The sequence below is a fragment of the Zingiber officinale genome, chromosome 5A (assembly GCF_018446385.1).
Source record: "Zingiber officinale cultivar Zhangliang chromosome 5A, Zo_v1.1, whole genome shotgun sequence".
In the NCBI taxonomy this organism is placed as follows: Eukaryota; Viridiplantae; Streptophyta; class Magnoliopsida; order Zingiberales; family Zingiberaceae; genus Zingiber; species Zingiber officinale.
In genome coordinates this window covers 135,808,455-135,912,753 of record NC_055994.1, presented here as the reverse complement: position 1 = coordinate 135,912,753, position 104,299 = coordinate 135,808,455, and the positions used below count along the sequence as shown (strand labels likewise).

The 104,299-nt window shown below is 36.9% G+C and overlaps 5 protein-coding genes across 8 annotated transcripts; 3 read left to right on the top strand and 2 right to left on the bottom strand.

The window, feature by feature from the left end:
* The first annotated feature begins 4,132 nt into the window (after positions 1-4,132).
* On the top strand, positions 4,133-6,948 carry LOC121981980 (calcium uniporter protein 5, mitochondrial-like). Its single transcript, XM_042534809.1, has 2 exons — positions 4,133-4,670; positions 6,352-6,948. The coding sequence occupies exons 1-2, from the start codon at positions 4,266-4,268 to the stop codon at positions 6,808-6,810; spliced, it is 864 nt and encodes a 287-aa protein (XP_042390743.1). The 5' UTR covers positions 4,133-4,265; the 3' UTR covers positions 6,811-6,948.
* Positions 6,949-17,919: 10,971 nt separating this feature from the next.
* LOC121981979 (probable galacturonosyltransferase 7) lies at positions 17,920-28,404 on the top strand. 2 transcript variants are annotated; one of them, XM_042534808.1, is made up of 9 exons: positions 17,920-18,288; positions 18,505-18,533; positions 18,612-18,671; positions 20,507-20,630; positions 20,731-20,786; positions 21,073-21,362; positions 26,560-26,917; positions 27,000-27,545; positions 27,706-28,404. In XM_042534808.1, the coding sequence occupies exons 1-9, from the start codon at positions 18,126-18,128 to the stop codon at positions 27,985-27,987; spliced, it is 1,908 nt and encodes a 635-aa protein (XP_042390742.1). In that variant the 5' UTR covers positions 17,920-18,125; the 3' UTR covers positions 27,988-28,404. The 2 variants fall into 2 exon arrangements, with proteins under 2 accessions (XP_042390742.1, XP_042390741.1); XM_042534807.1 differs by having other exon boundaries at positions 20,722-20,786.
* Positions 28,405-29,975: 1,571 nt separating this feature from the next.
* LOC121981978 (protein MOR1-like) lies at positions 29,976-68,382 on the top strand. Of its 2 annotated transcripts, none has more exons than XM_042534804.1 (54): positions 29,976-30,373; positions 30,563-30,668; positions 30,742-30,865; positions 35,628-35,707; positions 35,794-35,971; positions 36,046-36,110; positions 39,143-39,225; positions 39,349-39,434; positions 39,532-39,645; positions 39,980-40,099; positions 42,239-42,341; positions 47,306-47,442; positions 47,540-47,605; positions 47,700-47,817; positions 47,909-47,949; positions 49,088-49,159; positions 49,241-49,336; positions 49,539-49,644; positions 49,914-50,026; positions 50,114-50,201; positions 50,366-50,466; positions 50,544-50,651; positions 50,722-50,827; positions 50,897-50,976; positions 51,059-51,205; positions 51,295-51,370; positions 51,454-51,578; positions 51,674-51,784; positions 51,866-52,015; positions 52,092-52,166; positions 52,258-52,339; positions 52,418-52,539; positions 52,614-52,715; positions 52,812-52,886; positions 54,647-54,742; positions 54,841-54,942; positions 55,044-55,145; positions 55,314-55,496; positions 55,576-55,687; positions 55,869-55,945; positions 56,115-56,194; positions 61,875-61,940; positions 62,062-62,185; positions 65,534-65,656; positions 65,734-65,811; positions 65,893-66,051; positions 66,131-66,289; positions 66,357-66,454; positions 66,548-66,704; positions 66,786-66,902; positions 67,018-67,113; positions 67,208-67,279; positions 67,368-67,629; positions 67,766-68,382. In XM_042534804.1, exons 1-54 carry the CDS (start codon positions 30,211-30,213, stop codon positions 68,020-68,022), a joined length of 6,039 nt encoding a protein of 2,012 aa, XP_042390738.1. In that variant the 5' UTR covers positions 29,976-30,210; the 3' UTR covers positions 68,023-68,382. The 2 variants fall into 2 exon arrangements, with proteins under 2 accessions (XP_042390738.1, XP_042390739.1); XM_042534805.1 differs by having other exon boundaries at positions 29,977-30,373; positions 52,418-52,536.
* A 2,384-nt stretch (positions 68,383-70,766) lies between these two features.
* LOC121983284 (type I inositol polyphosphate 5-phosphatase 10-like) lies at positions 70,767-74,347 on the bottom strand. Of its 2 annotated transcripts, none has more exons than XM_042536225.1 (11): positions 74,226-74,347; positions 73,747-73,850; positions 73,523-73,592; positions 73,129-73,194; positions 72,773-72,854; positions 72,581-72,685; positions 71,914-72,475; positions 71,638-71,831; positions 71,444-71,552; positions 71,212-71,360; positions 70,767-71,137 (listed from the first exon to the last, which is right to left on the bottom strand). In XM_042536225.1, the coding sequence occupies exons 2-11, from the start codon at positions 73,771-73,773 to the stop codon at positions 70,933-70,935; spliced, it is 1,569 nt and encodes a 522-aa protein (XP_042392159.1). In that variant the 5' UTR covers positions 73,774-73,850; positions 74,226-74,347; the 3' UTR covers positions 70,767-70,932. The 2 variants fall into 2 exon arrangements, with proteins under 2 accessions (XP_042392159.1, XP_042392160.1); XM_042536226.1 differs by having other exon boundaries at positions 72,773-72,848.
* A 2,199-nt stretch (positions 74,348-76,546) lies between these two features.
* On the bottom strand, positions 76,547-79,334 carry LOC121981977 (60S ribosomal protein L30-like). The gene is made up of 5 exons (XM_042534803.1): positions 79,201-79,334; positions 78,978-79,083; positions 77,166-77,267; positions 76,901-76,969; positions 76,547-76,811 (listed from the first exon to the last, which is right to left on the bottom strand). The coding sequence occupies exons 1-5, from the start codon at positions 79,219-79,221 to the stop codon at positions 76,771-76,773; spliced, it is 339 nt and encodes a 112-aa protein (XP_042390737.1). The 5' UTR covers positions 79,222-79,334; the 3' UTR covers positions 76,547-76,770.
* Between the last annotated feature and the right edge of the window lie 24,965 nt (positions 79,335-104,299).

The following is a 104,299-nucleotide window of genomic DNA, read 5'->3' as shown; positions in this document are numbered from 1 at the left end:
CTTCAAGGCAGAACAAGAAGGAGAGAGCTGAATCAACTAGTGTGTTTGCGAAGTCTAAGAGGAATAAAGCGAGAGTTAGAATGGAGGACAGAGGATGTCTTGGCTTAGCCACTCCTATGCTTTAAGTCAAATCTTTGGCATAAGAGGTAGAGAAGAAGAATACTGAATGAAGAGATGCAACCATTTGTGAGTAGTTATGTGCATGTACCTCCGTCCTTAGGAGTGGATTTCTTTTATAACACAGCTATCTTATACCTCTTTTCTCTGGGTATTAATTGATGATGAGATATTTGTCATACTCCAGCAAGAAAAATGTGACATCATATTTAAGATCATGTCACCTACATTTTGTATTGTAGGAAACCATACCTCATGAGTTACACATGTCATGTACACCATGCTACCACATAAGCTTTGACAACTCACGTGAGGCATTTCGTGTTATCAGTCGGTGAGGTCGGAGGACTTGAGCATATTAGGCTGCAAGGCATCGAGCTAACAGAATCGAGCCGGATAGGCCTAAGCGTCGAGTTGGTAAGAGCTGAGCTTAATTAGTAGACAGTTTGTCGAGTCGGTGGAGCTGATCTAGACTGAATCACCAAAATCCTAGTTATGCACAAGGACAAACATAGAATGTCATATTAACAAGATAAAATGCAGATGTACAGAGTATATTCGAGTTGAGTCAATAGAGACGAGTCGAATAACAATGGTATGTCGAAACAATAGAGCTGAGCCAAAGGAGTTAGCTGAGTTAAGCCGGAAGAGTCGGGTGAGCGATTCCCTAGTATTAGGATAAACTGAGCCAAAGGAGTCAGGTAAACTGAGTCTATGGAGGAGTCAGGGTAAATTGAGCTAGAGGAGTTGGGCAAGCCTAGTCCCTGGTGTCGGGGTAAACTGAGCAAGAAGAGTCAGAGTAAATTAAATCGGAGGAGTCAACCCAGCCTAGTTCTTGGTGTCGGGATAAACTAAGTCAGAGGAGTCAGGTGCCAAGGGTCGACTTGATTTTCATCTTTACTCAATCTTTGACCAAGCAATGAGGACGACCTCGCCATATATAAGTCGATGCTATTCCCCACATTAATTATCAAAATAATATTTTATTCATCCGTCACATTTATTTTTATTTCTAAAATTAATTTTAATTTAAATTTTATTATAGTAGTTATAAGTCATACTTATTATAATATAAAAAAAAATAAATATAGTTATAAAAATAATGATCAATGATGGTGGCTCATTGTAAACTATTATAATATAATATTTATTTGATAAAAATAAATATATATTATAATAATTATGATTGATAATTATTATAATATAATATCATTAATGTTGGATATTTTTTATAGCCGTTATGAATTATAATTATTATAATACTATTAAAAAAAGAAAAAATCAAGAATAAAAATAAAGTATTCCCGAATGAGAGACTATTTTAATGATAAATGGAAATAATAGTTTTTTTTTCATGATTTCCAATTTTAAAAAGTCCTTTTGATTTTTTAGCTTGAACTTATTTATTACTTGGATTTTGTATTTTTTTCCTTGATTTGATATAATTTATAGGCTATCCTATTTGGTTAAAATTTAATTGTGCAAATCTCATAAGAGCATCCGCAAAATTAATTCGTTATAATATCCATCATCTCATCAAAAAGTATGAGACCCACTGCCACATAGTCATTATAATAATATATCTCTTTCACTCGCATTCCTTTTAACATTAACATTCATTATTTATGGGTCTCACCATCCACTTATTCATTCCTTTTATTAGTTTTTTAAATAATATTAAAAATTTTATAATTAAAAAAAAATATTAAAATATTAAGAAAGAAGGTGTTCAAAGGTGTACAAACCTTTGAATATCCTATCTCCTCTCTCTTGTGAATGAGCATTATAATATCCACTCATAATAAAAAGAAGATGTTAAATGAATATTATAATATCCATTTAACATCTATACTCTAACAAGCATTAAGGTTGTTTTATTCTGTATTATAAGGTTTTTTTAATTACTTGAATTTGTGATTATAAAATCACATGGTAATAATCGTCTTCAAATATATACATGTTGAGCATTTTAAATGAGTACCGAATTAAAAATGAAATTTAATTTCAACTTATTTGAATTTCAAACTGTCAAGCTGGCTCTGATATGGATAGGCTTCGAAGAACGGGTTCCAGCTTTGATTGACAACAAACAATGTTGGTTATAGCTGTTTGCTCATTATCTAATGACGTGGAGACACGGTGTCGGATCGCCACGTTCGGCAATATCTAGTCTTCTTTGATTACACACGGTGACATTATTTTTTTAAAACGATTAAGTAGTTAGAAAAAGCGAATAAAAGTTGGTTAAAAGTCAAAAGGCTACTTTTTTTATTATAATAGTTTAGAAAGCAATTTATTTATTTATTTATTATTAAAATAATATACTATTCTGTCCCAATCCATTTTATTTTTAAAAAACACTTATAATTACTACTTAGTTATAATAGTTAAGATTATATAGTTAAACTGCATGTACAGAGGGATTGAGTTAACTGCCATTCCGCCTAGTCCGGGAGGACTAAACTGTCTATTGTTAATGGGATTAAATTGTTTATTATTAATAATTAAGATACAAGATTCGAGTCTTAGTTAGAAACCATAATAAAAAAAAATTAGTGAAAAGAGAATCTAAGAATAACGGTTATTTGATCAATCTTCATTAGTATTTTTCGATTTATTTTGATAACAGATAAATTTTTTTTTTATAGAATCGGATCAACCATCTCTAAATTATTCAGTTCAAAAGTTAGACATCTTATTATTTTATTCAAAATCTAAATTATTTAATAATTACTTTTTTAAGCTTAAAATAAAATTAACTTAATATTTATTTTATATAAAAATATATATTATCATAGTTCTCTTTAGTTTCATATTTTAGGATTGACAACACCATGAACAAAGAAATATTAGAAAATATATCTTTTCTAACTTGATATAAAAAATTAAATTAATTTTTTATTAAGAAGGATTCTTACAATACTTTATTGTTTGAGTTTTTGGATGTCGTTCTTGTATTATATTACTATATGAATTTATCGTACCCTTATCAAGTCTAATTTATATATATAGAGTATTAATTTATGAATATTAATATATACATATTTATATATTATATTATATATCATATGTAATGTGTTCGTATGATGACTAGTCTCAATAACAAAAGTATATAGTATAGAGTTAAGGTATTTATGTTCTATCAATCAATTAGGATGTGTTACAACAACATTGAAAAAAAAAAAAAATTCCAGAAAACAATATATTATAAACTTGTGCTCTCTATTTTATTTACTTTACCTTATATAATTCAAAATATTATAAAAAAAATTCCCTTGCAACATTAATAAAATGTGCGACGATGACAGTTCACATTATAAAAACGTTACCGATAAAAAAGAGTGATGATAATGCGCATGATAAAAATGCATAGAATTTAAAATGATAAAATTATTGAATAATTCTCATAGTTTAAGAGAAGTGTTTTATTTTTTTATTTTTTAAGAATAGTAATAATATATGTCTGTAATTTATGAGGTCAGATCTTTTGGTGTAAAAAATTTTGGATCTCAAAAGATACTATTCATTTATAGACTTATCCTACCTGTTAAACAAGTAAGATCCAATCCATCCAATCAATGAATGAATAAGGGATCAGGACTGATCCAGGGATCCGGGACCAGAGGATCCTTGCCCGTAATTTTTGATGAATTTAAAAATTAAATTTTAATTTTAATAAATTAATTATTAATTTTTTTAATAAACAGTCGACTTATGAATATTGTACCGCTATCAATACTTTTTAATTTATTTGAGTGGCTCATAAAAATTTTTTATAGAAGTTATGATTGAATCAATTATTCCGAGAATTAATAAAATTAATCCGTATAAATTAGATAATAAATAATTTAGAAAAGTAAAAGAAAATATTTTAAATTATAAAATGAAATTTTATCGTAACGAGAAGGGAAGTCAAATTTGTACAACAGGAGAAAATAATTGAACGGACCGTCATTTGACATCGATGCGAACGATGTCCCGATTAAATACCTTTCCCGGGGCGACGACATTATCCTCACCGAGAGTGCCCACAACTGATTCGGCCTCTTAAACTCCTTCCCCACCCGCGATCCCCTCCTCCGCGTTTGGTCGCACCTGGATCTTTGGAATCAGCTCTCCAGCTCCCCCTCGTCTCACCGCCGAGATCGATGTGGCGTTCCTTCTCTTCCTCTTCCTCCCGCTCCCTCCTCCGCAATCTGCTCACCTCCCGACCGGCGAAGCACCCGATTCCGCCTCGCTTACCTCTTCCCTGGCATTTCTGGTGTTCCTCCTCCTCCTCCTCCTCCTCCGATTCGGGCGCCGGATCGGCGCCATCGGAGCAGATGACGATCGCGGAGGCGAAACGGGTGATGCGACTGGTGAACGTCGAGGCGCTGAAGCGGAAGCTGGAGAGGGAGGGGGAGGAGGTCATTGGGTACGGGCAGCTCCTGAAGGAGTGCGAGGGGATGGGGGTGGCGCGCTCCCGAGAGGAGGCCGACGCCTTTGCCCGCGCGTTGGATGAGGCCGGCGTCGTCCTATTGTTCAGGGACAAAGTCTATCTCCACCCAGATAAGGTCATTCCTAGCGTTCCCTATTCTTCGATTGCTTGCGTTTTGGAGCACAAAAAAACAAAATAAAACTTTTTGGGTGCAAATTTTTTCAACTGCATTCTTTTGTTAATATCTATTTAGTTACGACGCCAAGAAAAATTTTGAAAGAAGAAGTGTCAATTAGGATGCAAAAAATTGCTGCTTTAACAATTTAATTTTGCTTTTAAACCTTAATGCGGTCCAAATATTGGAAAAGGGCATTCTGTGAAAAACTTTGATCTTGTTTAATTCTGTGAAAAGGTCCAATTTAATTCTGTTAAACCTTTAGTGCATTCTTGTTTCAATCTAAATTGTTAAATGGGGAAAACAGCTGTTCACGGGTTAATGGAAGTGTCAGACATATTATTCAAAAGGAGAAGGTTAAGTCAAGCATTATTTAATATAGTTCTTTGCGTTATGGTGGTGGAGCTGTTCTATTTTTATAAGATTAAATTGTTTAATTTCCAAACCAGGTGTCAATCAAACAAACAAAGATCTCCGGGGGTGATGATGAATTGACAAAATTTTCTCCATTGCATTGCAAATTTGTCTCTTCTTGTTTAGTTTAGAAACTGATAGGAATAGATTATTTAGTCTTGTATTTACCTAGACCTAGTTAATTTCCTTACTTTTAGATTAATTATTTTTTCTGAAATTTAAAAATACACGGGTTGTACTCTTATTTCTTACAAAAGTTTTTCATAACATGCAGCCCACAGATTATCTGAAGGCTCTTAGTCTTTTTTTTCATCTGCTTGAATAATATAGCATTTTAATACTTCTTTATCTTGGAATGAACAAAACAATCCGAGGACAAATTGATGAAGTGTAAGTTCTTTCCTTGTTTTTGTAGATTTTATTACTCAAGGATCGATGTTGACTAGAGTATTTATGATCATTTTTTTTCTGACAATTAATATTTTTATCCTGCTCGGTTTCTTTGAGTTTTCCCTGTGTGAAATATCTCTGTTCGTCTTTGATTTCTGTGTTTTAGTTCAAATTCAGAAAGAAGACACAACATTATGAACACAACCTTTTCTGTGTTTTAGTTCATTGTCTATCTGCCTAACTACCTGTCTATCTGTCTAAATTATAGCAATCCACACTGTATTATACAGTCGGCCACTTGATCTTTTATTTTGTTGTTTGTTTTCTGACTAAAAAAAACAGTTATTTCTTGGCTCTTTGCCAACCAGTTTAATATGCTAGCTTAGTTTGTTTTGAGAATGCATTTGCTTTTAGTAGGTAACATTAAGAAATTTATCCTTCTTGGTCCTTCTTTTGAAACTGAAAGTAAGAACGATTTGGTGGTTGATTTGGAATTAAGTAAATAGTACTTCCAATGAAAGTGAGAAAGATACTATGCTTCAGAATTATGGTAGTGAGATAACATGGTTTAACAATGCATTACTATTTAGTTAGGGTTGGAATCCATGTTTTCGGCAAATTGAGTCAAACATGATAACATAGTGATGGCTTTTTTATGTTACCACTTGATGTTGGTTTCTTATAAGTGATATGTGTCATTTGACCTTCCATAAGTTCATTAAAGGAATCAGATCTGTGATGTCGACTCTAGATCATTTAAATTCATGGCATTGTACTATGCCAGTTGTATATGTTGATGCTTGCAGAATTGAACAATTCAAAACTTAAATTTCTTCAGATTGTGGAACTCGTTAGGAGAGCAGTTCCTCTTGCTCTCACACCTGAGGACGACCCGAGGAGAGAAGAGTTGGACCAACTGCAGAAAAAGAAAGAAGAAATCGATGCTCTTGCACACAAGCAGGTTCGGCGCATACTCTGGTCAGGGTTAGGTTTCCTAATCGCTCAAATCGGCCTGTTCTTTCGGCTCACCTTCTGGGAATTCTCATGGGATGTCATGGAGCCAATAGCCTTCTTCTCCACTACAGCTGGTCTCATCGCAGGGTATGGTTACTTTCTTATAACATCAAGAGATCCAACGTACCAAGATCTGTTGAAGAGGTTGTTCTTGTCAAGGCAAAGAAAACTAATTCAGAAGCAGCGTTTTGACATTGAGAGATACACGGAACTGCAGAAACATTGCAAGAACCCATGGGAGAAGATGACCATGACAGAAAATATACGGCTTCAACATTCCTAATCTGAACTAATTGTCATGCCCCTTGTTTTTGTATTCTTTGAGACTGCAATATCAAAACTTTTATGCAATATTGTCGTTTCTCAACCGAGCAGTGAAATACTGAGAAGTTAGAGATAAACATATCGAGTTCTTCGTGGATGTGTGGATGTGGAGTGTCATTTAAAAGTTTAAAAATGTTGCTCTATTCGTTCTATGAGACCATTAGAGTTTAACTATGCTACATGAATATAGCAGCTTTAACCTGTCAAACTTATTTTGTTAGATCTATTAGTTTTGCGAAACTGTTGCTCAAATGTAGTTTGAGTAACAGAGTTGACTAGTTAAAATTTCTATATTTAATAATACAACTATTATGCAGTTTTGATTAATAGCTTTAATCAAAACTCTTATATTTATGTAGTTTCTGATTAATCAAAACTGTTTTATGGTTATTTTAAGTTGCTGATCACTTTAAAGGACATGAAAATTTAATATTTTTTGCAGTGCGTATTATGTATTTATATATAAGTTTTAAATATAAAATAGTTATATATACTGTTAAATAGTTTTTTTAATAATTTAATCCTTTAAATAAAAAAGTTAAATTTTAATGGCCTTTTAAAATATATCTATACTCAGATTCAAATTTTGAGTAAAAAACTTACTACTTTAGCTCTATTGTTAGACCCTACCTTATAACTATTTTTGGTTGAATTTACCATTCATGTATAGTTAAAAATTTATAGTAAAATTAATCACTATAGTTTATCTTATTTATATATTTTATTTTTAAAAAATTTATGAATTATGTAACAATTTATACGTGTATTATAATAGATGATTAATTTGATTATTAATTGATATATAAATATATTCTTCTATTTATGTACCATTCTGTCTATATGAGTGTAGGATAGAAATAAGATATAAAACAATTCTCTCTTTTCTACTAGAGAATTATAACACGTTATTTTATCATAAACTCATAAACAATTCTTAGTTTTTTGAAACTCTCCGAATAACACAAATTTTTAATTTTATGTTTTATATTAATGCTCCTAAGTAGTACAATATTTAGATTTAATATTAATGTTCATGAAGTAACATAAATTCTAAATTTATATTGATGCTTCTAAAAAAATATAATTTTTAATTCTATGTTGATGCTCCTGAAGTAGCAGGACATGAACTTATGTCATATATTGACAAATCTATAATTTAAAATATAAAGATATAAGATTTATCAATATTCTTATTTGAGATATAAGTTATTTTATTAATGTTCTGAAAAAATATTGATTTATGATGAACACAAATCAATATTCTTAAAGAATTTTGATTATAGATAGAATATTTGTCGATATTTCTAATATTAAAATATATATTCGATTTGCTCATATTATATTATGACATACTTGTTTAATATTTGTTTCCTTGTAATTTCTATTGTTATAATATTTTTGGAAGGACATAAATATTTTATTACTTCAAATAGTAACATTTTATTCTATAAATGATATTATTCTAATTATTTTTTTTTTAAAATTTACTCTTATACCAGGGTTGTTATGATAAATATTACAAAACTTGAATTTGAAGTACTTGACTTAATTGGAAAAAATTATTTGTCATATATTTTGGATACAGAGATTGACTATGTAGCTAAGAGCTTAGGAGATTATACAATAAAAGAAGAAAACAACAATCCCTATAAGATCGTATAAAAGTACTTATTTTATTTCGTCACCATCTTGATGATGAATTGAAAGTTAGTATTTCACTTAAAAGAACCATAAGAACTATGGAAGAGTTCGAAAGAAAAAATTGACCATCAAAGAACTATAGTTCTCCTAAGTTCCCATTATGAATTGATGCATCTTTGCTTGTAAAATTTTAAATTTATAAGCAATTAATCAAGATTTATTAGAAAAACATTTCTCTACTTTTCAGGCATCAAATGTGCTTCTACAACAGTAATATCATGAGTGTGGATTTTAAAAAATATTCTGAGTTTATCTCTTGTCTACTAGTTGCTGAATAAAATAATAAGCTACTAATGAAAAATCATTAATTGTGCCCAACTAGATTTATATTATTTCCTAAAGCAAATGAAACATCATTCTTTGAAGTGAATGCTAACTCATCTCAAAATCATAATATTGGGATAAGGCACATGCGCGGCTAAAAGAAAAATTATTAGGAACAAAATATTAAAAGACTTAAAACAAGCAACCAATAGTGGAAATTTAACAATGGAAAAAGTAAAGAAAAAACTCAAAAGAATATGAAGATAAGTATTTTAAATGCGGGATAGAAGGGCATTAGTCTTGTACATATCGTACAACAAGACATCTTGCGGATTTAGAGATGACCAAGGTTCAGAATCGATGGTATAATAATTCGAAACTGTAGTTCGACGATTCCTAATAGGTTGACCCTTAACTTTGACCACCCAAGACGATTAAGGTTCATGGTTTAGAACTGTCGATTCACCATGATTCAAAATTATTATATTAAATATTTAAATTTTATTAAAAAAAAGAGTTTGCACTTATTTAAGTTGTCTATACCCCTTAAGGTATAGGAGAATCAAAGCTCATGTAGTTCTTTTACATTTTACCCTTTTACATTAAGAAGTAACCTTATTACTCACTTCCATTTTCCATTCCAGTTGTATTCATTTATTCGATATTAAAATATTTGACTTCAATATCAGAAAGTTGTATTCCTTGGATTTTTTTCTTAGTTCTGGTTCAATCGTCGAGCATTGCTTCCACTTCCAATGATGATGGCAAAAGGCGAATACGTTCGCCCCCAGCGCCCCCGCCAACCCGTCCCAGGACCAATATGGAGGAGGTAAATCACGAGCGGCTACTAGCCTTTGGAATAGTGACCAGCACATTAGGGAGGTATTTACGTCGGCTTTGCCGAGATTCGAACTCCAGACCTCATGATGGCAACACCTCATGCTTCCACTTCCAATGAGTTAGGAGACAAAATTGATTATTATTTATCTAATATGTTGTTATCGGTGTTGAACGTCTGCTCCACAGTAACAGTTGACACAGGACAAGTTAAAAATTTTTTGACGATCGCGGAGATAATGGGAAATTTGGTTTTTAAATTTTAAAAATTTGAATACTAGAAAAAATTTTCTTGGAAATTTTTTCTCAATCGAGTCACTGTTTCATTAATCCTTAGGAAAATTTATAGATTTTTTAATATATATGTCCCTATTTTTTTATATGATCAAAGGGAGAGAAGATTGAATTTAGGGGGAGGTATATGTTTTAGATTTTACAATTTTTTTTACTTGTTATAATTGTAAAATTTTTATACTAAATTGCAAAATCAATATTTACTTATGGTAGTATGCTTTTATTACCCTAATTTAACTTGGGGTTGATGTACATAAAAAAGGAGAGATTGTAAGTATCCCGAAAAAGTTTTGATGTGATCAACCAGATTTAGGTTCTCTTATATTTAATCCTTCTTTTTAAGTATATAGGAACTTAAGAATACAGGAAGTTGAGCGAAAAATGTAGCTAGCGAGAAGGATGATACGGGAATCGAGTCGATGGGCTCGATGCATCCGAGGGACAAGGTGCTACAGAAGAGTACATCAACGGACGAGAAGGATGCGAGCGGTGTTTCCAAATGACGAGAAGCTGGAGCAGAAGTCTACTCGAGGAAAGAATACTAGAGTTGAGCTCGAGTGAGCTCAATTTTAGATGACCAGAGAATCACCCAAGCAAGAAGCAACCAGGGTGGAAGTCAGACAAGTCAACACGCTGTTGACTTGTCCAGGTGCTTGGAGAAAGTCAAGGCGCTCGAACCCCCTGGCATATCAGGGGCGCCCGTTGCTACACGATGACATTGAAATCTACGTCAACAATAGTCTGTGTGCCTAGATCGATCCAGGCGCCCAAGCAAGGATAAAAGTTTATCCTCAGATCGTTGCATAGTCATTGCGACAAATAAGGTGTATCGCTAGGGGCACCCGAATTGGATCCAAGTGTCCAGAGATGCCACATCAGTAAAATGACTAGTTCTACCAGTAGATTATAAATAAAGCCTGATCTTCTTTATTTAAGAGAACACACTTGTACTTTCATCTACAAATTCTGTCTCTTTGTTCATGCTTTAAATTTCTATAAAAAGTTTCTCCGCCTATATCGAAGGAGAATTTTAATGAGCTTATAGTACCATGGATTAGCAACCTCTCTGGTTGTAAACCAAGTAATTCCTTGTGTCTCTTACCTTTTATGTCTTTTACTTTATCTAACGTGTTGTTGTCCTTGCTAAGTAGCAAGAGATTAATTTTAAATTATACTTGCAGGCAATTTTTCCTCTCTTGTCGACTTCAACGGAACTAACAATAATGTGTAGTTACAATAGTATACAAGTATAATAAATATACCGACAAAGAAAAATGAGATGAAGCATTGGTTGTCGGAGAGTTGAAGTAGTTGGATCTTGCACACGAAGTAGAAGTACGAACAAAATGAAGTAGAGTGAAGAATTGTTGTACTTGAAAGATTGGAACGCAATAGAGGGGAGGGGGTTGAATATCGCTCATTAAAAATCTTTTCATTTATCAAAGTGAGCAGCGGGAGAGAATAGTAAAAAGCAATGCAAGTGACTCAATTGATTACTTGGTTCGGAGCCTATATCGACTCCTACTCCAAGACCCGTGATCCTTGATTATATTGTTGGATAATGTACTAAAAATCTCCTTTCCGAAACCTTCAGAGAAGAGGTAATTCGTACAAGAGTTTTACAAGAAATTATGTAAGCTAAACTTAAATTTACAGACAAATAATATTTGATGTGAAGATCGTTAGAGCTTGTTCATTGTCGCAGCTTGCACACAAAAGTGTAGATCAGTAGTAGCACGAACAAAGAGGAAGAAGGTCAAAAGTTTCACTAAGTTGTTTTGTCGGCTCGGATCTCGAGGTCTTTTTATAAGTTGTGTTCGGTTGATCGAAAAGACGTTCGGTCGACTGATCAGTTCGGTCGATCGATCACTCTATCGGTTGATTGATCACACAAATTTTCATCCTTGCCGAGATCCGATCATTGCCTCATTAATAACATTTATTGTTCGGTCAACTGATAACCTTATTCGGTCGATCGATCCCTTAAACTTCCTTAAATCGTTGCGATCTGAATCTTCCACTTTATATACCAAAATAGGTTTGGTCGATTGATTCTTGGGTTCGGTCGATCGATCATCCTGACTTCCAAGTTTGCTTCTGTATAATCTGAACTCTGCCACATCAGCTAGGTTTTGTCGACCGATACTCCTATTTGGTCGATCAATCGCTCAGTTTCTCCAAATCAGAGTTAGTTCGATATAACAATAATATTTTTATAAAAAAAAAGTTAACATAGTATGAAATAATATAAGAAAGACAGTAAGACCTGACTTGATCTTAACTTGGAAACCTCCCAGTTTCTTCAATTGGATTAGTGACCTAGTGTTTGTCCCTGTAACACCCCGCCTCCTACTAACTAGACTGTGAGGCTGAGCGTCACATTATGCTGTGCTAATTGTGCGGAAAACTGATCTAATTTAGATTTTAGTTGCTAACTGATAACTATTCTTGGTTCTACATGTGCTGAAGGGTATAATCTAAAGGATACAAAGTATATCCTACATTCCCTATGGACTAGAAGCTGATCTGCTAAGTTTCTTGGTTGAAACTGAACTTCCCAATCGATCCAGACTGAACTGGATCGATTGCTCGCTGTTGGATCGATCCATGGATCGATCCAGACTGCTACTGTGCTCGAGTGATAATCTGGACCGATCGGCTGATCGATCCAGCGTGCTTCTGTGCACGGGACTATATTTTGATCAATCGGCTGATCAATCCAACATAAGTCAATCGATCCAATGATCGATCAAAAACCTTTCTGTTCGCGAGGAATAGCTTGGATCGATCGACCGATCGATCCAGAGGCCTTCTGTTCGCGATAGAATGTGTCTGGATCAATCGGCTGATCGATCTAGAAGCCTTCTGTTCGCGGAATCAGCCCCCAATCGATCCATGGATCGATCGAGGACCCCCGATCGATCCATAGATCGATCGGAGTTTCTGATTTCGCACTGAACCTCTGATTTCAGCACTAGTTCGTGCCAAAATCTCACACAACAATTATACAATGCATGGAAAACATTCTAATATCTACTAACTAACATTCCAACATGCCATAGTGCAAGGTTCATTAATTCATAGCATTTAAACCACTAGAAATGCATAAAAGTGTCTTAAGAAAAGAAACTAAGTTCTGAATTTGCTAAACTCCCTAAGGATCTTCATTCCAGGTCCCTGCCACACACACCATCTCTGTATTGACCACCAGCTTCCTCTAGTCCATCTTCCCTTTACCTTTATCTGCAGTATAAGAGAAAGAAAGTATCTATAAGCTTTCGCTTAGTAAGAAACCATCTACCTCACAAAAACATGCATACGATGCATTTATGCTTTTAAAACATGCCATTTGAAATATGTACTGATTAAACTAAAACATGGCATGCTATCAAACAGTACATGGAAATCAAGAGCTAAACATGGCATACTATCATCTATAGCATATGTAACCAAAAGCTGAGCATAGTGTTATCATACATAATCATAAAATAAATAAGCTGAACTGAAGCATAAACTGAGCTAATTCTAGCAAATGCTTAAGCTATACTGATCTCACCTAACTATTTTGTGAGAGTTTAAAACTACTTACATAATAGATGAAAATACATATACATGCTGCTGTTTGGGCCCGACAACTGTACGTGCTATGCGCGGGTCCCTAACTAGACCCGGGTTTGCAAGTCCCGAATTTAGTAGGGTTTACTAGATTATCTAAACCTAGGGACCGACTATGGGAGCTCAGCCCAATGGATATCTAATCCTGTACAGTGCCTCTGAAAAGTAAAATACTGAATATAACTAATTATTGCTTGCCTTGCTCTTTCTAGGTTATCTGAACCTAGAGCTAGGTTATCTGAACCTAGAGCTAGGTTATCTAAACCTAGAGGCGACTATGGGAGTCCACTCATTGGACATCTAGTTCTGTAAAAGCTAAAGCAAAGCTAAATAATCTGTAAAAATGCTTCTATTGCATTTATCTAAGCTACTAAAATGCCTAAGTTGCATTTTACTGCGATAAACAATTTAATCGAACACTTGGTGTGCGCTAATTCACATCCCTTGTGTCGAAAGTCTATGTACTGCTAAACTAAATCATAAAATCCACACGGAAGCTACTTATACTACAGGTGAGAGGTTTCTTACCTCGTACGCTAGTTTCCTTACGGTTCTAGTCGCTAGGTTTCCGGAGAAGACGATCCTTTCGATAGTCTTCTTGCGCCAACACGTTCCTCTCATGGAGGGGAGCGTCCTTGTGTCGGAGCCGCTGCCGGAAGATGTCCCTGGGGCCCTAGGCTTGGTGCGACGAGAGAGAAAGAGGAAGGGAGGTGGGCGGCGATGAGGGTTTGAGGGAGAGGAAAAGTTACGTTAAAATAACTCTTCACCTATTAATTTCCTATTCATATTAAGTGGTTAATTCCGCCCAACTATAATATAAATTTAATTGTTTCCCTTTCCTTTCAGCACGGCCCTGCTGGGTTCAACTGGTTACTAGAATTATCCGTAAACCATAGGTCTCGGGTTCAATTCCCGCTTAGGCCGTTTTCGTTTTCTATTTGTTTTTGCTACTTCCGCTACTCTAAAAATTCTGTAAAAATATCCTAAAATTCCATAAAAATCATAGAATATTTCTAAAGGAATTCCGATAATTTTCGGGCGTTACAGTCCCTTCTCGGAACATGACTTCCCCATCGCTCCACTTCAGTTGCTTACCTTAACCTATCTACCAAATATCAGGTCCTCCAAACCTGTTTTGATTTCGACTCAGTATGAAATAATATTAGAAAGACTTTTCCTTGCAACAGCTAGAGCGATAATTGATGTCAAAAATCATAAATTGTCATTGGTAATTGGTAAAGAAAGGTTGGAGTATGATTTATCAAATTCTTCTAACCATGTCACTTCTTTGTTAGCAAGTGTTTGCAATGATGCAGACACCTACAAATTAGAGGATTGTAATTTCCATCCTCATGGGAGGCCACCAGATGAGGAACATGATCCAACAGATGATGTTGGGAGAAGACCTCTCCATATCAAGTCCTCTAGACCTATCGAGTCCATCTGCCAAGTGTCCGATTCTTGACCCACCTGGACTTTTCTGCCCGACTTCCACAATCTACTAAGACTTTCTTGCCTAGTCGTGGTTAGGACTTTCCCAGTTGAGTAAACATCCTATACACTTTGTTAATTTATCATATCACAACAAGACTTAACTTGAACCTTTGACAACATCAAAACTTAGGTTTGATTCTGGTGTACCTTGCACCAATAGTACTGCTCTAACCTTAAGGCTTTCTTTTATAGGCATCATTCGGTTGACTGAACCTATCAGTTGAGTAAACATCCTGTACACTTTGTTAATTTATCATATCACAACAAGACTTAATTTGAACCTTTGACAACATCAAAATTTAGGTTTGATTCTGGTGTACCTTGCACCAATAGTACTGCTCTAACCTTAAGGCTTTCTTTTATAGGCATCATTCGGTTGATTGAACCTACCAGTAAACTGAACCTCGTATCGGTTATAACTAAACCCTGTGCCCTTCCTTCTTTACTTTGATTAGATCCCTTTGATCCTGTAAATCATGTTATTCGGTCGACTGATCTAGTTGATCGATCGACCAAACCTGAATCTGCCAATTTTGTATCGATTTGATATGGTCTTTGTCATTTACCAAAATTGGATCGGTCAATTGAACCGCCTATTTGGTTGACCGATAAGTTTGTGTTTCCAAGTTTGCAGAACACGATCATATCTGTGCCACATTGGTTGGATCGGTTGACCAAACCCTTGGTCAACTTAAATTTTATGCAATTTATAAAATAAAGTTAACACAATAATAACATAATAATAGTTATGTAAAACAGAGTTAGATAGATATATAAGTGCATGAATGAGATAGTTAGAACTGTCTTAATTTCAACTTAGAAACCTCCGTTAGTTTCTTTAGATGGACTAGAGCCTAAGGTGTTGTCCTTTTTAGGACACAACCTCATTATACTCTCTCTAATAGCTTACGTCAACTTTTCTGCTAAATATCAGATCCTTTGTACCTATTTGGATTTAACTGCTGAGTATCAGATCGGTTGTCAGAGCTTTCACTTGACTTGATATCAGGTCCTCCAAATCTATCGAGTCCACCTGCTAGATGTCAGGTCCACTTGACCCATCTGGACTTTCTGCCTAGTTCCACGATCTGCTAAGACTTCTCTTGCCTAATATCAGGTCCAGCTGATCTACTACGATTTTCCAAGTTGAGCATCCTGCATACTGGATTAATTCATCAGATAATAACAAAACTTAACTTGAATATTTGGCAATATCAAAACATAGGTTTGATTATGGTGCTCCCTGCACCAACAGTATATGGTTGAGATCCATAATGTTATATATTCAAGAATCATGTGAACTTCACATATTATGTTTCTACACCCTTATGCACAACGGAAGTTTAAAATTTATTTTATGATTTAACAATTAAATCAAAGGAGAGTTTATATAAATTTGTAAAAACAAACATGAGCATAATCTTTAATCTAAGTATGCATTACAATCTAATCATACAAGTAAGATCCTTGAAATATAACAAAGATAAACTATTATCTGATTATAAAATTTATTTTATGATTTAACAATTAAATCAAAAGAGTGCTCATATGAATTTGTAAAAATAAACATGAGCATAATCTTTAATCTAAGTATGCATTACAATCTAATCATACAAGTAAGATCCTTGAAGTATAACAAACATAAACTATTATCTGATTGATTCATCTAATGTCAATTTAATCTTTTTATTTAGACACGTAAAACTATCTAATTTAAATATACTAGATCATTTAAGTATAATTTAAATAAAACTATTAACATATGCAACAATATACAAATAAATCAAAATATAAACGAAAACATACCTTTTAAACCGTCTTTGTTTGAGGATGACTCCAACTATTTCAGGTTTAACAAAATAACTCTTCTTTATTTGTCTTGAACTTGTGCTTCCTATGTCTAATCAGGTCCACGATCGGAGTCCCCTTTCCAACGCTTGATCACATTAGAGATCAAGTACCATTTTTTGTCGAGGTGGTCGATGAACTTATCGTATAAGCATCCATCTGTATGTTTGAACATCTTTATGTCCTTACCAATGAAATATGATACATTACATCACAGTGATAACCTCTAACTCGAGTGACTTTATTTTTTGTTTATTAGGCATCCCAATTGAGTAGAAACATGCTTAGAATATCCAGTGAATATTGATATATTTCATGATGGTCATCATATGTACCATCACATCTCACTATAGTATATTTAAGGACTCTATTTATGCATCTAACATGAGTATAAAGATAAAGTAAATACTATACTGAATTGAATTATATTAAAATAAAGGATATTTATTTACCAGAGTTAATAAAGCTCTAACAAACAGTTGATTTGCATGACACCTACTCTAACACTAACAACAACTAAAAATAACTGACAATTATATTTGAAGATAATGTTGTTTGTATTGTATAACTAAAGAGAAATTATATTAAAGGAGATATAACAAAGTATATTTTCTCAAAATTCTTTTACACACATAAACTTTAGAAGAAAGGATATCCAACAAATTCGTACTACAAATTTATTCTACAAATTCATAGAAGTATGGTCGATTTTGACATTTAAGAAATTGATATTTTGAAAATAGAAATGTATCAATTAAACGATAATCTTCAGTGATTGAAATAAGGAGTATGTACTCCCTGAGATTAATTTTTTTTCTACTAAACTTTATTGATAATGAGACAGCGTTAAATTTTCTACCAATCCTTTACCGGAAATGTTATAATAGGCGATTCATTTGATCCTATCCTATAAATATTTATAGGAATGTTTGATATAAATAATAGACAATGTCGGCATAATAATAACGATATTAATAATGATAATAACAATAATAATTTCTAATTCTACATTTATATTGCTTTCTCTCGCTTAGTCGCTTCTCAATCCTTACGAACGCAGAATTTGAGATCGAGCGAGAAAGATTTGTTGGAAGCTTCAAGAACAAGCAGCATTTGGAAGTGGAAATAGGACTGAAAGTTGATTTGTCGCTCTCAAGATTTGGATCCTTCCAATTTTTTCTTGATAGGAAACAAACTGGAGGGAATTGGAAGGTGTCCGAGATGAAAGCGCACGGCGCCGCCCCCGGCGGAGTCGCCGCGGCCGCGCATCCGGTGCCGAAGCGGCGGTCGAAGGGGCAGGCCGCCGCCGTCTTCGTTCTTGTCGGTTTCTCCATGCTCGTGCCCCTCCTCTTCGTCTTCGGCTTCCTCACTCGCTACTCCTCTGGTAGGCCTCCTCAGATCTCACCACAATCCTAATGTAGCCTCTGGATCTCGCCGCCGGGGAGGTCTTTGCTGTCACCGCTCTCAGTGATGGGGAGGAGGCTTTTGGTCTGGTCGGGGGACTTTGACATGGATTTTATTATTACATCATCTTTTTGGATTCGAAACTCTTCGTTTTGGTTGGTCAGATCTCTCATTCCACTTCTGTCACTTTCTGCAGGGTATTTTACTGACGATCGTTCCCTGCAGGTAAGCAAACATGACAAAGTCAAGAAATCCATTTGTTTGGTTGATTTCATCTCGTTTTTTGTTCTGGTTTACTTCTAGGAAATTAGTTTTGAGATATACCATGGTGTCGAGGATGGTGTAGAGAAAAGCAACTCTCAGGTTATCGTCTGTTCTCTTTTCTCGTTTTATCTTTCCGAATCTCGTTCTTAATCTGCGATGAGGGTGGACATTTGCCTTTCTTCACTATCAAACTTTGGTATTGTCGTCAGTTCACTGATTATTCACGATATATATGATGGTTCTTGCATATGATTGGATGATCATCCATTGAATCATGACCTTGTCCACGAAATTGCACATGATAATTAGATATTCTGTCGCTGACGGCTGTCTGTTCGCAGTGGAAAACAAAGATTTACTTTTTAAATGGAGTGAAATCAGTGTTCCGCACAGAGGAATGTAATATGGAGAAATGCTTTTTATATAAAGTTCGTTTTATCTTGAACTGGTATCTGAAATTTTCTTACCACTTGGCATGTGTATAGCAATAACTTCCATATATATATATTTTCTTTTACTGCTGTATGGCTATTTTCTTTTGCTAATTCCAATTGTTGGACAATAAGCTGCTTGAGGTAGAGTTTTACCAGCTATTGCTGAAAGAAAATCCAACTTTTAATTTTTGTTCAATTCTAATTGCTCAAGGTTGAACAATAAAATGGTAGTCCATAGAAAAGCTCATTCATAAGTTTGCTGGCAAGTTTGTATGTATTATTTCATTTATAAGCTCAAGAAGTTATTAACTAGTGAATTAGATGAGGAACAAAGTTAATATGAACTCATAGATTTGGTTATAATTTGGTTGTTTTATTTTGATAGGCTAGCTAGTTATTGATTAAAAATTGAGTTCTAGCTCAATTTAAGTACGGGAATCAGTAAACCTATGACTTAAAAATTGGAGTTCAAGCTCTATTTCAACTTTGAGCTTGTTCACCATGCAAGTGAACCTTGCTCATTTGAGCTTGAGTTTGAGGATTTGTGAATAAACCTTGCATTAATTTTTCAGAGGTAAGACTAAACAAGGTAAAGCTCCATTCAGCTTGGGTCTTTTACAGCCCTATATTGACTGCACTTAGGTGTCACTTTTGACTTGTGTTTATAGATGCGTTTTGCATTTACACGAAAAATTCTCAAGTCGAAGCTAGTTTGTCTCTCATAGATCAATGTCTTGTATTGAGAGTTTTTGTCTTGGAGTTTGCCCATCCATAAATACAAATTCTTCTTAAATGAAATTTTCTTGATTATTCGTGCTGTGCCTGCTAAGCAAATTCAGATTGGCAACCCTGAAGAGTCTCATGTAGTGGACTGTCTTCCCTTTTCTTAGAACTAAATATCATTTTTTTCCCCATCTCTGTTACTGTTTCCTTTAATCAGTATACCTGAAAATATCAGTTTTTCCTTCCTCTGAGTTATTTGTAAATTTCATTTTTCCTTGTCCCTATTTTTAGTTTGTTAACTGACTACTGGGTGCTCCTTTCTCTCAGTTGGAAATTCTTTTTCTGAAGTTGTTTGTTGTCTTCTACTTGAATGGCAATTGATAACCTATAAACACTAATCTTTAGCGCTTTCATTCCGACAAATTCAGATTTAAGTTTGTACAGATACAGTGATGAACCACTGGCAAAAGAGGAGGTTGTAAAAAAAGACCAAGTTTATATTAGGCCTGCACTTTGTAAAGAGTTGCAGCAGAAGGAATTCAAACACTAAAGTAGTCTGCTTGAATATGATCCCTTTGTCTCACATTCTCATTCACAGTTCTGGGTGTTTTATATTTTCTTGTTTGGCTTCTTTTATAGGGTTGGCACTAAAATGGGACATGAAATCTTTCTTCTATTGTGAGAAGCTTTTGATATCTGAGCTTATTTGAAATTTTACGAGTTTGCTCTATGGTATGGAACTGCAGTTATTCTGAAAAGTTCTCATTTTCATTTTAGGAAACTGGAAGTGTATCTCCTGATAAAGAACTGTACAAAAGAATTGAGAAACCTGTTAATTTGCCAGCTATTTCACAAAAGGAGCATATTTATCAGACCCCCGCAAAAAACTCAACTCCGGAAGGTATTCAAAGTTTAATATAGCAATTCCATCTCACCTGATATGACTAAATTGTGTTTCTGGCATTCCACATATTATAACTTTGTACTATTAGGTTGTGCAGATTCAGTTACAGGAAATAATGCTACTGCGAAAGAATCTTCACTTCTGAGTAATAGAGTAAGCATACCATTGTTTTTCTGCCTAAAGAGCCATATGGAAAAGGATTCATGTATTTATGAATGTGTAAAAGATATTACCTTCTGGAAGGTTAAATAAAATTTAGAAATTTAAAGTTGCAGAGTTGTTGATCTATTAGTTATACATTAATCATATGCTATTTTTAGTCTATTGGATTTTTTTTTTCTGATGGATATTTATTATGAATTTGCTCCACAGCTCTCTGTTCATATTTCTGTTTCTATTTATGGGCTTTGCATAGTTTATAACCATCTTATTATGGCAGGCTAGTGAGGGAGTTGAAAAGAATAATAATCCAGTAGGTTCATACGAGACTGACAGATCCTGTGAGCTTGAGTTCGGAAGCTATTGTCTCTGGTCCAGGGAACATAGAGAAGTAATCAAAGATTCACTTGTGAAGAAACTCAAGGATCAGCTGTTTGAGGCAAGAGCTTATTATCCAAGCATTGCAAAACTAAAGGGACAGGAAGGCCTTTCACAGGAACTGAAGATGAACATTCAAGATCATGAACGGATGCTTAGTGAAGCAGTCTCTGATGATGATCTTCAATCATCGTAAGTTACATATCCTCTGAAGCTTCATCTTCACTAATGAATTCTTTTTTGTTTTCTCTGATATTGAAGTTTTTGTACTTATTTATGAAATCCATTGTAGTTACAACTTTGGAAATTTTGAATTTTTTGGTTTAAATGTACACACACACTTAACAACTTGAAATAGTTGGGATCTATTTGATGTCTTAAGGACTTGATTAGCAAACTTGCTAATTAATTATTTGAGCTTACACTTGATGTAATAATGTTATTGGATTGCATGTTATATCTGACAAAGTGACAAACAATTTTTATCTGTATTTTTCTCATGGAACATTGGATTAGTGGCTATATGCATAGTGATATGGTTGGTACAGTAGAGCTTTATCAGCTCTTTAGGAGAGCATGCCCAAACTTGATTATCGGTTGTTTGATAAACTTATATGTAGCTAGGGTTATAGCCCCATACTCATCTGCATTCAGCATTGAATCTGACTTCTGTTTGTGAGAGAATCTACCCAGTCAACACCAGTGTAGCTATAATCTAAAAGTTACTATAGTCTTTATGCAAAAATCCTTATTTGGAGCAGCTATCATAGGATTTTCTAGATTGCCTCTAAAATGATAATGACATAGAGCTTTAAGAAAGTGATTGATCATGCTCACTGCAAATACTATGTCTAGTCTTTACAGTGACTATAAGGTAGTTTAATTTCCTAATTGGTCTTTTCCACCTTTCCAATCTGAGTTTTTATTAGCTTAGCTCCCAGCATTCTAATCTTCTCTTGTATATCAAACATTTTTTTTGTTAATAGTTATTTATGTCTCTCCTTGCAGGCCACCACTATTAATTAGGTCATTTAGATCCTTAGTCTAAAAGTGTTAATGAAGATAGTCTTTCAACCTTGTGATTTAGCAAAATTTACAAGCCTTGTGATCAATCAAAATAATTACTAGCCTAGTGATCCATCGATAATTGCTAGTTTTAATGATACATCTAGGTAGACAATAATAAAAATATACTTTCCGAAAGCTAAATAAAAGTTTGGGTTATATGAAAATTTTCTAATGATGGAGGGCAAGATATTCACTGTGTTTATCAAACCATGCTATAGGAGTCTACTTCAAACCATAGAACTTTTCTGCCTGTGTAGTAGATGTATTCCCCTTCAACCATGTAAAATTCTTTCATAAGGTCATTTATATCCAACTAAAGAAACCAATAAAACATGCTTTCTAAGATGAAGAAAGAGTCATACCGAAGTGATTCTAGTTGTAGGGAATATCTTTATAGTAAAATTTCATTTGTGGGATTGCTAAGAGGAAGAGGTGGTCCCATGTAGCATTAGGATGGGAGCGTACATTTGAATGTAAGAGCGCCTGTGCAACTGGTCTTAGGAATAATGCATGAATCCAAAGGAAAAATTAAGATGGAATAGCTAGGTAAGAATGTATCATAAATATAGACAAGAAATGATATGAAACGTAGGACAACTAAGTGTAACCTTCCTGAAAGCAACCGGAAGATATAAATCAGAGGTTGGATTCAAAAGAAGAATTGTGTTTGGTGACTGGAGAAGTCACATGGTCACATACTATTGTATGTAGGTCCTCAATGGTATAAACTTTGGTATTGGTAATCAGATTGAAAACATCTTACTCATAAACTTAAGAAGTAAATAAGGAGTTCAAATAAAAGGTAGTAGCCTCAAGGAAGGTGACATTGATAGAGATAAATACATAAAACTTAAGAGAGCAGCAACAATATTCTTTTTGTAAGTAAAAATAGCCTATAAAACACACTTAACTATTCTAGATCATAATTTATCTTTGTCGAAAGATAAGAGATGGACTAAACAAATAAATATCTGAGATGGAAAATAATTGATAAATGATGTGAAAATAGGACAGTAAAGAGAAGAATGACATTATCCTGAAATTTAGGTGGAACCATATTGAGTGGGAAGTGTACAACCAATATTATCTAAGGCGTGATTTTTCATTTTTGCAACCCTATATTGTTGTGGTGTATGAGGATAAGAGGACTGATGAAGAATGTCATGGCTAGATATAAAAGTTGTGAAGGAGAGAAATTTTCTTAGTGTTATATCTCCTTAATGTCTTAACAAATTCGCCATGTTGGGTAATGTCTTGATACTAAAAAGGGGCAGCTTGGTGCACGAAGCTCCCGCCATGCGGGGTTCCAAGGAAGGATCTATTATACGCAACCTTACCCTGTTTTTTTTGCAAGAGGCTATTTTCAGGATTCGAACCCGTGACCTTTTGGTCACAAAGCAACAACTTTACCATTGTGCCAAGACTCCCCTACGTTGTGTCTCGATACTAAAGGCAGAAAAATAATAGAATAGATTTTTGAACGATCTTTAATTAAGAAAAGTCGTCATTCTTGAATACTCACCTATAAAAGTGACAAAGTATTTGAAACCAAGTTTTGAATACGCCGAACTAGAACCATTATCAAAATGTACTAAAGGGAATGCTGCAAAAACACATTTAAGTTTGGCTTGTTCTAGCTATATGGTCCAAGTGGATCAACTTCAAGTAACTCCAACCTAATAACTTGTTAAGTTACCTTAAATTTGATTGCTTAGTATAATTGTATGAGAAAACCCTTCTTGGAAGTTTTGTATTAAAAATAATTGGGCCTATCCTTTCGACACCTAAAGTTTATTGTCACCTCTGTGTCTCATTTGCAACTAGTGTTTCTTTATAGTTTATGCTTCTCATAGAGTGGATTTGCAAATGCAGATTCCAGAATTTGAAACCTTTAGCTGTCTGTGACAGTGTTACATATTAGCTGAATGTGATATGTTCAGGTGTGTGTATATGTATATAGTAGACTGGTATAGCCTCCGCTACACTGCTAGAGATAATCATGGTTTAAAGTGTCGTGCCGAAATGGTCAAAACGGACGAAACGGGCGAAACATCTCGTTTCGCTCGACGACCGGCACCAGCACGACCCTGGCAGCAGACCCATGACAGGTGCGATGTGTTGTGCGACCTCGTGATCACAACAGAGGGGTCGCTCGACCCTGCAACAGTAGCGGAGAGGTCGCATAACCCTTCCGTTGTCGCCGTGGAGGCATCGTGCGATTCTGTGGTCACTGTAGAGGGGTCGAACGACCAACGTGGTCGCGCCGAAGGAGTCATGCAATCCTCACGGCCATGGTTGGTCGCGCAACCTGCGACAATACCGAAGTCGTGCGGGCTCGCAAGTGGTGTCGAATTTCAGATTTTTTTTAATTAAACTTAGGTTAAATTTTTTAATCAACTCCTAGTTATGGTGGAGATAATAAGAGACTTTATTAAAACCTAATAAAATTATCTAATTAATTTTATATTTCATTTATTTTAATTTAAAAATTATAATAAAATTTTTATTTATTTATTTATCTATTTTCATATCTATTTCTTTTTTAAAAGATTATTTTTTATCTTGTTTATTTTTTAAATATTTATGTTAAATATTTTAGTTTTTAATTAATATATTTTATATTTAAAAAGTACCGAAACTATATCGGCACGATACGATATGATACCGAAACCGTATCATTCCCGTCCAGGATCGAAATCTCGGCACGGGTCGAAATTTTAAACCTTGGAGATAATCCAAGATTGACTTTTCTATTTTTTGCCTTCTAACCCTTTTCTCATATGGGAGAAATATTTAAAAACTTAATTCCAAACCTATAACATCTGAGAGTCAATAGGTGGGATGGAAAATAAATAGGGTGTAAAAGAGCCAAGCAAAGTTGAACTTAATGTGTCCAAGTTTGTTTATTTTCTTGTTGACTCCCTTATGTGTTAGTCAATATTCCAAAGGCTAGTAGCCGCCCGTGATTTACCTCCTCCGTGTTGGTTTTGGGACGAGTTGGCGGGGGTGCTGGAGGCGAGCGTATTCGCCTTTTTGCCACAATTGTTTAAACTTGTTTATTAAAAGTCTTAGCAAGCTCAAGCTGAGTTCGAGTTTTTTTTTAGCTCAATTAAGATTGTTGTTGTCCTTATAATTCAGGTAAAACGTCAATCAAATACATGGAATATATATATATATATATTTTAAAAAATATATTATGAACAGTCTATGATTGCAATTTTTTTATTATAAATTACTATATTTTTTATATATTTAAATAAAAAATAAAAAATTAAATTTTATGCAAGTTTATAAGAAAATTTATTTATAGATTATTCATGAGCTCTGTTCATGAATGTTAACGAAGTGAGTGTTTAAGTTTATTTGTTTCATATGCTTTTATTATTGAACCATCATAAAGGAACTTCATTGAACCGAACACCAGTTCATTTTCATCCATAAAAAAAATAAGATGTCGCCTTCTGATAGAAAATACCTTTGTTATTTTCAAATGCCAATCACAGTTGAGGAACTTCATTGAACCGAACACCAGTTCATTTACATCCATACAAAAATAAGATGTTACCGTCTGATAGAAAATACCTTTGTTATTTTCAAATGCCAATCACAGTTGAGGATTTCAGAATTTGTTCAATCGGACAGCAAGGATCACACTGATGTTCATGATGAAGCATTGTTCTTTGTGCTAGAATTTAGGCCTAGATATAGTTCTCATAACTGACAATGAAAAATATAAGAAAGCTTGTTGAAAGAGAAGCATGACAATTTGATACAAATTAAGAACTTGTTTTCTTGAAATATTATTGTTTTATCATTTAGTTATGGACATGTTCAAATAGGTTGAGATGATATCAACATATTCAAAGGTTGGGAAAAAGAATCTAAAATCAGAAGTATAAGTCTATTAAAATGAAAGGTGCAAGGAGCAGAGGAAGATCAAAAAAAGACAGGAAAATATCAGTCTGCATTAAAAAAATTAATTGATTTGAATATTATCATTAATATACCCTTGAATTGAGCTCAATGAATGAATAAGATTCATCTAGCAGACCTCAAATAATTATCACAAATGCGGCTTGATGATAAATCTTGTTTCTATTCAGGCCCATAAACTTCATAATGATTTGAAATATTTGTGAAGAATATGGAGGGTTGATATGTCAAAATATGGTTTAAGTTGTTTTATTAGCCAAAATTGTGTAAACATCAATATTTGTAAGTTATGCCCATGGAACAACAGTTATCACTTTAAAAATTTCAAATTTGTTGTATAGCTTGTCTTTCTTATTGTGAATATTAAGATTTTGACTTCCTTCTTCAGTGTTGACGTGAAGATACAAAAGATGGATGCAGCTATTGACAAAGCGACGGCACATACTGTAGATTGCTATAATGTTGATAAAAAACTAAGACAAATACTCGATCTGACAGAAGATGAAGCTTATTTTCATACAAAGCAAAGTGCATTCCTGTATCAGCTTGGTGTCCTGACCATGTCCAAGACGTTTCATTGCCTTTCAATGAGATTGACAGTGGAGTATTTCAAATCACCCTCGGCAGATATAGAAAACTCAATTTCCAACAAAATTGACGATCCACGTATTCAGCATTATGTGATATTTTCAAGAAATATATTGGCCCTATCAGTAACTATCAACTCAACGGTAGTGAACTCAGAGGTATAACCTTCTGATCTTGGTCTTATGTGATTTGATATCAAAGGTTTTGTTCCCCTTTTTAATCAACTTGACTGTTTTACAGGATCCTGATAACATGGTTTTCCATGTGCTAACTAGTAAACAAAATTTTTACTCCATGAAGCAGTGGTTTGCCAGAAACTCGTATGGAACGGCGAACATCCACGTTGTGAATATTAATGAGCTTAAGCTTAAACACTTTATTAACCTAGATTTGGAAGAGCTGTTGATGTCTGAGGAGTTCCGTGTTTCCACTCATGTAGTTGCTCAACCCTCCCCTTTGCAAACAAAAGTTAAATATATCTCAGTGTTTGGTCATTGCCATTTTCTTCTTTCTGATTTATTCACAAATCTGAAGAAGATAATTGTTCTTGACGATGATGTGGTTGTCCAGAGAGACATATCATTCTTGTGGAATCTTGATTTAGGAGGAAAAGTAAATGGTGCTGTAGAATTTTGTGGGATCAAACTCAGTGAGCTAAAATCTTATTTAGGCACTGATAGATATGATGGTAACTCTTGTGCCTGGATGTCTGGAATAAATGTACTTAATTTGGAAAAATGGAGAGAACATGATATCACTGGAAGGTACCAACGGTTTCTCCATCAGGTAATTGCTACATTTATGATCTTAGTTTACTTGAGATCGCAACTAAACTTACTAATTGTACTGATGCATCTTAGCGAGCTGATTTGTTTCCACTTTAATAGTTCAGATGTTGATATTCTAGTATCCCCTCTGATTCTGTTGATTTCGCTGTGAATGATAGTTGCATCATGAAAATGAAGTGTCATGGAGAGCTGCAGCAATACAAGCGAGCTTGCTTGTTTTCCATGATCAGATATATCCACTCGATGATACTTTGGTTCAGCAAGGACTCGGTCATGATTTTGGAATCTGCAGCAGCAATATAAAGAATGCAGCAGTGCTGCACTATGATGGCAACATGAAGCCTTGGCTTGATCTGGGCATTTCCAAGTATAAGAAATACTGGAAGAAATACCTCACTCGAGAAGAGAGGTTTATGGAAGAATGCAATGTTAATATATAAATCCACATGTGGGTGCAGGATTACAATTGAAGCAAAGCCCGTCGAAATTTGCTTGTGCCAAATTTCAAGAAAATTCGAATACTAGATTTCACACCAACGGACTTGGACTAGGAAGCTTCTGATTAGTTGGTTCATGAAAATGAGCATATATTTGATTTAGGTTTATGATTCTTGCCCTTGCAAATAGAGAGAGGGATGGAGACCGATTCTATGCTACATGATTCATTATAGTTTGAGGCTTACTGCATTAGAGGCTCAAGATGGATAAGTGTCCAGTGTAAATCGATTTTTTCCTCTTGTAATCTTCTAATTTGGATCCTCGTTGTTTTACTTTCTTTTTGAGAGTATGCTGTAATATCGTATTAAAGTGTCAAGTACTTCATGATCTGTTTAGCAAGTTCGCTTGGTATTTTATTTTCTCAAATTTGCATTAACGTTATCAAATTAACTATGTTGCCTTTTTTAAAACTTGTTTTTTAAACTATCTCTCTCTTTTAGTAAAATGATATTAATACATATTAATAAACAATACATTGTTTAATGATACTGTGAAAATATTATGATAAAGTTGATAAAATTATGCCATAATAAAAAAAATTATATTAATTACTTTTCAAATTTGACATCATAATTAAAACAACATGTTGATTATTTTAAATAATTGAGTAATGTTTTTATTAAAAAACATACACTTCTTTAATATAATTTGTACACTATTGTAATTTACTGTTTTTAAATTATAATAAAAGATGATTGGGAGATAAGTCCTTAGCTCTTGGATAGGGGTTAAAATTGGTTAGTATGATAAGATGAGGATTTGAATTTCGAAAAAGTTGAGTAAATTTTTTTTTTATACTGGTCAATTATAATTTTTTAATTTATCTTTTCATATATAATTGTGAAGTCAATTCAATGAAATCATTGGAGTGGTAGATTTTATTTTTGTTATTAATAGAAGATAAATTATTAAGTTAATTTATAACTGATTATGAAATAGTTAGAGTGAAATTATTCTCCTTTTTTTTGCTGTTGAAAATTGATCAATACTCTACTTATCGTAAATCGGTGTCTTTTAGACACTCTGTAGGAATAACTGCATTCAAAATATCATACTGTATTATAAAATTAAAAATTAATTATAGCAACTCTAATAACATCTAAATTAAAAATTAAAAATTAAAAATTTAAAAAATAAAAAATAAAAAATAAAAAATAAAAAATAAAAAATAAAAAATAAAAAGAGACAAAAAGAGACTCTCCACCTACAGATAGGCGTGCGGATCACATGCCGCTCCTTTTCTTTTTCATGAATACTTGACTTGCCTGTCTTACCAACCATGAAAGCATCAAACAGGCCCGACGATGGGGCCCTTCCTCATCCTACGACCACCACATGTAACTCTCATGATCAGATCGAAATGGGTAAGCAAGAATGGGTCGTCTTCTGGTGAGGAGACGCTCCGCTCCAGTTTAATTCGAATCGAGCGCGGCGCGGCCCCACCGCGCCTTCGCGAGTTCCGGTGGCAGTGGCACGGGCCGACTCGTATGTGCGGAGAGTAGATCTTCTACTACGCTTGTTTTTCTTGATCTCTCCTCTGCTATATAATTACGGTCAGATTTTAATTAGAATCCTAATTTACTGTAATTTTTTATTTATATTTTTATTTAGATTATAATTTGAATTAGGATTGAAATCCTAATTGACTGTTATGTTTTTTGAATTTATATTTCCATTTAGATTATAACTGAAGACTATCCGGCTCGATACCTAGTAGCTCAGCCATCCGCTCATGATCGACGGCTTTCAAGCAACCTCTGGCTACCTATTTCAATTTAAACTTGAATGAGAATGTGACGAACACGTACGTGCGAGGGGTCGATCGGTTCCAATTCTGACCCAAAACCTACCGGCTCACACGTGCCGTCCCCCACGCAAATCTCCGCTAGTACGCTCTCTCTCTCCCATTTTTCCTCTCTCGTCCCCAACCCATTTCTCCTCTCGTATTATTATTATTATTATTATTTAATTTTAGTTTCCTTGTCCTCTCTCTTCGCACCCGCTGGCCGGCGAAGAGATCAATAGGGGGAGGAGGGAGGCAAACGCTTCGTCCGTGCGTTTCGATCCGACTTTATTTGTACTGGTCTACGAGCATTTGCTCGAAGGTGAGGCTACGGTAGCAAGAAAAGAGAGGGGCCCGATAGCGGCGTGGCGGCGGCGGAGAGATGTCAACGGAAGAAGAGAAGTTGCTGAAGGAGGCGAAGAAACTTCCATGGGAGGATCGACTCCTGCATAAGAACTGGAAAGTGCGAAACGAAGCCAACATCGATCTGACTGCCGTTTGTGACTCCATCACCGATCCGAAGGATCCGCGTCTCAGAGAGTTCGGTAATCCCCGAGCCTTCCTCGGTCTGGGTCGTTCTCTTTTCCTTTTCTTCCTCTGCGCGTGCACTTCCACCTGATCCATGTGTTTTCTCGGTCGAAAGGAGACTCTGCTCGATGAATTTTAATCGGGTCGGTACTTAATCTGAGTGAAGCTATTAGTTTCTGATTGATTTTGAAATTCTGGCCGATTAGGTCCTTTCTTCAGAAAGACGGTGGCCGACTCCAATGCGCCAGTGCAGGAGAAGGCGCTCGATGCCCTAAGTGCATTTTTACGAGCGGCCGACGCTGATGCAGGAAGGTGAATGCTTGTTTTCTCTGAATGATGGCGCATAACCTACTAATTAATTGACGAACTTGTACTTTTAATTTAGGTACGCGAAGGAAGTTTGTGATTCCATTATTTCAAAATGCCTCACCGGTAGGCCAAAGACAGTTGAGAAAGCTCAGGCAGCCTTTCTCTTGTGGGTTGAGTTGGAGGCAACTGAAGTGTTTTTGGTACAAAGATAATAACTTTCTAGATGCTTTTTCATTCTAAATTTATTAAGTTGATTTGAAGCATGAATTGGTATCGTGTCTCTTATTGTTGTGCTGCACTTCTGGCATATGCAATATTTTTCCTCTTTGCTCGCATGATTTTTCTTAGTGTACATCTTCAAGCTCAGCACATTCTTCTAATGTCTGTTAAAACCCTGAAAATTATCTAAAAGCTTCAGGAGTGTGTAATTTGTATCCAGCAATTTCTACTTTGATCTCTCCCACAGCCTTCATGTCTCCGAGCTTAGTGAAGAAAAATTTATAAATTCTTCAAGTTGTGTAATCTGTATGTATCCAGCAATTTCCACTTTGATCTCTCCCATCAGCCTTGTGTTTTTTGCAGTTTCTCTATCTTCATCTGAACTACTGACCTCTCATTTCAAATGATGAATTGAATTGCTATGACTGATAACTACACACAAATAGAATTTAAATTTCCTTTTCTTTCCTGGATTTCTTGTCATACATTTATAAGCTTACAAATATATATGATCTTGTAATGAATTTGTTTGACTTTTCTCAACGTGTCTGAGTTTGGGAAAAAAAAAACTCAAGTTGCTCTGGATGTATTAAATCTGTATCCACAATTTTAATTTTGTTTAAATTTATTACAGGGTGAGACTTATTGAAATTTTACAATTATGGGATGTCAATCTGATTATGGGTTTTAGGAGTCGCAAATATAATATCATGATATCTTAGCTATTATATTAGATTGACAATGCTATATGCACTACTTTGTTTGTGGAGTTATATAGGATCACTAAAATGGATATAAAAGTAGTCATGTTTACAATTTGAGTCATAGTTATTTGAGACATGAGGTGCCCAAAAGTGCATAGGTGTTGTGGGGCCTTAGGCACTAGGCGCAAGGTCAAGGCGCTTTGGGTATAAATTTTTACAATTCAAATATATATAGGGAATTTTTGCCAAAATATTTCACTAACAAAATTCAAATATTTCACAAACTATTAAACAATAATGTAAATATAAAATTCACTAACATTCAAATATTGAAATAGTTTATCTTCATAATCAAAATCAAAATCAAAATCAAACTTCAAATTAAAGAAAAATCAAAATCAATGGAATGAAAATTCTTAACTAATTTACAATTTGAGTTTGAATTTGTGAGGAACAAAAAAACAATATCATTAGAATGTAAATTCTGAACTAATTTACAATTTGATTTTGTGAGAGAAAAAAACAAAACCAATAAGAAAACTTATGAACTTAAATCTATGAGGAAAAAAACATACTGTTATGATGAAACAAAAAGAGGAAAGTAAGAAAATGTAGCCAAATCTAAAAGACAGATGTTGATGTTGTAGGCGATAGAAGAGTTCATGTTTGAGAAGGGAGGGGAGGTTGATGCTCATTTTGCAAGGGACTAAGGGAGGTTGATGTTCATTTTCTAGGGGAGAGGAAGAGTCTAGCAAGAAAAATGTGCCGTATGCATGCAAGTTAATGCAACCTAATTAATTTAAAGAGTATTTAAAGGTATGGGTTGGACTTTTTTTAAAAAAATAAACTTCAATAAAGTCAGGAAAATCATGCCTGAAGCGCGCCTTAACCTCTCAAAGGCGCATGCTTAAGCGCGCTTCATTCAAGTAGTGCATGCGCCTAGGCAGAGTCATGCCCGCACTTTTCACAACTATGATTTGAGTTATGCACTTGCTAAATCATTGTTCATAAAACTACTTATGGAAAAGTGATATAAGCCAATATTTGTAATTATTCATGAATTTAACTATATATTATTGATATCTCAATTATATTAGTTATTGGTCATTTTTATCATCACACTCTTCCAAATAATACATTTATTTAAAATTGGATAATCAATAATGATGAAATATAATTCCAACTAGATCTCAGTTTGCCTGTAGGATGGGAGAGTTCGTTTCCAGACATTTGGAGCAGAAAATTTGGAATTGATTCCTTCTTTTCTGCATGTAAAGAGTGTAACACTGAGAATGAGCATGTATATTTCTACTCTGCCTTAATAAATTATATTTTGAGTTGGAAGTGCATTAGTTGAGAAATTTTGTGAGGAGTTAACGAGTGTACCTTTCTACTCTAACTCAACATATTTATATTGTGGCAAGCTTGAATATTGGTGTTATATCATGACAACATAAGTTATACGGCTTGTCAAAAAATGTGGTGCATTTTAACTCGTTGATTTGGAATCCTATGATTTCTCTAATGTGTCATAATAATTTTTAGAGGCACCTTACTTATGATGAACGTTGAGATGCCATTTGTGTAGTTTCTCTGTGGGTCTGTTTGTATGGGTTAAGGCATAAAGCCTCTCTTAGGATCTTACTCATATTGATCATATTTGTTGGCCGAGTTTTGTGCCGAAGAAAACTTTGGTGCCAACTGACAAAGAATGTTGTTAAACTGCTTTTATATTGACTATATCAATGATACAAGTGGAGCACAACAAAAATTATGAGTGAATCCTTTATGCTATAGAAATCCAACCTTTTGTGTAGCACAAAATGCTTTACCTATTTAAGCTTCATTACATGTAGGGCTTTGGAGTTTGGATTAGCACTTCTCTTTGATAATGCTCAAATGATTCATTGCCATTTTGCCAATCAGGTGGTTTTATAGGGGTGGTGGATAGAGTTTTCTCAGTTCCTATAGGTTGTGTGGTAGTGCTTGGAAGCTTTGTTTAGAGTAATGCAAGAGTGAAATTAAGTACAATTGTGTCACTTTTTTTCTTCTCTTTTTTTTTTTTTTTGTACATTTTGTGGTTGTTTTGATATCTACTACCGGGTTGGCTTATGGATTGTCGAGGTGAATAATTGAGGCATGCTATTGGATCAAACATATTATCAAATTTAGGGTCTTGGTGGTTACAAATATCTAGTCCAAAATACCAATCAACTCAACTCAATTCTACCTGAGTTTAAATTATGTAAATTACATGAAATATAAGCATAAAACACAATAAAATACTCAATTAGTCATAGTAATTTATCTTCGATAGATCATCTCCCCTAAATGCCTTAGCGCAATGATAAAGTTGCTATCATGTAACCTTGAGGTCATGTGTTTGAGTCACGAAAACAACCTCTTGCAATGCAGCTAAGACTGTATACATTAGATCCAATGTGGTCCGACTCTTCCCGAAACCCCGCATTGGTGGAAGCTTCATGCACTAGATTGTCCTTTTTTTAGACCATCTCCTCTAAATCTATAATATATATTAAATACTATATGATCGACTTGACTTCCTATTTTATAGTGAAGTATGCATTTAAGCTTTGAAATTAATGGGCAATCTAAAACCTCCATTTGTTCTAATAATTCAATCAGTTGTTCATGGTTCTTTTCTATGCAATTAATGAATTGCCCATATCTCGACATAATTGCAAACCGTTGTATGGATTAAGCTTTTGAGTATTTGTATCAAAATAAGAATTTTCAATTCTCATTTACTAATATACCTCCAATCCATTAATTTTCTTCCCATATTTTTGATTTTGCTTCAAATTAGTTAATTATGTTCATCATTAAAGTTTCCATTATTTATTTATTTATTTATAAAATATCCCTAGTGGTATAATATAGTTAAAATTCTCTCTATGCTTATATTTTACTAATTTTGGAGCTAGATTTTAATATTACAAGAGTTTACTATGAGATAATTGGTAAACCTTTCTAATTTATCTCATTATAACACAAAATTTTAGAATGGAAGGAAAAACTAGAAATAATTTATAAATTTGAAGAGAGTATTTTTTTTATATTAAAATTATGGGAGATAAATTAATAGAGATTAAATTTTTTAATGATAATATATTTTTTTATTATTCTGTAAGATATTTTAAGCAAGATAAACAATAATACTAAAATAATAATGGATCCATAACTGATATCTGATGATATTCTGTTTCTCAGTGCATACTAGTGCATAAAATTACAATTAAGGTTAATTGCCTGTACCTCTTCATCAAGGGTAATCTATGTATCCATTTCTTAAATCCAAAATCTTCTTGCTAGTACCCTAATCAGTCCCATGTGGCAACCTTAAATATGAAAAAAAATCAATTATAACAAAAAAATTATTTTGTGAATTTTAAAGCTGTTTTTGAATATTTACTTTCATTAATTATTATTTAGTTTGTCATGACTTTTAGATCGACTAAAATAGCAATGTTGGACATGAAATACTCTGAAACTTTTTGAGGTGTATATAATTTTTTTTGTATCTAATTTTTCCAAAGTTGATTTATTGATAAATACTAGATTGTTTGCGCAGTCATAATCCAGATTGATCTTATCACATTGGCTAATCCTGCTAATTGTGATTTCGTAACTGTTCTTTAATTTGTGCTTAGATGGGCAGAGTTATGCGATTGCTTTCATAGTTGATGTTACTCTTACAGTAGCATATGGTTATAGTTGGAGGCTTTCTTTAATTAAACTCAATTCTTAGCTTGCTTGGGAATTGGGTAAGATTGCTATTCTTTTCTTAATTTTGATTTATCATATATTTATCTGGATCATTGCATTTAAGAATACAACTAATTGATTGTGACATCAGATACTTGCAAATCTTTAGGGTTTAACAATGCCTTTTCTATTTTATTGTTTTAAAATATAATTTTGGTGCTAGAATTTTCTTTTCCTAATGATTTCTTTTTGTTGCTCAAATCTTTTCATCGAGGGTAGCTAACCTTATTACCTTCACTACTTGGATTGCCAGGAAGCAATGGAGAAGGCAATAAAAAATAAAGTTGCAAAAGCTGTTGTTCCTGCTATTGATGTGATGTTTCAGGCTCTTAGGTGTATATCCAATCCATTCTCAAATTTTGCTCTAGTTCTGAATTACTCAAGAGCTATGAATTAATATTCTCACTTTCTTACTGTAGTGAATTTGGGGCAAAGGTGGTTCCTCCCAAGAAGATCCTAAAAATGCTTCCTGAACTTTTTGATCACCAAGATCAGAATGTCCGCGCTTCTTCTAAAGGACTTACCCTTGAACTATGTCGGTGGATTGGAAAGGAACCTGTAAAGTCTATTCTATTTGAAAAAATGCGAGATACTATGGTAAGATTTTGGTCATTATTAGTTAATGTCTAATGCTTACACTCATTTCTAATATCCTTTCTTATTGTACAAAGAAAAAAGAGTTAGAGGCAGAGCTTGGTAATGTATCTGGAGTTGCTCGTCCTACTCGGAAAATAAGGTAATTTAGCTATCAATTAATTCTGTTTCTAATGTTGCCTTGTTTTGTTATTGCTTCATGTGTTCTGGTTTATATAAATTGTGGGTGCCCGTTGGTGGCTGACTTATTTTTGAATACCACTAATTTGAGTACTCAGTTTTAATTCAAAGTTTTATGTGGGTTTGCATAGCAAGTAGTTACTTGAGTTTGAGTTCAGATAATACTACAAACACATGAAGACATGACTCATTGTCACTCATTATATATAAGGACTCAACATATTACAAAACAACCAATATGTCAAGCGCTAAACTTACAACACATATAACGAATAACTCTAATAACCCAACAACTAACTTTTATGACCCAATAAATTTAACACTCTCCCAGAAACCAGGGAATATATAATATAAATATCTATGTTGTTATATAAAGTAGAATAATTCTCGAAAAGTAAACAACAAAATTGATAAAGGCATAATACTCATGTAGTGGGATGCGGATATAAGAATTTGGATTTATCTTATAATGAGTTGATGACTGAACTAGTGTTGTGGAGAGTGGAGACTCAAGAGAGAGCTTTAAAAATAGTTATGGTCTTTTAAAGGTCTAAAAATAACTTCCTTCAAAGGTCTTGTTCAATTGGAAGGGGATCTACCACCTGTAAGTCTCTGAGTTGTCGGGGTATTGGGTAGTCTATTGCCATGTTGCTATCACCTTGTGTGAAACCCTCTAGTGGTGGTAGAAGCTCGTTGCCTTGCTTCATTGTTGCTCATTATATCGTGTAAAGCCCTCAAGGAGTCATCACACATTTTCTTTGGAGTTTTGGCAAGTTCAATATGTTGGTTGGCAAATAGAATGAAATGTTTTGCATATATTGACCAACATATAGAGCTAACGATACTAAAACATGGTCCTGGGGCTATGGTGCAACGGAAGGATGCCAAGTTATTACCTAGGCACCCACAGTTTGATCCCCAGCTATGACACATTTGCAGGGATTTTTTCCTCCAAATGGGATGTGCAATCACGGGTGCGCTTCTAGGCCGTCCGCCGCAAGCACTTCCCAGCGGCCGGTGGAAAATTTCCGTGGGGCTGGTCCATCGCCCCAGGTTTGGTTTTACTTGATTCATCATTTTTTTTAATGATACTAAAACATGACCCAATGACGACACATCTTGACTTGACCCAAAACACAATCAATAGAGATAAAACCCAAAAGTGACACGACACAACCCAAACATATAAATAGAGTGGCACGAAATGACTCATTTACAAAGAAAATTCATTTTTAAAATCACATAATTTTTGTCATATAACTTAATTCTGTATAATATTTAGTTGATCTCACAAGATATAAAATTATTTTTAATATTTATATCATCTCATATAGTTTTTAGTAACTTGAATAACACAACTCATTTGTGATATGATTAACACGACACAAGTTGCCACCCCTACTGATATGGAATGGTATTTTAATCCATGGTCCCATTATGGATTTCTTGACTCCCTTTAAATTGAAGAATCTACATTGTGAGGTTGTTTGAAAATTTGTGATTGCCGGATACAATTTACATATTAGGATTTCAACATATACCCTTGAAATGTGGAGATAATAATGGAGGGGAGAATGGGTGAAGGCTGAAATTACTTTAAGAGATGTGGATGCTAGAGAGACATTGATTGAAATTCTCATACTAGTTGAGAGAAATAAGATAGTTGAAAAGAGATAAACATTACTAATCTATCTTAGTTTTCCAACCTACAAAGAGAAATGCTGCAGAAATAAGTGAAATTAGGGTTCCAGTAGCTCACTCATTTGTGGGGAGAAGTTTCAAGAGCAGACTTGATTATCAGTCATTTTACCCCAAGACAAGAATCAAATGTTTTTTCAGTCTTTGAGAGAGGTAATAGATGTCAGAAACAAAAAAACTGACAAATCTTATCTTAACTCATGCCTAAACATGAAAGTATGGTAAGATTGAAACTAACAGATCTTGAGGCAAAAATGAGTAGAAAAGGTGAAATTGAAGGTGAAGATTGTTCAAAAATATTTGCTTTAATTATCTCAGCATTTTTTCTGAATACTTGTCTATTTTGATTCACCATGACCATCAAAGAAAGAACAACAACAACAACAACAACATCAAAGAAAGAAGAGGAAGAAAATTAGGACTTGCGATAATGTGGAGAGGGAAGAAACAACCAAGAAAGGAGGGCAAGTAAATTAGAATTTATGATGATTAAATGGCAAGGAGAGGAGAGAAAGAGACTGCAAAGGAGGATGAGAAACTCAGTATTTGAAGGAGAAGGAGAAGCAGAAGAATTAGGGTTTCATGATGACAGATAATGGAGAGGAAGAAGAAAACTAGGATTACTGATAGTGGAGAAAAGAACGGTAGAAAATTAGGGATTATGATTTATGATTATGGATAATGTAGGAAAGAAGGTTAGGATTATGACACATAGGTTTTGAAGGTGGAGGCAAGACGCTGCTGTAAAAATAAATTGCAGTCTCCACCTTATGCGTTTATAAAGAAAATTCGAATTCTAGGTGATAAATCTGTTCTTGTACTGAAGTTGAGAGGATGTAATATTGTATTAGTACTGATAGTAAGATATAACTATGTACATGTAGTATTCAACACTGCGCTATAAGCCACATAACTAATAACCTAATAACTCATTTCAATAACACAATAACTCTAACAGTCATATGAATGGGCTTATTAGTTATTAATTATTATGCATCATATTTAAGACTACGAACTTTAACAAAAAATGTTTCTCATTACCATTCATTTGCATTGTCAGTTGGAAAGTTCTTGAAATTCATTTTCAAGAAAAGTATTTTCAATCTAGTTACAACTGGTTTGTGGATGAACAAAGTCCTTGCAGATATCAATGTTGGGGAAGGGGGGTGGGCTTCATTTCTGGGCCTACTTTTACAACTTAAACACTTTGTGTGTATAAAATGATTATTTTGAAATATGCCTTAAGATGTTACTTTCATATTTTATTAGATTAATACTTTTCAACATGTTTTTTAGATCTGAACAAGACAAGGAACCTGAGCCAGAAGTTGTTGCTGAAACAGTGGCTGCTGGTGCTCATGAAGAATCTGTAACAAATGGTTAGAAAGAGTCTAGTTATTTGTAGCTACCTAACAAACCCTGATAGTAATTTAATTAGCTTTTTCTTCATGCTATGTAATTTCTTCGCCTGGCAAAATGTGCTAATGTGACTTTTCTTCCAGTTCCTCAGGAAATCGATGAATATGAGCTCGTTGATCCTGTTGATATTTTGATTCCTTTGGATAAGTCTGGATTTTGGGATGGAGTGGTTAGTGTTTTTCCTTGTGCTGTTTTTGTCTTTAGGAAATCCTATTATTTTTTTTCTTGCATTAGTGATAATTGGACATGCCATTATCTGTTTCTAGAAAGCTGCTAAATGGTCTGAAAGAAGGGATGCTGTTTGCGAACTTACTAAGCTTGCTTCAACTAAAAGAATTGCTCCTGGTGACTTTTCTGAAGTCTGTCGAACACTTAAAAAGGTATTATATGTTTTTTTATCATCTTAAACTCGATGATGTATACAGGTGGATTAATGTGCATTACAAACCCATTTTTAATATAGTTTTCTTGAGTTTCTTTTATCAACATTCTGGGCAAGTATTTATTTGCTTGTTGTTGGTGTTGTACACTAGAACATCAGCATGCTTTCTTCACTTCTGTTTTATGCTGCTTGAGTTATTGGATATGCTTGTTTCTTGTTGGTGTGAGTTTTGTACTTCTTTACAACCCTTTTAGACTTGTGGCTTTAATTATGGTGTTTACTAAAGTAACAATTCTGTATTAATCTTATTGTCCTCTTTTCTGTGGTTTCAGCTTGTTACAGATGTGAATCTGGCTGTTTCAGTTGAGGCAATTCAAGCAATAGGAAATCTAGCCAAAGGTCTGAGAAATCATTTTGCTGCGAGCTCAAGGTTTCTCTTGCCTATCCTACTCGTAAGTTCTTTTGTGTTGCCCATTTTTACAGAACAAGTTCCACTATACTTTTGTTGTTGGATGTGTTGTGTTATTTTAGCTCAGTTATTTGATGTTAAATTCTTAGACAATCCAAAGGTTGATTCAGCATAATAGATAGAGACTAATAGAGGTGATGTGATAGATTAAAAAAAAAGATTATTAGTTTAAAGAAACATGTTTTAATAGATTTAGGTAAGGAAAAAATTTAATTGAGAAGGGCACAAAATCATCTATCATGGTGTTAGCAGCCAATATATTTTTTTTAAATACAAAGCTGTCATATCATTGTGCTGTTTGAAAGGAAGGAGAGTGAAACATTGCAAAACCACCATACCATTCTCTCCTTGTTCACTAGGAGAGAATATAGAAATATGAAGCAATAGTTATTTCTGTCGGTGTTGGAAGTAGGAAGCAAATAAGGTGGACCTTGCTATCCTTGGCAAGACAACTAAGAGGAATTTGGTAATTGAAAAAGGGAGAGCAATATACAAAGTTGTCTAAACGCTTCTTCTCTGTTTTTTATTGTTCAACTTTACAAAATCCCTAAATTGTGAAATCATATTTTAGAAAAATATCAAGCCAAACACCTTTTCAAATATTCATTTCCATTTTCATGAAAATGAAAAGGTGAAAAGGGATAAAAAATTAGCCCCACCTAATTGGCCGTAAGGATTTTAAGAAGAAACAGGAATGTATTAATTCTAGTTTGAAAAATTGAAAAGCAGTACTTTTGATGGACGGATAGGTAATCCTTCTATGAATCTTTTAGGGATAAAAATTACCCTACCAAATAGGCCTAAGGATTTTACGAAGAAACAGGAATGGATAAGTTGTAGTTTGAAAAATAGAAAGAACTGAAGGAATACTTTTGATGGACGGATAGGTAATCCTTCTATGAATCTTTTAGGGATAAAAATTACCCTACCAAATAGGTGCTGAGGATTTTAAGATGAAACAGGAATCTTGTGTGATATTCACATGCCCTTTTGTGTAAATAGAGTATTGTAAGGCCATCCATATTTTAGCGTGCAAAGTGTGTTCGACGGAATAAGAACTTAAAGTTAGTGTATCAAATACGACTTTGATTCTTGTGATTAAAAAAAGGACAGCCGGTGCACGAAGCTCCCGCCATGTGGTGTCCCAGTGAAGGATCCATTGTATGCAGCCTTACCCTGCTTTTTGCAAGAGGCTGTTTTCAGGATTCGAACCCGTGTTCTTTAGGTCACAAAGCAACAACTTTACCATTGCACCAAAGCTGTTAGTTGTTATTAAGATTAAAAAAAAAAAAGAAAAAAAAATCAAAGTGAGAAAAATTTAGGTTTAGATGATATGATTGTATGAATATGTTCAAAGATGACCTCTAAATTATATCATTAAACAAGTTGAATTACTTAGAATTGAGGACACATTAGAAGACCCGAATGTTACTAGAAGATATAGTCTTTGATATAGTTCAATGGTTCAATAAGATTCATTTTGTCTTAAATAGTTAAACGGGTTGAAATGAGTCGAGTTTAAAGACGGGATTTCATGAAGCTCAATATTATTAGCAATATAGTCTTGCATTACATTTAAAGAAAGATAAGAATAAGATCCATGTACTTGACCCTAATCCTCTGTCTACTTCAAGGGAGGAAGAGAGGAAAGAAAGGAAGTGTTGGGGAAGGGAAGAGGGGGCGGAGGAGAGTGGAGTTATTTTGTTTTTATTGTCTACTTGAGGAGAGAGGAAAGAAGGAAAAAATGACAAAATTAATCCTTTGACATGCAGTGTCAAACCAATCTTTCAATACTTTACTTTTTGCCCCCTCTTCTGCCCTATTTTGGATGGAAATAAAAGTGGGGAGAAAAGCTCCAAATTGCTGCTTGCTTTTCACTTAGTTTTTCATTCTTCTACTGAAGTAGACAAGTGAGTTGATTGCTTTCCCTCTTTCCTTCCCTTGCTTGGGCTCCCTTCCTATTAAGTAGGCCATAAATGTTGGCTTGTATTTTTGGTTTGCAAATTTGTGTTAGTTATTCTCTTTGTTGGTTCAAGATTGTATTTTTACATAGGTTCTTTCATTCCTACTTAAGTTATGGTTCAAATTGTCATTTTGATCATCATACAAATTTACTTTTCAGGAAAAGTTAAAGGAGAAAAAACCAACTCTAACTGATGCGTTGACTCAAACTCTTCAAGCGATTCACAAGTCTGGATGCTTAACTTTGGCTGATGTTATTGAAGGTAATTCTTGTCTTAGAAGCAACATACTACACCATTTTGTGTGTTACATTTAATTTGTGTATTGTTTTAATCAGTGAATACCAACTATAGCCATATTTATACTGATACTAAACTAATTCCTAATATTTTCAGCCACTCAATCATGCTAAATCAATGCACTTATTTTGAATAATCAATGTTTCCTTGTATATATTTAATATTGAATGTTCAGTAACTTTTCTATTGTTAACCTTTGTTTTTGATTCAGATGGAACCTGCATTTAAATCCTTTGTTTTTCTGTTAAAAATTAAGAAATTTTGTTTGACTCAGTTTAACTATCGCCAATAATTGAGACTGTACAACTGCCTGTTTTTAATTATGCTGCAGAAGGTTGACGTTATTGTAAATATCCTATATATTTTTGTGATGAAACTAATAATTCACCTTCATCCTCATTGTTTGGTTTTGTGATGAAATTAGTGACTCATCATCATCACTATTGTCGTTGTCATTAGCTTCCTGAATGACTGACTGCATTATGCAATAGAAGGTTGATCACATTCTAGAGCTATATATGTTTTTGTGATGAAATTAACAACTTTCATCGCCATCATTATGGTTTGTGTCACCGATTTGGAGTTAGCTGCATTGTTCGCATCCCTCTATGATCTTCAACTTTCTGAGTGACCAACTGCTTCTTTTTAAGCAGCAGAAGGTTGATGGCATTCTTAAAGTTAACCCTTGTTTCCTATATTTTTTCATTATGAAATTAGTAACTTCTTGATCTGTTGGTTGCTACTCGGAATATCATACCGGTTCCCTTGTACAAAAATTTTGTACAAGTCCTGAACCATTCCTAACAACCTATTGTGTTCTTTAGAAATTAAATTTGAAATCGCAAACAGAATTTAACATTATTGATTCCAAATTCAACTTATTTATTCTTAGTGGTTTAGACTTGGATCGCAAACGATGCTTAACATTATTGATCCAAATCCACCCATGTTACAAATTCAATTAAATATTAATTTCAGAGATCGGCTTCCAGGTTAAACATGACGAGGCACTAGGTCTTCTTGGGTATGGGAGCATCCACCACTTCCTAGACAAAGCCTTTCAACGAAATTCAATATTTAATTTCCTTATAGTAACCCTAGGTTTAACCAAAAAGAACAATCGAATCACAGATTCGAAAAACAAAAGAAACATAAAATCGAAAACATAAATTCGATTACCTAGATTCATTAGCCTCTTGTGTTTGGTATTTCAAGATCTAAATAAAAGGATGAACTAGTTATGATGCGGAAACTAATAACTAGTTATACCTTTTATAACTTATAGACCTCACGATCTTCTGCCGTATTCCTCTTCTTATCTCGGATGTCGTGTGGGTGACGATCTATCGAGACGAGAATCCACCCAAACTTCCTTCTTCTTCAAGCAAGTTTCGGCCAATCAACAAACTCCTTGAGATGAAGAACTTCGGCCACCAACCAAGCTTCAAGGGATGCTAAGAAACAAAGTCTCCTTTCTCTACTTCTTCTCCAAGCAAAATCCGGCCACCAAGGGTCTCCTAGAGAGTTGATGCCGCCGACCATAGAAGAAGAAAAGGAGGAGAGGATGAGGGTCGTCCACACCAAGGAAGAGAGGAATAATAGATGATAGGTTATGAGGTGAGACACTTCTGCCCTCTCTTTTATATTCCTTGGTCTTGGTAAATAAGGAAAATTTTAATTAAAACTTCCTTAATTTCCTTGCCAATGAAAGGAAAATTTAATTAAACTTTCCTTTTCTTGCTTCTATTGGCAGGCCACATCAATTCCTCCAAACAAGGAAAATTTTAAACACAAAATTAAAACTTCCTAATTTGTTTCTGGAAATTTTTAAAATAAAAATTTCTCTTTAAAAAATTCCCATCATGGTTGGTTATAAAAGGAAACTTTTATAAATTAAAATCTCTCTATTAAAACATGTGGATGATTTCAATAAGGAAAGTTTTCTCAAAAATTAAAATCTTCCTTTCAATCTACAAATAAGGAAAGTTTTCTCCAAAATTAAAATCTTACTTTCAATCTACAAATAAGGAAAGATATCAAATCTTTCTCTTAATCCTTTGTAGAAACTATAAAAGGTAAAATTTAATTTTAAAACTCTCTTTTAAAATCATGAGGATGATTACAAAAAAGGAAAGTTTTATCAAAAATTAAAATCTTCCTTTTAACTACAAATAAGGAAAGATATCAAACCTTTCTTTTAATCTTTTGTAGAAAGCTATAAAAGGAAAGATTTAAATTTTAAACTCTCTTTTAAAACCATGGCTTCCACAAAAGAAAAGATTTAAAAAAATTAAAATCCTTTTAATTTATTGTGGCCGACCACCTAAGCTTGGGTTCAAGCTAGGGCCGACCACCTACTTGACCCATCTAACTTTGGTTTGGCCGGCCCTAGCTTGGGCTCCAAGCTAGGCTTGACCGACCACCTTAAGGTGGGTAAGAAGGTGGGTATAGGTGGGTATAATACTTTATAATTAAGAGGCTACGACAGGGACCGAGCGGAGGAATTGATTTTGGTCTCCCGATAAACTTGAGCTTCCCGTGTTCGCCCCGAACACTCAACTCGAGTTCATCAATAATAACTCATACCACTAAAGAGTTATTATTGAACTACCGCACCAATCCCATATTAGTATATGGGCTCCTTCATATCATGAGTGCGTTAATCTCTCTGTGTTTAAGATATCGAATGCCCACTAATTAAATGAGTTACTGATAACTCACTTAATTAATATCTAGCTCCAAGAGTAGTACCACTCAACCTTATCGTCATGTCTGACTAAGTCCACCTGCAGGGTTTATATGACAATCCTTATGAGCTCCTCTTGGGGACATTATCAACCTAGATTACTAGGACACAGTTTCATTCTATAATCAACATCATACCATATAAATGATACTATTCCCCAACTTATCGGGTCTATTGATTTATCGAACTAAATCGCACCCTTTGATAAATTAAAGAAATGAATATTAAGTATACGTGCTTGTTATTATATCATAATTAAGAGCACACACTTCCATAATAACAAAGGTCTTGTTCTTTTATGCAGTCAGTATAAAAAGAATTTACCTTAAATGGTTCCGCTCAATACACTCAGAGTGTACTAGTGTAATTTTATAGTTAAGATAAACTAATACCAAATTACACTACGACTATTCCAATGGTTTGTTCCTTTCCATCTTAGTTGTGAGCTATTGTTTATAATTTATAAGGAATTGATAACATGATCTTCTGTATGTGACACCAAGGTTTAAAATTTCGACCCGTGCCGAGGTTTCGGTCTCAGACTGGAACGGTACGGTTTTGGTATCGTATCGTGCCGTGCCGATACAGTTTCGGTATTTTTTATTTATCTATAGTAATTATAAGATAAATATGTTTATTGTGTATATAAAAATAAGTTGTATATTGATTTATTATAAGTTCTCAATTATTGAATAATTTAATATTGTTAGAAAAAATAATTAAAAATAATTTTATTTAAATAGAATTGATATATTAATAATTCAAATTAAAATGGAAGTATCTATAATAATAATAATAATAATAATAATAAATTAATACAAGATATTACTTTATATTAATAATAATTATATAAATTAACTATTTATTCATTTAATTAATTATTAATTAAATAATATATATTTTAAATAATAAAAACTATCAAGTAAAAAAATTTTAAAAAATAAAAAAAATATCAGAATATAAATATAATTTATTAGATTTAAAAAAAAAAAATTTAGAATTTTTTAATTTTTTTTTAAAATTTAAATGAAATTTAAAATAATAAAAAATATATTAGAATATAAATAAAAATTATTATATATTTTTTAAAATTTTTAAATGAAATTTAAAATATTATTTATTCAGAATATTAATTAATAAAATTTATTTAATTTATTTTAATTTTAAATATATTTTTTATTTATTTTATTAGGATAATTTAATTAGGGCTTATAAAAGTCTCTTCGAAATATCACACATCCTCCTTGGGAATTCTTTAAATTAATTAAATAAAATAAATATTTATTAAAAACAGAAAAAAAAAATTAAAAAAAAACACGCAGTACGCGATACGCGATCGCGCGCCGCGATGGTCGCGGGCGATCCCGGAGGGGCGTCCAGCGGCGCCGGAAGCGTCGCCGAAAGCGTCCGGCGACCCTGCCAGACGCTTCCGGCGTCTACGTGCGCGACGCTGCAGAAGGCTTCGCGCACGACGCCTTCAGTGCCAAAGGTGTCGCGGGACGCCGCCGGAGGCGTCCTGTGTCTCCTCCGGCGCCGACGGAGGCGTCCCGCGTCTCCTCCGGCGCCGACGGAGGCGTCCCGCGTCTCCTCCGGCGCCGCCGAGACGGGGACGCCCCCGTGCAGGTTTAGGCCGCCCGGCGGAACGGTAAAAACCGCCCGTACCGGGCGGCAAGAAACGACATTTGTAACCCCGTGTGACACCACACACCATGTTATCTACAATATAAATTAATTGAACGACTACACTTAGCATATAAATATAGACATTTGACCAATGTGATTCTTTATTTCAAAATAAATGTTTACAAAAAGCTAGGCTTTTAGTATACACTCTAACATGATCATCATAGTGATAATCTGTCTCAGCTATTGAGGTTGACTACAATGATCTTATCCTTCCATTATGTTTAAGATTTATGCTCATTTATTTAAGCAATTTGAATGCTAGCTATCGAGGGCTGGCACAACCTCAATATTTTTCATCTGAACTTGGGGTCTGCATTGGATGTTTCTCAAGAAATGTTGTAACTCGAATTACTTTGTTCTCTGTGATATATGTTATCAAAGCTCACTCTGAACTTCAAGTGTTACCTGACAGTTATATTAGATGGTTTCAATGTGGAATTGTCTTTTGTTTACATTACCTTTTTTGTTTCTTTCTAAATGATATCTTGCTTTACAGATGTAAAAATGGCTGTGAAAAATAAGGTTCCACTTGTCCGCTCATTAACACTAAATTGGGTCACATTTTGCATCGAGACAAACAATAAAGCTACTATCCTTAAATTGCACAAGGATTATGTGCCTGTATTTTTGGAGGTCAGGAAGAGAATGCTTTGTTTATTTGCATGTTGTAAAACACTGCTTAGTTTACTGTTTGTGTATGTATTTGTGTTTCTCTTGTTGAAATTTGCAGAGCCTTAACGATGGAACACCTGAAGTGAGAGATGCGGCTTTTGCTGCATTGGCTGCTATTGCTCAGGTAAAAGAGTTATGCTTCTTTGTTTTCCTCACCAGCGGATATAATTGTTAGATTATATCAAGATTTTTTCTAACCCTTATTTTGATTCTTTAAGATGGTTGGCTTGAGACCATTAGAAAGATCATTGGAGAAACTTGATGAGGTTAGGAAAAAGAAGTTATCTGATCTGATTGGAAGCTCTGGTAGTGGTGAGGGCCTAATATCAGGACCAGGTGTGAACACTTTGTTATGTTCTTTACAAATCAAGTAGCCATTAGTTTTTTTCTTATGACTTTAATTTTCTTAATTTCAACTTTTTTCCAGTTCCTCCCTCTAATTCAAGTACCAACTTATCTGGTCCTAGGGTGAGTTTATTTGTTTATTTTTATTTTATTTTATGATAGTGATTAACATTTCATTCACATAAATTTCCACTTTGTCATCCAACTAGTCATAACTTTGTTATCTCGATTGTTCTGGTCTCATTGGACCAATAAACTAAATAATTAAATGAGAAATTCTTATTTTGATGCAAATAGTATTATACTTCACCCCACTAAAGAAATAATGAGCAATTTCAAAGCAACTGTTTTGAAGAGAGAAATGGTGGAAAAAGTCAATATGCATTCACCAAGAATCATGTAGAAGCATTGTACTTTACATTGCATTTACTATCTGAAAAATTATTTAATTTTGAGGAACTTGGGACCGAATGTCTTGGAACTATAAGATTTTTTTTTTGTTTCTTGTTACCCTTTTATCAGAAATATTCCCTATACAACTTATGAATCATAAAATTCTAGAAGTCTTTAAGTCGTTGCTTTCACAATTTTCTATTTTCAATGCATATACATTCTTCCAAGAAGATTTCTTTAATCTTTTGGTTTATGAATTAGCTCCCGAATTACTTTTTTCCTTTCAAATTGATCAACATTTATAACATGATAGCATTGTTAATTGCCTTTTCATTCAATAATATAACTTGTTTCTTATTTGCTATTGACTAAATTAGGTGAAGCTCCAAAGCTGAATCACAATATTTTTTATTCATTTTTGATTTACAGATTAGGCTATTTTAGTCATGCTGTCATAATTCTTTGTCATTTTGGCTTTGTATTTGTGTGTGCATGTGCAACCATAACTACTTTTGTCCTGTTTTTTTCCTTTCAAATTGATCAACATTTATAAATGATAGCATTGTTAATTGCCTTTTCATTCAATAATATAACTTGTTTCTTATTTGCTATTGACTAAATTAGGTGAAGCTCCAAAGCTGAATCACAATATTTTTTATTCATTTTTGATTTACACATTAGGCTATTTTAGTCATGCTGTCATAATTCTTTGTTATTTTGGCTTTGTATTTGTGTGTGCATGTGCAACCATAACTACTTTTGTCCTGTTTTTTGTTGGAGTTTCAACCACATAAAATGACTGCAATAGATAACTTATTAGTCATTATGTAGATTTCTAAGTTTTGTTGCTTGATATGACCTTTTATAGGGCACTAATAGCTCATGTGGAAGGCGGTCTGCCGCTAGCATGCTTAGTGGGAAGAAACCTGCCCAAGCATTGGTGAGCGCTGATATTATTTTATTTGTAATATGATTTTCATATCCAACTTATGAATTTCAATTTGATTAAATATCTTTTTAGCCCTCTATTAAGAAAAGTGTTGCTGCAAAGCCGTGTGTGAAAAAGGCAGATGGTGTGGGACAATCGAAGACTTTTGTTGAGATTGAAGATGTTGAGGTAATTTGTTTCAGCAAAACTCCAATTCAGTTTTTTTTTTTTCTTTTGTAATTGAAGACCTTTTGTTTTCTTTTACATGGAATCGGATTGCAAAGTAGGAAAAAACAAATGTAGAATAATTATTCTATAGATATTTTGGGTAGATTTTAGCTAATACTCTGTTCTATCTTATCTGGTTCTTAATTTCTTTGATCGATAATAGCCCAGCGAAATGAGTTTAGAGGAAATTGAAGGAAGATTGGGATCATGCGTAAAGATGGAAACTATCTCTCAACTAAAGAGTAGTGTTTGGAAGGAACGTTTAGAAGGTAATGGATCCCTCTTTCTTGTCATTATTATGTTTAGTTGTCTAGTCTACCTATATGGGTGCTTTCATATAGGAACATAAGTGATAAATCTGTTTTGCCATTGTCTGTAGCATGTTTCATTGTATTATAATTCCATATATCAATTCCAAAGTAGTACAACCTATAAGATTTCCTTTACTTGTCATGATTCAGAACATGTGGTCAAATCAATCATTATAACACTAATGCTGGTGAGAACAATAACACTGACCAAGATATGTCTTTTGCAGCTATTGGCTTTTTTAAAGAGGAAATCGAGAATCTTCAAAATCTAGATCAATATGCCGAGATTTTGATTCGGTTTTTATGTGTTGTACCTGGCTGGAATGAGAAAAACGTGCAGGTAACATGCCCAAGTAGAAATTACAAAAAGATAGCTATTGATTTCTACACTTACCTCATAAGGGATTTTAACTTGTTTATGGGACAGGTCCAACAACAAGTCATTGATGTAATTACTTACATAGCTTCCACTGTGAAAAAATTTCCAAAGCGATGTGTGGTGCTGTGCCTTTTGGGTATGGAACAACCATTTATATTTCCTTGATATTCCTGGATCTAGGTCAAAAGTTTTATTGAATGAGTTGCTCCAATGCAGGCTCTCTCGCTCTAATTTGCCATTGGAGTTAGATTTGAATTTTAAGGATATTTAATCTAGTGGGTGGATGTTTCTTGTTGACAGGCATAAGTGAAAGGGCCGCTGATATTAAAACACGAAATCAAGCAATGAAATGCCTTACAGTTTTTTCTGAGGCAGTTGGTCCGGGATTTGTTTTTGATAGAGTAAGGAATTTGATTTGTTTTACAATTACTATATTTTTTTCCATAAGCTCTTACAAGATGCTTTGCTCATGTTCAAGCTCTACAAAATAATGAAAGAGCACAAGAATCCCAAGGTTTCCAGTGAAGGCATTTCATGGATGGTATCTGCAGTTGAAGACTTTGGAATTGCACATATAAAGTTAAAGGTGCATTGGAATCTTTTTACAGCCTGTGATTCTCACAAAATCCTCTCTTCAAAGTAAGTGTTGGTTACAGGATTTAATTGATTTTTGCAAAGAGTTCGGGCTGCAATCTAGCACTGCACCAATCAGGAATGCGACTGTCAAACTTATTGGAATCTTACATAAATTTGTAGGCCCAGGTAAAATTCTTTTGACTTTTCAAATAATAATTGTTATGACCATGGAAATCTTAAATTTTGCTTTCTCAGACATTAAAGGTTTTCTGAGTGATGTCAAGCCTGCTCTTTTGAGTGCTTTGGATGCTGAGTGTGAAAAGAACTCATATGAGGTAAAATATGAATGATGTGATATGATCTTGTTGTTGGATTTATTTAATTTATCACTATGGCTACTTATTTGACAATTGACAGGGTGTTGCAGCAGCTCCCAAGAAATTGGTAAAAGTTTTGGATTCTGAACTGCCTATTGCATCTGGATCAGATGGACTTCCTCGTGAAGATATTAGTGCAAAGATAACACCTAATTTGTTAAAGGATCTGGGAAATTCTGACTGGAAAGTATGCGATTCAGACTCATTATCCAATATTTTATAATTACTAGCATTTCTGTGTTAATGAAAACTGAATTTGCTTCTCTCAATGTATAGGTCCGTTTGGAATCCATTGAGTCTGTTAATAAAATTCTGGATGAAGCACATAAGCGTATCCAACCTGCTGGAACTGGTGCGTGTTTCGTCATATTTTCTTTGTCGTTTAGTCACATGATTTGTGAATTCACTTTGCCTATGTTAAATGTCCAATGCCAGTGGAGTTGTTTGGTGCTCTTAAGAGCCGCCTATATGATAGTAACAAAAACTTGATTATGTCAACTTTGGCTACTATTGGTAGTCTTGCATCAGCAATGGGCCTTCCTGTTGAGAAATCTAGTAAGGTAGGCAGTCCAATTGAACAAACAATTTCTAATTTTTTATATTCATCTAAGCTACTTTAAGCCTACCACTGCTACTGCTGTTGTTTCTTGTATAGGGGATCCTATCGGATGTATTGAAGTGTTTGGGTGATAACAAGAAGCACATGAGAGAATGCACATTAAATGCTTTAGATTCATGGGTCTTTGCAGTTCACCTTGATAAAATGGTACCTTTGGATTGATAGCGATCTCTTTTGGTTTCTCCCCTTATTAGTTAGTAATATATTTATCTGATGCATTTTTTCTAGATTCCATATATTACAGTCACTCTAGCTGATGCAAAACTTGGTGCTGAGGGACGGAAGGATCTTTTTGATTGGTTAACAAGACATTTGTCAGAGGCAAATGATTTACCTGATGCTTCACAACTTTTTAAGCCAATTGCTACTGCTATGATGGTAAGTCTGAATCAGAGTTGCATAAGGTTCATTTTCTTTGGGTAGAAATTCTAAGCAAATACATTTACTTGTTTAGGATAAATCAGTCGATGTTCGCAAGGCTGCTGAGTCTTGTATTGTTGAAGTTCTTAGAGTCTGTGGACAAGAGGCAGTATGTGAACCTTTTTAAAAACCTTTATTCTCTTCTCCTTACAGCAATGCTGACATGGAATATCAACATCTTTTTCCTTCTAATTTTGCAGACTACCAAATGTATGAAGGATCTGAAGGGACCTGCTTTAACAGTTGTACTTGAGCGTTTAAAGCCATCTGAAGTGATTGAAGGTATTTTTCTGGACTTTATGTCTCTTAAAAACCCAATCCCAACTCTATTTGATTTCTATCCTACTTTGTTGCCTTCAGAATTTTCAGATTCTGCTAGAGTTATTGCTGGTGGTCCTGCTTCCAAGTCTACCATGAAGAATGGAAAGCTAGTATCAAATGTTGCCAATGACCGTAGACCTGGCAGCAAGATGACATCAGTGGTGTGATCTTCTCCCTAGTTGTAAGATAACTTTAAAGCAGATGATGCTTACTTTTGATATTATTGTTTTGCCAGAGAAATGTTCCAATAAGGGGTTCCAAACTTGACCCTTTTGCTAGTGTTCAAGATCTTGCCGTCCAGTCACAGCCTTCATTTAACATTAGAGACTCCAATAAGGTTTAATAAGGGGAAACCATTTATATTTGTGCTGATAATTCTAACATGTATTCATTAATTTCATTTACTTAAAATTTTCTCTGTATGACTCTGCAGGAAGATAGGGAGAAGCATGTTCCTAGGAGATTTAAGTTTGAGGAGCCACGTCCTGAACAAATTCAGGAGCTGGAGGTTTGTTTCTCAAAAGATCTGACATTATTTTTATTTATTTTTTTCTTTTGACATTGGAGCTTGCTTAAGACCACTCTAGTAATGGAAGAAAAATATTTGATAAAAAGTTCGCATCGACATGCTATTGATTGTGTTTGTTTCTGTTTCCTGTCCTATTTCTCTTATATCTTTTCTTTCAAGCAGTTGTAGATGCTTATCTCATGAATATGATATATTTTGTAATTCTTTGAAAATATATTTATCTAATCTTCAAAGCAGATGACTGATATTGTAATACATTGTCAAGCTGTATTGACTACATATCAACTGCTGATTTCTTTGATCTCATTCTATGTTTGCGCACCATTAACTCTAATTAGTTGTACTCGTCCAATTATAAAATTGATGGGTCCTCTTTGTATATGTACATCTTTGAAGCCACACTCGATTACTTATATATAAATAGTAGTATATCCATATAAAACTGAAAGTCAATAGCATTTCCAATGTGGACACAATCAACTATTATAAATTCAATTTGCCTATGTTACTCGTACTCAAGTACAATATTTGATACAACTGTGGATCCTAGATGTTTGACAACTATTTATAAAAGCTTTGCATGCGATCAATAGGGGTGTTGGTTCAATTTGCAAGGTCAGTTTCCAATATGAGTACCAAGGGGTAGATGAATAGTAGTTGCATGGAGTCTAACTTCACGTTAAAACATGTCTTCTTAATCAATTATTCCCCACATTTTATCATATATTCGATATGCACTTTGCTTTCTAATTGTACTGTTCTTTTTTTCTTAATTGTCCATCACTTCAATAAATACAATAAGCAGCTCATGCCATTGCCACAGATCCATGTTCTGATACAATTTCATTTAGTCTAATGGGCATATGAAAATCACACAATATTTCTTTTTTCTATTGATACAACAACAACAATAACCAAGCCTTATCTTACTAGGTAGGGTCGGCTTCTTTTTTCATTGATGATATTCATTAATATCTCATCATTGAATAACATCTCCAAAATATGTAATAGTTGCAGTGTTTTTTAAAGATTCTTCTCGTAATTCAAATTACATTCCCATTACTTAGCACAACATAGTGCACAAATAACATACACCAATGCACCAGGAGGTGTGTTTATCTTGAATATGATTGGTGACTCCATATATATTAACACAAAATGATATAGATTTATTGACTTTTGATGTAAATCTACAAGCCAACAGGTTTATTGCTAGTGATTGCATTATCATTCATGTCCTTATTACACTGAGATGACTACTAAATATACACCTTTCACCCATAAAGTGGACCACATTTAAAATCCACCACATTAACTGCTTCAAGATTCTATCATAAAGGTTTTTTTTTTTTTTAAAATTCTTTCAAAAAAAGTTTTTCTAGATTTGATAGTTTTTATTTGTTGTTTTAACGGAACGTGGAGATTTAGAAAATATTTACTAGTATAAGAATATATGTTGTTACCAAATAACACAAATATAACCGGACATGTAATTTGGGCTTGTATGCATTTACTAAAGAAAAACTTAGGATAAACATTAGGAATTTATTATATTCTCAAATTAGGGTACATTGTTTGGGTGCTGTTATTCATGACCTTACAGTGTGCCAGATCTGTGCAAGGGCTGCTCTATCCTCATATGATGGTGTGGACATACATAAATTTTAATTTAGGATATTTGATTTTACATGATAAGATATTAAACATTCTCTGTTATGATACTAAAACTTCTACTGCAGTATGATATCACAAAGCATTTCAGAGAAGATCTCCATAGGAGACTTTTAAGCACAGACTTCAAAAAGCAAGTAGATGGACTCGAGTTGTTGCAAAAGGTGGATTGACTTTTTCTGTTCCAAATCAGCAAAACAAAATTGTGCATGTGTGATTCAAAGATGTTTTATTTTTGAGTAACCTGCTTGTCTTTAAATAGGTTCTGCCGTCACATAGGACAGATATATTTGAACTACTTGACATACTTTTGAGATGGTTCGTTCTACGATTTTGTGAGTCAAATACGACATGCTTGTTGAAGGTAAAACATACTTTGTTTGCTTATCGTAATTGACTGGCCTGTGCTCTACTTAGACTGTTTAGTAATAGATCATCTTATCTCTTTTTAATTATGATTTGTAGGTGCTTGAATTCCTTCCTGAGCTTTTTGATGTTCTAAAGGATGAGAATTATAGTCTGACTGAGGCAGAAGCTGCAATATTTCTTCCATGCCTTGTTGAGAAGGTTGTTTTAAACATATAGTTTGATCTTATAGATCCTTTGATGTGATGAAAATTCTCTGTACACATTTTTCAAACCTGTAGAATACAATACATGTATGATCGAATATATGTAGTTTTCCTTTCTTAATTTGGTTCTTACTTTGTGGTGCTAAGTTATTTCTCACTGCAGTTTGGTCATAACATCGAAAAGGTCCGGGAGAAAATGCGTGAATTGATGAAGAAAATTGTTATTGTTTATTCAGCATCAAAGTTTTTTCCTTATATTGTGGAAGGTCTGCGATCAAAGAATAATCGGACTCGGGTTGAATGCGTTGATTTCATCGAATGCCTACTTGATCATTATGGAACTGAGGTTAATTTATAGTCATCATACTATTAAAATTTTTCCTATCAGCAAAATAAATGCTTATTATTATATTTTTATTTTTTAGATTAGTGGACAGTTGAAATCTTTGCAACTTGTTGCTGGTTTAACATCTGAGCGTGATGGTGAAATTAGGAAAGCTGCTCTTAATACATTGGCTACTGCTTACAAACATCTTGGTATGTGTCTTTTGTGCTCTAAACTTCAAATTACTGTATTTGTCATGCTTTTATTATGCTCAGATTACTGTGATTGCATGACAGATAGGGTTTTGTATATCTTTCAAGATAGTCATTTTGGTACCTTTATGATATCTGTGTTTTTGTACTTCTATAGACACGGTTGTCTGTTCTTTAACAGGTGAAGATGTATGGAGATATGTTGGGAAGCTTTCTGATGCCCAAAGGAGTATGCTAGATGATAGATTTAAATGGAAGGTTAGACCATTTTTTTTCCATCTAATAATGACCATGCTTTGTCAATGTCATTGGATTGTCATAAGCTATAAAACTATGTTAATTTCTACTGCAATGATTACTTTCTGTTTTTCATTTTTTTGTCCGTGCCTTTTTTCCTAGTTTGAGTTTTGTTTTCTTCCATTTTCAGGCCAGAGAAATGGATAAGAGAAAGGAAGGAAAGCCTGGTGAGGCTAGAATTGCTCTAAGGCGTTCAGTTCGAGAAAATGGGTCTCTTCTTCTCTCTCTCTCTCTCTCTATAGATTTCTTTGAACATATATGTATATATACATATATTTGTTTACGTTTATTTATCTAATATCAAATTCTGCTATCCTTGTTGAATACAATGCAAATGATGGATACAACTTGTTTAATTATGTTTCTTTGGAAAATCTCTTGGGTAGTTTTTGTGTAATTTTTCCATTATACAAAAATGTGTGTATATTTTTGTAAATTAATTTGCATTTTGCTTCACTTATGTTGCAGGAATATTAACTAATTGCATATTAATAAATTGTCATATGACTTGAGAGTTAAAAAATATTTTATTTATTTTATTAGATTAGAGTATGATGAAGCATTTATTTTTCCGTCTTGTGGTGCTCGAACTGTTAGAATATATAATTTGGATGTGAATATTCTTATTCTCTCTCTATTCTATATATTGCTTCAGTACTTCTAGCTTGGGATTGGAATGAATAAATTTTAAGGTTGCATTTCTAGGGTTTTTCCATTTGTGAGGGATGCTACAGATTGTTGAAACACTGCAGCCTCCTCTTCCCTTTGACACTTTCCCTCTGCAATCTCTCCATATCTCAACTATCTGCTGTGTGCTGTCTCTCCAGAGTTAATTGATCACTGCCCCTATGCCTCTCAACTTGCAATGCTTTAGATTCTGACCCCAAATGAGCTAGACAACTAGCTACTCTCCACAAGCATAAGGCTTTTCAGCCTGCTTCTCCCTATTACTTGCTGCAACCTCAACGAGTCAAATTCACAAGTGAGTCTCCAATAATCTCCCACACAGGCAAGCCCTTGTAATGCAAGGTGTAGCATTGCCACAGCCCAGGAGTGGTGCTTGAAAGGCACCTTCTTCCTCCCATACTTCAATTGTGCCCTCACACTATTTTCTGATCCCACTGAGCGACAATGTCTGCAACTTCTCTGCTGTGCTTTCTGCTATTTCTTGCTAATTCTCTTGTATCTCCTTTTTTTCTTTTCTTGGATATCATTTTTCTCTTCTCTTGGGATGATATCATACTTTTACTCATTTAGTCATTTGCTTTGGTTGTCTTTTCTCATTTTTTTAAGAGTAGACATAGGAACTCTAATCTCTTTCTTTCTCATTTGAACAACAACAACAACCAAGCCTTTTCCCACTAGGTGGAGTCGGCTGTATGAATCCTTTTACGCCATTGAGCTCTATCTCCTATTATATTATCATCTATATTTAAATAAATTTTATCTTGTTTTATTGTTGCTAATCAAGTCTTTTTTGGTCTTCCTCTTCCTCGTTTGATATGCATGTTTATCATAGTTTCACATCGCCTAACTGAAGCATTTATTGGTCGTCTAAGTACATGTCCGTACCATCTTAAACGTATCTCTTGGAGTTTGTCCTCAATAGATGCAACTCTGACTTTCTCTCTAATGCTCTCATTCCTTATTTTGTCCATCTTCGTATGTCCACACATCCACCTTAACATCCTCATCTCTGCAACTCTCATCTTATGCTCATGTGCTCGAGTACATTCAGCTCCATATAACATAGCAGGTCTAACAGCGATTTTATAGAACTTACCTTTAAGTTTAAGAGGTACTTTACGGTCATATAAAACACCTGACGCTCCCCTCCATTTCACCCATCCAGCTTGTATTCTATGTAAGACATCTCTCTCAATCCCTCCATCATTTTGTAAAAATGATCCTAAATATTTAAATCTCTCGGTTCCGGACAACTCATCCTCTCCTATCTTAACAATTGTTTCATTACTTCTAATATTGCTAAACTTAAATTCCATATATTCTGTCTTTAATCTACTAAGCTTAAAATCTTTCCCTTCTAGTGTTTCCCTCCAAGATTCTAGCTTAGCATTTACTCCTTCACGTGTCTCATCTACCAAAATAATATCATCTGCAAACAACATGCACTATAAGTCTTTTTATCTTTTGTAAATAAGGTGATGCTTAGGGTTATGTGGCTATATAAGCATATGTAATTCTCCTGAAATATTATGAATATGAAGAAAACTTTTTATTCCAACAATACATATCCTTAATTAGTTCAATATATGTTACGCTAACACCTCTCTTTTCTAAAATTCTCCATATAATTTCTCTTGGGACTCTATCATAAGCTTTTTCTAAGTCAATGAATACCATGTGTAGATCTTGTTTTTGCTCCCGATATTTTTCAATTAATTGTCGAAGGAGATGTATAGATTCTATTGTCGACCTTCCAGGCATGAACCCAAATTGATTTCTTGTCACTGTGGTCTCCTTCCTTAATCTTTTTTCTATTACTTTTTCCCAAAGTTTCATAGTATGACTCATTAGTTTAATACCCCTATAGTTTGCACAATTTTGTATGTCTCCCTTGTTCTTATAAAGGGAAATAGAGTACTTATCCTCCATTGATCAGACATTCTTTTCGTTTTCAATATCATGTTAAATAATTTTATAAGTCATTCAATACCTTGTTTCTCTAAGCACTTCCATACCTCTGATCTAACGGCTTTTCCATTGTGCATTCTATTTAAAACTTGTTCTATTTTTGAAGTGTGAATTCTATGATAAAAATTTAAATTTCTATACTCATTTGACCTACCTAAATTACCTAAGTTAAGTTGGTTACCTAAACTTTCATTAAAAAGTTGATGAAAATACCTCTCTCACCGCTCTTTTATTTCTCCATTGTTTATTAGTATTCTATTACATTCATCTTTAATATATTTTATTTGGATAAAATCTTTTATCTTCCTTTTTCTTACTTTAGCTATTCTATAAATGTCTCTTTCTCCTTTTTTTATCTAACTTTGATATAATCGTTCAAAAGTTTCATTTTTTCTTCATTCACTACTCTCTTAGCTTCTTTCTTGGCTATTGTATATTTTTTAAAGTTTTTTTCTCGTTCTTACAAATATATAATTCCTTATAAGTTATTTGTATTTTGTTCACTTTCTCTTGTACTTTCTCATTTCACCATCAAGATTATTTAGTGGTACATGCCCTTTTGACTCACTAAGTTAGTTACTATTTTCAACTTTGATACCATCTTATCCCATGTCGTTATTAAATCATCGTATATTTCACCTAATGTCTGTCCTTCTATCTTCTCCTTAAATATATTTTGCTTCCCATATTTTAACTTCCACCACTTAATTTTAGGAATCGTATATATTTTTTTTCTATTGATACTATGTTTAAGGCGTATATCCAACACTACTACCCTATGTTGGGTAGTTAAGCTTTCTCCAAGGATGACTTTGTAATCTTTACAAATCTTTCTATCCTTCTTCCTAACCATAAGAAAGTCAATTTGCGATTTATTATTCCCACTTTTGAATGTGACTAAGTGTTCTTCTCTTTTCTTAAAAAACGTATTAGCTAATATAAGGTTATATGCTATCGCAAAATCTAATATAGTTTTCCCTTCCTCATTCCTCATTCCAAACCCATATCTCCCATGTACTCTCTCATATTCCTCATTTTTCACTCCGACATGCCCATTTAGATCACCTCCTATTAAAATCCTTTCATTTGGTGAAATATTTTGTAATATTTCATCTAAGTCCTCCCAAAACTTTGATTTGGTAGCTTCATCTAATCCTACTTGTGGTGCATATACGCTAATTATGTTCATAGTTTCTTTCGCCACTATTATCTTAAGGGCTATAATTCTATTCTCTTTTCTAACTACTTCTACAACTTCATCCTTTAACAAACTATCTACAATAATACCCACTCCATTTCTTGCTAATATAAGGTCCATTTTGTCTCTTGTACACACAAAATACTAATTTTTCTCCTAATCATCATATCTACTACCTCCATTGATTTACCAGTGAGAGTTCCTATATTCCATGTTCCAAATCTTAGATTATTAGTTTTCCTATCATATTTGTTCTTATCTAACCTATGGTGTGAGAACTTTTGCCTATTTAACACTACACCCAAGTTCTCATGAAGATATAGCGGTCCTTGCTGAGACGTTACAGTCGGACCCTGTAACGCGAACTCTTGCATATTTATCACTTCACCCGAATTCTGGAGATGTAGCGGTCTTTGCCGAGACGTTACAGTCGAGCCCTGCAACGCGTTTCTTCCGGGGAACAACCTAGCATTAGCACAATAGTTTAATGGATTCATTCATTGAATATTTGTCATAGTTTGACGCTGGCTGACAACCTAACGCAACCCTCCTCCTTTATCCGGGCTTGGGAACGGCCATGACCGGTCATCATGGGCGGAGTTATGGAAATTCAGCATATTTTTCTTTATGTTTGTAAACATCAAATTCCTATGGTACTTTCAGGTCTAGGGGAGTTATGGAAATTGTGAAGATTGTATACTCTTTGGAAGCAAAAGATCAAACCAACTTTATCATCATGCAGCCTAACCATTGCTCGTCTTTATTTTGGTTAGCTTGAAATGAACTTATTAATCCTTTTTAAGGGAAATAAAGATGAGACATACTGGTCTTATCCCAAGCTAGAAGCATGACGAGTCATGCATAACCTCCTTTTGTATTGGCATTTGTGCAACTGAGATCTTTGTTACAGTCTGTTCTCATGACATCTGAATGTTATTCAGGGAATCTACTAAGTGACAAGGCTTGATTACATGGAAATTACTTTAGTCTTTAAAGCAACCAATTTTAGTTCTACACTATTCCCACTTTGACTTCCTATGTTGTTTTCTATCTTTTGCCTGGAGTAAGAAGTTGGAAAAGCAGTGAATCACATGTATTTGATGGTATTATTGTTGCCTTTGCATTTTAGTTGTGGTGTATTGGATGTATGATATCTATGGAATTTTGTTATTCTATTAAAAAAAGGGCAGACCGGTGCACAAAGCTCCCACTATGCGGGGTCCCGGGGAAGAATCCATTGTACGTAGCCTTACCTCACTTTTTGTAAGAGGCTGTTTCCAGGATTCGAACACCTTTTGGTCACAAAGCAACAACTTTACTGTTGCGCCAAGGCTCTCTTCTTTGTTATTCTATTAGCACTAACTTAATGCTAATTACGTGGTAGGTTATACATTTAGGTAAGCAACCACTTGTCTCACTCTATTCCCCCTTATTCTTATGTTTTTGAGCAACTTTTGATATAAGACAAGTTCCTATTATTTTGAAAGGTTTAGCGGCTATGTTCACTTAGGCTGTTTAGAAGGGATAAACTGTTTGGAGCCCTTATCTCTGTTATATAGTCATCAGTTTGCCACTTATTGTGTCTTGGAGGGATGAGTGGAATGTCCGATCCTTTCTCTGTCATTGTTAAGATCTTATGGTGTCCTATAGTGATGATGTGCCATGCTAGATGTATTGCATAGTTGTTGACAATGTATAATGTGTGAGGACTAACTTGACATTTTTCATGTTTCCGCCTATCATTATATTTTTGCTGAGAGAGGGTTCGTGAATTATGGTTTCTTTGTTGCTTCATTTTGCTAGATGCTTATCCTTGCTTTTTTCTTGATATTTTAAATAGTTAGTCTCACTAAATTTGAGGAAGTATTTATTTAAGCCATCAAAAACTTTCTGCTAGAAAGAATGTAATTTTTCCTATGGTTTATTATAGTTTTTCTAGTTGATTCCCAAGTTGTTTCTAATTGATTTTTTTCAGCATGTCACTGATCTTCACAATTTTGTTGTGTCATGAAGACTAATTTTATGTTGAATTTATAGGCTAGATGTAGCAGAACAGTGTGGAGAAGTTTATTCACGTTTTGTTTCTGTTCCAATGGCAACAAGGTCTGGGCAATTCATTGAAAAATTATAATTTGCTTCATGTTCTAAACATGAAACCACATATTCATCAACAACCTTTCTTCCGGTTTTTGCCTTTTTTTTTATTGATAATGCTTAACAACAGGGACAATGTTGGTTATGCTGAACCTGATGAAAGGCACATTTTAGCTCGACAGTTTGCTACTGCGAATGGACCTACCGACTGGCATGAAGCTCTTGATATCATTGCATTGGGTCTACCTGAACAGGTATTTTATTTGCAAAGTTTTCAGCTTTACTAGTTTTCAGTGAGTCATTTTTCAACCAGTCATTTAAAATTAGTAGCCTAATCTTTTTCCTTAACTGATGGCATCCTTTTCAAAGCCATAAGTTGGTTCTCTATAGTTTCTAGAATCAAATAATGATATCAATTTGTATGAATCAAAACTTAAAAGAATAATTATGATTCATCTCAATAACATTGGCTATTAATCATCATTTATTATTTTTGAAAAAAAAAAGAAGAAAACCCCTGAGAATCAGATTGGAGCTATTAAAATTAATACCTAACCTTTAAATTAATTCAATCCAACAAAAGTTAAATTCAACTCAGTATAAAGAGGGAAAAATGAATATTTTATTACACAATAAAAATAAAGAAGCTTGGGACGTTGGTCTCCCAGAATTAGCAACATGGAAGAAATTTTTTCATTTGGAAAATAAGAAAAAATGAGGTGGAAATCAATACCCAATGATGACTAAGAAGAATGAGTTTTTCTGCAATTTGGAGTGATAGTGAGGTTGACTAAGAAGAATCTTACTCATTGAAACAGGCCTCTTCCTCTCTTTATGTAAGCCATAGTCCTTTTCTTCCTCTCATCAACCATGCGAATGTACATGGAGACTCAGAACTAGTGACTAAAGTGGTGATCATTTCCCTATTGTTGGAAGGTCACAAAGATGGTTGTCATGTTATCTATTCTGTTACAGAATTACATTTCAATTCTGCATAAAAAAATATACATTATTTAGGAATTTTTAATCACGGTAAATATGAACTTATAGTTTTGGTTATAAAATCATGATCAATATGATGCATTAATCATATTGTATTAGTAAATAGGATTTTTCCTTTTTAATATACATTAGTTTGTGAAAATCATATCTAAGAGAGACTCTTTTTACCTTTTTCGATAAGTTACGATTCAATACATTCACAATATGGGATCATTAAAATGATTGACTATACGAATCTGAATTTGACAATTTTGAGGGTGTCTAACTTAATGGAACTTTGGATTTTATTTGTATAAGTGATTCTTAGATTCTATTTGCTAGTTCATGTCCTTAAAGAAATAATGTAATCTAAGATTGAGATAAAAACCAACATTTGTTTTTTGATGTTGATTATGTTAGATTTAAAAGTAACTAGCCTTTTGTATTTGTTTCATCCCTTTTGTGTTAATTTCATCCCTGAATTGCCTACGATTCAAAATTTTGAGCCTCATTCAATTTCTTGTTTTCTTATGGTTATAATGTTTCAGATCTTTTTCTATCTTCTTCTGGCCTAGTCACCTAGATGTGTTTGGACCATGTTTCAAATTATTGGTGCAATCGGTTTTGATGTTAAGCAAAGGGCTAAGTTAGAAAAATGTATCTGGAAATTGTTGGTGCAATCGATTTTGATGTTAAGCAAAGAGTTAAGTTAGAAAATGTATCTAATAAGTTTGTGATAAGTGTATGCAGGAGCAGGTCATGTAGCAAGAAGTCTTGATAGATTAAGGGTGATCCAATACTTGACAAGAACAAGTCCCGGTGGTATGAAATCATGGAAAATTAAAGGTGATCAGATTTCTGGCAATACGAAGTCTCAGCTAGTCAAAGTTGATAAAAAACTTCTCAAGGCGAAAAAGACTCCATATAAAGATATGGGAGAAGGGTTTTCTCCAATGAATGATTTGGCAAATTTCATTTGTGCTACAATGAGTGTGAGTGTGAATCCATATGTAACCTTGGAAAAATGCGGGATAGATTAGGCTCGGACGAAAGCCTTAGGATTGACTTAGTCACTTCTTTAGTCGACTGATGGTCAAAAAAATTCAACAGATAACCCAGGCCCTCAGCTTGCCAAGCGTGCTAGTTGACTGAGTAGCTGACTGCTCAGAGCAAACTCTTTGGCCGTCTCTATTGAAGAATTGATGGGTACACTTGAGCTAAGTAATATATTGTAATAGATGTTTTCTTGGAGCTATAATTGAAGGCAATCGTAGGATGGTGGAAGCGGTCGACTAAGACACAACAGTTGTTTGTTGAAGGCAATTGGCTAGTGGAACAAGCAATTGAAATAACAGTTAATTGGTATTGACCAATGAACTAATGCTAATGGAGCAGTCGATTGATGTATGGCAAATAGGATGCTTCTAGAGATTTCTTGAGAGCTTGAGAGAAGGCAATAAATATAAGACTTGTTGGCTACGAAATCAACAACCATTTACAACGACTGTACTTTGCCAAAATCTCTACACTCAAGCTCTCGCCCTCACTCATAATTTTTCTTCTCTTTTTAATTGAGGTTTCTCCACCTCTAGAAGATTGTTGCTTTCTTTATTTTATTTGTGCATTTACTTTCAACATATCAAGACATTTTTTCAGATAGGAGATCACAAGTCACTAAAAGCTTTAAGTATTTAGGATTTTTTTTATAAAAGGATAGAGGGGTTGATAGAAATATTTTATATAGAATATAAGATGGTTAAATTAGAGGAGGACGTGTTCTCTGTGATCATAGGGTACTTTTAAAGCGTAAAGGAAAGGATTGCAAAATGGTGTTATTATATAAAGTTGAATGTTAGGTTATTAAATGAACACCCGAGTAGAATATGAGAGTTGTAGAGATAAGGATGATGAGGTGGATGTGCGGGCGTACGAGGATGAATAGATAAGAAATGAGAACATTATAGAGAGTTAGAGTTGCACTTATTATGAAGGATATTTCATAATAGTAAAAGCAGTAAACTACTATTATATACATTCTAGAAAGATTTCTAGTCTCTGTTTCTTATATTTTGAAGAGACTTGCATTATTATAACTCCTATGCTATGTGCCATAATGCAATCTCAAATAAGTTTAAACATATTAAGGGTACAGATTTGTTTTTTTGTATATTTCATAATAGGGCACCATGAAATTATTATGCTGGAGTAAACTACTATTATATTCATTCTAGAAAGATTTGTCTTTCTTTCTTACTTTTTTGAAGAGACTTTTTGTGAGTCATAATGCAAAATCAAATTAGTTTAAACAATATCTTAAGCATGTAGACTTGGTTTTCCAAATATTGATGTTGAATTTGATGGCATTTCTGTTCTTGAGGAAATCCTTCTGTTTTCTTTATAGCATCTTAATTTACATAGATAACTTTTCAAGTGCAACTACAGTGAGGCAATTTAGTTTGATTCTTGTGCTGTATAGTTTGCTTCTTGTGCTGTATAGCAATTATAAACTATGATTCAGTCTTATTTTTATTTGTCTTCTTTGCTTTTCTTTTTTCCTTCCCTACCATTTTTGTCTTTCTTTGATGATGGTATTCTTTAGCTTCTCTTTTATCTTGTTGCAGTCAGTCGAAGGCATGAAAGTTATATGCCATGAGTTGACACAGGCCACAGTTGACTCCAATAACAGTGCAATGGAAGAGCTAGCTAAAGATGCTGATAGATTGGTTTCGTGCCTAGCGAAAATGGTAGTTTGATCTATTTTCTCTAATTTCAAGAAACTGTGTTATTGTTAATTGCGTAAACCATCTGTCAAATTATTCAGGTTCCCAGTACCTTTAATTTCAGTCTTTCTGGAGCTTCTTCAAGATCCTGTAAATATGTTCTTAATACACTAATGCAGGTATTCATCTTTTAGTTGATATTTTTTTTTCATCTGTTTTAATCAGACTTGGATGGATTGTATGAAAGCTTTCTTCTACAGACCTTCCAGATCAAAAAACTTGCTCATGCTGTGAAAGAGAGTACATTAGATAATCTCATAACTGAACTTCTTCTTTGGCTTTTGGATGAAAGAGTTCCTTTGATGGATGATGGTAGTCAATTATTGAAAGCACTTAATGTTTTGATGCTCAAGATTCTGGTAGTTTTTTTGTATATATTTTTGCATGAAGTGTATCTTGAAGTAGAAAATGTATCCTTAAGTATCTTTGTTTGAACAGGATAATGCAGAAAGAACATCTTCGTTTGTGGTGTTAATTAGCTTGTTGAGACCTTTGGACCCATCAAGGTGGCCATCCCCTGCATCATCTGAGGCTCTCATCATCAGAAACCAGAAGTTCTCAGATCTAGTTGTTAAATGTTTAATTAAATTGACAAAGGTACCATCGGGTAATTGGAAACTCCTTGTCAACTCTTTCTTTGCTTCATCCAATGTTGTTCATACAGGTATTACAGAGCACAATTTATGAAGTTGATCTCGACCGTGTTCTTCAAAGCATTCATGTGTATTTGCAAGGACTAGGGATGGAAGAGATTCGAAGAAGGTAATATTTTTTATTATCTTGTAATTTAGTCGACTTAGTAGTTGATTAATATGGTAGTAGTCTGTCTTGATTACACTTTTACGGTACTTGCAGGGCTGGAGCAGATGATAAACCACTTAGGATGGTTAAAACTGTTTTGCATGAATTAGTGAAACTCCGAGGTACAGCTATAAAGGGTCACCTCTCTATGGTACCTATAGACACCGAACCTCAACCAATCATCCTTGCTTATATTGACCTAAATCTTCAGGTAAGTTGTGGTTATAATCAAAATATCTTGTTTTAGTGATTAGTATCTGAATTGACTGAACCTTTTTCCTTATATGAATAGACCCTTGCGGCTGCTAGAATGTTAACTCCATCTGGTCCCATGGGACAAACACATTGGGGTGACACTGCTTCTAATAGTCCAGCTCCTGCAACACATTCAGCAGATGCTCAATTGAAGGTGTGTTTAACTGCAGCTTGCCTGCTTGTGAAATTCAGTTTGACCTTGCCTATATTGTACTCATCCATGTCAGTCCTCATTGTGATGTTTTTTTCCTTCTTTTTACTTGTAACAGCAAGAACTTGCTGCAGTATTTAAGAAAATTGGTGATAAGCAAACCTGTACAATCGGACTATATGAACTCTACCGGATTACCCAACTCTATCCTAAGGTGAGTTCCTTGTTCCAAATACTAGTAACTCTGATTCATTCATCTGCTTAGTTTGTTTTTCTTTGCATGCTGAAGCCCCTTGTCTTATTTATAGGTGGATATATTTGCTCAGCTCCAAAATGCGAGTGAAGCATTTAGAACATATATTAGAGATGGACTTGCTCAGGTTTGTAGAATCTTCTCGAAGAGCTGCCTTTATGGTACTATGAATATCTGTGTTTATTGTGTTTGGATTTGGTTCTTTCTCCATCCAGATGGAGAAGAATGCAGCAGCTGGAAGGACACCTGCCAGCCTTCCCATGGCTACTCCACCACCCGTAGCAACTATTTCATCTCCAAAGCTTGGGCCTCTTTCTCCTGTTAACGCAAAGTCAGCTAATGCAAAAATTGAAAGCATAAATCCAAGTGCATACACAGATGATGGTGTTGTTGGAGCAACTACTTTGAGAAGTCAGACTGATCTTTCAGAGTTTAAGTCTCATTTAGGAGATGACCGAATGGATCGATATCCAGCTGGTAACTCTCTCACCGCTCTATACATGTTCAAGTGTATGCGTGCGCATATGAACTCATGAATGTATGAACGTCGGTGTGCTTTAAATTACATCAAATTGTTAGAATGACGTGTGCATTCTCTTTCATATCTCTCCAGCCCCTACAGTAACAATGGGGACTCTTGATGCCATCAGAGAACGGATGAAAAGCATACAGGCTGCTGCTGCCGCTGGCAATTTGGATGGTTCAGCTCGACCATTTGGACATGTCAACGGTAATGTCCTTCATGGAATGGATCGTGGCGAAGGGGAAGCCCCAACACAGAGCAATATTCTCCCAATGGATGAGAAGGCATTATCCGGCTTGCAAGCAAGGATGGAGAGACTAAAAAGTGGATACCTTGAGCCACTGTAGTCATTATTGCAGGTCATATAGATCCTTGTAAATGAGGCGGCGAGAGTTACTCTGCTAAGTGTTTAGGAATTGGGATCATGAGATGAGAATGGTGAGATGGGGGTCCTTGTGTATTGAGGCTTAGTGCATCCACCCGTGTTATCTTTTTATGGAGAAGCAGATCAGAAGATCATCGAAGCAAACCAACCGAGGTGATTTCTAGTGTTTTTCATTGGTCTAATGTAAAAGATAATTCATTTGACATGTCCATATTTTTTTTAAAAACCATCTTGTTTCCAACACCCTCTGGGAAATATTGATGTATAAAATGCTCTTTATTTCGTTAGAACAATCATAATCCCTTGCCTTATTTTTATTGAACCTAAGGTTGGGGACGTCCAGTGACTCCAAACAATTTGATTTTTTTGGCACGTTGGAGTATAGCGTGTCTATTTTTCAAGTTCTCTCCACCATTTCTACCTAGGACATCCAACTCAATTAATTAGCCCATCAGCTTGCCTATCCATTTAGATTTTGTAACAATTAATTAGCCCATTTTTGTTGTTGAACCAAAAATTATAGCAACTATGAACATATTAAATTATAGCAGTTATAAAAGTGAATATTAGATGAACATATTAAATATGTTATTATGGCAATGTAAATTTTAATAGCTATAAAATTATTGTTACAATAATATTAATGCTGTTAAACTGATCTAGTCCACCCCAATTAATTCAGGGTTTAAATTTAAAATTGGTCTATCAAACAAATCAAAACCAATCGTGACTCGTGAGATACTCTTTTCATTAAAAAAAAATAAACGCCACTTGATGATTAAGAAAAAACGCTCCTTTGAGTTCTTGCCTAAAAACTTTTATATATTTGGAGTTGGATAACAGGTCTAAAATTTGCATTTTCAAAATACTCATCCCATAATAAAAAGCGCAAAAAGCGCTTGACTAATTATTCAGTGGGTATACTCGAGTTGTAGGGTAAATAAGGAATTAAAGATTTAGGATTTAAAATTTTAAAATTTAGAATTTAAAATTCAAAATATTTAGTACTTTTTTATAAGCTTTAGGACGGGTTGTGAAAGGACAGATGGATGGGTCCATGAAATTTTATTTACGAATGAAATGTTTCATCTTGGATAGTAAATCTGGTCTCGTGAAATGAAGGATGAGTTTTTTACAAAATGTATAATGTTGAGTTTGGGGTGATCGGCCGGCCCCATGAAAGTTGGGTGATCGGTTGGCTCCATGAAAATTTTTCATCGGTCATCAGGATAAATTGAAAAACGCTCGCAGTAGATGACCCAGGAGCCCAGCATCCTTTAATTACATGCCTCATTTAAAAAATTTTTTTTACAAATTTATCATACCTAGGATTCGAACTGTGAATATCTAGATAATCTGTCTCTGCATGATAGCCACCGGACGAAGGGTGAGTTTTTTACGGCACTAGCGAATAATTGTCTCGTTAATGATTTGCCCAGCTATTGATGGACAGTAGTATATTAATGAAAAGGAATAATAAAGCCCTCCGCTGCCTTCTCCCTCTGTTTTTGTCCCTCTCGCTTCGCTGCGGCCGCTGTCGGTGGCCTGAGAAACCCTCGCCGGATTTCTCCACTGATAAAGATTGGGATTCCTCAAGCACTTCTCGGTAAATCACCCCCTGAATTTGAATTCCGCTCCTACCGCCGTTTCGTATACTACCTGGCCGTGGTTCGGTGTTCGCGATCGATACGGGTGGTGGGCACTGTTGCATGTTCTGGTCGGATTTGGGCGATTCGAGGGTTGCTTTGATTCGGTGTTTATATCTCTTTGGTTGTCTTTCTCCTTGTCCATGCATGATTTGGAGAGGAGCTCGTGACTTCGACTTGCCTGAGTTTTTGTTTTTTTTTTTTCTTAAAGTTGGAGGTTTGGAGCTGGTTGATGTTTAAGTGGGTTGGCGTAAAATTAATAGCCATCACAATCATGCGCGAGTGAGGAATTCAGTGAGATAAAAATCTTTGTGGATGTATCGCCTGCAGAATAAACTGAGACTGAGTCAGCTGGAGCATGTAGTCTATGATGTTCATGCAGTGTCTTAGGAACGTCCCGTGAGGTTTGGTTGTGGTTATTGATCGTAGTTTGGGATGCGGTTCATAATCTTGGTTTCAATTGAGAAGGCCTGAGATTTCAGTCTCATGATTTAGTTGTTACGTTTCCAAACATCTCCAACATCTTGACTCTTGAGGGAAGTTGTGCTGTTGCATCAAAAGATAAATAGAATTGGATCATCTAAGGTATGATATATTCTACTTTTAAAATTTTAAGGACTAAGGAGGGTGTGCATGAAGCCTCTATCTATGTGGGTTTCGAATAAAGATTTATTATATGTAGTTTTATTTTACATTGTAAGTGGTTTTTATAATTTGAAATCATGATTATATTACTCCGTATCATTCTATCTTAACATAAAATCATAGAGAGAATAATCCTTTCTTAATCAAATTCCCTTCCATCCTACCAAACATCACACGACAGGTTTGAGTTACTCCCGGTCAAATTTAACCACTCTCACCCTTTTATATTAGTTGAAATGTCAAACTGCAGAAGTCAACTACACGCGCGTTGGCACGTCTAAACAAAATAATTAATGGTCAAACTTCTTATTCATAGAACAAAATAATCAAATTTTGTAGCCCCTCGTGTGACATGGCTCTACTATTTTACAGTTTGGCGATGAACAAAACCGACGCTTTAGCTTCGACAGCCAAATTATAGCATTTCCAATCTCTCTTATTCTATTTGTACCCTTCTCCAGGAGTAAGTTGTATAAACCATATGCAAGGAAGAAACATATGGTACAAATGATTCACATGAATGATGTATGCGGCGATTTTCGCATTCATGCTTTACATGCGTTTTCACATACTTGTAAGCGCTAGCAACTGCCTCCTCTGCTATTCAAAATCTCTTCTGCACCAACTCTCATGTTAGGAGTGGTTAAATTCTTTGATCTATCATCATTCACCCCAACCTCCACCACAAACACGGCACATACCGGTCGATGATCTGAAAATTTAGACTCCCCTCTGATATAAGACAGCTGCACAATTCCATCACCATTCCAGAGAATGCGATCGCACCTGAAATTGTTTTGAGCTAGACTATAATGCTAGAAAAATCATGTAGTTGTTTTAGACCAAGCAGCAATTTTTACCACGCAGGTGTTCTTCGTTTCTTCTTTGACGTTGCACCCTCTCCGGCATAAGTGTCCGAGTTGTTCGAGTACTTATAAGTGGGAGCGAAGTAGATCTTCCCTTCATTCCACCCCTTGAACACTCTCCCAGCTTCTCTTTCAATTTTAAGCTATCAAAACAATCAGGACGAAAGTTTTGCATCACAGATTTCACTTGTGGATTCCGCTACACGAAAAGGTCTACACCAAGTACCTGATCCTTCTCGAAAAGCTCATGCCAGTTATTATCCTCGAGAAGTTTTTTGGTCTCACTGTAGCTCAAAGAAATCCGGTAATTCAAATCCCCCAACCATATGACACGGCTGAGCAACCGGAGAAAGTAAATAAAATCACTAGCTCAGTCTCCGATCATGACGGCAATTATTATTCAAACAAAAGAACTCTTACTCATGCTCGAGAATCTTTACGGGTATTCTTCGACCGGCTCTTCTGCAGACCTTCCTGAATTGTGTGTGTTTCAGTGTTTCTGAAACGTCAGAATTCCTTCTCAGCTCGTCTCCTCCTTTCTCCCCCGAAGCCAAGTGACTGCAAATGAAGCAAAAGCTTGTTCGGTGCAACGACAGACTCACCGAGATGCATCCCTACGAGGTGAAAGAAAGAACAGAATGCAGCACATGAAAGCTGATAAAAAAAAAAAACAGGATTAACAACCCTTCCTCTCACCTTATTACCAAGCCAACCCATAATTCCCCTTCCGATACAAGCGACTCGTAGGTGTCCTATGTGCTGCACAAGTTCTCTCCTCACCCAGACAGTGACAAAAATCCCCACCATCTGTTTGCTGGTTATGAGGCAATACTTCTGCTTACTACTTGTAGGCCTAACCGAAAAACCCGAAATAGGATAATGTACAACTTCCTCTTCTTCCTCCTCCTCTTCCTCCTCCTCTGAGTCACTGTCATTGATGTGAGCATGCCGGCAACTAAAACATGACCCTCTGTAGGACTTCCTTGTCGCTTCAGCAGGGCAATTGCAGGCTCTCAGACGGCGTCCCTGTTCCGTTTTGAAAGTTTTGCTAACGGCTTTAAGTGGTAGTTTCTGAAAGAACAATGCACCTCTTGAGGTAGAGTCAATATAAGGAGATGATGAGTGTGATTCGATGTCAGTCTCTGTATCACCGGCACCATTCAATGCTTGATTGATTAGAGATAGCCACTTCGCCGCTGGCTCATTGTCCTCGATTACGAGTACATTCCCGGCATTCAGAGGAACTATCTCCTGAAAACTGGAAGGCCAGAAAGAAATAGAGACATCAGAATTCTACACGATTTCAAAGAAAGCTAGGAAATGAATCCATCACATCCCTTGCAAAGATGTACATTCAAATTACCCCAAAACATATATATCTGAGTGATCATCAGCAGGAAGGAAGTCACTGAGGCTAAGTCCTTCATGGGGAGTATTTCCTCCAACATTCCATGTTGCCGCGAAAATCCTAAATCGCAATAGACAGATTCAAAATTAAGCAAATCAAGGTGAGATCGAAGACAAAAACCGCAAGGGAACGGATATGTTATCATACCTGATTGCCTCACTAGTTATGATGCTTGGAGCTCTACATAGGCGGTCATTGAAGACCATGCTCGCGACTTGTGAATCTGTTTCTTGAATGATGTATCAAAAATGAAGAGATTACTGACGAATTACGATCATGTTTGGTATAGGCAATGTAAATATGCAATCATCATGGTGATTGTGAGCTAATGTAAGAGAATGAAGGTAGTTTGCAACTTTCTCGGTTGCTAATCTACGAAAATGGTAGTGGTATTTTCAAATTCTTAAGCGGCTTCTAGTGTATCATCATCTAAGTGGAAGATGATCTAAATAGTTCAAATGGACAAGTGATGCGGAAAAGAAAAAACAAACATATGGTTGTACCTGAAATGCTTTTCCCAATGGCCGTAGAAGAAGAGGTCGAGAAACGGGGACTTCCTCGAAATTCAACTGATTTACATATTCAAAATATTAAGGGAAGGAAAGATGGAGAACACAAAAGACTTCATAGTATCAGAACAGGTGTCTTTTAGGATATCATGTGGCAAAAGGCGATTCGCTGCTAGCCATTAGTGCAAATAGCCAAGACATGGGGGAGGTTATGCTCGGTCACGTCGAGTTTCAACCCCAAGACCTCATGTGGCAACACCCCATGCCTTAACCATCGCACCGCCCCGAGGGGACATCTTTTAGGATATCAGAACAGACATGACAAGATCGAAAAGGTAAGAATTGTTGATATATATACCTCATTTATGACCAAAGCATAAGAACCTACCTGATGTTTTGCCTTTGCTTGAGTTTCCAGCATTATTATCATTGATCCGAATGATATTCCAAAGAGAAAACTGCAATTATGATCGAAATCAGATGCTGGAATAAGATTCTCCCCAATTTCGCTAATGTAACAACAAACTAAAATGAAGAACAAAAAAAGAAGAAATCTTCTTCATAATACTAACAAAAAAAGTTCAACTTTTTTTTCTTCACAAATAGTGTTACCTTTCTCCATCTGCTATCCTTTTTCATTTTTGACCAAATCACCAGCTTCCTTTTTCTCCCAAAATGCAACTTTTCTGGTTGAAATTCCAAACTGCACTGACCAGCTTTAAGGCAAACAAAGAATTTTACCAAGTGAATCTTCTGATTTATGAGAAAGAGCTTCGAAGGAAGAAACAAAGAGACGAGATTCGCATCTACAAACCGAAATTTAACTAAAAAGGGAGAGAAAAATATAGTTCAATCTCCCATAATTCATTCATAATCTTTTTTTTTTTTAAAAAAAACTACTTTTTATTAAACTTCCATTTCGTTGTCCAGTTCTTGAGCGCATAATTTGTAGAATTCGATGATAATCTCGATAGCTCATGAGCGTTTTTCCAATTTCTTCGATCCTTTTCTCTCTATAGTACTTTTAATTGCTTATCCAACAATAAGAAGAAAAAACGGACAGGAAAAGAAAGAGAACACATTCTACTAACCGAGATCTCCTGCGACGTAACTCGCCGCCCAAGGCGGTGCTGCGTCGGTGGAGATAGAGGGTGGCGGTGGCTCTCGTCGCCGGCGATCGACGTTTCCTTCCTTGACGACTCGGATTGGTGGTGGCGCGGGATTTCAACGTGAAAGCCATGACTACGTCTCTATCTTATACACCAGAATTTGTTTTAATTTTTCGCATTTAATTTATATATTAATTAATATAATTAATCCGTGACCCTTTTTTTAAAATATATAAATAATAAATAATCATTTATCCCAGTGTCCACTTGTTGAAGAGATTATTTCTCAAAAAGGATTCAACGATGAATCTCGATGACTCAGATTTGCTAATGAAGATATAGATTAAGGGGAATGCACACGAATTAAATTAACAGAGAGTAATTATAATCTCCCAGCTCGTTATAACAATGAAATTATAAATAAAATTATTTTCAAGCAAATGTTAAAGCTGTGAATAATCTCCTGGTTTCTTAAAACAAAAATCATTGTTGCAATTAATAAATTCCTAAAAATGATTATTAATGTGGTTCTCCAATCTCATTTTCCTTTTTAATCAAAATGACGTCCATTGTCTTTGTTCAGTGATGCATATGATTATTATCATTATTATCTCTCATCTAATCTTGAATTAATTGCACGATTTATAGCGTCTACAATTTCGTAGCTAATATAACACATATTTAATATATTCAAAAATATTCATGTTATAATAGTAACAGTTTCATACATGCTACAATGTGTATTCAATCATGTTCATCTACATTCATGTTGAAATAGTTATGGTTTCATAATTGCTACAACGTATATTCGATCTACTCATCTAATATTCATATTATAATAGTTATAGTTTCATATTTGTAATGTATGTTGTAGCAGTTATGATTTTATAACAGTTATAATGTGTCCACTAATTTAAAATTTAGATGAAAGATAATAATATCAATAATATTGAAAGACGGATGGAAAAATATATAGGGTTGAACGAAAGGGCAACCTTAATTGAAAAATAAGGTGGAGAATTTGGAAAGGAAGGCGTCTTTTTATTTAATTTTTGCCCGATCATCATTGAGTGTTTGCTTAAGTTTGTGCGTCATTTAAATATTACAAGTCATTTTCTTTTGACTCAGGGTATAAATTCTCATGTTTCATTTTTTTATAAATTCTCTTTTTTGGTGGCTTTCTTTCATCAATAATCAACCAAAACTTTTTTCCATTTAAGAATAATAAAGAATTAGAATGTGATAAAATTTGGCCAAAAGTGAAAAATGTGTTTTTTTCAGGACGTCTTTGATTTTTTTTTTATCAAAAATATTCGATCCTATAATTCAATTGTGTATACCCATCTAATAATTGTTATCCCTCATCAAAATTTCTCACTTAAATCTTGAGCCGGTTGTGTACATTATAACATCTATGATTTTATAATTTTTATATATACGGTAGCAACTATGATTTCATAATTACTACCATTCATATTTAATATATTCAATATTATTAAGAATTCACGTTGTAACAACTGTAGTTTAGTAGTCGTTATAATACTTAATCTATTTAACGTTTGTAGAAATTCACATTACAAATAGTTTTGTAGTTGCTACAACATAAATAATAAAAATTCATATGATAGCTATTACGAAAACATAACTGCTATAACACGGATTCAAATTGTTCACCTAATATTTATATTATAATAACTATAAAATCATAACTGGTATAATACAAATTTAACTTGTTGATCTTTCATGTTATAACAATTATAAAATTATAATTGTTACAACATGACTAATACCTATAATTTCATAATTACTACAACACACTAGACCAATTTAAAAATTAGACGACAATTAAATAATCATATACAATTAGATAATTATACATGATTGAATTAAAACTTTTATGTGTGGCACATAAAAAATCAATCAAAAATAATAATAATAATTCGATGGAAGCACAGTGACTTTTTACATAAAAAACGAAAAAGAGGATTATTATTATTATTAGTTCTTGTTCTCGAGAATGTTTAGTTTGCATGAACACTTGTTTTATTTCCCACCAATTTTAATGAATAGACACAATTTGTTGTTTTAAAATTAAAATATATAAATATTATGACCATGATAGTCAAGAATCAGATGTATCTCATCGGTCAAAAGAGTCGAGCCAGACGAAACACGTGAAAGTTCGGTGGATGAAATCAAAGAGATTACTCAAGCAAAAGAGCCTTCAGACCTAATGGGTTAATTAAACCGTATATAAATAAATCATGCATTTCCCACCAAGAAAAACTTCAAAGCAGACAAGCTAAAACCAAGCAGCTGAAGCATCTTTCTCTTATAATTAAGGTTTGAAAATCGTAAGAAATGCAAGATATTCAACGCATTTTACGTCAAGAGATTTGAGTTGATGGCCACAAACTAGATAAATCAAGATGAAAAACAAACAGGAAATTGTCCGCTAAGAAAAAAGATGTAATTTTGTCCCAAATCCTATGGACCTTGAACTAGGAAAACTGTCCGTTTGCATGTCTCACTGATCCCCAGGGATGCTCTTGATGATATCTGAGTCGCCTGAAACAAAAAGTTAAAATGAAACATAGATATGAATTATCATTGGGAGAATTTGGTTGAGCTTCTTTTAAGGTGGTTAATGGACTCACCAGGATCGATGATGCTGAGGCAGCAAACTCGGAAATATTTTCCACATGCTGTTCCAAGGTCAACATTATCTGTGAAGTATATCGGAAAATATAACATATTTTTAAAAAGTCATTTTTGAATAAGAAAGGCATAGCAATTAGTAAAATAACTTTTAATGTTCCTGGTGATTGAAGTTTAGTTCAATCTACTACAACGAACGCAACTAGAGGATGACATCAAATGACGAATAAAAAAATCCAGCAAACAATTATGAATATCACTTACTTCCACTGAAATGATGAACTCCAACCTTCGCCAGCATTGCATAGTACTCGATCTCAGACTTACGGAGTGGTGGGCAGTTGTTTGCGATGATAATCAACTTTGCTGTTGAAGGTAGGAAAGGTTTAGTGACAAATGTTTGTGAAAGATGGTGGACAATGTTAGAACATTTACAAGATATAATCAAGCCAATAAAAGAAACGAGTACAAAAAGATTGATCCAACATTTAACAGCTTTAATATACTAAATAAAAAAACAGTTAAGACTGATTCAAATTTTACTAAAAGAAATGTAGAGTAAGACGGGAAATGGGAACTAGTTAGTAGCTTATGGATGATAAAAATGTTTCACACTCTAGGAGAGCATCACAATCAGATAAAATGACTCGTAGAGCATGCAAATAAATGATAGGGAACAAATATGACCTCATACTACAAAGAAAAAATATACAATAAGTGCCAGTGCAAAAATATCATAGGACTACAAAAAGAAAATGTACCTCATGAAATTAAGCCTTCAAAAAATATACAAGCAAAATAACACATTAATCATACAATCCCTACCAGAACACACAAAAAAATACACATGTATCGTATCTCAGTTATAAATGTGATATATATACCACACTTAAAATTAAAAATAACATTTGTTTGGGCCTATACTACAACCCAATAACTGAAGCCATTCATTCATAAACCATCTTGACCATGCCTATTATTTATTTGTTTTGGAAATAGAACAGCGCGATAAGTTATGATGATTAACACTAAATCTTATACAAATTAAATACAGCCGAACTTCAAAGAGATAAGAGCATCTCCAATGCAAGGTTTTTGAAGAAGTTTGCGAAATGAAAAGCCTGAACAAAAAAGTTCTAACCATTGTAAATAAAAGGTTTGAAGTTTATAGTTCAAGAGCAGTAGTGAAATTTCAAAGCTACTTTTTTTTCTTAAAATTGATGTAATATGCATGTAGCCATGCAATTATATGTTATGAATTGGACCACACAAAAATCATTTAGAGCTCTAACTATTGGAGATGTTTCAATAGGTTTTTAGAATGTTGATATGGCATATTGGGATCATAAAAAAAACTTTTGTAGAACTCTAACCATTGGAGATGCCCTAGACCTAAACAGAAAAAAAAATTGTTCCTGCAAAACAAGACAGCTGAAAATTCAACTATGCATGTCACTGCAAAACCTGAACGAACCTTGTAAGAGGCAGTCAGTTACAGTTTGAATAAAATAACTAAGCAAAGTTAATTGGTCCACACAACAATCTTTCCCAACATATATTGAACGAAGCATCAGTAACAGCGCATTGGTGGGGAAATGTGTCATGATGTTATTAAACCTAAACAGCAAGAATCAAAAGTACCCTTTTAGCAAGATTATATCATCATCGCATATTCAAAAAGACATGAATGATCTAGTCAAAACCAAATTTTAGTTCAGCATTCACCCCGAATTGACAAAATAGATCAAGATGATTTTTTGGCATACCAGAAAAGTTTTAAACCTGAACACCTAATAAATCAGAATCAAAAGATGTTTTTAGCAAAATTATACTGTCTTCCCCAACTAAAATACATAAGTAGATGATCTACTCGGAATAAAAAACAGAATGGGAGAGGACATATTGACACATAATTACACAACCAAGGAGCTAAACTACAGCTCCGCATCACACCCAATCAAGTATCTAAGTTGAAATTTTTTAAGCAGATCGGATGGAGAACACCTTTGACCCTTTACGTAGAAACTCTAAATTATTGGAGGGGGAAAAAGGAACCAAGTAAGGTAATATCATCACCTTTAGAGATCCGAAGTGTTCGGAGGACCGTTTTGTAGCCGAGGGTGTACTTCCCGCTCTTCATCACAAGAGCGAGCCTACTGTTGATGTTCTCGGCATTCTTCTTCTGCATTAAATAATCAGAAAGCACAAGCCAAGGGAAAAACATTAGAACACGCCAAGAGAAAAACATCAAAAAAATATACAAGACGATAGGAAACGCTAGAAATGGGAGGAAGGATACCGATTTCTTGACGGGTGCCATTGCAGAAGGAGATCCGCGTGCAGCGTGGCAGACCAGACGGGAGATAGAATGGCCTCTTCTGCGGCGCAAGCTCGCTAGGGCTAGGGTTTCTGAGTGAATTTATAGACGTGACCAAATGGAGGGATGTGTGAATTTACGGGTGAAGACAACGATCTTGGAGCGGTTCCCATCAAAGCCGTCCGTTCTCCATAGTCCGGTAACCAACCGTAGAGATTCCTTAAGGTGACTCCTTGCTTATAATACCAGTGAAAAAAAATTAAACATATTTTAGACGTCAAAATATTTTTACACGCATAATTATAAAAAAAAAACCTTAACTTTAGTTTTTATCTAAAAAAAACTCTTTTTTGTAAATTATTTATCGATTGAAAATTAAGTTAGTATTTTTAAAAATAAGATTAGTAAATAAATATAATAATCCACTTAGAATTATTCTAAATGTAGTATAAAATTCAAAAACTAAACGGCATTTTACTTAAATTACGAGAGCAATTTCAGTATTATCTATTTCATGTATTTTAAATATACTTAGTGCATTCACATTGTATCCCTCTGATTTTCTACATTCAAATTTTTTATTTACCAATTCAAATTTTTTTTTCTCAATTTACCCTACCAATACATAGATGCGTTATAGAGATTTACATGAATGCATTAGTTTTGATATAAAGTGATTTAAAATCATCGCTTTAATGTATCTTTATTCTTGATCTGAATTCAACCGCGTAAATTTAAAATAGTAAATTTTTAAATTTATAAAGGCTTGATAAAATTTATCAAACTCATTATAAAATTTAGAACAATAATATTCAATGGCCAATACCACCAATAAATTTTTAGTACTCACTTGATTAAAAAAATATCAAATTTTTATTTTTTCTGAATAATATAGGTCTATAAATTAATTTCATCCAAAACTAGATATATTTAAAGAATTTTGAATTATTTCAAACTAAAATTAATATATTATTGAAAATCTCCTTAATGTATTTATGTCCTTAAATTTGAATTCACATGCTATAAATTTAAAACAGTAAATTTTTGAACAAGTTGAGAAAAATTTAAGCGTTGAAATAATAGATTGGTATAACAGGAAAAACATACATATTTTTGAAAATTTAAAATTTAGATACCTAAAATGGGTAATACTGGTACTCACATGGTTCAGTAAAATGCCTAAAACTAAATCTAACTGTATTTAATTTGCATTTTTATGTTTAGCAATAATATTTATTTAGGATTTTATTTCATTATCATTAAACGGATATTATAACATTCATTAGATCACTTAAGTTGTCCTCATATCTAAAATTGCAATCTAAATGCGACGTAGATTTTTTTATAGTATAATAAATCTAAGAATAATGACTATTTGTTCTATGTGAATATTTTCTATTTTATTCTAATTATCAATGAAAAATATTCATGGATTTGGATCGATCATGAAAGATTAGTACGTTTAAAAAATTAATTACTTGGATTAAAAAAATTAATAAGTTTTAAGTTTTTATTTTAAAAAAATTTTGTTATCGAATGACGCTCTTCTGAATGCGGTGGTACTATGTAGATTAGATAAGGATGACATCTTTATCAAATCGTAAGTCGTTGTGTATATATGTTTGTGATTTGTTTTTTTTCATATTTGTTGTCCATGTCCCACTCATATTCATCTCTATCTGTTTGCTCTCATCACAATCATGAGTGTTGCCTGGCCCTAGTCAATTGTCCTAATAATTCTGTATTTTTTATGTTCTTTATTGACTGAATAATCATAGCATTCTCGAGTTGTGTGTGACATGTGCACTGTATTCTTGAAATATGATCTAATTTATCCAATTAACAAGAAACACGGATTTATTAGGTCAGAGGATCCGAACTCATCAACCAATGCTTAACTTCTTCAAAGTTAACTTGAGATATTGATCGATGAGATCAAATCAAAGAAAGGTGGAGTATTGTTTTTCTTTTTAATTTGCCACGAGGACGAAGTGCCTAGATCGGATAGAGGATTGGATTTTATCAAAAAAAAAAAAGTGCAAATTAGTGAAGATTTAAAGGGTGTTGCTCATGAACATGACAAAAAGGAAGTAAGGCACACTCAAAAGTCCCTCCATCGATATTGCGTGAGGATGGCTGGATGAAGGCGATGCGTGGAAGCTTGACCCAGTCACCTCCATGGTCACATTTTCAAACTAGAATGTTTTGTCATTGCTAGTTTACTGACATTCAATCAATTATTCGAACTTTATTCCTTTTATTACTGTTATTGCACCATATCCGTCGAGACCATTACGATAGTTTATGGTTGTATATTGTGCAAAAAATGTGGAATGTCAAGTCATCTATTTAACAATAAATCAGTGAAACTTAAGTGGATGTTATTTTTAAATATGGAACGTACTAATGTTATCCTAGATTTAATGTATTTTAAAAGGTTCTACTCAAATTGAAAATAGCCCTAACATAATCTCATGTTTATGTATTTATTCCAAAAAATGGTGCATCTTCATCTTATAGTTATGGTAATTTAAGACCCTTAATATATTTTTATGAGAATTATATAATATATTTTGACATTCAAATGGCTAATGTTAAATTTCTATGACTTGTGGATAGTTGTAAATGCTACCAAATAAAGTTAAAAATAGTTTATAAAACTAATTCTACCAACTAACACTATAAAAATTTCTTAGTTTACCGACGAAATATTTTTCATCAATATTTATTTGATATTACCGACATAAATTAACTTCTATTGAAAAACATGAAAATTTTTCGAGTTTTCTAACTGAATTAGGATTCCGTTGGTAATTACCGACGGAATATAGAATTATGTCGGTAATTATTGACGGATATAGAATTTCGTCAGTAACTACTGACGATATCCTAATTCCGTCGAAAAACTCGAAATTATTAAGACACCCGTGCCCTTCCTTTCTCTCACGCGCGCGTATCTTTTCTTCGGCGGCATGTCTTCTCTTCGGCGGCATTTTCTCCAAGTAATTTTCTTCCATCGTTTTTTCCTCTTTTACACTTGTCGGCGCACACTCAGCCAAGCGTGGCGGCGTTTTCGACAACCAGAACACGGCTGGTGGCGTTTTCAACTGCTAGCGGCTGTGTAGGCCGCCAGCCGCATGCTAGCGGCTGTGCATGCCACTAGAACACAACTGGCATAATCCCTGGCCGCCAACCGTGTGTCCGACCACCAGCTATGTGCTAGCAGCTATGTCGGCCACTAGCACGGGATGGCGGTTGTGCCGTCCATCAACTGTTGGCTACCGACTGTAGGCTGTCGGCCACCAACCACTGGCCACCACCTATTGGCATCGTGGTCAGCCGCCACCTATTGGATGTGGCTACTTGTGTAGCTAACGACCATTTGTTAGATGTGGTTGACCGTGTGCTCGACCACTTGATTGTGATCGAGAGCTTGTACGATCATCAACCTTTTACTAAATTCCAAACTAATTTTAGTTGTGATTGTTTTAGTTTAATTTTAGCTAATTTATTTTTATTATTTTGTAGTGTACTACATCTATTGCTCTTTTTCTGTTATCTTTCTCTCTTCAGGTATTTTTTTCTTAAACAATACGTTTACATATATATTATATTAAATAGTTTACATATTGATGGTGATTTGTAGGTTAATAGTGCATATATGTTTTATGGTAATTATTATGTTTTATGGTAATTGTTATACTTGTATAAATTTATGCTTTAGATAGTAGACATCTTGATTTTAATAATACGAGTATTAAACATGTTAAGTGATTAAGTTACATAGTTCTTGACATATTAACCAATTTAGAGATGCATATGCTTATGTAAGGGATGCTTGTTTAATAGTATTTTAAATTGTATTCTCATTAGATGATAATGTCTATGAACAAAGTTTGGATGTATAATAGATTAGAAAATAAATTCATTAGAGATGATTTTATTGTTGAAGTTGAAGAGTCTGTAAACTTTGCTAAGAGTCATCCAGAATGTATGAATACTACCGAGTTATGATGTCCTTGTAATCATTCGAAATATAGAAACAGAGCCTTCTGTGATGAGAATACCGCGAAAGTACACACACACACACATATATATATAAATAATTTTGTGTCAAATTACTACAATTGGTACCATCACGAACAACCTTATTTGTATGAACCAATTGAGACTTCTAGTGGTTCATCATTTGGCACAATTTTTACTGCACCTAAATCATCAACTAATGATGTTCCAATGCAATCAATGGTTCACAATGTGATGAATGTTGTAGTTGATTATTCCAATATAGATGAAATACCAATACCTAAATATCAACAATTCTATGAAAGTGAAGTGTGGGAAGACATTCCTTTGGTTATTCTCAACTATTAGCTACTGCAAGGTTATTGAATATGAAAGCAGAACATCATTTTTTAGAAAGATATTATGATAACATATATGTCAATTGACTAATAATATAATGACTAATAGTTTTTATAGTACAAAGAAATTGGTTGGAGGTGTTGATCCCTTGGCAACTGATTAGAGGGGGGTGAATAACCTACACAATAAAAACAAATCATTCTCAACTTTATAACTATATTAACATAAACACTTGTACAAAAAGAAAACTAAGCAGAGAAAGAAGAGGTTCAGAGATTTTACTTGGTTATAACCGGGGAAGTTGTTAATCTAAGAAAGTATAAGTTCACTAAACAAACTACTTCAGGCGAAAAAGCCTCTTACAGTAGTTGAACCACTCAATTACAGAACAAGACTAAAGTATAATCAATTATAAGAGTTGTTTTGGTATTCTGGGACCGAGGTTGTATTTGTAGCCCTAGTTGGGGCACCTAGAAGGGTTATAGACACTTGGAGGGGCATACATTTTTATTCCCATTGCAACGGCTTGCGACACCTGGCGTGTCGATAACTTTTCCGGTCTAGGCGCCTGGACCAGTTCTGGGCGCCCAGACCGGGTTAAACCCGCTCCATGAAGCCGCTGAAACAAGGCACCCCTGAGCTGTCCTGGGGGGTCCGGGCGCCCGGACCAGGTTCGGGTGCCTGGACCAAGTTCGGGAGCTGTATCAAAAAGTCAACCTATTGTTGACTTTTCAATCTCGGTCTTCTGCTCTGGTTCTGCTCGGATTTGTCTGGATCTTCCGCTCCGATTCTACTCGCTTGGGTGATTTCGGCCGTCCGGAATAGGGCTCACCTGAACCCAACTTTTGGCCTCCTCGAGCAAACTTCCACTCCAGCTTCTCTTCCCTTGGAGAACGTCGTGCACCTTATTCTCATCCACCCGCGTACTCTTCCGTAACACCTCGTACCTCGGATGCACCGAGTCCGTCGGCTCACTCCCATGTCATCATTCTCGCTCTAGCTTAGTCTTTCGCTCGACTTCCTGTGCTCCTAAGTTCCTGCACACTTAAACACAGAGGTTAAATACCAACAGGACCTAACCTAACTTGGTTGATCACATGAAAACTACCATGGGCTACTAATAGGAGGTTTAGGTTTGCCGGTAAAGAAGATTGATTGTTGTATAAAAAACTGCATGATATTTTGGAATTAAGACAATAATTCGAGTGTGATACGGATATAATATGAGGGGTAGAGGAGGAATAAGAAAAGGGAGGTAGGGGCATTCTAGGGATTTTACTATAGCAGTCCCTATTAGGGTACTGTTCACCCGAAGAGAAAAGGGGGGGCGGCATTTTTGGGGTCTTGGCTGCTTCTTGGTGGAGTTTACGCCGCCGCCCGTTTTCTTCTTCCTCTTCGCCGGAATCGACGCCGGAGCCGACGCCGGCCTCCTCTTCCACTCCTCGCTACGTCGTCGTCGGATTTCTCTCTTCCTCCTCGCGACACCGCCGCCAACCTTTCTCCCTCTTGTTCCCCCGCGTACCGCCGCCACCGGAGGGACCTGTTACTGCCCTTCCTCTCCTCGCCGGAGACGTTGCCGGCCGCCTCTTCTCCACTCCTCTCATTCTCTTCACCACTGGCCGCTACCATTCCTCCCTTTCCCTCTCTTTCTCTCCGCCGCCAACAGGGCTGCTTCGTGCGTGTTCTGGCCGCCACCAACAGGGAAGAAGGTCTTCTCCCTCTCTCGTCGCCACCATCTCTCCCTCGTCCACCTCGCGACACTACCGTCGGACTCCTCCTCGTGATGCTGTCGCCGAATAGACCGACCTCCGCCTCTGCTCCTTTCCTCCTCGCTACGTCGTCGTCGGACCCTCTGCCCCTCTTCTTCTTCTCCTGCCGCCGGAATCACTGCCCCTCTCCTCCTCATGCTCCGTTCTTCGCTGATGCTTGCCACAACCCCTTCTCTTCCTCCTACTCTCGTCGCAGCCAGCCAAGGAGGCACTACCTCCCTGTACGTGGTCAGCCGGAACCTCCTCTCCGGCCGCTGTCCCGAGCACAGGTTAGTCTACCATGTGGTGGCTGATCTGGTGGCGTTCCTTTTTTATTGTGCCTTGGCCTTCGAGCCAATTCATGTGTATTTGCTATGTCCCGATCTTGGTATTGATCTGATTGGTGCGTTGTGTCCCGGCCTATATGACGATAGTGTATTAGCTCGGCCTGCATGCCGAACCTGTGTGCCGGTCCGTGTACTCATCTCGTGTCCCGGCCTGCGTGCCGATCTAGTGTCCTGGCCTACGTGCCGAGCCCGTGTCCCGGCCTGTGTGCCGATCTAGTGTCCCGGCCTGCGTGTCGAGCCCGTACCCCGACCTGCGTGCCGAGCCCCCCATGTCCCGGCCTGCGTGCCGATCTAGTGTCCCGGCCTGCGTGCCGACCCAGCGTCCCGGCCTGCGTGTCGATCTCATGTCTCGGCCTGCGTGCCGATCTCGGGTCCCGGCCTGCGTGCCGGTGTCGTATCCCGGTTTGTGTACCGGCGCTTTTTCCCGGTCTACGTGCCGTTATTATCTCCCGACCTGCAGCTCATCTTTCGGCTCTGCACCTCGTTCGGCTCTTCACCGTCAGATCCAGCCTGATCAGAATCATCTACTCTTTCGGATCGCGACAACTCAAGCCGCGTCCTATCCGAGGGCGCCCCCCTGGGCCAGGGTACGTTCCTCGTTCATATTTCATATGCATTTTCATTATTTCATGGCTTAGTCTTGTACTCATATATTCGTCGGATCTGCCTCGAGTATCGGGGTACCGGGGGCCGGGCCAACCCGGTCACTGGCTGCAGGTAGCATTGACCAGAGGACTTTTGAAGACTTGGTCAACACGAGAGCCATCTCAGCACACCCCCCTCCGGGACGTCGCGACTCAGTCAACATTCCTCGCCACCTCACCCGACGGTCCATCTGACTCAGCTTCCGGACGGGATCAAATTTGGCGCCGTCTGTGGGAATCTCTTCACCTGTTCTGGAACGTGAATATGGACGACATCGGGAGGTTCTCTGCCATTATCACAAACCTGGAGTATATCGACGCATATATTATATTCTATCCTCACTCCACCGGTATTCGGGAGTCGAGGAATTGAGCGGAGCTTCAGTTGGCCGACAGGCTCGACTTCCTTCACCCACGGTGCTATGCTTGCCTTTACTTTTATGAACTCTGCTCCCCTATATTGCCATGGGTTTCGTTCTCTCTGGCGGTCAGGGCTCATATTATCATCTCCTCCCCTCGCTCCACGGGTATTTGGGAGTTGAGGGATCGAGACAAATTCGCAGTCAATTGGCACCACACCGCTATCAGGTATGACATAAGCTTTATTTCCTCATGTTGCTACATGCTTCACTTTTACTAGCTTCAAGGCTTATCCTCCCCCGTTGGGGGTGAGCGGTTTCACTCATAGTTTGTAGAATCGTGATCCTACGCATGATCGATTTAGGGTCAGGATCGGATCGGTCAGGATCGGATCGTAGAATCGTACGATCCTACTAAAAACCCTTAAAATCTTATCATACATGATTAATAATTAGAAAAAATACCTAAAAATATCATTTACATATAAATAAATAACTAATTTTGTATATATATGCAATCATTTACACTCAACACCTCAAATTACATTACTACATGTACAAATTTAAATTAATTTGTAATTCAACTAACATTATCTTATAGTAATAATATTTATATTTTCATATCATAAAATGAAAAAAATATAAAATTTCTATTAATACAATAATAATAACACATTCAATGTAATAAATATTTCCTTGGTTTATAAGATAATTCAATTTACAGGCCAACAAAACACCTAACGTATATAATAGAAGCTATTGAATCCTTTGATTCAAATATGAACACCGGAAATAATCTTCTAAAGACTAGTTGATATCACACAATACTAGATAATAGACATCCAAAAACTTATTATTTTGAGGAAAATAAATGACAGAATATTATTGATAAAAAACTAACTCAAAAATAGTTAAACATATGTTTAAATAATTTAAACCCCTAATAAGATGAGAAAAAAGATAATAAAAAAAAAGATAAAATCTCCTAGACATTTGAAAAGGATTTAAATGATATTTTTTTGGCTTTGAAATAGGATGATTAAGGATAAATTTTGAAATTTATTAAAGATCTCTGAACGAGCTTTGATTTGATATATTATAGGCCCCATGGTTCAATCCGAGTCAAAAGTTATGACCTCTCAAAGCTTCCACCGATTCTGCTCCGATCCTACCGATTCTATTCCGATCCTACCGATCCTACCGATCCTGCTACGATTCTGTTGCAAAACTCGATCCTGGATCTATTTTGGGTTTCCGGATCGTAGAATCGTACGATCCTACGATCCGGATCGCGATTTTGTAAACTATGGTTTCACTAGTCTTAGACCAGCTTATCGGATTTCATATCTCCCCCGTTCGGGTTGAGCGGTTTTCACTGGTCGCGGACCAACTTATTGGATTTCATATTTCCCCCATTCGGGGTTGAGCGATAGTCACTGGTCTCAGACCATCTTATTAGATTTCTTATCTCCCCCGTTCGGGGTCGAGTCATCGCCACCGGTCTCGGACCGGAGTATTATTACTGGTCTCGGACCAGCGCCATCGCCACCGGTCTCGGACCGGAGTATTATTACTGGTCTCAGACCAGTGCCATCGCCACCGGTCTCGGACCGGAGTATCATTATTGGTCTCGGACCAGCGCCATCGCCACCGGTCTCGGACCGGAGTATCCCAGACTCTCGCCTCAGTGCGAGTTATAAGTGAGCTCTGCTCTCACGCCCAACGACCGTTCAGGTCGGCTCCCATGCGAGAATTAAAAGTGAGCTCTGTTCTCACGCCCCAACGACCTTTCAGGTCGGTAGTCCCAGACTCTCGCCTCAGTGTGAGTTATAAGTGAGCTCTGCCCTCACGCCCAACGACCTTTCAGGTCGGCTCCCATGCGAGGATTAAAAGTGAGCTCTGCACTCACGTCTAACGACCTTTCAGGTCGGTAGCCCCAGACTCTCGCCGCAGTGCGAGTTATAAGTGAGTTCTGCTCTCACGCCCAACGACCTTTCAGGTCGGCTCCCATGCGAGAATTAAAAGTGAGCTCTATTCTCACGCCCAACGACCTTTCAGGTCGGTAGCCCCAGACTCTCACCTCAGTGCGAGTTATAAGTGAGCTCTGCCCTCACGCCCAACGACCTTTCAGGTCGGCTCCCATGCGAGGATTAAAAGTGAGCTCTGTTCTCACACCCAACGACCTTTCAGGTCGGTAGCCCCAGACTCTTGCCTCAGTGCGGGTTATAAGTGAGCTCTGCCCTCATGCCCAATGACCTTTCAGGTCGGCTCCCATGCGAGAATTAAAAGTGAGCTCTGTTCTCACGCCCAACGACCTTTTAGGTCGGTTGTCCCAGACTCTCGCCTCAGTGCGAGTTATAAGTGAGCTCTGCTCTCACCGCTGTGGCTGGGTTGGTACTCATCGCTTACTTGTTGCTCTGCACGACATACTCGCCCCGCTCGTCGCTCTGCCCAACGCCCGCCATTCGTATTTCGCTCATCGCTGTTGCTTGGCCGTTTACTTGACCACTCACCGGTACCACTCGTCTACTCGCTTTACGCTGATCGACCTATCGCTTAATGTCTTTCTCGGACATGCATTCAACATCGCTCGTCCATCGCCTTTCGTCTCGCTCAGCAATCGCTCTGCTCAGAATGCGAAGAATTTCCCGATTGGCTACTTCGGCTTGACCGTTGCTTTGGGGATAAGCCACGGACGTGAAGTGTTGCTCGATGCCGTAGCTCTTGCACCAATCCTCCAGCACCTTCCCTGTGAATTGCCGTCCATTGTCGGAAATCAGTCAGCGAGGGATGCCGAACCGACAAATGATGTGTTGCCATATGAACTTTTTGACCATTTGTTCGGTGATCCTGGCTAGCGGCTCGGCCTCCACCCACTTGGAAAAATAATCTACCGCTACTAGTAGAAATTTCCGCTGTCCGGTCGCCATAGGTAATGGACCAACGATATCCATTCCCCACTGGTCGAACGGACACGAGACTGTAGATGCCTTCATTTCTTCGGCCGGTCGGTGGTAGAAGTTATGGTACTTCTGGCATGAAAGGCACGTCGACACGGTCCGAGCAGCGTCTGCTTGTAAAGTCGGCCAAAAGTACCCGGCCAGGAGGATCTTCTTGGCCAACGATCGTCCGCCCGGATGCCCTCCGCACGATCCTTGATGTACTTCTTGGAGGATGTAAGCCGAGTCCTCAGAGCTCACACATTTCAACAACGGGCGTGAGAAAGCCTTTTTGTAAAGCTGATCGCCGATGAGTGTGAACCGACCGGCTCTTCTCCTTAGCAGCTGAGCTTCATACTCGTTGGATGGTGTGGCGCCCGAGCGGAGTAACTCTATGATGGGTGTTCTCCAGTCGCTCGGAATCGTGAGGCCTGCCATCCGGTCGACATGCGCCACCAACAATACTTTTTCAATTGGCTGCGGAATGGCGATCGGCGTTATTGAGCTCGCGAGCTTAGCTAACTCATCGGCCGCTTGATTTTCTGCTATGGGTATCTTCTGAACAATAACTTCTCTAAAGTCGGCTTTGAGCTTTTCGAAGGCTTCAGCGTAGAGCTTGAGTCGAGTATTATTAATTTCGAAGGTACCAGAGAGCTGCTGAGCAGCCAACTGAGAATTCGAATGAAGCGTTACCCGACCGGCTCCTACATGTCGGGCAGCCTGCAAGCCAGCTATGAGGACCTCATATTCTGCTTCATTGTTGGTAGCTTTATAATCCAGCGGGACGGATAAGTGCATCTTTTCTTCTTGAGGGGAGAGCAACAATATTCCAATCCCGCTTCCGAGCCGAGTGGACGACCCATCCACATATATTCTCCACATAGCTTCCGGCTCTGGCCTTTGCACCTCAGTCACGAAATCGGCCAAGGATTGCGCTTTGATCGCCGAGCGGGGCTGGTATTGGATATCGAACTCACTTAATTCCGTCGTCCATTTGATGAGCCGTCCGGATACCTCTGGATTTAGTAGGACATGTCCGAGCGGGCTATTAGTTTTAACAATGATCGTATGTGCCAGGAAGTATGGACGAAGGCGCCGAGCGGCCAGGACCAGAGCGGAAGCCAGCTTCTCGAGCCCAGTGTAGCGAGATTCAGCATCTTTTAAAATGTGACTAAGGAAATATACAGGCTCTTCTCCGCTCGACCTCACTAAAGCTGAGCCGATTGCATGCTCGGTTGAAGACAAGTACATATGAAGTGGCTCACCCGCAGTCGGCTTGGCTAATATCGGGAGAGAGTTCAGAAATGCCTTCGAACGCCCGGTCGCATTCTTCGTCCCAGTAAAATTTTGTAGCTTTGCGTAAGATCTTGAAAAAAGGAAGGCTCCGGTCGGCGGTTTTGGAGATGAACCTGGACAGAGCGGTGATCCGACCGGTCAAACGCTGCACTTCCCTTGTATTTCTTGGAGGCGGCATATCTTGTAGAGCTTTCACCTTGCTGGGATTTGCTTCGATTCCCCGCTCGGTCACTATGTACCCCAGAAAGCGCCCTCCTTTTGCTCCGAACAGACACTTCTGGGGATTTAGCTTGACTCCATATTTGCGCAGCGTTCGGAAGGTTTCCTCCATGTCTTTGAAGAGATCGTCCGCTCGGCGGGACTTAATGAGAATATCGTCCACATAAACTTCTAGATTCCGCCCGATCTGCTCTCTGAATACTTTATTCATCAAGCGCTGATATGTGGCCCCCGCATTCTTCAATCCGAACGGCATTACATTATAGCAATAAGTGTCGTCGGCCGTCACGAAGCTAACCTTTTCTTGATCTTCACGGGCGAGCGACACTTGGTGATAGCCCTGGTAGGCGTCGAGCATACAGATTAATTCGTAGAGAGTCCACCGGTGATCTATCCGGGGCAGAGGATAAAAATCTTTCGAGCAAGCTTTGTTGAGATCCCGAAAATCAATGCACACTCTCCACTTGTTGCCTGGCTTGGAGACTAATACTACGTTAGCCAGTCAGCTCGGGAACTGCACCTCACGTATATGTCCAGCTTTCAAAAGCTTTTCCACCTCGGCCCGGATGATGGCATTCTGCTCGGCGCTGAAGTCCCTTTTTCTTTGCTTCACTGGCTGAGCGTCCGGTCGGACATGCAACTCGTGCTGCGCTATGCTCGGCGAAATTCCGGGCAGCTCATGTGTCGACCAGATGAAGACATCATGATTCCTTCGGAGGCATTGGATCAACTCCTCTTTCTGTTTCTCCTCCAGATCGGACGCAATAAAAGTCGTGGCATCCGATTGGGTTGGGTGAATCTGCACTTCCTCTTTTTCTTCATAAATTAAAGAGGGTGGCTTTTCGGTGATGGCGTTTACCTCAATCCGGGGCGCCTTCCGAGCGGAATTGGCTTCAGCTCGGACCATCTCGATGTAGCATCGCCGAGCTGCTAGCTGATCTCCCCGTACCTCTCCCACTTTGTCCTCCACTGGGAACTTGATCTTCTAATGGAAGGTTGAGACGACCGCTCGGAATTTGCTGAGCGCCGGTCGTCCCAAAATGACATTGTAGGTGTTGGATCGAAAAGAATTTTAGATATCTCCACAATTGCATGATATTGTCCACTTTGGGCCTAAGCCCTCATGGTTTTGCTCTTGGGCTCTACCCAAAAGGCCTCATGCCAATGGAGATATCTTTCTCTTATAAACCCATGATCTTTTCCATGTGTTTTCAATATGGGACTATGTTTGCAACCTTGCAACCCCAACAATCCCCCCCTCAAACAAAGGACCATGGGCTTCCCACGTCCGATCCTTGACCCACCAGGTCTTCCTGCCCCTCAGTCTACCCGACCTACTAGGACTTCCTGCCCCTCGGTCCACCCGACCTACTAGGACTTCCTTGCCTAGCCGCAACTAGGACTTCCTGCCCCTCGGTCCACCCGACCTACTAGGACTTCCTGCCTGGTGTCTGGTCCTCTTGATCCGAACATAGGAGCCCCCACTTTCTTTGTTCGAGGTCAATATTGTACTCACATGGTTCAATCAGACCATAGCTCTTGTGCACAGTCGGCGGTTAAACCTTCTGGCAGTCCGGGCTCTGATACCAATTGTTGGATCGAAAAGAATTTTAGATATCTCCACAATTGCATGATATTGTCCACTTTGGGCCTAAGCCCTCATGGTTTTGCTCTTGGGCTCTACCCAAAAGGCCTCATGCCAATGGAGATATCTTTCTCTTATAAACCCATGATCTTTTCCATGTGTTTTCAATATGGGACTATGTTTGCAACCTTGCAACCCCAACAATTGTTGGTGCAACATCCCTCAGGTCAAGGTTGACCTGGTTGACCAAGCTTGAGTCTTGGTTTGGGTTTCGATGTTTGACAATGCAAGGTTGATTGAAGAAGAGTCAAGTAGGTCAAGGATGACCGGATACTTGACTGGGAAGTCCTAGTGAGTGAAGCTAGGCAGGAGGAAAATCCTGGTGAGTGAAGCCAGGTGAAAGACCTAGTGAGTGAAGCTAGGCAATTGGGAAGTCCTAGTGAGTGAAGCTAGGCAGGAGGAAAATCCTGGTGAGTGAAGCCAGGTGAAAGACCTAGTGAGTGAAGCTAGGCAATTGGAAAAGTCCTGGTGAGTGAAGCCAGGCAAGAGAAATCCAGATGGGTCAAGGTTGATCAGACATCTGGTGAGAGTCCAAGTAGGTCAAAGGGATTGACCGGATACTTGGCACGAGAAAGAAAAGTCCAAGTAGGTCGAGGGACCGGATACTTGGCAAGAAGAGAAAAGTCCAAGTGGGTCAAAGGGATTGACCGGACACTTGGTGAGAGAGTCCTAGTTGGTCAAGGGTGACCGGATGCTAGGTCTTATGTACCAACAAGTCATGGTTGACTAGATGTTGGTTTAGGGGCTTTGGACTTGGTTTTGGGCAAAACCAAGGTTTGAATTGATCCGTGGATTGATCCGAGGTTTGGATTGATCCGTGGATTGATCCAACAAGTTTGGATTGATCGTGGATTGATCCGGCGAGTTTGGATCGATCCGTGGATCAATCTCTGGATCGATCGGTGGATCGATCGAAGATTTGGATCGATCCGTCGATCGATCCGGTGAGTCCTCGCGAAGAACCTCGGATCGATCCGTGGATCGATCAGAGGTCCCAATCGATCGCTGGATCGATTGGGACGCCTTCGCGCGATAAGCGCCGGATCGATCCGTGGATCAATCGGCATGTTTCAGAGCGAGGCGCTCTGGATCGATCCGTGGATCGATCCAAAGCCTCCCCGATCGATTGGGAGCAATCCAATCGATTGGGATTCGACCGTTGGCGTCGTTTATAGCTGTTGGCATGCGATTCCTTCGGTAAAACTTCACCAATTCATTCCAGATTCAACACAGCTCCTCCCCAGCACTCTCTAAGCTCCTCACCGCCAGTTCTTGAAGGTTCTTGGAGGCTCATCCAAGTCAAGAGGCGAGTTGCAACGAGAAGAAGAAGAAGCTAGGGTTTTTACTGCATTTCTTGTAAGCTTTTGCTTATTCTTTACTACCCTTACTTCTTCTTGTACTGAGAGTCTTGTAGGGCTTCTCCGCCCTCGGTAGTTACCGAAAAGGAGTGTTTTCATAGTGGAGGGTGCGTGCGTGGTGTGGATCCTTGGATTAGTCATCTCCGTTGGAGATGGATACCAAGTAAACTCCTAGTGTTAGCGTGTTTGTGTGTGTTTATGTATTTTCCGCTGCGCATTCTTGAAGAAATAAGCAACACCGAGCAACGAGCACGCGACGAGCTATTCACCCCCCCCTCTAGCTACTTTTGGTCCTAACAAGTGGTATCAGAGCGAGGTTGCTCTTCACCGGAATCATCGCCGGAAGGGTCAAGCATAACAACAAAAGCTAGAGGGTGAAGAAGTTGGAGCAAATTCATCAAAGTCAAAGAATTCAAGAAACTCAACTTCAAGATGCAATTCCAAGATGGACTTGGATTTGATACAAGGGTGGCTCCACCATACACTTCTACGAGTTTCGATTCTTGGAAATCAAGAATCGAAAATTTTCTTATGATGGAGATAGAGCAATGGTTTGCTCTAATGGAAGGCTTCAAAGCTCCAACAAACTCCAAGGGCAAGCTTATAAAGAAAAGCAGATGGAGCTCAGAGCAAATTCAAAGGGGCGAGGCAAATGACAAAGGACCAAGCTTCTGGTCAACTTATTGCCTAGCCACATCTTGGCTCGAGTTGGAGAATTCGAAGATGCCAAGGAGCTTTGGAGCAAATTGGCCAAGCTTCATGAAGAGATCCCCTCCACTGTACAAGATCATGAAGAATCCAAAGAGGGTGACTCTTTGGAGCAAGACCAAGAGGAGGACCCCGAGGTTGAGAGATACTCAATCTCCGAAGAAGAGGAAATCCAAGAAGCTTCATCCTCAAGGGAATGCACCGAAGGGAACAAGGAGGGAGCATACTCCTTGTTTCACATTCAAGATGATGAAGCCTCCACCTCTAGGATTGAGGGGAGCAATCCTTGGTGACGCCGGATCAAGAAGAAGGAGAAGCTTCTACATCCGGGTCAAGTGAAGAAGAAGAAGATGGTGCCACCTCCGAAATTCAAGAAATAGCAAATGGAGGAGCAAGTGTCATCCCTACACAAGAAGGTATAAATGTTTCAATTAAAAATAAAAATCATATAATATGTTTTGAGTGTAGGGAAAGTGGGCACTACAAGAGCAAGTGTCCCAACTTGGCCAAGAAGAAGGGTCAAGTGACGAAAAAGGGCAAGGAGAAGCCCAAGGAGACCACCCCCGGGACAAAGAAGAGCAAGGAGCATATCATATGCTTCTCTTGCAATCAAAAGGGGCATTACCGGAGTCAATGCCCCAAGGGGAAGAAGGTGGTCAAGGCTCAAGGAGGCACTAGGCAAGGGGGAGCCTCCAAGGTAAAGAAGAAGGTAACATTTATTGAGCCTACCCCTTTACATTATGGTAAAAAGCATGATGGTTCTAACTTTTATCATTTTAATGCTATTTACCATGAAAATAGAAAGCATGATAGTGTTAAAGAAAAACATATAGCTTTTCATGCTAAAACTACTACACCTAAGGCTAGGATTGTAGGTAAAAATCTAGGCGTAAACTCTAAGGATTTTAGATACAAGCCTAGAAACAAAAATGCTCATGGGTCAAATACTAAGGACTTAGTGAGAGAAAATCAAGTCTTGAGGTCAAGACTTGATAAAATGGAAAAGACCCTAAAAAGGATGGAAAATATCCTATTAGGGCAAAATGAGCATAACCTAGGTCTAGGAGCACAAAGGTCATCTAATGGCCATAGAGGTTTGGGATACAAACCAAAGGCTAAGAAGGATGTGCCCTCTTACCATAGAGTTCCATATAGCTATGGAACAAACCCTAGGTCTAGTGGTCAAGCCAAAAATACTAGGGAAGTCATCCCTAAGAGTATTTTTGCAATAAATGTGACTAAAACTTCTAAGAAGTCTAAGAAAGTCACAAACAAGGTCACAAGGGAGGTTATCCCTAGAGTTGACCTAGAAAATGTGACCAAGGCTTCTAAGAAGCCCAACAAGGTCACTAGGAAGGTATCTAGGGAAGTTATCCCTAGTGAGTACCTAGAGCATCCAAGGAGCACCAATAGGTGTTGGGTTCCTAGGAGCATCTTCTCTACCCCATAGATGGGTTAGAGAGTGTCAACTCCGATTAGAAGGGTAGTTAACCCAACTTTGAGGAAATTGACACTCAAGGAGCATTTTCAAGGTTTAGTTAACCTTTGAAAATGAAATGGACCTATTATTTACTCCGTGAAAGAGTAAAATGTGCCTAATGGTGGAAGATTTGATTTTAATCTTAAATGGTACATATTGGAAAATTAATAAGAACTATCAAGTTGGGTTTTTGGTATGCTCTTAGGCAATTTAAGGCAATCCGGGCCTTAAATTTAAAAGTGCTGCTCTTGAGGAAAAATGGAATATGCCAACATTTGAGGACATGTTCATTTTAATTGGCATAAATTAATCAAGGGAATAAGAAATGCAAACTTAGGCTTTGGCATTTTCTTGAAGCACTTTGGGCAAGCTAGGGTTTAAGTCTTAGGATTAGCTAAGATTAACGATACTTAGATAGGTAATCTAGGTATATTTTATTTATGCTAAACCTTGCCATGATTGTTTGCTCATAATATGCCATGACATCATATTTAATCTTATTTGTATTTTGCATTCATGACTTATCATGAAAAATACAAAAATACCATGTCATGCCATACATACATCATGTAGTTATAGGAATCTTTCTTTTGAAAGCTATTTTATTTTGATGTATGCCATAACATTATCATGCATTATGTTTATTTCTTTAAGGAAAAAAAAAATTAAGGACATATGGCATTAGTTAAACAAGTGGCATTTGTTTAAAACAGGTGGAATAAACAAGTGACATTTGTTTAACAAGTAAATCAACAAGTAACATCCTTTGTGGATGTCTACCTCTCAAAATGCCTAGATAGATATGCATGATCCCTAGAATAGGGCAAAACCAAAATCTTACATCTCACAAAGACCTATAAGGTGACTTATATGTGTTTTAGTGCATATTATATACAAGTGAGATGTTAGGATGATGAACAAAACTCAAGATGTTGATTTAGTGCATTCTTTTGAGTTTTAAGTTCATCAAAACACATAGTTATGTGTTTTCCCATCATTGGGAAAGCTAATGTACAAGCCATGTGCATTATGCCCAAGGAACATGATGGGATATTGGTTTTGAAAATGTTTTTAAAATATTTTTGGAAAACCTTGGTGAAGGCTATCTTTTGATAGTAATCACCATTGAATAGTTAGACACAAACTTGAAGAAAAACATTAAAGTTTTTGCAAGCTTTCAAGTTTGTATCAATCTTTGAAAATATGATGTATTTTCATAGAAAGCTATTTTTCCATGATTAAGTATGCCCTAAATAATGTCTACACGAAATTTCATAATTTTTGGATTTTTGTAGAATTTTCTAGGGGTTTCTGAAGTTGACTGAAATGGAATTTCAGCAACTATCAGAGCTCCGATCGATCCATGGATCGATTGGAGTTCCATGAATCGATCCATGGATCGATTCAAACGGCAATTCCAGCTCGCTGGATCGATCAGCCGATCGATCCAGGGAGTCTGAATCGATCAGTGGATCGATTCAGAAAGGTTCAATCGATTGGAACCCAACTCCAATCGATCCAAGTTGCTGATTTTGGCTGGGAAGGCCTGATTTCAGCATCTTTGAACCTCTTTGAGTCTAGGTAACCATTCCAAACCCCTTAAATACATTTGTATACATACAAAGGGTGTTTTCATGTTGAAAACAAGGATGGATTGGTTAACGAAGACTAAGTAGAAGTTTCGGTTGAGGTTGTTTCAAATTTTGAATATTTGAACCTCAAAACTTCTAAATTTGGGTTTCCTAAAGGTTTAGGGATTCCAAGTCATTGTTGGTGCAATGACAGAAGTTACCACCATGTCTTTAGGGGGAGGGACTCTTTAAAGACATGAACAATTATTTTTCATGAACCTTGGAAGGTGGTTAACCTTCTGTTGTGAACTTGCTCAAGGTTGAGCATTTAAACTTGAAATGGGAAAAATGGGGAGTGGATATCCTCATTATTTCAAGTGGACACTCAAGTGGTTGAAAATGCTCAAGGTTGGGTATTTGTCAACATTGAGGGAGAAGTTAAGGATAAATGAAGGGTATGGGACCTTCATTATCGTGTTGATCACAACGAGTGATGTTGTGAACAACGATGAGCAACTCTTCAGGGGGAGAGTCTTCAACAAATGGATTTGTTGAAGTGTGCCCAGAATTGGAGCATGGGTTGATGTGTGTCCAACGATGGGTTGATGTGTGCCAATAGGGGGAGAATGTATGGTTAAGCTTAGTCCTTCATTACCTATGGGAAGGTCATAGGGGGAGAATGAAAGGACTCATGAAAGGGAGTAAGTTAGGCTTTCATTACCTAGAGGGAGTTTGCCCTCTTAGGGGGAGAATGAAGGGCTTAACTTATGTATTCATTACCTAGTGGCATGAAGAAGGTTTAGGCTATGGGATTAGCCTAACTTACATGTGGTATTGTAAGTGATAGTGTTGGTATTGTCAAACATCAAAAAGGGGGAGATTGTTGGTGCAACATCCCTCAGGTCAAGGTTGACCTGGTTGACCAAGCTTGAGTCTTGGTTTGGGTTTCGATGTTTGACAATGCAAGGTTGATTGAAGAAGAGTCAAGTAGGTCAAGGATGACCGGATACTTGACTGGGAAGTCCTAGTGAGTGAAGCTAGGCAGGAGGAAAATCCTGGTGAGTGAAGCCAGGTGAAAGACCTAGTGAGTGAAGCTAGGCAATTGGGAAGTCCTAGTGAGTGAAGCTAGGCAGGAGGAAAATCCTGGTGAGTGAAGCCAGGTGAAAGACCTAGTGAGTGAAGCTAGGCAATTGGAAAAGTCCTGGTGAGTGAAGCCAGGCAAGAGAAATCCAGATGGGTCAAGGTTGATCAGACATCTGGTGAGAGTCCAAGTAGGTCAAAGGGATTGACCGGATACTTGGCACGAGAAAGAAAAGTCCAAGTAGGTCAGAGGGACTGACCGGATACTTGGCAAGAAGAGAAAAGTCCAAGTGGGTCAAAGGGATTGACCAGACACTTGGTGAGAGAGTCCTAGTTGGTCAAGGGTGACCGGATGCTAGGTCTTATGTACCAACAAGTCATGGTTGACTAGATGTTGGTTTAGGGGGCTTTGGACTTGGTTTTGGGCAAAAACCAAGGTTTAAATTGATCCGTGGATTGATCCAGCAGGTTTGGATTGATCCGTGGATTGATCCAGCAAGTTTGGATTGATCCGTGGATTGATCCAGCAGGTTTGGATCGATCCGTGGATCAATCCAGCAGATCTGGATCGATCAGTGGATCGATCCAGAAGATTTGGATCGATCCGTCGATCGATCCGGTGAGTCCCCGCGAACAGAACCCCTCTGGATCGATCCGTGGATCGATCCAGAGGTCCCAATCGATCAGTGGATCGATTGGGACGCCGATAAGCGCTGGATCGATCCGTGGATCGATCCAGGCGTTTTAGGCGCTCTGGATCGATCCGTGGATCGATCCAAAGCCTCCCCGATCGATTGGGAGCAATCCAATCGATTGGGATTCGACCGTTGGCGTCGTTTATAGCTGTTGGCGTGCGATTCCTTCGGCAGAACTTCACCAATTCATTCCAGATTCAACACAGCTCCTCCCCAGCACTCTCTAAGCTCCTCACCGCCAGTTCTTGAAGGTTCTTGGAGGCTCATCCAAGTCAAGAGGCGAGTTGCAACGAGAAGAAGAAGAAGCTAGGGTTTTTACTGCATTTCTTGTAAGCTTTTGCTTATTCTTTACTACCCTTACTTCTTCTTGTACTGAGAGTCTTGTAGGGCTTCTCCGCCCTCGGTAGTTACCGAAAAGGAGTGTTTTCATAGTGGAGGGTGCGTGCGTGGTGTGGATCCTTGGATTAGTCATCTCCGTTGGAGATGGATACCAAGTAAACTCCTAGTGTTAGCGTGTTTGTGTGTGTTTATGTATTTTCCGCTGCGCATTCTTGAAGAAATAAGCAACACCGAGCAACGAGCACGCGACGAGCTATTCACCCCCCCTCTAGCTACTTTTGGTCCTAACAGTAGGAAGAGGGAGAGTCAACTACCACGAAGTTTGTTGTTCTTGTCCTCCTGAGCGGCTCTTCTCCCAGCGAGGTGGCCAGCCGGATCTGTCCGACCGGCTGAACTTCGTTACCAGTGAACCCATAGAGCGGAGTTGTCATGGGTAGCAGCTCGGCTCGATCAATTTGCAACTGGTCGAACGCCTTCTTGAATATGATGTTGACTGAGCTCCCCGTGTCAACAAATACGCGGTGAATAGTGTAATTGGCTATTACTGCTTTGATGAGCAGAGCATCGTCATGGGGTACTTCAACTCCTTCCAAGTCCCCGGGCCCGAAACTAATTTCGGGTCCTTCCGCTCGTTCTTGGCTACAGCCGACCGCATGAATCTGGAGCTGCCGGACGCTCGCCTTTCTAGCTCGGTTGGAGTCTCCTCCGGTCGGCCCGCCAGCGATAACATTGATCTCGCCTCGAGAAGTATTGCTTCTATTTTCCTCTTCCCGAGCGGAGGGTCGAGACCGTTCTCTGGACGCTCGGCGATTCTCCTTCCTTGGGGAACGATGTCGATCGGGAGTCTGTTGCTGTGGCCTATCAGCTCGCGTCCGATCGGCATCATGAGTTCTCCGTTGCCTGTCGACTGAGGGAGACCGTCGTCCGGCATTCCGGGGCGCAGGATGAGCCACGAAGGGAAGACTTCGACAATCCCTTGTGTTGTGCGTATCCGTCCGGTGGAAGGAGCAAAACATCAGGGTCCATTTCTTTTTTGGCTTGGGCCGGGCGACGGCTACCTCTTGTACGTGGGACCTGGCATGGGGGGATCGAATTACTTCGGCCCTTGGTCCTCTGGGCGGCTGATGAACGACGTGTTGTTTCCGCTCGGCGGGAGGAGGCCGCTCGGTTGGAGTTTCTTTTTTCCTAGCCGCTTGTGCCTCTTCCACGTTGATGTATTCATTCGCCCGGTGTAGCATGTGATCATAGTCTCGGGGCGGCTTTCGGATGAGCGATCGGAAGAAATCCCCATTCACCAGGCCTTGTGTGAAGGCATTCATCATGGTTTCCGAGGTGGCCGTTGGAATGTCCATCGCCACTTGGTTGAACCGCTGGATGTAAGCTCGAAGCGATTCACGGGCTTCTTGCTTGATGGCGAACAGGCTCACGCTCGTTTTCTGGTAGCGTCGACTGCTTGCAAAATGGTGGAGGAAGGCCGTTCGGAAATCTTTGAAGTTCGTGATGGATCCGTCCGGCAGTCTCCGAAACCACCGTTGAGCCGATCCCGAGAGAGTGGTAAGAAAAACTCGGCACTTTACTCCATCTGTGTATTGATGGAGAGTAGCTGTGTTATCGAACTTACCCAGATGATCATCTGGGTCGGTTGTCCCATTGTACTCGCCGATCGTCGGAGGCGCGTAGTGCTTTGGCAGAGGGTCTCGTAGAATAGCCTCTGAAAATTGGCGATTGATCCGCTCGGGAGATTCATCCGCTCGGGGGGCTTTCCCCTTTCTGTCATCTCGCCTAGGCATTTCCTCCGAAGAAGATCCCCTATCCCTATGAGCTGGTATAGCTTCAGGGGTACAGAATAGGGCTCGATGAAATGCAACGGTGGTCGGTGGTGCTTCCGCTCGACCACCAGACGCCGATGTTGCTTGTTGCTCCGGCCGCTCGGCTGTGGCTTTTTGTTTTTGCTCCACCAGCTTGGCGGCCCTTATCTCGATCAGAGCGTCAAGTTCCTCGTTCGAGAGCGTCACCAAGTGTTGTCGTCCAGCCTCGTCCATGGCTGCCGATCGGATGCAGGAGCGTTCCCACAGACGGCGCCAAATTGATCCTGTCCGAATCGCCGAACAAAAGGACGCTGGGCACGTGGCACACTCCTAGTCGATGGTGTAGGCCTCCGTCTGGTCGCACGAATCTCCGGCGAACCTGCACAGAAGTCAGGCCGGGAAGGAGTTCCCAGCGGCGACCCTCCGACGCTCAAGTCAGGTAAGCGGACAGCAAAAGGTGGCTCCAAAGCTTGTAGAATGCGTACCTCCGGCGAAGGAAGAGGCTCTTTATATAGAGCGGGGAAAGAATTGATGCACATCCACCGAGGCGCATACGTGTCCGCAGCCCATACCTCGGTATGTACCTGTCAGAGAGCTTACATGACACCATACTGCTACAGTTCAATCATGTCTTCGATGGGACAATAGAACACATTGTTGTCAGACTTAGAGTATGGCCTAGTCATAGGACTTGACGGCTGTCAGAAGATGTTCCTATCCTTCACCCACCGCCCGGTCGGCCAGCGCAAAGAGCGTCGTCCGGACGGCCTTAATTCCCGGCGCCAGCCGGCCGGTGCGCCCATTATGTCCTGCCTTCTCTTAGGCCTTCCGCTCGGTCATTTACTACTTCATTGAGCGTCGGAACCCCGACCCCTGTCAGGGCGTCTTTCACTATCAGACGTGTACGAGCAGGCCGATCGGCCTGCCCTTTTATCATACGTCCGGTCGGCTCACCCTTCATCGACGGACCGCCTGGCCCTCTGACCTCCTGATGTGCGTAGATTATATACTCCTTTATGCATGTTTTTACGCACATTTACATACTTTGAGCATGCTTGATCTATGCATTTTTTATACTCCCAGCTTTCCTTTTAGCATATTTACTCTTTTGGTTCGGAGATCTGCTTTTTGTGCATTTTCTGTACACAGGAGTCGATTTGGTGAAGAATCTACATCTTTGGGCATGCATTGGAGGAAACGAAGGGAGAAAGCACCGGGCCGTGTACCTCACACGGCCATGCACTGGGATGGAGCTCGGGCCGTGTGGAGTTTGGCACCAACAGAAGAGGAAGATGACATGGCCGTGTGGACCTCGCACGGCCGTGTCAAGATTTGAAGCCAACCAGAGCAGAAGCCTTACATGGCCGTGTGGATCTACACGGCCGTGTGAGACTTCCAGAGACCAAGGTGGTGGGCGTGTGCACCACACGGCCGTAGCATTTCGAGGCGGAAGGGTTACGGCCGTGTGGAATCACTGCAGTGTGCGAGAGAGGGCTGGACATGGCCGTGTGAATCTCACACGGCCGTGTCACGGGACCGTGTGGCGCCCGATTCCCTCCTCTATTTAAACCCTTCTTCATGAATTGAAAGGGGATCTCTCCCCCTTTGGGAGAAAGCAAGATTTGGTGGTTTCCTCCCATTCTTGGGAGGATTTCTGGGCAATTCTAAGGGAGATCTCGACGATTTCGACTCCGGAGCGTGGATTGGATCTGAAGACGAAGCTTCTTTGTAGATAAGTTTCCTTTTCCTCCCTTTTTCTTGGTTTCTTGGATTGGGGGATTCAAGGAATGCTTGTAATCTCTATTTCTTCGGGTTTTCTTCCTCGATTCATGGAGTAGATCTTGTATTCTAGGATTAAGGGAGTATTTGTATGATGGATTGATGTAATCTCTTATGGATTTGCCATTTTCTTGTTTCGATGACATTATCTTGCTTGTATCAATTAGATCTTGAATGATTGATGGTGGTTTGCGCTCAATTCTCATTCTTGATTGATTGTTTGAATTTCTTATAGACTTGGTAAGGATAAACTCTCACTCGATCATCCGAGGGATCCACGTGACAGGTGCAAGCCCGTGTAAGGACGTTTGAGAGATAATCTTGAAGAGGAAATAGGAATATTCAAGAGAGTAGGATGGATTCTATGATTAGCTTCTTGTGTCTTTATAGATTAATAAGTTGTGGGCCTCTATGTTGATATCCGAGGAAGGCATAGTAATAGGTGCGCTTCTGTGTAAGGACAACGTAGGTTCATGTCTAATTAATCCTATGTAGATACATTTCTCAGTCCTTAGCCGGTTGTCTATTGCAAGAGAGAATCGGCAACTTTCTACATGTTTGGCAATTGAGGAATAAGAATTGGTGAACCATTTACATTCAAGAAATCTTACAAAGAAACCGAAACTCCTAGAATCTTCCTTTATCATAACCCAAAACACTAAACTCTTGTTTGTTGATCTCTAGTACTAGATTTGTTTACC

Excerpts from the sequence above, each read along its gene's own strand:
- LOC121981979 (XM_042534807.1), top strand. The coding sequence starts at position 18,126 with ATGAAAGCGCACGGCGCCGCCCCCGGCGGAGTCGCCGCGGCCGCGCAT. Across the intron at positions 18,672-20,506 it reads TAGAGAAAAGCAACTCTCAG|GAAACTGGAAGTGTATCTCC; the intron begins GTTATCGTCTGT and ends TTTTCATTTTAG. Across the intron at positions 20,787-21,072 it reads CTTCACTTCTGAGTAATAGA|GCTAGTGAGGGAGTTGAAAA; the intron begins GTAAGCATACCA and ends TTATTATGGCAG.
- LOC121981978 (XM_042534804.1), top strand. The coding sequence starts at position 30,211 with ATGTCAACGGAAGAAGAGAAGTTGCTGAAGGAGGCGAAGAAACTTCCA. Across the intron at positions 30,866-35,627 it reads AGGCAACTGAAGTGTTTTTG|GAAGCAATGGAGAAGGCAAT; the intron begins GTACAAAGATAA and ends TTGGATTGCCAG. Across the intron at positions 67,114-67,207 it reads TTACCCAACTCTATCCTAAG|GTGGATATATTTGCTCAGCT; the intron begins GTGAGTTCCTTG and ends TCTTATTTATAG.
- LOC121981977 (XM_042534803.1), bottom strand. The coding sequence starts at position 79,221 with ATGGCACCCGTCAAGAAATCG. Across the intron at positions 79,084-79,200 it reads TGGCACCCGTCAAGAAATCG|AAGAAGAATGCCGAGAACAT; the intron begins GTATCCTTCCTC and ends TATTTAATGCAG. Across the intron at positions 77,268-78,977 it reads AACACTTCGGATCTCTAAAG|CAAAGTTGATTATCATCGCA; the intron begins GTGATGATATTA and ends TACCTTCAACAG.
- LOC121983284 (XM_042536225.1), bottom strand. The coding sequence starts at position 73,773 with ATGAAAAAGGATAGCAGATGGAGAAAG. Across the intron at positions 73,593-73,746 it reads AGGATAGCAGATGGAGAAAG|TTTTCTCTTTGGAATATCAT; the intron begins GTAACACTATTT and ends TCATAATTGCAG. Across the intron at positions 73,195-73,522 it reads AAGCAAAGGCAAAACATCAG|TTGAATTTCGAGGAAGTCCC; the intron begins GTAGGTTCTTAT and ends TATGTAAATCAG.
- LOC121981980 (XM_042534809.1), top strand. The coding sequence starts at position 4,266 with ATGTGGCGTTCCTTCTCTTCCTCTTCCTCCCGCTCCCTCCTCCGCAAT. Across the intron at positions 4,671-6,351 it reads TCTATCTCCACCCAGATAAG|ATTGTGGAACTCGTTAGGAG; the intron begins GTCATTCCTAGC and ends AAATTTCTTCAG.